Here is a 114,624-nt window from a genome sequence, read left to right as displayed (position 1 = left end):
CTGACTGCAACTCCCAGAGTTCCAATGACCAACCTCTTTCTTTCTTCCTGCCTGAAGATAGTACACATGGCAGGTTCACCCCAGCTATGTGACTATTGGGTCACCCCAGATATGACCCAATGCTAGGGTCTCCAGCCCCTTTCCCTGTAAATGAGGAAGCCAGAGACCAGACCATAAGAGGCACAATCCAAAGAATTGGGTTTCCAGTGGGTTATCATCACAGCTGACAAATCTCTGAATACTTGTCTTGGGGCAGATGGGGAATGCATTGTTCAGAAGGCAGAAATGAGTCTGAAGAGACACTGCAGGAAGGTAGATTTCTATTGACTCTAAGGAAGAGCTTTCTACTAGTCAAAGCTGCCCAATGATGGAAAGAGATACCTTGGTAGGTAGTGAGCACCCCATCACTGGAAACCAGTTTCAGATTCCCATGCGATGTGAGCAGTGGTGGGAGGAAATGTTAGAACAGATGCTTTCAAAAGCCCTTTTCTATCCTGAGAGAGTGTGATTTGGGCAAACAAACCACAGTCACTCCAACACAAGTTCCTCTGTCCCTGTCAACAGCAGGGTCAAGCCTTTACTGCCCAAGAGTGTGCTCTGTCCCTCAGGCCATGGGTCAATGAGGGGAAGGGTGCTCAGAATTCCAGATTGTTGCCTTGCACTAACTGACCTCCAGGGTACGGCACCATGCCTCTTTCTCTTCTGAAGAGCGTTCAGAAATTCCCCCAACTAGAATGTTCTTGCGTCCCCTGAATTCCCACACTAGTGATCTTCATTGGTCTAATTCCACCTCTAATCATAACAGTTATTTGCAAGATTTTTTTTTTTTTGTAGGCTGGAGACACCACATAGAAACATCTGATCTCTTACCAATGAGAAAATTATTCCTTTAAAAACTCTCTGTGGCTCAAAGGAGTAGGGGGCCGGCCTCATATGCCTGAGGTGGTGGGTTCAAACCCAGCCCTGGCCAAAAACTGCAAAAACAAACAAACAAACAGAAAACAAAACAACTCTCTTCTTTTTTTTTTGAGACAGTCTCAAGCTGTCCCCCTTGGTAGAGTGCCGTGGCATCACAGCTTACAGCAAGCTCAAACTCTTGGGTTTAAGCAATTCTCTTGCTTCAGCTTCCCAAGTAGCTGGGACTACAGGCACCCGCCACAATGCCTGGCTATTTTTTTTTGTTGTTGTTTTAGCAGGCCGTGGTTGGGTTTGAACCCACCAGCCTTGGTGTATGTGGCCAGCACCATGCCCACTGAGCTATGGGCGCCACCCCCTTTAAAAACTCTTAAAAACTCTTTCATTCATCAAGGGTAGGGTTCTCAGATTTAGGAAGTAAGAATACAGGATGCCAGGGCGCTGGTCCTATATGCCGGAGGTGGCGGGTTCAAACCCAGCCCCGGCCAAAAACCACAAAAAAAAAAAAAAAAAAGAATACAGGATGCCCAGTTAAATTGAATTTCAATTATTCAATTGAATTTAATTGAATAAATTAAAGTTGAATTTCAGATAAACAACAGATAGCTGGCTGTTTTGTTTTTGTTTTTGTTTTTCGTATAAGTAGGGCCTACGCAATATTTGGGACATACTTATACTAAAAAATGATTCTTATTTGTCTAAATGAAACAAAAACAAAAAGACAATAAAAACAAAATCATGTTGTTAAATTTTACCTGGTGAACAAAACATGATTTTGTTTTTATTGTCTTTTATTCATGTTTTCTCTGTAGGGCAAGTGATACGCAAGACTATCGAGTGTTCTTTTTATAGTAACAATATAAAGCTCCTTTTGAAATAATTATATTAAAGTTTTAAAAAGTGAATCAATATTAAAAAGCATGATGTAAGTAATATCACAAGGTAAGCACAGATATGACAAAAAGCAGGAAGGTGGAGCCTAAGAGACCAAGGCTGGGGCTATCTGAGACGGTGTTTCTCCCCACAAGAAAGCTCCAGGTCCCTTCCTCCCCAGCCCTGTCCCTTGCCCTGCACTAGCTAGATGACTGGAATTCTCCAGCCCCAGGGCAGGCCCTGCAGGAAGTACTAGGGGCTTTCTGTGAGTCTTGCCATTCTGGGGGAGTGGTTTCAGCCCATTCTCCATCACTGAAGTCCCCAGAGCCCCTTTATACAAAACAGCCTCCCTGGCCTGGGCTCGACTTCAGAGAGGCTATTTCTGAGGAGGCAGCCGCCAGGGACCTCTCAATGTGTTTCCAAGTCAAATTCAAACCTTTTCAGCTTTGCCAAGAATCTGCACCACCACCACCCCCCACCACCACCCTGCAATTCTGGCTGCCTCTAGGAGTCAGGGCTGTAGGACCACATCCTCCAGACACCCCTCCCCACCTACCAGACCTTCCGGCCCAGACACCATCAGTGGCCCCACCCTATGCCTGGCACTTTTTCCTCCTCTCTTCCCTATCTTCTCCAACCTGAGGCTCAGAAGAGAGCCTTGGAATGAGAGCTGGGGACAGAGAGGGGAGCAGAGAAGGAGCTAATTCCCTGGATTGCTGGGAAGAACCAGCAGGAGTGGGGAAGAAGGTGTGCCAGCACATCTATTCTGCACCAGCCCCTCCTCTAGAAAGCCCTGCCTACTTCTTCTTCATCAGCAGCAGCAAGAGCTATTCTTTCTGAGACTCTCCACATGTCAGGCACTATACTAAGTCCTTTCCGTGAATGCTCTCATTTCACCCTCACGGGGACCCTCAAAGGTGGGAATTGCCATTATCCAATAATAGAGAGGCTCAGCTGTGTTAAGTAACTTGCTCAGGTCACATAGCTAAAAGGCATAGAGCCCAGGATTTAAACCCTGGTAGGGTGGCTGCAGACACCTGCACATAACTACCACCCTCAGCTGAAAGGTATCATTCCCAAAAGAGTTCTAAGAAGTGAAGTAGGGAAACTGAGAGAGACCAACAGAAGCAAAGGCTCACCTTGACCCTGGCAGAAATCCTTCTGCAGTCTCACCCAGCATCTGATGCTATCAGAGCTGGCGTGCTCTACCAATTTGCTGTGTGGCCTAAAGCATCCCCCTTGCCCTCTCTGGATCTCTGCATCCCCTCCTGGGCTCTGCCATAGAGGCCTTTTAGCTTGGCCAATCATTGGCTCTCCCTCCACACCCCCTCCAGGGGCCTGGATCCCAGCCAGCGTGGAGCCAGAGGAACGCACAGGGCAGAGGCGTAGGAACCATCTCAGGCTTCACTCCCCTCTTGTTCCTCAGCAAAGATGCTTCTCCCCAAGGCGGAGGCAGGCTCCAGCCCAGACATCAAAGGGCCTGCGCGCCTGGTGCTTTGATGAGAGCCTTGTAAAGTAATAGGAAACATGAGGATGACACTGTGCCCCAGTCCAAAGCACAAGATTTGGAACAATGAACAGAAGAAACTCTTGGCAGCCCTCTATGCAGGCTTTAGCTGAACTCGGCTCCTTGCAGCTGTCGGCAGCCTGTATTCCCCCCTCCCACTTCTATCCACCCCTAGAGGATGCGGATCCTCGCATGGTCTGTGAGCTGGGAACCTCTCCCCACAGTAAAAGAACTGGTCTTCTGGGGCCCCTCTCTCCCAGGCTCCAGAGAGCACTACAGAGAGCACAGGAGCTGGGGCCAGGGAAGGGCTCACAGGGACTCAGAAGGAACCCTCATTTGAAGACCTTTTAGCTCATCTGCCAAATGCATCAGCAGCAATTGACCAGAACTGTCAATTCCCTGTCTCAGAGCCTTTCAGGTAACAATGTGGTGACACCTGCTGAATTAACTGCACGTGCCCTCTGGCCAGGAGTACTTCTAGGAAGTTACCCAGCATGTGCACCAGCCCATATGCTCAAAGATGGATATGTTCATTGCAGGATTATTTGTGGAAGCAAAAGCCTGGAAACAATGTCAGTGTCCATCTGTTGGGACTGGTGACGAATGTAGAGTGTCCATACATGGGACAACAAGTGGGAGCAAAATCAACAGGCAGATGTGCTGCTGTCTATAAAGCATCCCTTGGAACAGAGAATGGTGTGCTTAACAAGCTGCCCTTATAAAGGAAGGGGGTGGATACGTTGAATCAGTGTAGCTCAGACCATCTCTGAAAGCCTATACAAGACCTGTCAACAGGGGTTGCTTCTCAGCAGGCTCCTGGGAGAGGGGGAAGGGAAATTTATGTTTTATTAAACATTTGGTTTCACTGTTTGCTTTTCATTTTTTTAATAATGAGTGTGCTATATGAATTTTTATTATCAAAAAAATGTAAAAGCCTTTAAAAAAAATGGTTCTGTACTGTGTACAGGATAAAGTCCAAAGGCCTCAACCCGACTTTATGGCCCCTGGGAGCCCCACTCTAGCCTCTTCTTCTCTCCTCTGTTCCCCATTCCCCAAACCCTACCCCTACATCTCTGTCACACGGCATGGTTCTTCTTGCCCCTCCCCCACCCCCCATGAGACCTCTCTCTCTGAGTCCCCCAGTCCTGTGTCTGGGGCTTGGAGCTCGCTTAAGACCAGCCTTCCTCACCAGTGTGATGAAAATGTATCAAACAGTCTATAAAACCAGTGTATGGTGCCCCATGATCGCATTAATGTACACAGCTATGATTTGATAAAAAAAAAAAAAAAAAGACCAGCCTCCCTCTGCGGCTGTTCTTCCTTGCTGACAGTGGAGCCCCTCTTCCTCTGGGCCAGGGCAGGCAGCTGGAGGCCTGCCCAGAGCAAACTGAGGGAGCTCTCCCCAGAGCAAGACCCCTCTCAGGGGTCATAGGGCCAGGGTGGCAGGAGTTGGGGTGGGGAGCAGGGTGTGTGGAGCTGCTGTAAACTCACTAACAGTCCCTTCCACAGCCTGCACCCTGGGGCACTCAGAAAGAGGAAAACCATGTGTAGAGACATGGCTAGGGGTCAGGCTGGCTCAAGGGAGGGGGATGCTGGTCCTCTCCCCAACACTGTGGCCTCACTTCACACCCAGGGCCTGGTGCCAGCTCAGCAGCTCCACTGGCTTTGAAGAAGGGTGCGGGGGCATCTGCACTAGGCCTGACGAAGCCCAGAGAGCCTGGCCTTCCTGGGAATGCAAGAGAAGTGCTAGATTTTGGCCCTCAGAAAGAGCCAGCCTTCTCTTTTAAGAGAAAATGGAGTCCCAACAACTTGTTCCAGGTCACACAGAAACCTCAGAAGAGACAGGACTGAAAGGGGAGATTTTGATTCCTTTCCCAGAGGCTATTTCACATAGTGGTAAGAAAACAGGGATTTGGGGTCACTGGATTTGCTATGTGACCTCAGAAAAACCTTTTTACTTCCCAGAGACTACCTGCTCACCTCTTATAAGAAGGAATTGTTCTTGGTAATCATAATGCTGAGCCATACTTTATTTTAATGATATAATCAATAAAAAGTATATGACTTTAGGATTCAAGAGTTTCATGATTAGTAACATTCCAACCGTCTAACATCCTAAAACTCCATCCACACACCCAGCTGTCCATCCTTCCATCCATCCACCCACCACCCATCCACCTTCTCACCCATCTACTTATCCACCATCTATAAATCTACACATTCTTCCACTCACTCCCCCACTCATGCATCTGATCCACCATCTCTCCATCCATCCACCCATCCATACATATATACATCTGCCCACCCATTCATCCATTTGTTCAACAGATATTTCCAGGGCCCGAGGCTACTCTAGTGAACCTGAGAGACGTATCTCCCTGCCCTCTCAGAACTCGAAGCTACAGTAAGCACAATATCAATCAAATAATCCTATAATGAGTATACAAGTACAAATTATGACAGCAGAAGCCCCACTTTCAGAGTGCTGCTCTGGAGGAGTTTGACATTTCCAGCGTGTGCTGGGGGTATGGACAGGCATTAGGGCAGGTTTCCCTGAGAAGGAGTCACCTGGGCTAATGCCTGAAGGATAAGGAGGCATTTAGCTAGAAGAGGGGGAATCAAAGTGGGAAGTGAGCCCACAGAATGTGCTTTAGGAGCGTCCCGCCTGAATCATTTCCAGGTTCTAGTACAGTGGTCCTCAACCTTCCTAATGCCGCAATGTATTTCCATTGTTACAAAGGGGTCACGACCCACAGGTTGAGAACCTTAGCTCTAGTACATTGTGATTGATTCAAAGGTCAGTGACTTTGGGATTTGACTGAGTACATCACAGGATGGTCAGCTTCCTAGAGAGAGGCAATGGGCAGGGATGGGGTTTCCCTTCTCCTTTCCCCATTTTCCAGCCCCACCAGGTCTGCCAGGGACAAGGGCAGCCTCTGCCTGACACTCGCCTCCTCTAGTTGCCCCATACACCAGGAATTTGATGTCATTGTGTCCTGAGGACCTTTAGAGCCCAGTACTGGTGCTGGTCCGTGGCAGTGTCCCTCTGTGAGGGTGGCAAAACCACTAGGGTCCTCTTGATTCTACTTCCACAGGGCCTGGTTTATGACCCCACAGAGGCCTTCATTCAACTTAGAACCTCTAGTGGCTCCTCTGGGGCCAATCCTGGCACAGACTCCAAGGATTCTGCAGACTTGGATACGTGGTCCAGGCTTACCTGTTGATCCTTCTTCCAAGGAAGAATTTGAGGATGCCAAGATCTCTGGCGGCTCCCTCAGCCTTAAGCTCTGCAGCCATCCCATTCAGCAGTAAACTCCACCTCCCTTGCCCTAACACCTCTCTGGTCCTAGGATTTACCAGACACATTTCTGCCTCCATACCTTGGCTTGAACAGCAACCACTTCCCGGAAGGCCCCCTCTCCCCTCCCAGCCTTTTTTGGGCCTGCTCAAAACCCAGCACCTTGCCAAAGCCTTCATCTGCTGGGTGCCCCGGTTCCTTTCTCACCCAAGGCAGTGCAGCCTGCTGGGAGAGCTGGGATTTTAGAGAAAACACACCTAGGTTTGAGTCTTGACAGGCTGCAAGCCCTGGTTTTTAAATCTTTAAGAAGGGGGAAAGATGGCAATAATAGTTTCTACTTATTGGGTTATTGGAGATAAAAGAGCTGTATATAAAGTGCCTGACACTTACACACACCCACAACATTGGAGACAGAATTAGTGTTAGCACTGCTCTAAGTTCTTCAGTATTCCAGGCTAAGTGAGTGTCTAGAATTCAGCACACACTGTACATAACATCTGAAACCATTAGCTTCCCTGGCGTAACTTGTGCTGTCTCCTGGATGGACAGTGGCCCTGGCCTGAGCAGAGGGAAGCTCAGCTATTAGGCCTGGCTCTGCCACTCATGCCTCCCTTGTGTGACTGTTTGGACCTCACAGGACTGGAGAGGCAGTTTCTCGAGGATGGGAACAGGGGCTTCCTTCCCCACCTCAGCCTCAGCAGTGAACTTGGAGTTGGGAACACAATAGATAGGTCCTCAAGATTGGCTGAGGGAGCAAGGACCATGAGGGAGAGAAAGGGAAAAGCCTCAGAGACATGGGAGGGGGGTGTCTGGGAAAAACTCACAGTTTTTTTTACTCAGGAAGCCAAGAAGGTGGTTTATAGTCTGGATTTACTGCGTTTCCAGCTGCCTGAATTGAGACAAGCCTGGTCTGTTCAACTGTGTACCAAGGGCTGGGTGCGGCATGGGGGGATTTTTTGTGGGGAACACTGGGCTTCCATAGGCTGGGAGTGGGGGTGGATATGTCCCAGTGGGGAAGGGGGCAGTGTGTGCTAAAGACAGGGCTCCTCTGCTCACCATCTCTGGGATCTTAGGCTAGAGACTTCACCTGTCCCTGCAATGGAGCTAACAACAGGAGGATTAGACAATGCCTGGAAAAGGCCTGGCCCATAATAAATGCTTAATAAACAGGGTATTATAACTATCATATTATATTGCGTGTCTGTATGTGATCATGCTTGTGTGAGACAATGAAAGTGCGTGCTTCCCCCTGTGTGCTGGCAGTTGTTGACAAACAGGTCTGTGTGCAAATTTAATGAAAGTGTGTGCACGAGAATGTCCCAAAAGGTGTGAGCTCCATGCAGTTGACAGGCTCCTTAGGATCCAGGAAGCCTCATGAGATCACCCCCAAGTCCATTCCCTTCCTCCAGCCTTCTCTGGGTGATTGCAGATCATGCCGCACATCCCTGTCCCCAAGGAGGAATGGCGGGCTCTTTCTTAGTAGCTCATTCCAGGGCTGGGCTGCTCTGGCCCTGGCCAGGTCTTCCTCTTGGCTGTCAATAGGAAGCTGGTTTGTCACTGCCCAGGCCTATGCCTGGGGCAGGTGTCCATGCCCCAGACATCCTATCCTCATGCCCGCCACAGTCTCAGTGTCAGTCTCAGCAGTGCCTGCTGCCGGGCAGATTGCACAGGAGCTGCTGTCCTGGCTCTCGTAGTCACAGACAGGGACTCAGCCAAGGTCCCCTCCATCCCAGTCCGGGACCTCCCCACTTCATGGTGTCCTCTAGAGAGGGAACAATGGGGAAGGATGTATTTTAGCCTGCGGGCAGATCCCATGTGGCCAGAGTGCCAGCTTCCTTCAAAGGTGGGGTCAGGGCCCAGTGGACATCAAGGGCAGCTCCTGAGAGACAGACATGAGCAGAGCTGGAGTCTATCCTGTGGAAATACTCCACAAGTATACAAAGGTGCAGGTACAAAGGGATTCCATGCTGCGTTGTCCACATCATGGTGATTCTGAAAATCACCTAAAAGCCCAACAAAATGGGGTAGCTACACGGTGGAAAAGTGCTAAGGAGGGCGATGTGGCTCCACATTTCCTAACACAGGCAGATGTGTGCAACTGCTATTGAGCAAAGAAAGGCCACTTACAGAGCTAGACATATAATGAGCCCACATTTTGGAAAAGTCTACATGCATAAATATATAGGTAGACCCTGAGTGTAAACATAGAGCAAATAATGCTCACATTAGTAGTCATTCTACATGGGGACTTCTGGGGTGATATTTAATTCTTTTTTGGTTGTTCCACTGCACATTTTTTTCTTCTCTTCTAGTTATAATGTGTTTAATAATAAAATCATGGGAAGGCCTGAGAAGGTGCTGTGCAACTCTGCTGCAACTCTGTGGAGCTTGGGAAGCCCATGTGGCCACACACCTTAGGCCTACCCTAACAGAGGGAAACTTTTCCAAGCAGCCCAAAGACCGACTCCCCACATCACAAATCCAAAGGCTTCAGCTGATTCCCCTCCTCCATGGAGAGCTCAGGCCTGTTCATGCCTCTCCCTGTGGCTTTGGCCAGAATAATATAAGAACCACTTAGGCAGGTGGGACATTTTCTTCTTTAGAGCTAAAAGCCCTTTCCTAGGCAGTTACATGCCTCTCCCAGCAGTCTAGAGTGGGCAAGGACCCTCAAAGCCCAGAGAGACGTGGCCCCTGGACAAAGGTCAGCAGTGGAACCAATGCCACCTGAGCCTAGATGCTAAGGAAAAAGAGGCAGAAAGGCTCAACATCTGGGCAGCTGCCCTCTGGCCCACTGCTGGCCTCCCCTGCCCCCATTCTAGCTCCCCAAAGGCCAGAACATCTGGCTGCTGGCCTAGCTCCAGGAGGGGCCCACCTTCTACCAGGCCCCACGCTACTGTGGTGCAAGGCACATCAATCAAAACTGCAGGCCTGGCTGGTGCTGGGAGAGAAGCCGGCTTCTTCCCCACCCCCTCCCCAGACATTCCTTCGTAATGGAATCTCCTTTCCTGTTCATTTATTACCAGCCCACAGAACTCCGCCAAGCCCAGTCTGCAGACTCAAGCCCCACCAGCCTCCCTGTTCCCAGGGAAAGAGGCCCCTGGAGGGACCTGGAAGGACCACCAGATCCTGACTCTCACTAGCACCGTTCTGTTCCCACCATTCCTCTACCCTCACAGACTTGCCCGAGGGGCTGGCTCTGCTAAGTACTTCACATGTTGGGGGCAGACCTCGAGTGTCTATGCCTATGAAATGAGCACTCCCTCATTATTAGTGCATTAACAGATGAGAGAACACATGCTCAGAGGCATGTGGTCACTTGCCCAGAGTCACAGAGTGAGACAATGATGAGGAGTCTGCTTGATCCCCAAACCCAAGCTGTTTCCTTCCCTTCTTTTCTGTTGAAAACACTGTTCTTCCCTCACTGAATGCTCTTGTCAAAAATCAGTTGACCATAGATGGGTTTATTCCTGGCCTCATTTCTATTCCATCAAGACATATTGTGCCAGGACCACAATGGCACTGTTGCTTTGCAGTGATCTGGAAGTATGAGTCCTCCTGCCTTAATCTTCTTTTTCGGGATTGCTTTGGCTATTCTAGATCTCTTGAAATTCTGTATGAATTTTAGAATCAGCTTGTCAGTTTTTACAAAGATGTCAGCTGGCATTTTGATAGAGATTGTTTTGAATCTGTAGATTAATGTGGTGAGTATTGCCACCTTAATGATGCTAATCTTCCAGTTTATGAATTTATTATTTTTTCTGTTTACTTAGAACTTTAATTTCTATCAAAAAATTTTATAGTTTTCAGAATGTAAGTTTTATACATGTACTTCTTTGGGTAAATTCATTTATATGTATTTTATTCTTTTTAATACTACTATGAATGGAATTGTTTTCTTAATTTAATTTCTGGATCATTCATTAAGAATGTATAGAGGTTCGCAGCCGCCGCCGCGCCGCCGTCGCTGTCTAACGCCAGTGCTGCCTCTAGCTCGCCGAGCTCCAGCCGAAGGAGAAGGGGGGTAAGTAAGGAGGTCTTTATACCATGGCTCGTACAAAGCAGACTGCCTGCAAATCCACCGGTGGTAAAGCACCCAGGAAGCAACTGGCTACAAAAGCCGCTCGCAAGAGTGCGCCCTCTACTGGAGGGGTGAAGAAACCTCATCGCTACAGGCCTGGTACTGTGGCACTACGTGAAATAAGACGTTATCAGAAGTCCACTGAACTTCTGATTCGCAAACTTCCTTTCCAGCGTCTGGTGCGAGAAATTGCTCAGGACTTTAAGACAGATCTGCGCTTCCAGAGCGCAGCTATTGGTGCTTTGCAGGAGGCAAGTGAGGCCTATCTGGTTGGCCTTTTTGAAGACACCAACCTGTGTGCTATCCATGCCAAACGTGTAACAATTATGCCAAAAGACATCCAGCTAGCACGCCGCATACGTGGAGAACGTGCTTAAGAGTCCACTATGATGGGAAAACATTTCATTATAAAAAAAAAAAAAAAATTCTCTTCTTCCTGTTATTGGTAGTTCTGAACGTTAGATTTTTTTTTCCCCATGGGGTCAAAAGATACTTAAGTATATGATTGCGACTGGAAAAATAGGGGACAGAAATCAGGTATTGGCAGTTTTTCCATTTTCATTTGTGTGTGAATTTTTAATATAAAATGCGGAGATGTGCAGCATTAATGCAAGTCAAAATGTTTCAGTGAACAAGTTTCAGCAGTTCAACTTTATAACAATTATAAATCTGTTAAATTTTTCTGGACAATGCCAGCATTTGGATTTTTTTAAAACAAGTAAATTTCTTATTGACGGCAACTAAATGGTGTTTGTAGCATTTTTATCATACAGTAGATTCCATCCATTCACTATACTTTTCTAACTGAGTTGTCCTACATGCAAGTACATGTTTTTAATGTTGTCTGTCTTCTGTGCTGTTCCTGTAAGTTTGCTATTAAAATACATTAAACTGTAAAAAAAAAAAAAAAAAAAAAAGAATGTATAGAAAAATAGGCCAGGCACGATGGCTCACGCCTATAATCCTAGCACTTTGGGAGGCTGAGGTGGGTGGATCGTCTGAGCTCAGGAGTTCAAAATCAGCCTGAGCAAGAGCAAGACCCTGTTTCTAAAAAAATAGCTGGGTATTGTGGCAGGCACCTGCTGTGAGCTATGAGTCCATGGCACTCTACCAAAGGTAGCAAAGTGAAAACTGTCCCCCCACCAAAAAAAAAAATATATATATATATAAAAAATTGATTTTTTTTCAGAAGTGGGTTCTTTCTATGTTACTCAGGCTAGACTCAAACTCGTGGCCTGAAGTGATTCTGCCGCCTTAGTGTCCCAAGTAGCTGGGACTGTGGGCATGCACCATCCTGCTGGACTTGATTTTCGTATATTGATCTTATACCCTACAACATAACTAAAATGATTTATTAGTTCTAATAGTTTTTGAGTGGATTACTTAGGATTTTCTATATACAAGATTTTGTCATCTGTAAATAGGGATAGTTTTAGTTCTTCTTTTTCAACTTGGATGGCTTTTATTTCTTTTCCTTGATTGCCCTGATTATAATCTCTAGTTGAGTATAGGAAAAGTGTCTGTCTTGGCCCTTTTCTTCCTTATGTCCTACATCTCTCCCCTTCCTTTCTTTTCTTTTTTGAGACAGAGCCTCAAGCTGTCACCCTGAGTAGAGTGCCATAGCATCACAGCTCATAGCAACGTCCAACTCCTGGGCTTAAGAGAGTCTCCTGTCTCTGCCTCCCAAGTAGCTGGGACTACAGGCACCTGCCACAACGCCCGGCTATTTTTTGGTTGCAGCCATTGTTGTTTGGCGGCCTGGGCTGGATTTGAACCCGCTAGCTCAGGTGTATGTGGCTGGCACCTTAGCTGCTTGAGCCACAGGAGCCAAGCTTCCCCTTCCTTTCTTACGCTTCTTTTTTCCCCCTCTCTTTACATTCAATGGGGAGTGGGAATGGCATTAGGAAAGAAGTGTTTATATAGACTGAAATGGCAAGAGCAAATGAGAAAGAAAATGTATTGGACAAAAAGCTTAAGGACTTTATCAGGATTCCCATTGCATAACTTAGAAAACTGAGGCCCAGGAAAAAAAAGATGTGACAATATTTATTAAACACCTACTACATGTCAAATACTCAAGATGTAAAGATAAATCAGATGCTCCAGAGTTAAACTTGGAATTCAAACTAAGATGAAAGCTCTGATAGACCAACACTACCAGCTTGTAAGGGGGAAACAAACCCATCCCTATTGCTCTTGCAGTGTTTTGAAGTGGCAAGCCCAGAGCTATCAGGAAGGCAGCAGTGTGGAGAGTCTTATACGGGCTGGGCCCCTGTTCTTCCACCTTCCACGTATGATGTCTTAGGCACAGAACGAGCTTTTCTGAGATTTAGTTTACCCTTCTGTGAAATGGGAGAATTATAGGAGTCAACTCAAAGAGTTATTATAAAAATTAAATTTGCTAATGGGTGAAGTATTCAGTAAAGGGCCTGGCATGCAATGGAACTAGGTGAGTGCTTCTGTGCATCTGGCACACAGAGAAGCCAGTCTGGTTGTGGTCTGGGAGCATGGGTAGGGTCGTGAGGCTGTCATGCTAATGCTTGGGAAGGGACTTGTCCTTGATACCTAGACCCTTTTAGAGTCATGGAAGAAACTTTTGCTCCCCTTATGAGACTCCAGGGTGTTTGCTAAGAGCCTGTCTACCATGAGCAAACCCCACTGCCAGAGGCTTTGCAGAGAAGATGATAATTATATCTATTGCTACTCTTACTATAGCTGGCTATGTGTATCAGTCAGGGTTTAGCCAGAAAAACACACCAATAAAAGACGTGTAGTAAGAGTCTTGTTGCAAGGACTTGGTTGACATGATTGTAGGGGCTAGCTAGGCAAGTGTGAAATGCATAGGGGTGGTAGTTAATTTTATGTGTCAACTTGACTGGGCCATGAGGTGCACAGTGGCCAAACATTATTCTGGATGTTTCCATGAGGATGTTTTTGGATGAGATTAATATTTGAGTCACTGGACTAAGACTCCATGTCCATAGGTACAATATCCTTTTTCTGAGAAAAACTTCAGCTCTGCTTTTAAACTGATTAAATCAGTCCAAGAGTAATCCCAAGATTATTTGGGATGATCTCCCCTTATTTAAAGTCAATTGATTATGGACTTTAACCACGTCTACAAGATACCTTCACAGAAATACCTAGATTAGCATCTGACTGAATATCTGGGTTCCGTAGCCTAGCCAAGTTGGCACATAAAACTACCGCAACATGTGCTAAAAGTGATGACAAGCTTGTAGTCCCAGCTACTTAGGAGGCTGAAGCAGGACGATTGCTTGAACTCAAGAGTGGAAGACCAGCCTGGCCAATATTGCAAGACCCCATCTCTAAAAATTAATATTAAAAAAAAAAATGATGGCAAGCCCATGACTATATATTGGTTGATTTGTTTTCCCAATGATACCATGCAGAAAAAAATTTTTTTTTTAGTTTGTTTTCCCTACAAGAATGTGACTTGTCCAAGTTCATAAAACTGCCAAGGAGAAAAGTTGGGGTTTAAACCAGGCTTAATCTGAAGCTCTGCATCACTAACTCATCTTTTCAGTGCTCAGAGAGTCTACTGCAATGAGATTCTCTTCTTTATTTTAGGAGGACATGGAGGCTTAGAGAGAGCAGTTGGCCACCCAGAGGGGAAGTGGAGGCTGTTTCACACCAACTCTGGGCTACATCCCACAACAGCCATCTGCTTTCTCCCACCACCACAGCAGCTCAGCATGAAGGGAAACTCCTGCTCATGGCCTCTGCATGACATGGCACCCCCTTCCTCCTGGCCTCAGTGTCGCTCACTGTAAGGAGGGACAGGGGTCTGCCAGATTTGATGTTGGGAAACCTGGCCTTGGTGTGCAATGTAGAGTCTGGGGACCCCAAGCTCCAGGGAGCACCTATTTGGGGGCCAGTCCCACTCTTGGGAGAGGGTGCTAAGGACATCCCACTAAAGCTGCTTAGTCAGGACCAAATGCCTTCAAACCATCTCTCTCTCCAGCCTCGGGCTAGAGAGGGCCGGAGTTGCTCAGTAGAACATGCATTCCTTGGGAAACCAGGATGCCTTATGGGAGACCAGGCCCCCAAAAGGATCCTGGCTAAGCTAAGCCTGTGGTCACTGCTGGCCATGGCCTGGCCCACCCGTCCACCCTTTCCTGTAGGCCTCAGTGCCAGAGGAGGTGGCCCTGTGAACAATGCCCCACTCTGTTCTTGGGCTGGGTGGGGGTAGCTAATCCAGCTGCACCTCATGCTGGGCTGGGGTCCAATACTCTCTTGCTTACCCCCACTACCTGGCACCTTCAGGCCTCAGAGAAAACCCGGACACCCCATGCTTAGTACCTTCCCACCTCCCTGACAGGCCACAGTTCAGAGGTCAGGACTCAGGGCCAAAAGGACTTAGGGGCCCTGGGGATAGGGGCCAGAAAGACCAGCCAGAAGCATCCAAAAGCCCACTGCTCGGCTTGGCGCCCATAGCACAGTGGTTACAGCGCCAGCCACATACACCAAGGATAGCAGGTTTGAATCTGGCCCAGGCCATCTAAACAACAATGACAATTGCAACAACAACATAAAATACAGCCAGGCATTGTGGTGAGAGTCTGTGGTCCCAGCTACTTGGGAGGCTGAGGCAAAAGGATCTCTTAAGCCCAAGAGTTTGAGGTTGCTGTAAGCTGTGACACCATGGCACTCTACTGAGGGCGACATAGTGAGACTCTGTCTCAAAAAAATATAAATAAATATATAAATAAATAAAAGCCCACTGCTGGCTGGGCACAGTGGCTCATGCCTATAATCCCAGGACTTTGGGAAGTCGAGGCAGGAGGATCTCTTGAGGTCAGGCGTCTGAGATCAGCCTGGGCAACAGAGTGAAGCTGCTTTAAAAAATATATATATAATGAAATAAAAGCCCATCCCAGCCAATGTGGCTCTACCTTTGCCCAGCTTCTCTGACCAGGCCTCTGCCATTATTTGGTAAATAAGAAGGGGTGCTCAGAAAGGCGAGGCAGCTTGTCTCTGGTCACACAGCCCAGGAAGCAGAAGTGGAAGTCAGAACCACTGCACCAAATTTTCCTTTGAAACTCTTTTAGTGATCATGAGTCCAAGGGCTCATAGATTTCAGCACACATGTGCCTACGTGCATGCAAGCAAGCGTGCATGTATGCAAGAGAGCGCGTGCACACACACACACACACACACACACACTGTTTAATAACCAAACCCTGTTGACAGGGCCTGCCCTTCCCAGGCAGCTTTGGAAAGTCTTTGTAAGGGCCTGAGGCATTCTAAGCTTGGTTCCCCACCCTCACCTGAGGGGCCCTCTCTGCCTTCCCCAGCCTGGACCCAGGAGCCAAGATCTCAGCTAAGAATCCCCTTGGTGTGTGTACATGGTAGGGGGAGGTCAGTCTTGCCCTAGATCACTACCAACCTGGCAGGCCTGAGGGTCAACCAGACTCCCTCCCCCAGCCATCTCAGGGCCCTCAGGTCCCGGGCCAGGCCTGGCTTCCGGAGCTGCCGCCACCTTGGCCGGCCACACCACACATGGTTTTAATCAGCAGCCTGCCTGGATGAATGGTGCCTTGTGAGAGCACTGCAGGGCTCACCTCTACAGCAGGGCCTGGGGAGGCCAGGTGGGGCAACCTTGGAGAGGGAGGAATTCAAGGGGACCCCAGGCAGGGGGTGGGGGTGAAACAGCATAGCACAGCAGTCATGAGCCAGAGACTATGACCAGACAGGGCTGGGGAAACTGGCCCTGCCACCCACTGTCTGAGCCTGTGCAACTCCCAAACCTCTGAGCCTTGACCCCACCCTCTGGGTAAAAGGGCAGTACTAGAGCACCTTACGAGGGGCCGTGAGGACACAGGGGCAGGATGCTCGCTGCATAGCATGGACCTCACACATACTATGTCAGGGGAATCACAAACTCTACTTCCTGGGAGAGTGGAGAGGACCCAGCTTGGAGCAAGGGACCGGGCCTCCAAAGAGGTTGGGGTGGCCTTTGTGAAGAGGGAGGCTACAGTCTACTCTCTGGTTTCCTCACCTCCTGGCCAGGACCTCTGCAACTCCTTCCATACTTGAAAGGGGCCACATGAAGAGAGCAGGAGGAGCAGGTCTCAGCTCCATGGCGGCCCTGCAGACAGAGCTGCAGAGGGTAACAACTGATGTGCACTGAGCTCCTCCAGGGTGCTGCGCCCTGGGCACTGTGCACCTTATCTCATTTAATCCTCTTTCTTTTGCTATTGTTCTAATGACATATAGCAACACTGTGACACAGCAGAGGAGAGGCAGAGCTGGGCTGTGTAGCCGCACACACAGCTCCAGAGCCCAGTTCACCCCCACACCACCTCCTATGAGGGGTGGCCGGCACAGGGCAGCGTCATCTCTTCTGTCCTCCAGGGCACCCTGCTCAGCCTCCTTCCCATCCACAGAATTTCCAAAGGCTCTGGTCCCAGGGCCCAGGACCACATACTCCTCCTTGCCTCACCCAACACCAGCACAGCCTGACGCAGGGAAAGGGCTCTGGGATATTTGAGAACTCAGGGGAGGGAGGGAGGAAGGGTCAGGGAAGGCCCAAATCTCATCACGATATTGTCCTGTACCCATGGGGTGAAGGGCAGGCTCTCATCACCCCCAGCCATGCCCACATCGCCCCTGTCCCTAATCTTCGCTTTGCAGGCTGAGGCTGTCAGGTCCTAAGCAGCCTTCGCCCTCAGTCTGTCACCACCAGGTTGGGCTCATCTTTCACCTGCCTGGAACCCTCTACTGTCTATCCCTGTGCACTAGTCTTCCGAGACTCAGCCAAGCACCACGTGCACCAGAATGACTAGGGTAGGCCCCACTGTTCTCTACCCTGGAGAACGTCTCCAGGACTGCTTCTAGGAGCAGAGCCTGGGCACCTTTGGGAGTTGCCCCAAATTCAGACTCCATCTCTACAGAGGGAGGAACTACATCTTCCTCATTCTGCTGCAAAGACACCACTCCTTCAGACTGGTTTACTCTTGTTCCTGTTCTAACTCAACTATCTGCAAAGCTATGGAGGCTGCACCCATATGTCTCCGTGGGCGTCATTTGCAGAGGAGGTCATTTCTAACTTCCAGTTGTTCAATGGTTCTCTGAGCTCAGCTGAGAGACCATTTAAGAACAAGCTGTACTGCTGTCTTCTACCTAGACTAGGATATCACCCTCAAGCTGAGCTGGGCCCAGCCAAGACTGGGTGTGCACACCTCATCGGGTGCACCTTCCCCCACTCAGGGTTACCCCAATTTCCTGCCCATTGGTTTACTGGCTCACTGAGAACCATTAAAGAAAACAGAAAAATAGAAAGAAAGAACTGCAGACGTGCTCAAGGGTTAAGCCACAGAAATGTTCACCATGGCTTTGTTTATGATGCTAAAAAATCTAAAATAACCCACATATTTGCCAATTAAATAAAGTATGGTAAATTCACAAAATGAAAGTCCATGAAGAATAATGTTTAACAGCACCAGGAGATGGTTATGATTTATCTCTAAATGAAAAAAGCAGATTACAAAATCCTGTGTTGGAAGAGAAAAAAACCTCTAGGCAGATATGTGAAAAAAGGTGAGGGGTGTGGAGGGAGGGGTGCTTGGAAGCTAGAGTCCTGAGTCCCTGGGTATGCTGTAGCCATCCTGTAGCCAGGAGACTTTGGGCAATTTACCAAATTTAGGAAGCCAGAGGAGCACCGTTTATAAAAAAGGGACAATACTGATTCACACTAGCCGCTTAGCAGTGTGGACGGCATAGACTCATCCCCCAGTAAACATTATAAACACCAAATGTGGGCAGTGCTTATTTCCATAATTTGGGTGATTTTCATTTTCTTAAGTTTGCTTATATGGATTTTAATATTTTTCTACAGTGAATGTGTATTATTTGTATTAATGTAAAAAGTAAGAGCAAACATGACTTTACAAGAAAATAGCCCACGGGAACTCCTTCCTGTGTTTACTGCAGTATACAGTCAGGGACATTGCTCAGTAGGTTGCCTGATGGGATTATCCAGGAGAAAATGATCTGTCCTTAGTATCAGGAGGTTTCCCTAGTCACTGGCTGCTGGGGGCTTCAAGGCACAGCAGTGCACGTCAATGCGCAGTGCAAGGCAATTATTTAAATACCACGTACATAAGTTAGTAACGAGCACAGAAGAATGTCTGAGGGACTCCCACCAAAGAATTAGAAGTTATGCTGCGACAGAGATGAGGAGGACACTTGCACTGCTGACTTTGTTCGCTATGATTGCATCTCTTTCCCAATAATTTTGTATTACAATAGAAATGGAATTAACATAATCTGATATAGTAGAATACTTAATACCACATAAAGATTTTAACAATTTATTATCATTAAAAAGAAGATTGTGAAATGGAGGGTATGCATGATGGTCTCTTTTTGGAAAAAATTAATTCTGTATAACAGATAGAAAGCAAACGTCCTAAGACAGTGGTTATCCCAGGGGACTGGGACACAGACATTTAAATTTTCTTCTTATGTATCTTGTATGTTCTGAAATTCTCACAATGGATATTTATAACTTTTGTGATGAAAAAAATGTATTCTCTTGAGAGATGTGGCCCAAGTTTTTTCCTGTCCTAAGTGCCTAAGTCAGAGCAGATTGCATTTTAGCCTTTTCTTCTCTTCCTTTTCCTCCCCACCCATGTGTGTCTGTCTCTCACCCGCTCTTACTGGGCACCATCTTGCTGTCCTTCCTATGTCCCTGTGAAGACCTGAAGTCCTCATTGGAACAAGGCAAGGCAGAAACCGGGGAACAGGCCCAGCCCACTGCTCCCCGTCCAGTGGGCCCCCAATACCCCATTCTGCTTCCTGGGGCATTGTTCTAATTAGCAGGGATGTGAAGCAGACCCACAGGCGGAACTATAAACACCAGAGGCAGAGACCCATAAACAGCTGAGTAACTGGCTCCAGCTGTGCAGATGGGCCCTGGCTCTTGTTCATGCGGGGAGCCGGATGGGGCTTAGGACTGCCCTCTGCCTCCCCTCCCTAGATCACGAGCTGCCATGAGCCAGGAAGGCACCAGGATGAGTCAGACAACTGGGGCAGAGCTGGGAGGCCTACCCAACCCAAGGGGCTCACATTCAAGGGATCAGGACATGGGGGCCAAGGATTCTCATTACCTATGCACCTGGACCTCAATTTATCTATCTGTGAAATTGAGAAGAGAGGAAGTAACAGGCTAGATGGGCTCTCTTAGCTCTACCCTATTATGATTAACCCTATGCACTAGGCCTAAATGCCTGTAATATATCTAGCTGTAATATAATAAAAATATATATGTAGTGCCATATGATAACACAATATGGTATAATAAAATAATCTATAATATAACCCATATTATGTATTATTATATCATACTCCTTAATATTATATTTTTTCTAAGACAGAGTCTCACTCTGCTGCCTAGGCTAGACTACCATGGAGTTAGCCTTGCCCACAGCAACCTCAGACACCTAGGTTCAAGTAAGTGATCCTCCTGCCTCAGCCTCCTGAGTAGCTGGAACTATAAGCACCTGCCATGACATCCAGATGATTTTTTTTTTATTTTTAATAGAAATAGGGTCTCGCTCTTGCTTAGGCTGGTCTCAAATCCCTGAGCTCAAGTAGTCCTCCTGCCTCAACCTCTCAGAGTGCTAGGATTACAGACATGAGTCACCATGCCTGGCCAATATGTACATATTATATTTGTATATTTTTAATGACCATCTAGGGATATCTGTGATCAGAGAGTATGTGGAGGCAAGCCAGAAGTCTTCCTGCGGGAAAGGAGACTTAAGGGCTATGAACTTTACAGACAGGGGGAATAAGCCTCCCAAAAGATCATAGTAGACGGGAAGGGAGAGATTTGAGGGTTACTTGGAGGGTCACTGGGGAAGGAATCCATGTCCATCTTCCACCCTAGAAACACACAGCCTGGCATGGTACAGGGCAGGAAGAAAGCACACTGGACTAAAATGACCAAGATTTGCCAGCCCTTATAGCTCCCATACCTGGCTACCCCAAGGGCGCCCCAGAGAATTTGGTAAAACCCAGACTCCTGGGCCCTTCTGAGTCAGAATCAAAATCAGAAGCTAGGGCACAGGGCTAGTTGCCTGGTGGATTCTGAGGCTAGAAGTCTGGCACAAGTAGGTGTTTAGGAACCTCTGGCCCAGAATTCCCAGTGTCTGCGGATAGGAGGTAGGGTGGCAGAGTCACCATGATCCACCAACCACAGGGCTCAGGCCTTGTCAGGCAGCCAGGTGCCATGCCATGCTTGGGACCTCATGGGATTGGGGGCCCTTAGGAAGCTCATCACCTAGTAAGGGGCTCAGATCCCCACATAAGCCATCTGAGCTTAGTGCTAGAGGAGCCCAGAAGAGGGGGAGAATCCCCATGAAGGCAGGAGTTAGAGGAGGCCATAGAAGACTCTCTGGAAAAGTTACCCTGAAAGATGAGAGGATTCAGGCTGGGCATGGTGGCTTATGCTGGTAATTCTAGCACTCTGGGAGGCTAAGGTGGGCAGATCACTTGAGCTCAGGAATTTGAGACCAGCCTGAGCAAGAAGGAGACCCCATCTCCAAAAAATAGCCAGATGTTGTGGCAGGTGCCTGAAGTCCTAGCTACTTCGGAGGCTGAGGCAAGAGAATCACTTGAGCCCAAGAGTTTGAGGTTGCTTTGAGCTATGACGCTACAGCACTCTACCAAGCGCAAAAAAAAAAAAAAAAAAAAAAGGCGGGGGGAGGATTCAGGTGGCAGGATGAGAAAGGAAGACGCAGACCAGGTGGAGAGAATGATGGGGATAAAAACAAGGAGCAGAAATGCAGTAGAGGGAAAACCACGTGGGTACTATTATCTGGCCATGTGGTTTGTCAGGGGCTCTTCCTGCTGGGTGCTGAGGAAAGGCAAAGCGCTGAATATCCTGGGCCAGCGGACCAGGCAGCACACCTCCCATATCAAAGCCAGCTGGCCTGGGTCCCAGGGGAAAAGCCCAGGCCTGGGGCTCCCCCGACCTATGGATTTCTCCTGTCCTCCAGGCCCAGCCATCTGACTGGTGGATCCAGTTCCCCATCTGGGATCCTGTGGGCAGGCAGGGGGCAGGGGAGAGTCACAAATTCCAACCCTATTCCCAAAATCAGAACCTTCTTTTCTAGAGGGGCCTCTAAAGCCAAGTCATCTCTGACCCAAGTCACATGTCCCCAACCCAACTCAGTTCTGACTGCCATTCCTACCTACACCCCTCTGTCATACTCTAGATGTGATTGTAATGTAGTAGATTCAAACTAAAAACAACTGAAGAGGATGGACCCTGCACGGTGGCTCAGACCTGTAATCCTAGCACTCTAGGCTGAGGCCGGAAGATCACCTGAGCTCGGGAGTTCAAGACCAGCCTTAGCAAGAATGAGACACCATCTCTACTAAAAATAGACAACAATTAGCCAGGCATTGAGGTGGGCAGCTACTTGGGAGGCTAAGGCAGGAAGATCTCTTGAGCTCAAGAGTTTGAAGTTGCTGTGAGCTAGGTTGATGCCCCGGCACTGTAGCCTGAGCAACAGAGTGAGGCTTTGCTTAAAAAAAAAACAAACAAAAAAACAAACAACAGCAACAACACCACCAAAAAAACAATCTCTGGATGCTATGGCTCACTCCTGTGATTCTAGCACTTTGGGAGGCCCAGGTGGGTAGATCCCCCGAGCTCAGGAGTTCAAGACCAGCTTGGGCAAAGTGAGACCCCCATCTCTATTAAAAATATAAAAACTAGGTGAGTGTATGGTGGGTGCCTGCAGTTCCAAGCTATGTGGGAGGTTGAGGCAAGAGGATTGGCTGAGCACAAGAGTTTGAGGTATCTGTGAACTATGATGCCATAGCATTCTACTCAGGGCAACAGAGTGAAACTCTTATTTCAAAAAAAAAAAAAAAAAAAAAAGCGGGGGAGGGGCAGCACCTGTGGCTCAAAGGAGTAGGGCACCGGCCCTGTATACCGGAGGTGGTGGGTTCAAACCCAGCCCTGGCCAAAAACTGCAACAAAAAAAAAAAAAAAGGAAAGAAAAAAAATTGAGGAGGATGTAAATAAATGGAAAGACATGCCCTGTTCATGGCTTGAAAGACTTAATATTGTTAAGACATATATTAATGCTGCCCAAATTGATCTACAGATTCAACTCATTCCCCATCAAAATCCCAGGTATCTTTTTTCACAGAAATTGACAAGCTGATCTGAAAATTCACATAGAAACACAAGGAACTCAAAATAACCAAAACCAATGAGTCTAGAGACTCATGCTTCCCGATGTAAATAATTACAACACAGTTATAGTAATCAAGACTGTTTCGTAGTCCCAGCTACTTGGGAGGCTGAGGCAAGATAATCGCTTAAGCCCAAGAGTTTGAGGTTGCTGTGAGCTGTGATGCCACAGCACTCTACCTAGGGTGACAGCTTGAGACTCTGTCACAAAAAAAAACTTGTGTAAAACTTGCTTAAGGACAAATAGATCAATAGGCCTGAATGGACAATATCTGTGTATACTTATATTTATCATCAACTAATTTTTGACAAGGGTGCATGACAATTCAATGGGGGAAAGAATAGTATTTTTAACAAATGATACTGGGACAACTGGATGTCCACATGCCATATATAAAAATTAACTCACGCCAGGCACAGTGGCTCACACACTCTGGGAGGTCAAGGCACAGTAGCTCAGGCACTCTGGGATTGCTTGAGCTCAGGATTTTAAGACCAGCCTGAGGAAGAGCAAGACCCCCATCTCTAAAAGAAATATATATATATAACGGGTATTGTGGTGGGCACCTGCACTCGGAGGTTGAGGCAAGAGAATCACTTGAGCCTAGAAATTTGAGGTTGCTGTGAGCTATGATGCCACGGTACTCTACCGAGGGTGACAAAGTGAGACTTTGTCTCAAAAAAAAAAAAAGTTAACTCATGATGAATTAAAGACCTAATGATCTAGATGATAAAAGTCTAGTATCCAGAATACGTAAAGAACTCGTATCAGCACAAAAAAAGGCAAACAATCCAGTTCAAAAATTGGCAAAGGACTTGAATAGTCCTCCAAAGAGATATATAAATGGTCAACAAACACATGAAAAGATGATCAACATCATTAGTCATTAGGAAAATGCAAATCAAAACCACAACGAGGTACCACTTCGTATCCACTTACAAAAAAATGGAGTTCAGGTGAGGATGTGGAGAAATTGGAACCCTTGTACATTGTTGGCAGGAAAGAAAAACGATTCAACTGCTGTGGAAAAAATGTGGTGGGTCCTCAAAAAGTTAAACCTAGAATTACCTTCATGACCCAACATTTCCCTCTTGGATTTCAGATACTTGCACATAATGTTCATAGCAGCTCTGTTCACAATAGCCAAAAATGGAAACAACGCACATGGCCCGGCTGCTGAGGAATGGATAAACAAAATATGCCGCACAATGGAATATTATTCAGCCATTAAGTATTGATAAGAGCCAGGTGTGGTGGCTCACACCTGTAATCCTAGCACTCTCAGGGACGAGGTGGGTGGATTTCCTGTGACCAGCCTGAGCAAGAGTGAGACCCCATCTCTCAAAAATAGCTGGGTGTTGTGGCAGGCACCTGTAATCTCAGCTACTTGGGAGGCTGAGGCAAGAGGATCACTTGAGCCCAAGATTTTGAGGTTGCAGTGAACTATAACGTCATGGCATTCTACCAAAGGCGAACAAGTGAGACTCTGTCTCAAAAAAAAAAAAAATTAAGTATTGATACATGCCACAACATGATGAACCTCGAAAATATTGTGCTATGTAAAAGAAAAAAAACCCACAACAGACACAAAAGATCACATATTGTAGGATTCCAGAATGTGATATGTCCAGAATAAGCAATGCACAGAAACAGATAGTTTGGTGTTTTCCAGGGGCTGAGGGAAGGGAAGAATGGGGAATGACTGCTCATGGATATGGAATTTCTTTTTGAGGTGAGGAAATGATCTGGAATTAGATAGTGGTGATGATTATGTAACTTTGTGAATATATCAAAAACCTCTGAATTATACATCTTAAAACATTCTTTTATGCATGTGAATTATATCTCAATTTTTAAAAACAGAGCTTCCTTGAATGCTGCATATGTATTTTTATTGTGGATACACATAACATAAAATTTGTCAGTTTAGCCATCTTTAAATGTACAATGTGGTGGCTTTAAGTACATTCACAATATTATGCCACCATCACTACTATCTATTTTCAACATTTTCCATCACCCCCCATAGAGAAACTCTGGGCTCATTAAACAATAACGATTTCCCCTCTCCTCTCAGTCCTGGTAATCTCTTACCTACACACACTTCCTATCTCTCTGTTTGCCTGTCCTAGATTATTTCACATAAGTGGAATCACACAACATTTGGGTTTTTGTATCTGACTTATTTCACTGAGCAAAATGTTTTCAAGGCTAATTCACATCATACCATGTATCAGGACTTCATTCCTGATTTTTGGCTGAATAATGTTCTCTCATACGTACACACCACATTTTGTTCATCCATTCATCTGTTGATGGAAACTTGGGTTGTTTCCACCTTTTGGCTATTGTGAATAATGTTTACCTTTTGGGGTGAACTGTTTTCTATAGCAACTGCACCATTCTACATTCCCACTGTCAATATATGAGGATTTCAATTTCTCCACGTTCATACCAAAACTTATTTTCTTTTAAAAAGAAGTTATAGCCATCCTTGTAAATGTGAAGTTATTTTGATTTGCATTTTCCTAATGACTAATGATGTTGACCACCATTTCCTGTGCTTATTGGTCACTGTGTGTCTTCTTTGGAGAAGTGTCTATTTAAGTCCTTTGCTCCTTTTAAAATTGGTCATTTGTCAGGGTGGTGCCTATGGCTCAAGGAGTAGGGCGCCGGTCCCATATGCCAAAAGTGGTAGGTTCAAACCTAGCTCCGGCCAAAAAAAACAAAAAACAATTGGTCATTTGTCCTTTTGTGGTTGAATTATTGTTCCTTATATATTCTAGATATTACCCTGATCAGATGTATAACATGCAAATATTTTCTCCCATCCCGTGGATTATTTCTTCACTCTCTCTTTTTTTTCTGGATTAGATATTTTACTATAATTACATAAAATGTAACCATTGAGGGAAACTGGGCAAAAGGTACACAGAGCCTCTCTGTACCATCTTCACAATTTTCCATGAAAATGTTCCATAATTACAGTCACGAGCCACATAATGATGTTTTGGTCAAGGACAGATAGCATATTTAATAGTGGTTCCATAAAATTATAATATACAGTACCATTTCTTTTCTGTACCTTTTCAAAGTTTATATACATTTAGATACCCAAATACTTGCCATTATGTTATAACTGCCTCAATATTCAGTATGGTAACATGCTGTACAGTTTTATAGCCTAGATGTAACAGGCTATATCATATAACCTAGGTGTATAGTAGGCTATACCATCTAGGTTTGTGTAAGTACGTTCTACAATGCTTGTACAACAACAAATTTGCATGACAACTCATTTCTCAAAAATGTATCCCCACCAATAAGCAACATGTGATTGTGTTTCACAGTGGAAGATTTTTTTTCATAATAAAAATTTATTCTTACACAAATTTACAGCTTTTGAACAATAAAAAGACAGACACATCTGGTGTGAAGAAGACATGAAGCAGCACTTGGGCAGCTCCAGGCTGTCGAGGCATGTGGTTACTGGCTCTGCTCAATGTATGTGGAGATAGCAATTTCCTCCGGAAGTTCTGCCACATTCACCTCAAACCGGTCCTGAACATCATTGAGTATTTTGGCCTCATTCTCGTCAGACACAAAAGTGATGGCCAGGCCTTTGGTGCCAAAGCGACCCACCCGGGCCACCCGGTGGAGGTAGGTGTCAGAGTCCTTGGGCATGTCATAGTTGAAGACGATGTTGACTTGCTCAATATCCATCCCTCGGCCAAACAGATCGGTGGCCACCAGGATCCGCCGCTGGAAATCCTTGAACTGCTGGTAGCGTGACAGGCGCTCCTCCTGGGCCATGGCCCGGTGGATGGCAATGGCTGGGAAGTTCTGTTCTAGGAGGAGCTGGGCCAGGGCCATGCAGCGCTGCACGGACTTGACAAAGATGACCACCTGGTTAAATTCTAGCACATCCAAGAGATCAAAAAGTCCGCGGTTCTTCTCACTGTCCGTGAGCTTGACATAGTACTGCTGTAGTCCATGCAGCGTGAGCTTGGTCTCATCATCCACAAACACCTCCATTGGATCCTGCATGAACTTCCTGCAGACAGGGTGGACCTCCCTGCTCAGGGTTGCGCTGAACATCACGCACTGCTTCTCGTGGGGCGTCAGGCGGAAGATCTCCTGCACATCCCGCCGCATGTCCAGCTGCCCCAGCATCTTGTCACACTCGTCCAGCACAAAGTGCTTCACATTCTTCAGGTTGAGGCTCCTATTCTGCACGAGGGCCAGGATCCGGCCCGGGGTCCCCACCACAACTTGGGGACAGTTTTTCTTCAATACTGCTTCATCTTTCTTGATGGAGAGGCCACCGAAGAAGACAGACACCTTGACGCTGGGCATGTACTTGGAGAAGCGCTCATACTCCTTGCTGATCTGGAACGCTAGCTCCCTTGTATGGCACATGACCAAGACGGTCACCTGTCCGTTGACAGGCTCGATCTGCTGCAGGGTGGCCAGCACAAAAACTGCTGTCTTGCCCATCCCAGACTTGGCCTGGCACAGGACGTCCATGCCCAGGATGGCCTGTGGAATGCACTCGTGCTGGACCTCAGACGGATGCTCAAAGCCACAGTCCACAATGGCCCTCAGGAGCTCTGGCTTCAGAAGAAAGTCCCGGAAGCCAGAGCTATGGATGGAAACGTAGGATCCCTTGACATCTTTCTTAGGGGAAGCTGGAGTGCTCCCCCCAGCCAGAGAAGCCTGGGGTTCTTCATTTTCCTCATAATCCAAAAGTTCGTTTTCTAGATCCTGCTCTGCCATAACGCTGGTTCCCCGCTTGTCCTCGCGTGCTGAGAAGAAAAGCCGCCCAACTCTAGTTTGCCTCCGCGCGCTGGCCTGCCACGCTTCTGCCTCCTGCTTCTGATTGTGGCTCTGCCCACTGGACCGCTGCCTTTTTATTCAAGGGAGGCGGAAGTGGTGATTGGATTGTTCAGGAGGCATGGAGACGCTATTGGTGGAGAGGGGAAAGAGGGCGTGCCTTACGCCTCCGGTTCATTTGTTAATCTGAGGGTAGCAAAAAGTGGCCTTTGCTGTAACTTCTAAGAATAAAGAGGACTCTGGTCTTGCTGAGGATCCCCATCTTTGAGCTGTCATCTGTGGTTTGGGCAGGATCCAGGGTGAAGTTCTTAACCTGGTTGTATGGGACATCCCTACAGTGTTCCTGACTAGGTTCCCAGGTGCCCATCACTTCTGAAATAGAATAAAACTTGTGTGTAGAGTCTAATTTTATCGTTTCTTCACTCTCTTGATAGTGTCCCTTGATGCAGAAAAGTTTAAAAAATTTTAATGAACAATTTGTCTATTGCTTTTCTTACTTGCCTGTGCTTTTGGTGTCATATTAAGAAACCATTACCAATGGCTGGATTCAGTGGCTCATACCTGTAATCCTAACACTTCGAGAGGCTGAAGGGGAGAATTGCTTGAGCTCAAGATTCAAGACTAGCCTGAGAAAAATAGAAAAATTAGCCAGGCATGGTGGCAGGCATCTGTAGTCCCAGGTACTCGGGAGGCTGAAGCAGGAGGATTGCTTGAGCTCAGAAGTTTGCGGCTGCTGTGAGTTATGCTATTGCCATGGTGCTCTAGCCTAGACAACAAAGTGACACGGTATCTCAAACAAAAAAAAAACAAAAAATATTACTAAATCCAAAGTTATGAAAATTTACATCTATGTTTTCTTCTAATGGTTTTATAGTTTAGCTCTTAAATTTAGGTCTTTGATCATTTTTGAGTTAATCTTTACATACAGTACAAAGTAAAGGTCACCTTCATTCTTTTGCCTAATACCCAGATTTGGAAGTACCATTTATTGAAGAGACTATTCTTTCCCCAGTGAATGGAGTTAGCACCCTTGTCAACAATCAATCAACAATAGATGTGAGGGAGGTTTGTTTCTGGGCTCTTGGTTCTATACGTCTAACCTATGCTGGTATCCCATTGTTTTGATTACTGTAACAATCAGAAAGTGTGTGTCTTCCAACTCTATTTCAAGATTGTTTTGGCAATTTTTGGTCTCTTGAGATTCCATATGAATTTTAGGATGGATTCTTTAGGATTTCCTAGATAGAAAGTCATGTCATCTGTAAGTAGAGACAGTTTCACTTCTTCCTTCCTCATCTAGATGTTTTTTTTTTTTTTCTTGCCTAATGGCTATGCCTAGATCCTCCAGTATTATGCTAAATTGGTTTCTGATCTTGAAGAGAAGTGATAAAAAGAGACATCCTTGTCTTGTTCCTAATCCTAGAGGGAAAGTTTTGGGTCTTTCACTACTGAGAATTTCTGGGGGAGAAAACTTTGTTGGAATTTTGATGGTAATTGGGTTAAATCCGTATTTTCCTTTGGGTAGTATGGTCATCTTAAGTATTAAGTCTCCTAATCAACCATGAAATGTTTTTCCATTTATTTAGGCCTTCCTGAATTTCTTTTTTTTTTTTATTTTCCTTTTGTGAGTAGGGAATTTTATTTGTTTGGGTTCATACTAAAAGGTTACTAAAATATATCAGAGCAATTAGCCTGCACAATCAGAATTAACCTTATCTGAGGAAGATTCTATCAGATCTTCCAAAAAGAGCTTTCCAGACAGATCCAATTACATTTGACTCTGCTCACCTGCCCCTTCCTTCTGAGGAGTGGAGAGATGAAGGGGAGAGGCAATTCATGCGTTTTATATGCACTACACATTGGCATGTGAGAATCAAGGAGAAAACAGATTCTACTAATCAGTACCCAAGTTTCTACAACCACCACCTTCCAAGCTAAGCACATGAATTCTTCTGGCATTTTTATTTTCACCATGATGATTGAAATGCAATTCAAATCACAAAGGGAAGAAAAGCCTGTTGTTCCAAACATAAACATGCCTTTCACCATAATATTCTTGCCCACCCATGACTTGTATACCCAGGACATGACAGCTTTTATTAAGCTTAACTCACAGTGCCTCAAACAATTCAGTTGAAATGTCATTAATTTCTTTAAGGAATTTTTTGTAGTTTTCAGTGTACAAGTCTTTCACTTCTTTGATTAAATTTATTCCCACATATTTTATACTTTTTGATGCTACTATGAATGGAATTGTTTTATTAAATTCCCTTTCAGATTGATCATTACTAATACACAAAAATACAACCAATTTTTTCTTTTTTTTTTTTTCCATTTTTACAGTAGCCTTTTTTCTTTTCTTTTCTTTCTTTTTTTTTTTTTTTTACACCTATTATGCCATGAATTCATAGGGAATAGGTTCCAGAAGCTCAGGCTCCTTTCTGTTGGTTCTCACGAAGTGGCACTTCAGTTGAACCCAGGTACCTTTCTCTTCGGCTGCCTTCTTTTTCTGATCATTTTCCTTCACTCATTTTAGGAAGTTACGCTGGCTCTTACAGTTCTTAATATGGTCAATATGAGCATTAATCCTCTTGGCAAGAACTTGCTCTTGTTTATTTACAACAATGCCAACAGCATGCTGGGTAACATTGTAGACTCTTCCACCATAGTCACATTTGTGTGGTCTTTTTGAATAGTACCCATTCCCCTGATGTCTACAATATCACCTTTCTTGTAGATGTGCATGTATGTGGCCAAAGGAACAATTCCATGTTTTCTAAAATGCCTAGAGTTCATGTATCGGTACCTCTCCTCTTTCCCTTTGTGTTATTATTTTGGTGAATGACTAGAAGATGGTCTCTCTGGCTGAAAGGCAATTGATTTTTTTAAGAGACAGGGTCTCACTCTGTCACCCAGGCTGGAGTGCAAAGGAATGATCACAACTTGCTACAACCTCAAACTTCTGGTCTCAGACAATCCTCCCACCTCAGTCTCCTGAGTAACTGAGACTACAGGTGCATGCCACTGCATGCAGCTAATATTTAAAAATCTTATTTTTGTGGCATATCTTGCTGTGTTGCCTGGCTGATTTCAAACTCCTGGGCTCAAGCAATCTTCCCACGTTGACCTCCCAAAGTGCTGGGATTACAGATGTCTTTCACGCCTGACCACAGCTGATTTTTGTGTGTTGACTTTGTATCCTGCAACTTTGATGAATTGTTTTATTAGCTCTAATTTTTGTTTGTGTGGTTTTTGGCCGAGGCTGGGTTTGAACCCACCACCTCCAGCATATGGGACTGGCACCCTAACCCTTTGAGCCACAGGCGCCGCTCAGCTCTAATATTTTTTGTGTGTGTATGGATTCTTTAGGATTTCCTAGATAGAAGGTCATGTCATCTGTAAGTAGAAAGAGTTTCACTTCTTTCTTTCTCATCTGGATGTGTGTGTGTGTGTGTTTTGTTTTTCTTGCCTAATTGCTATAGCTAGATCTTCCAGTATTATGCTGAATTGAAGTTTCTGTTCTTGAAGAGAAGTGATGAAAGGAGATATCCTTGTCTTGTTCCTAATCCTAGAGGGAAAGTTTTGAGTCTTTCACTATTGAGAATAATGTTAGTTGTGAGTTTTTTGGCATTTATCACGTTGACATTTTTTCTGATACTAGTTTTTAAGCAATTTTATCATGAAAGGCTGGATTTTGTCAAATGCTTTTTATGAATATCAATTGAGATAATCATGTGTTTTTTTTACCTTTCATTCTATTAACTTGGTATATTATTTTGATTGATTTTCATATATTGAAACATCTTTGTATATCTGTGATAATGCCCACTTGATCACACAGTATATAATTCTTATAACATGCTGCTGAATTTGGTCTGCTAATATTCTATTGAGTATTTCTGCATCTATACTCATGAAAGATACTGGCTTGCATTTCTTTTTTCTTGTAGAATTTTTGTCCATCTTTAGTACAAGGGTAATGCTGGCCTTACAGAGTGAATTAGGAAGCATGCCCCCCCCCCCCGCCTTTAAATTACTTGTAATAGAAGAAAGGGATTGGTGTTAATTCTCCTTTAAGTGTTTGGTGGAATTCACCAGTGAAACCATTTAGGTCTAGGTTTTCCTTTGCTGGAAGTTTTTGGATTATTGATTCAATCTCCTGACTTGTTACAGGCCTATTCAGATTTCTGTCTTCTTGAGTCAAAACAGTTTTGATAGTTTGTGTACCTCTATGAATTTATCCATTCCATGTAGGTCTTCAAATTTGTTGGCACACAGCTGCTCACAGCAGCCTCTTGTGCTCTTTTATGTGAAGCAGTAGTTGTGTGTCTATTTTGAAGGGTCATTCTCAGTGTCCCAGATCACCCAAACATTTTCATTTCAGGAAGAACAATCAAATGTAATGATTTTCTGCTTTGGGTGGCCCAGCCTATCCTCATCAGCCTCAGTACAAAGGTGGCAGTGCCACCCTTGACTCAGACTCAGACATGGGGGCTGCATGAGTGTGACACCAAGAACTGGAGCAGACTTTAATGAGCACTCAGGCTCCTGCTGAGGGCTTCCCAACACTGACTCCTTCGTCCTCACAACAGGTCTGTTGCCATCCCCATTTCACCAATGCAGAGACTGAGGTTCAAATGCCTGAAGTGTTTGCCCAAGGTGACACATCCAATATGAGCCCACATTTGAAACCAGATCTGCCCAGCTGTGTGCATTTTGGTGACCATGCTATATCTCGTTCCTTCCTAAGGGAGAACATTCCAGAATGGGACAAAAGTGGGGGAATTCAAGCTCCGGCCTCCTCCCTGAGAACTTACGGCAGAGGACATCCCCATCTGCTGCCAGGCACAGCAGCACATAACCTTCCACTGGGTGCCTGGAGGCTCCTATGAAAAAGCAAAGTGTAGAACAGCAAGAGGAATACAAACCAGCAGCATACGTACATGTACTGAGACGCTTATATACATATGTAAAATGGTTTCTAGAGAAGTCCACAGAAACTAGTCATGTTTCCTCTGAAGAAGTGAGTTAGGGGACTAGGGTTGGAGGTGAAAGGAGACTTTCGTCTCACAATACGTGCTATTGTACTTTTTTGGTTTTGTTTTAGATTTGTGCATACAAGTACTTTAAGGTCCCTTTAGTGGCTCCCCCTAGGACAGCCCAGTCCCCAGCCCTGAAAGGGACAGGGCCAGGCTCAGGGATTTGTCCCCACTGCCTGTGGCCATTGTACTTCTCTGCTTCCAAAAGCTGAGACACGTTCCCAGCCGATCCCCTACGGATAAAGAAGTCAGTGTGGAGTCTCGTGGACCAAGAACTGCCAGCTATGTAATCCTGGCAGAGTTACTTACCCTCTCAGAACCTCAGGTTCCTCATCTATTCAATGAGAATGATGATAATATCTGCCTCAGAGAATTGCTACAAGGATTCAAAGAGTTACCATTTGATGAGCACAGTGCCTGCCTGACAAAGAGAGAGCAATACTTTTTTATTATTTATATTATTTAATTTATCGATATTATTATGTATAATCTTATCACTCCACCATTACCCAGCAGCCCAGTCTTTGGTGGGGAGGTGCACACTATCCTGGGAGAGGCTGGGTGATAATGCCCCCTGGTGGACACAGTCAGGACTGACCCTGAGAAGTACCAATCTGACTCCAGTCTAGAAAGAGCACGGTCAAAATTCAGCTTTATTTCTTCTTTATCTAATCCACATAGCCCAAATTCACACTGTGCCAGTCGTCCCTATCGTGTCCTTTACAGCTAACTGCTGCCTAGCCCAGGACCCCTCCAAGGTCACACGTGGCATCTGATTAACTGATCTCTTTAGTATCCTTTAATCCTTAACCATATCTCAGCCTTCCTATTATCTTTTGTGACCTTGACATTGCCAGAGTTCAGGTCAGTTATTTTGCAAAATATCCCTTGATGAAGATGCATCTGCCATTTCCTCCTGGCTAGATTCATGGTGTTTTTGTCAGAAATGCGCAGGTGTTTGACTGAGTCCTTCCGAGTTCATCTCATCAGGAGACATGTGGTATCAGTGTGTCCCAGCACTGGGGATGTGAACTCTAGCTCCCTCACCAGTGAGCACAGGGAAGCAAAGCTCCAAGGGACAGAAGGAGTCTATACTCACCTGAAAGTCAGGCTCCTCAGGTTAGGATCTTGCAAGTCTCAGGATAAATGCAGCAAGACAAGAAATTGACTGCCACCACTCTGGGTCTCTTCTACCCTTAACTCCACAAGGAACATGAGGGCTGGGAAAAGCAGTGCGGCCTGCGTGCCTTTAGCCCATCGGTCTGGCTGTCTGGAGTGCTTTCTGCTGCATCAATTTCTAATTTTCATTAAGTTGGGTTTTTTTTTTTTTTTTGAGACAGAGCCTCAAGCTGTCACCCTGAATAGAGGGCCGTGGCATCACAGCTCACAGCAACCTCCAACTCCTGGGCTCAAGCAATTCTCCTGCCTCTGCCTCCGAAATAGCTGGGACTACAGGCGCCCACCACAATGCCTGGCTATTTTTTGGTTGCAACCGTCATTGTTGTTTGGCGGGCCCGGGCTGGATTCGAACCCGCCAGCTCAGGTGTATGTGGCTGGCTCCTTAGCCACTTGAGCCACAGGTGCTGAACCTAAGATTTTTTTATTTTATAAATGATTCATGAACACATTATCCTTGTTTTGTTTTGTTTTTTTAAAGTACTTTGGGGCTGGCACACTGGATTATGCCTATAATCCAAGCACTCTGGCACTCTGGGAGGCTGAGGCTGGTGAGTTGCTTGAGCTCAGGAGTTCAACACCAGCCTAAGAGTGAGACCCCACCTCTACAAAAATAGAAAACTTAGCCGGGTGTTGAGGTGGGCACCTGTAGTCTCAGCTACTCAAGAGGCTGAGGCAAGAGGATTGCTTGAGCCCAAGAATCTGAGGTTGCTGTGAGCTATCATGATGCCACGACACTCAACCCAGGGTGATAGAGTGAGACTCTGTCACAAAAAAAAGAAAAAAAGTATTTAAGCCAAAGCTGATGACCCACTTTGAAATCTCCCCTTCCCAGAACCTGTTTGGTTTAAGATATACATACAGAGGGTGCCAAAAAAAGGTATACATTTTAAGAAAGAAAAAACAGTATCAAAATTGTGATAGTATATACACATAACATTTGTTATCTTGTATCTTGCAGAAGTCAAATGTGACTTCAGGATTATAATTTTAATAGTTTTTTTTTCCTTTCTGAAATGTGTATACATTTGGGGGGACATGCTTTGTATACATCTATAACCTCAGAAAAAAAAAACCCATACTATGTAGTGTTCACTTTCCCTGATGGGCACACTGTAAAGATCAGTCTTATAGAAATCTCCCTGGTAGGACATGGAGATTGAGCTAAGTATTTTCTTTTTCTCTTTTCTTTTTTTTTTTTTTTTTTTGCAGTTTTTGGCCAGGGCTGGGTTCGAACCCACCACCTCTGGCATATGGGGCCAGTGCCCTACTCCTCTGAGCCACAGGCGCCACCCTGAGCTAACTATTTTCAACTGCATCATCATGTTGCAGCCCATGGATACACTAGAGGTGTAGCCGACCTCTACAGATAAACATCCAAGTTGTCCTCAGTGTCTTGCTGTTATGAAACACACTCCCCATGCACATGACCCAGGGTATCTCTGAGAGAACCACCTCTGGGGTACCCACAGATTCCCCAGGGGACTCTTTGTTGAAGGGGATGAGGAGGGGCTGACAGACTCTTACTCACTCAACCTATTAGAATTACAGGACTCTCAGGGCTCAGCGCCTATAGCTCAGCAGCTAGGGCGCCAGCCACACACACCAGAGCTGGTGGGTTCAAATCCAGCCCCGGCCTGCCAAACAACAATGACAACTACAACCAAAAAATAGCCAGGCATTGTGGCGGGCACCTGTAGTCCCAGCTACTTAGGAGGCTGAGGCAAGAGACTTGCTTAAGCCCAAGAGTTTGAGGTTGCTGTGAGCAGTGATGCTACGGCACTCTACCCAGGGCGATGGCTTGAGACTCTGTCTCAAAAAAAAAAAAAAAAAGAAAAAGAATTACAGGACTCTCAGGACCTTGGAGAAAAGCAGGGGGCTGGGTTTTTACAGGGTGTTTCAAGGGGTCTTAGGGCTCCAGATAGGACGAGAGACAGGGAGATGTTGAGCGGGTGAGAAACCAGAACCTCACCTCTACTCCCCCCAGAGAACCCTCACTTTTACCTGTTTTTCTCAATTAAGTGCCTTTGAAAAAAGAATCTCAGCTGTTTTAAAATTCAAAACCCTCTGATATAGTCTGACCCCTGTATCTTGCCTTCTAGATCTGTTCCTGCTAACACAGCCTCCAGCTATGTTCATCTTGGTGATGGTTATATGACCTGTACAAGCTTCCGGTTGACTCCACAGAGTTCCCTGCAGGTACCACCATGCTGCCATTGGGGGTGGCAGTTGGCATGTTCGCTTTGACCCCTCAGTCCACTCTCCTGGGCCCTGGGAATCAGCATCCCTCTTCTGCCCCTTGGAAGCTGTCTGTGCACATTTTCTGTGGATCTTCTCTGGCTCACACTTGGTGGCCTGATTTAGTGTTCCCAAACTTTCCTGAGCATTGGAGAGTTTGTTTAAAATACACAGTGCTGGGCGGCGCCTGTGGCTCAGTGAGTAAGGCACCGGCCCCATATGCCGAGGGTGGCGGGTTCAAACCCAGCCCCGGCCAAACTGCAACAACAAATAAAATTAGCCGGGCGTTGTGGCAAGCACCTATAGTCCCAGCTGCTTGGGAGGCTGAGGCAGGAGAATCGCATAAGCCCAAGAGTTAGAGGTTGCTGTGAGCCGTGTGACACCACGGCACTCTACCCGAGGGCGGTACAGTGAGACTCTGTCTCTACAAAAAAATAAATAAATAAAAAATAAAAAAATAAAATACACAGTGCTGGGTCCTATTCCCAGAGGTTCTCAGTGAGTAGATTTGGGGACAGCCCAGGAATGTGTAACTTTTAAAGCTTCCCAGGGGATCCTGAGGGAGCAGGCCCAGGCACATGCACAGCAGTCAGCTGGCAAGGCCTCTCTGCCCGGCTGAGCAATGTCCCCACACTCTGCAGATAGGCTAGGGGTAGAGGGGGCTAGAGAGTTGTTTTGCCCAAAGTTTTTGTGGACAGTGGGACTCTCCACATTAATTAGAACCCATAGGAACCATCGATCTGAGCCAGGGTTTCCCAAAGTGGGGCACCTTACACACTGGGGATGTTATTTAAAATGCAGATTTTTGGTCTCCACCCTACATCTGCTAGAGCTGAATTTCTGGAAGAGGGCTGGGAATCTGCATTTTGGGCAAGTTCTCCAGGTGAGGCCACTGAGTCCAACCCTTCCATACCCCTAAAAGTTGAGAGAAATGGAAGATCAAAAGAGTAAAAGTAAGTCTCCCTGCCCCTCCCCGCTGCCTCTGAATCTCCTCTCAGTCCAGCTCTCAATCCCTAGCACTTCAGAACAACCCAGTTGTCCAAGGCTTTTTCATCTAAGATGCTCCATGTGGCTGCCCTGGGATAGGCCCCTGCTATATCTGAAAAAGCTTCAATTTATAACCCAGTGGAAAAGATCTGATTTGACCCAGTCACTGTGTGTATGGTGCACGCATGTGGAGGGCAGGAGGGCAGAGAGTGGGCAGGTTTGGGCCATGCAGACAAATGCCCCTGTCTCCACCATCCCCTGCAGGCCTCTCAAAAAAGGTCAGACAGACAGTACCAATGTGTACAAACAGAACCCCACTTTATTAGCAGTTAGTTCGAGATTGTACATTAATGGAGGAAGGTTCTCACCTTTAACACAACCCAAAACGGCTGGTTCGAGAGCTCTCACAGGTGAGCTGGGTAGCACCCTGTCTCCACCCTTTCCCCATCCCTACAAGGGAAGGAAACCTCTGTCCGCTCCCCTAGCATACCCCCCACCCTCTCCAGTCAGCCCTCTTCTCTCCCCAGGAAATGACATGAATTTCATGCACAAATTACAAAAGGAGCCCTCTTGTTGATAATAAAAGCTAGCAGTCATAGAAAACCCTCTCCTCCCTCATTCTCCTCCAGGGCCAGAAAGAGGAAGAACAGCAGGAGGGATGAACTTCTTAGGATAAAACACGGCCAGAGTCTTCCCTAGGCCCTTGGCGTTGACTCCACCTAAAGTGGATGCCCGTCCCTCAGGGTAGCTAAAAGAACTCTGGCTGTCTGAGCTGACAAGGCATCCAGCTCAGAGATGGCAAACCAGGAACCCAGTGTTGCCTTGAGGGTCTGAGGCAGGTCTGGGCCCCCATCCCCACTTCACTAGGGCAGAACTGCTTCCTTCCTGGATGTGTGAAAACCCCTGCTGCAGCTGCAGCCCCACTGCTCATCCCACAGAGGGGAGCAGCAGCCCTAGGAGAAAGATGGTCAGGACACTACTAAATGCACGCAAAGGGAGATGTCACAGCCGGCCTCCCCCAGTGCTCTCCTCACATCACAGTGGGGGAAGGCGGCTTCACATCTAGGAACTTCCCTGGTGTGTCACAGAGGCCCAGCTCTGCTCCAGTGCACACAGACCACAGGCCTCCAGAAATGAGAACCCTGGGCCTATACAACAGAGAAAGAGACAGAGAGAAATGCTGTTTGGTGGTCTGTGGCCCATCTCCAGGTCAAAGGGGGCAGGACAGGCTCTCCCAAGCCAGAGGTGTCTCCTCAGTGGGCCCCAAGGCTGCCTAGCCCAAGGTCCTTCCAGAGAGCCCTCCATCCCTTCCTCCCAGGCCTGGCATGGCAGTGCCTTCTCCAGGGAGCCTCGCTGGCCCTCCCTGGGCTCCTGGAGGAGGCCAGCTCCACTGGCCCCTCTGCTGGTTTGGCACTTGGTACAGGCGACCGTGGAGGCGCATCTTAGGCAGGAGTGAAGCTGTCAATTCAGCGCAAAAGGCAAAAACCCAAGTAGCCTGAATTACCCTTGAAAACACAGGGGACAGAGGAAGTGGTTACATGACACTATGAGGGAACAATCCCACAAATCCAGAATGTGGGACTTCGACAGGACAGCAGGCCTGCTGGTCTCTAAAACAAAGTCATTTAAAAAACTCAAAGTGGGCGGAGGGAAGACCTCACCACTCAAGGAGATTTAAAAACCACAACTAAAAAATTACAAGGTGTGCACCATGATTGGAGCCTGATTCCGAAACCAGGAAATGTTATTTGGGAGCCAAAGGGAGAAATCTTAATATAGATAGGACAGATGTTGTGAGGAAATTACCTGTCTTGACTGCGATAATACTGGACCAGTATGTGGGAGAATGCCTAACTCTTAGGAAATGTAGGCAAAGCATTTAGGGGTAAAGTCCCATGACCTTGCAACTTATAAACTAGGTCAGAAAAAAAATATATATACACATGTACAGAATGACAGAAAAACAAATGTGACAAAATGTTAATAATTTTAAATCTAGATGCTGGGTAGCTGGCAGCATTCATAGTAAAATGTTTGGTTAAACATTTTTGTACTTGCTCTTCCCTGTGGGCACAACTCTGTCTTGGGACCACCAACCTCTGCAGGTCAGTTCAGTCTCCTTAGCTGGGCCCACAAATACTGACTACTTGTTTACAGGGGTGTGGAAAAGGCCCATCTTTAAGTTAACATTCATCCTCCAGTGGCAAGATGCCTACACCATGAAAGGCTCTAGAACTATATGACTTCATTGGCTGCAGGTGATGACTCCCACCTGTACTCACCTTGGGGCCAAGGCTTGTGGAGGGGACCACAGAACGGACAATGGAGTCATCTGCACAATTTTAGCTATTTCTCTTTTTTTTTTCCTGGCCAAACGCTTACAGTGAATTAGGGGATATTACAGACTGACCACGCTGCCCCACTCATCCCTGATTTTCTCTTTCAGGTGGGGGCATCTATGCACTTGTAGAGAGCCCTTGGGGCAGCTTATTCCCCACCCTCACACCTGCAAATCCTAGCTATGCCTAGGCCTAGGTGATCCTCAAGAAAGATCTGTTAGTGGAAGGGAAGCAGCAGCAGTGACCTGGACAGATGGACTTGGACACATGGCAAGTCTAGTCTCCAGGCTCCAGAATATCTTCTCTGCTGTCACGGGATCCCAAACCTGCCTGCTCCTTCCTGGGCCAGAGGCACAAAGTGCAACTCCCTGCCCAAGGCCAGTGCAGCTCTAAGAGAAGGGAGCAGGCCCCAAGGTCCTAAGGGTGGATTTCAGAATATAGGAGCTGTAAGGTTCTCACAGATGATGAAGCTGGATCCCCTCACTGACAGAAATGAAGCTGTCATGTCAGTGCAAAAGGCAAAAACCCACGCAGCCTGAATTACCCAGGATTTGCACTATGGGAGGTCCTGCCCCTCTCTGAGACTCTGGTTCCACAGTGCGGGCCTGTCTTCATGAGTATCCAAGTAGAAATGCCACCCTGTCCTCAGACACCTGCTCCTTCTGCTGGGCTGGCAATGCCCAAGGTTCTGGGCCCTGCTGAGAAGTATGAGGGGGAACTGCTGTCTACACAATGAAACCACATGCAGCCGACCCCCTCAGGGGTCCAACTTCTTCTCCACCCCAGTGGAGAACTTGAGGAAAGGGAATCAGTTCAGAACAGACCCAGGCCCTATGGGCTGGGGAAAGACCTCTAAGGCGGGAGGAGAACAAGACAGCGATGCAAACACACACCCCGGAACGGGAAGGCTCAAAGGCACCCTGGCTGGGAAGGAGTGGTTTGTCCCCATATCCTGGAATGACCACGGTTGTGACTGAGGGAGGGACAGGAACCTGGCACAGAGCAGGGTCCTCAGGTGGGCTCAGAGGCAGTGTGGCATTGGCAGAAGAGCATTGGACTTGGAATCGGGAGCCTTGGGTTCAATGCTCAGCCCTGCTCCCAGCCAGGTCCATGACATGAGCCAAGCAGGTCATCTCCCCTTTCTGGACCTGCTTCATACCCGTCAAAGGAATCTTTTGGCCCAACTTGCTGGAGTCTTCTGAACAAGAAAAGCCTCTCCAGAAAGTACTTCCTGGGTGTCAATTCAAAGCTGAATTGGCAGTTGAAGGGGGCTGGGGAGAAGCACCCCAGCCTCGGTTACTTCACATTGTTAAGGGGGGAGAGGAGCAGACTCCAGCCAGACATTAGCCCAGAGATCCCCCTGTCTACAGGGGCCTGGAGACAGTGCTGTGGGTCCCAGTGGGCACCCTATCTCCCAGAGCAGCTCCCAGCCTAGCACCATGTGAGGGAGAGGGGATGGGCCAGCTTTGGCCCCAGCTCTCTTAGTCCAGCCTCAGCTGTTTCCTTTGGCCAAAATTTCCCCAGGGTCACTGGGCTTCACGAAGCCTTTCCTGGAAAGAATAGGGCTGTACCTCTCACCACCTCTGTTCACTTATGGTGGCCCCAGGACAGCCATGGCACTGGGGAGAGCAAAGAGAGACTTCTCTGAGGGCACCTTCATACTGTCTGTCTCCTTGAGGCCCCAGACACATGAAGACATACCCTCCCTCCCTTCCACCTCATTCTCTAGCACTAAGATAGAACACCCCTTGAGACAGGGGCTTACCACCATTTTGTACAACTGAATTAAAAACAAACCCAACCAAAAAAAAATATAATATATATATATATACACATATAATATATATATATAGAAAAAACACAGTGCGACCCCAGCACCCAGGGTATAAACTCTGGCACCAAGAAAAAAAACCAAAATATTAAAATACTTTAGCTTCTTAGTATCTGGGAGGTTAAGGGGGAGGGGTGTCTCTGGGAACCCTCGGCTATAGGAAGCTGCAGCAAAGCAGCAATTGGCTCTGCCCATGTCTGCCAGGGGCTGAGGCTGGCTGGGTGTGGGGACATGCCTGTACATGGTCACATGTATACTGGCAGACTCCTGAACTGCCTCAATCTTTTACCACAGGAAATACCACATGTGTCATATCCCAGGGTGAAGAAGGGATCCAGCTGAGGCCTGGTCTCTGGGCCCAAATGCACGGCAGTGCCCCAGGGCCCTGCAGGAGGCCTTGAGGACTGGGTAGATACTGTAGGAACCAGAGTCTTTCCTCAAAGGGGAAAGGTGAGATGTGAAGGAATCAGGTTCATGGTTCTCTCGAGATGGCCACCCTCACATTCAGCCAAGTGACTGACTCTGGGTATCCAGCTGACCCTTTTGAAGAGCCTGGCTTGAAACAAGTCAGGGCAATGTCCAGTCTCTCTCCCTGGTTTGGCAAAAGACCCAGCTGGGCTCTTCTCCCTTCCTGTCAGAGGACAGGGAAAATATGGCAGCTAATACTGAGGGGATGCCCTGCTGGAGCAGGGAATGATGGGATGAAGGAGAGGGGATGGTTGGGACAACACAGTGAGGGACAGAAGAGAGAACTATGTGGACTCCCCTTACCAGGAAGTGGCTGCCCTAGGAGAAGCTGTGAACAGAATGGACCCCTGGTGGTTGGAAGGTCCTGTTGGCCACAGACCCAGCAGTGGACGCTCTCAGGCTCTGTGGACCGGCCTGGGCTCTTCTCCTGGCCCCGTGTGGGCCTCAGCAGAGTATTGCTCGTAAGTGCTTGGCCAGCCCTGGGCCCACTCTCCACTCTGCAGGTCAGTCTGGCTCAGCGTGTGGCAGGACATCCTGCCATCACAAACATTCAGTCTGGCTATGGTGGCCACAGCTACCTGGTGTTCTGGAGGTCCTCCCGCAGCCAGGTGGGCAGTGTCTGGCCCATCTTGTACAGCAACTTGGAAAGCTCGATGTTGTGGTCCCGGTAATAATCCTTCAGGAAGGTTCGGGACTGTAATGGGAAGGAAAGCTCAGATCTTGGTGATGTGCTGACTCAAGAGTGACCCCCCTCTTTAAAACCACCATTCTGAGGCATCCCATACACCTCTTATTTATTCACAACCTTCTTCCAAATGGTAGCCTCCAACAGAAAACTCCTGTTTAGTAGGAGTACCAAAATATAGCTCACAAGGTCAAAATTCTTGTGATAGGGAAAAAAGAGAATCAGTCAAAACAAGAGACAAACAGGAAGAGACACACAACAAGATTAAGTCTGTGACCTTTCCCCTGTCTTTCTGCCCACACTGTTATCTCCTCAAGAATGCCTATCCTCCCACTCCACAGGTCTGACTCCTGCAGGCCCAGCTGTGGAGAAGTTGGGCTGACCCCTCCTTTGAGAAGTCTTCTTTGCCCCTCCGCACTTCACACGACATCCCTTGCTCTCAGTTCCCACATATTCTCGTGCCCCTCGCGTCCTGCACAAAGCACTCTCTGCCTTGTTTTCTACTTAGTGGTGTGTGAGTAAAACTCATCTCCTAGACTAGGAGTTCCTTGAAGGCAAAGACCACATCTGACTCATCCTCAAAATGCCCCTTCTACGATCAGCCCCTGAACTCCTAGCCTGGGAGGTAAGGCAAGATCCTATCTGTAAAAAAACAAAACAAAACCAAAAAAACCCATGGCACTCAGTCCTTAGTAGAAGGTGATAAATATGTTTGACTAAATCAATTCTGACCCACTACGTCCCAGCCCATATTTCCTCCTTTTAGGAATACTGTCGGAGAACAGGCCTTTCCCATATAGCGTCCCCGTCCACTTAGCCAGCTGACAGAGGTGGTACATGCATCACTTACATCCAGGTCCATTTCTGGGTATTTCCGGCCCTTGCTTTTCCCCAGACATTTGGTTTTTCCTCCTTCAAGCAGTTGACACCAAAATCCTTTCTTTGGATCGAACCTGTGGTGGGGGACAGGAGGGAAGCCTCTGGATGAGAGCTGACCCAGCCCATCACTTCCACTTCAAGGTACTGCTCATGGACCCCAGGAGCAGCAGAGCCCAGGAATCTATTTCCCTGTGCAAACTCTTGAACCACACTGATTGGGTGGACTACCATTTGCCATCTGTTGGCCCAACCTTTTCCCTGGGTTACATCTGCCCTTCTTCCCAGCAAAGGGCATCTCATATGCAGCCTTGGTTACTTCAGCAATCCACAGCATGAATGCTTTCCTAACCTCCATTATTCTGGGAAATCTTTTCTGAGTATTCTGTAACTCTGTGGTGAGTAACTTCTTTTTTTTTTTTTTACCCCAAAAGCTTTCTTTATCTCTCCCTGGCTTCAAGTGACAATAGGGGAGAAAAAAAGTTTATGGAAGGTTCTTTTGCTTTTTAATAAACTGCATCTTGGGTGGCACCTGTGGCGCTGGCCCCATATACCGAGGGTAGCTGGTTGAAACCCGGCCCTGGCCAAACTGCAACCAATAAATAGACAGGTGTTGTGGCAGGCGCCTGTAGTCCCAGCTGCTCGGGAGGCTGAGGCAAGAGAATCGCGTAAGCCCAAGAGCTGGAGGTTGCTGTGAGTCGTGTGACATCACGGCACTCTACCGAGGGCGGTAAAGTGAGACTCTGTCTCTACAAAAAATAAATAAATAAATTGCATCTTTATCAAGAAATGCAACATCTGCAGCTGCACTCAAGGATGCAGAAATGACAGCGCATGACTGCCTTCTATATCCAGCATCACACTACCTTCAAGGGCATTTTGGGAATATGAGATTGGAAGCTGTCAGAAGGAGAGGGGGCATATTGGTATCTATCAGAATTCAGCCCAGACCAAGAACCATTAGGAGACTCTTGAGCTTGAGTGCATCAGGAAAACAGAAGTCACAGTCTGGCAGGTCAAAGAGACTGGGATTTCTGAATGGGTCACAGGAGAAGCATAGATGATAGCGATGACGATCGTGACAAAGACGATAGCAGCTACCATTTATTTAGCACTTAGTATATGCAAAGCACTGGGCCAAGAGCTTCACAGGCATGCTTTTACTCAATTCATTGACCCTCAGGGAGCAGGAATTATTATCTTTATCCTCAAACTATTACCTTTATCCTTTACAGATGAAGAAAGTGATACTTGAAAAGCTAAAGAAATCGATCTGGGATCCTAATCCAGTGGTCTCTGATACCACAGCCCATACCCTCTGCAAGTAGCCCTTTCTGCCTCAAGGTGATGTACCAACTTCTCTCCTTTCTCCACCTTCAATTTCTATGACAATGAGAAAGGAAGATTCTTGGTATACAACTTTTTCAAGAAGGAAGTCAGGGGCTTGGCACCTGTACCTCAGCAGCTAGGGCGCCAGCCATGTACACGGGAGCTGGTGGGTTCGAACCCAGCCCGGGCCTGCCGAACAACAACAACTACAACCAAAAAATAGCTGGGCTTTGTGACAGTACCTGTAGTCCCAGGTACTTAGGAGGCTGAGGCAAGAGAATCGCTTTAAGCCCAAGAGTTTGAGGTTGCTGTGAGCTGTGACGCCACGGCACTCTACTGAGGGCAACATAGTAAGACTCTGTCTCAAAAAAAAAAAGAAGTCAGGGAGGGTGACTTTATTCCTCCTTCTCTTGGGGTGCCCTCGTTCAACCTCATCTGTGACACAGCACTGGAAGGCAGCCTCTCCCCAGCTCTAGGCCCCTGTGATGTAGGCAGCTACTTATTCATCACAGAAGGGCATTTCAGTGTTCTGCACCAGGTTCTGAGTAAATGAGATTATTAGCCACAACAATAATAGCTCGAGTTTCCTTTTCCTGAAAGTCTATTTTAAGAAGTCAAAATCAAATGCTAAGAAAGCCTGGGCGAACTGGGGCTGCTCACTGCTGGTCTAAGTTATTTAGAAAAAACACTCTGAAAAAGTTCAGCCTAGTGGTGGTATGGCCAAAACAGAACAGATTCATCACCTTCTTTTTTCTTAAATTGATACCTTATTGGTATGATTTGAATCATATTAATAAAATTTCATACTTGCTGACTCATCAACCTGTGACTCTGCTATAACTATTTAAGCCTTTGGCTTTCTGGCCCAGGTGCCTGATTGGGAAAGTGTCCTGCTGAAAGGCCAACAACTCACGCCAAAGTTTTGTGGTAGTCAATGGTGTTGGTCACCCCAAGGAACTTCTGCACTGTGTCCATCACTTTGGCAGGTTCTGTTCGCAGCAGTTTACCATCCAAGACCAGAATCTGAAAAGAAGGAAAAAGAAAAAGGTGATCTTTTGGAACCACTTCAAAGCTAAAGGAGAAAAAAATAAAGAAAGAAGGAAAGAGAAAGGTAATCTGAACCTGCTTCCACACTAGTGGCAAACAGGGGCAGCAGCCACCGCAGCAAGAAGGTGCCTGCTTTACCCATCTGGGACCCTGCACTCTCTAGAATACGGCTCCTCTTCTATGGTTGAATGACATGTATTTCCAAGCCTCGGTCCCCTGTGGTCTAACTCCATGCTTTCTGCCAGCTTCCCCTGCCTGATGTCATCCTGTCATCTCTCTTAGTATTTAAGCTATCACCTAAACCCTGCTACCCCTCATAGCCCTACATCTCTCTTCCAGCCTCTCTCTGAGCTTCAGGCCCAAATGTCCCTCTCCTCAAATGCTCCAAGTATTTCCCTAAAAGGCCTAATGTGACCTGGCCCTACCCACCCCTCCAACCAGGCTCTCCTCCCATCACTACCTTCTCAGACTCGCTACTCCCACCTGCCCACCCCAGGACTTTCTGGGTCCCCTTAGGGCCACAGAGCCTGTGTTAATAGGACACAGCCTTAAGGAGTTCTCACCTATCAACCTGGGAATAAACAGGACTAAAATTTTTTAGAGACTCAAAGGTCTAACTCTACAGAGAGTGTTTCTGGCTCCAGAACAGGTGAGAGAGATTCTGAGGCTTTCTGCTAACCACAGCAAGCCAGTACTGTGATTACCCTCCCAGAGATCAAGGAGAGGCAGCTACCTGGTTGGCATGAAAGGCGCTGAGCCAACGCTCGATGTGGGTGGCGTACCAGCCAGGGACCAAGCAGCGGTTCTGGAGGGCGCGCAGCTTTGAGGATGCATCAGGGCCGGCTGTGATCACCTCGTGGAAGGTGTACTTCAAGGCCACTGGGTCATCATGGGCTCGCTGGTGCTGCAGACAAGGGGAGAAGGTCAGTATGTCACATGGAAGGCACAAAGGAAGTAGCCTTCATGGGGCACCATGAGGTGCCCAGAAGATCCTAGGCTATAAATAACCAGGAGCCCTGGGTTCAAGTCCTGACTCTGTCTCTCACTGCTTTCTGGCCTCGGAGGTCCAGTTTCCTCATCTCTGCAAGACAGGAGTTGAACTAAGTCAGGGTATAAACCTGGTCATTTGCACACTATCTCTGTGTTTTCTGCCACACCCACAAACCACGTGTATGGCCCAATGTCAACAAAATTCTCTTTATATTGACTCATCTTTCTTTTTCACATAAATTTATTTCAAGAGAAAACTCAAAATCACCTCCATAAACAGAAAACTAGGATCAGTTATCAAACATAGAAGGCAATCATTCATAAATGCAATATAAATAAGGCAATGTTCGAAAACTCCAGGCAGACACAAATGTCTGCTACAGGCCCTGAGCCCAAAGCTTGTGCTTTTGTTATTCAAAACAGAGCTTAGCAGTGTAAGAAAGGACAAAAAAGCCACTTGCACCAAATTGAGCATTTTTCCTTTCTGAAATCAGAAGGACTGGGAAAGAGGTGTAAAACAGGAAAATGCTAAACCTGAACCGCCTAATATAATGCCATAGTTCAAGAGAATCTGCAGAACTCTCAAAGTCCAGAGCTGGGCACCTGCCCACTAGGCAATACCTTCGCCAGCCAATCCTCTCCACTAGGGATCACACACAGACCAGGGCAGGGGCAGCAATGTGCACAGCGGCCTCCTCTTCATCTTGACCTCCTTCTGAGCCAGGCCACCACCATCCTTCCAGCCCCTTCCTGGATCCTCCTGGTGGGAACTAGTCTCTCTGCTCCTTATCTCCCTCACCCCTCTTGACCATGGACAAAAGTATAGGGTTTTAGATTGAGAAGACCTAGATTCTTAACACCACCACATGACACTTGCTGAATCTTGGTTTTGTCATCTGAGAAGGGGGGACACACACAAACCACCCTAACAGAAGAGAGAAATGCCCTACAAGTGTTTCTGGGTTTTTCCTGTAAAGAAAAAGCTAAAAAGCTCACAGGAAAGGCATCAGACCACAGGCAGAAGCCCTGGAGAGAAAAAGGAAGAGAGGGCCTCCTCCTCAGGCTCCAGGATTGATGGGAGTTGGGAGAGTCCTACAGGACCAAGAGTAAGAAGGATTTGCACCAGCCTCCTGCCAGCACTGTGGGGGACATGGGGACACCTCAGACAGGAGCAGCCACTGAAGCATCTAAGTGAAGAGGTTCAAAGTGGGGCAGAGGCTACCAAAAGTGGCCAAGCCTGAAGGGGCCTCCTAACCAGGCTGGTGAGTCCCTCCCAGGAAACCACAGACCTGGGTACCCCAACACTAAGAATATGCCTGGTCTGCTGGTTGATGAGGACATCAGGACTTTGGCCGTAGACAACAGGGCACTTGCCTGCAGGGGTGCCACTTGATTTTTTTGTTTTATTTTTCATGTTTATTTTATATTCTTTCAGTGAGTGAGTGCCTTGGATAATTTATTCAAGGAAGAACACTTATAACAACTTAATGAAACCGATGTCCTTTGCATACTGGCAGAAACATTGGCAGAGGCTGGGCATAGTGGCTCAGCCACATAGTGGCCTGTAATCCTAGCACTCTGAGAGGCCGAGGCGGGTGGATTGCCTGAGCTCACAGGTTCAAGACCAGCCTGAGCCACAGGGAGACCCTGCCTCTGTAGTCCCAGCTACTCAGGAGGCTGAGGCAAGAGAACTGCCTGAGCCCAAGAGCTTGAGGTTGCTTGGTAGCACATACTGAGGCCCTATTTCCAGGTCAGATCATCCTGGCTTGAGCAGCTGTGACAAGATCAAGAACCCTGGCTGTGGGTGGCTCCAAAAGACCTACTGGTGACCCACCTTGCTTTCAGGGGTACAACGAGACAAAAGAAAGCAGTGGGAGTGTGCCACTTCTGAATCAAAGTATTGGACAATGCAGCAATAACCACAGAAGACTGAAAGCCAGAGAAGGGACTCTCTCCCATCCCCATGAAAGGCCCAGAAGTGTTCCTCTATCCCCCGCAGGCTGGCACTCAGAAGAAATTCAGGTCATAGAAGTTAAAGAAACTTCTGGTTCTTACATGTCTAAGTAGGAACGAGGAATCATACCTCTAGCATGTACCACAGTACAGGTAACCACCTTACCTGATCAGGTGTTTGCCTCCTCCACTAACACAGCAGGTCCTGTGTCTCATTCCCAGAACTCCCACTCCCATCCCATCCCAGTGTGCAGCGAGGGAGCTGCACTCATTGTGAGCCCAGATCCCTATTCATCAAATCTATGTTTCCTCAAGGTTTACTCAGACCCTACCTCTTGTCAGTGTCAGAATCAGAGCAGGGCCTCACATGAAGTTTGGGGGTGGGGTAGTTAACTGTTGGTTGGCGGCTTTTGGCATCAATTTCTGCCTGTGTCCTCCACCAGGCTGGAAGGACCATGGCGGCAGTACTCTCTTCTCACCCACCACCACATTCCAGGTGCTTCACTCAGTGCCAGCACACAGTAGGTGCTTAATAAATATTTGTTGAGTGAATAAGTAACTGAGTATCAGACCTAGTCCCGTACCCCTCCACTCAGGGACTCCCCCCCCCAGCCCTGCTCACCTGGTACCAGGAATAGGCCCGGTCTGCTGGGTTGATGAGGATGGTCAGGACCTTGGCCTTGGGCAACAGGGCTGCTGCCCGCCGGGGCGCCACTTCTGAATCAAAGTAGTTGGCGCTTTTCTCAAAGTAGAAGTCGGAGGTGGTGTTGGAGGGGATAGGGAAGAATTCCATATACCTGCAGGAAGCCCAGAGAGCGGGGCTCACAGGCAAGACTCATGAGGAAGGGGCCTGAGGAATGCAGCAGGAGAGGGTAAGGGTCGCTGCGGGTAAAGCCTACTCAGAAAGCAAATGGGGCATATTGCTCCCAAACAAGGACTACCTCCAGCAGGGTATCTACAGGGGAATGGCCATAGGGATACTTGGCGGTATCCCTATTTCAAATCCGTTCCTTTTCAGGAGAGGCTGTGGGGTCCAGAGGGTCTGAAGATTCATGGGTGTGCCATAGGCTGCAGGGCACGGGGAGGGGGTTGTGTCATCAGTTCTAAACGCCAGATCCTGCCCCCTCCATGCTCCTGCAGCTACACTGACAGGGTTCTAACTCTCTTAGCCTCCAGGGGGCGCAATGGGGCTTAGAGTGGTTCCACTGCTGAAGGCTGATCCAGGAGGGCCAATGAAGGGCAGAGGGAGGCCCTCTTCTTCCTCCAGAAGGCAGGGATTTCTTTCCTGATCTGGGATGGCACTTTCTAGGCTGACATTGTGGACCAGGAGACAATAGGGGGTCACCTACTGCCATCCATATTCCCTCCCCAGCCTGCGGTGGGTGAGCACAGCTTTCCAGACTAATGCCCATACCCCTCCTAGAGAGATGGCCACCTCCAGATTAAGGACCTTCTGAAAATGAAAACACTCCCCACAAGGGCACCTATTTATGCAAAATTGGGGTACAACTTCAGGGGGAGAGTTATGTGAAGCAAAGCCCACCCTAATTAAAGGTGTCAGATCCCTATTCTATCCTGTGAAATAGTTTCTCCAAGTGGTCCCAAGGACCCCCTATATCTGAGTCACTTGGGGGCTTGTCAAATTCCTGTGCCCTACATTAGACCTACCCATAAAATCAAAATTCTGGAAATGGGGACAAGAAATCGCATCTCTCTCATCTTTCTGAATTGTCTTTTGTATGTCCACAATCTTTTGTTTATAACATCTAAATTGAGAAAACTCCAAAAATAGAAGCTTTCTTTTCTAAGTATATAGCAAACCCATTTGGCATAAAACCTGATTTACTAATATTTTACTTAGTGCAAACGTTCACATGCATTTGCCAACAGGTGCTGCTGAAGATGTTGCTAAACACATATGATTTTGTACCATATTACCTTTCTAAAATCTGAAAAATGCTGACTTCCAATAATACCTCTGGCCACATTGGGTGTTATATTAAGAGATTATGGACATGTTAGAGATACAGAAGGCTGGATGGATGCATGGATACATAGACAGACACACAGGCAGGCAGACGGATGGACAGAAAGATAGATGAAAGAGAAATACACACAGAAAGGTACCAAAAAGCAAACAAATAGCACCATGATCTCTCCACCCAGATACTCTACTGATATAAAATAAACAAATAGATGGGGGTAGGGCTAAAAATAATAAATAAATAACGGTAATGTAGGTACAGGTTTTAAAAAGGCAAACAATAGCAAAAGATGCAAACTGAAAAACTAGAGAATAGCTCATGCCTGTAATCCTAGCACTCCGGGAGGCTGAGGCAGGTGGATTGCTTGAGCTCACAGGTTCAAGACCAGCCTGAGTCAGAGTGAAACCCTGTCTCTAAAAATTACAGGGCGTCGTGGCAGGTGCCTGCAGTCCCAGCTACTCAGGAAGCTGAGGTGAGAGGATCACTTGAGCCTAAGAGTTTGAGTTTGCTGTGAGCTGTGATACCACCGCACTCTACCGAGGGTGACAAAATGCAGATTCTCTCTCAAAAACATAACAACAACAAAAAAAAACTGGAGAATAAAGTCATCTCTGTACTGGCCCCCACACCCTTAAGGTAACCTCTGCCAAAGGTTCTGGTGGGAAGCTACCATTTTCACCAGAGGTGATATCTTAAGGCTGGCAAGCTGCTTCTGAGGAGCCCACAAGGACACCTGCTCCAGTAGCAGGCCACACAATAGGAAGGTCAGACACTGGATTTTAGCCCCTATTCTGTCCCCAGCAGACCTGTGACCCTGGGCAAGTCCCTCTTCCTGTCCTGGGACTCAGGATGTTTCTATGCAAGCAAAGGAATGGACTCAGACTTCAGCAGTCTCCGGCCCGAGGCAACAAGGCAAAGGAGCCAAGGCTTCCTCCTCAAGTGTCCTGTTGGTGACAGCATTCTCACGCCCTGACTCAGGGTCACCATGCTCTGCCCCTGTTTATAGGAACCTTAGCTGTGAGGTAAACCAGTTGCTTCCTGCCACGGCCACAGCAGGCCCTGGAAAAGCCCCCTGACGCCTCCCGTCCCGCTGTGGACAGGAGGCCACTCACCAGTCGATGCCCTTGTGATAGTTGTGACCGTTAAAAAACTGGATCTCCTCAAAGGTCTCCGAGCTGGGGTAGTTGCTGCTCAGGTCCGGGTGCAGGCCCAGGAACAGGTAGAGTGCTGTGGTGCCTGCGGGGAGGGGAGGAGAGGCCACTGAGACCCTGGCCCAGCTCCCAAAAAGAAAAGGGACTCTGGGTTCTGGGCCTAGCTCTCCATTAGCCACCAGTAGTTCCTAGGAAGTTTCTTCTCCTCTCTGGGTCTCAGCATCATTATCTGTATAATGAAGGAACTATACTAAATCCAGGACAGCAAATGTAACAGGCATGTGGACACCCTGACTCCTGTAACCACTGCAGACATCACTGATCCAGCACAGCCTCATCACCACTAAACAAGGACTCTGCTGGTCCTTTTCAGTGCTGGACCTCTGTCCTCTCTGGCACTTGGGAAGAGCTCAGGGAAAAAGGAGCTCATGACCCTCCAGTTCTATGAATGTGAAATTCTCAAAGACCTCAGAAATCAAGCTCTGAGGTCTTCTCTTCCAGGTGCCCCCCACCCCTGGCACTGCTCAAAGTCCCAGGCAGACAAAGGAAACATCCCTAAGGTTGCAATTCAGGACAAATAGGAGAGTTCCATCCCTACCCTCTCTTCCCTCTCACCTCCATACTGAGAACCAATTCACCCCAATTTTACTCCTATTTCCTGGGAAAGAGAGAGTAGGTTACTAGGGAGCAGGCCAGGGAGAGGTGTGCTCTAGCATTCTGTGGCTGAGAGAGCAGGCAGTGGGGAAAGCTGGACCAAGAATAAAGGAGACCTGCCTGTTTTCTGGGGGCCGATGATGAGGAGCTTCGGGAAACGATCACAAGTCTTCTCCTTGGACCAGATGTCTTTGTGGCGTTTGTCCTCACAGGGATCCTAAAACAACAGTGGAAGGGAAGATCCCAGTGGATGGATTCCCACTGCATATAGGTATGTGGCTCCAATAGCCCTGATAGGCATAATACCTACATGTGTCCTTGTCACAGCCCCATCTCCAAACACTGAGCTGCTGAAAGGCAGGATCCATTTCTGGTTAATCTCATGTCCCCTAAAGAGCCTGGAAAAATGCCCAGCTCTGTACCTGGCACATAATAGGAACTCACAAGCACTTGTTGAGTTTAACTAGACAAAATGCATCTGAACCAGAGGTCAGCAAACTTTTCCTATAAAGTTTAGTAAATCTTTTAGTAAATGTTTAGTAATATTTTAGGCTTTGGCCTCTATCCAAAGCCTAAAATATTTACTTTTAGCATAAAAATTAAAGCCGGTTTCTACTGCAACAACCCAGCTCTGCTGTTGTATCATGAAAGCAGTCATAGATAGTACATACAAGAATGAGCATGGCTGTGTTCCAGTAAAACTGTATTTATAAAAATAGACCAAAGCCTGAATTCGGTCCATGAATTGTGGTTTAAGGACCCCCTAGTCTTAACTATGAGACCGTCACCAATTCCAGCTTCTACTTCCAGATTTAAACAGCCCCTAAGTGCAGATATTCCCAAGAACTATCCCCAAACCTTTCTATCAGTCCCTTCCCCAGTGCTGGCATTAAAAGGGGACATAAGAGTTAGAATTCATCTGTACTGGGTGGCGCCTGTGGCTCAAGGAGTAGGGTGCCGGTCCCATATGCCAGAGGTGGCGAGTTCAAACCCAGCCCTGGCCAAAAAAAAAAAAAAAAAAAAGAATTCATCTGTACTGTGTTCAGTTTTTTAACACTGGTTTTTCCAAGGCCATGTATGAGTGCACACACAGGTAGGGTTATGTGAGGAAGTGTGTACACATATGTACATGTATGCATGTGTGCATAGGACCAAGGGTGCCTACAATAGTGAGCAAATGCACATCTGAGTTTACATTCTTTTTTTTTTTTTTGTAGAGACAGAGTCTCACTTTATGGCCCTGGGTAGAGTGCCATGGCATCACACAGCTCACAGCAACCTCCAACTCCTGGGCTTAAGTGATTCTCTTGCCTCAGCCTCCCGAGTAGCTGGGACTACAGGCGCCCGCCACAACGCCCAGCTATTTTTTTGTTGCAGTTTGGCCGGGGCCGGGTTTGAACCCGCCACCCTCGGTATATGGGGCCGGCGCCCTACCAACTGAGCCACAGGCGCCGCCCCTGAGTTTACATTCAAGAGAGAGTGTGAAGGTGTGAGGGTTGAGCCTTGAGCCCGTGTCTGGAGCATGCGCCTGTGAGCAGTGGGCATTCCACCCCTGCAGCAAGGTGCCCAGGCTGCCCAGCCCCCACCTGCCAGAGCGGGTCCTTTTCCTCAGAGAAGATCTGGAAGTACTTCTGGGCCAGCTGCACAGGGGGCAGCGTCTGCAGCCGGAGGTTGGTCCAGGAATGCAGGAAGCGCACCAGGTGCTTGAAGGTGTACAGGCCCAGGCGGTCATTCCCATAGTTGGACAGGTGTGTCATGAAGATGCTGATCTGCTCCACGGGAGGGGAGGACAATGGCAGGGGCTGGTCATCTGAGCCACCCTCCCCTCACCTCTGACCCTTCTGACCCTGCCTAAGCTTGCAGGGCTGCCCAAAGACCAGTGTGAGGTATCCTGGGGCCACTGACAGACTCGCTGCATGGCCTTGGGCTTGGCTTGACATGGAAGCTATTTCTGTTTTATTTTGTAAATGGGGGGGGAAATAAGAAATACTCAGTCCTGGGCGGTGCCTGTGGCTCAAAGGTGTAGGGCGCTGGCCCCATATGCCGGAGGTGGCAGGTTCAAACCCAGCCCCGGCCAAAAACTACAAAAAAAGAAATAGTCCATAAAGATAAATAACAGCACCATTTGGTACTTAGTATTAACAAAGTATGGATGATTATTTCCATTTTACAGATAAGAAAGAGGTCCAGAAGGGTCAAATGAAGAGTAAAATACACACATGTACATGAGTATGCTTATGTGTGTAGCAGCACCTACATCAGCATGTATGTACACACAAAGATTAGAAAGGAAACATGCCCTAAAATGCTAATACCTTTGTATTAAAATTAAAAAAGCAAGCTCAGGGGCAGCGCCTGTGGCTCAGTGAGTAGGGCACCGGCCCCATACACGGAGGGTGGCAGGTTTAAACCCAGCCCTGGCCAAACTGCAACAAAAAAATAGCCGGGCATTGTGGTGGGTGCCTGTAGTCCCAGCTACTCCGGAGGCTGAGGCAAGAGAATCACCTAAGCCCAGGAGTTGGAGGTTGCTGTAGCTGTGTGACGCCACGGCACTCTACCGAGGGCAAAGTGAGACAAAGTGAAACTCTGTCTCTACAAAAAAAAAAAAAAAAAAAGCAAGCTCAGATTCGTTAGTCAAGGTCACACAGCAGAGGCAGGACAACAGGTCTCCCAACCACCAGGCCCTCACTGGTGCCTCTCCACCCTTTCCTGGCTCCAGGAAGGCTGCATCAGCCACAGACTGGCTGTCTAGCAGTCCCTCTATACTACCAGACATGCTAGGGAGCACTCACAGGATTGAGGAGCACAGTGAGGAAGAGTTCGCCCCCGTTGATGATCTTATCCAGCTCACTGGAGCCACCAGGGTACTCATTGTAGAAGATGGTGTGTGTGAAGAGGCCACAGGTCTGCCGCGGGAGGACCTGGGGAGAGGGTGGGTGAGAGGAGCTCTGGCATCTCCAGGTACGGGTGGGAGTGGGAGGACCCTTCCTTAGGAGAAGGGCCCGGGTGCCTCCTCAGAAAAGCAGCCTCCATGTGGCCACACGGCCCTCAAAGACTCTCCTGCAAGACAGCCTGCAACATTCCCCCAGGCAAAGCACAGACTCTTCCTATTTTACAAACTTCACTGCTATTCTCTGCACAAAATGAGCAGGCCTAAAAGTAATAGAATGGGAAAGTTTCTGAAAACGTGGACTTTGCAGCAAGAATCATTGGTCCTCTCTATAGCAGCTCCTGGTTGCTCCTTGCAAGCCCTCTCACAGCATTAGAACCTTGCCTAATGGCCCTTGTGGTCACACTCTGGCTTAGTATTTTTATTGTCTGTCTTCCCTCATGAAACTGTGGGCTCTGAGGGAGGACGGAACAAGCCTGCCTTGTTACCACCTCAACCCCAAAGCTCACACGAATGCCCAGTATTGAGGTGGTCTGTGGGTGGGTGGATGGATGGATGGACAGATGGACGGATGAAGCCACAAACCTTGCCTTCCCACAGATTCCCATCCAACTGAGAACAACTCATCCTTCCAGCACCCTGGGCTAAAGTCCTTAAAGTCATCCTCGACTTCTCTCTCTCCCCCACACCCTACCCCTCATCTAACTCACTGTATCTAACTAATCTAAGTCGAGAACATGACCACATCCCAAAAATGTGACCTGGACCAAGCCACTGCCGCTTTTTATCTGGAAGACTATAATACTTCCTCACTGGTCCCCAGCTTTGACTTTTGTCCCCAACAGTCACTGCTCCATAGAATAGCTGGAAAGATGGAAATCTTTTTAAAAGACAAGTCAGATTGTGCCGTTCAAAACTCATCCATCTCAGACTCAAAGCTGAAGTCCATCCATTGGCTGGCCTTATGTGGCCCTAACAATCCGGCACATCACCCCTCAGTCCTCGTCTACTCACCTCCCCTTGCTCACTGCCCCAAGCCATACTGACCTTCTCACTGGCCCTCAAACACACCCAGGACAGCCCTCCTTAGGCCTTAGCACTTGCTGTTTCACTGCCTTGGATGCTCTTCCTTATATAGCAGCACGGCTTACTGCACACAAAGGCCTGCCCCGGCCAGTAATCTCAACACTCCAGGAGAGGCCAAGGTGGGAAGATCACTTGAGGCCAGGAGTTTGAGGCTTCTGTGAACTGTGATCACACCACTACTCTCTAACCTGGGTGACAGAGCAAGACCCTACTTCTAAAAAAAACACAAAATAGCTCTTCCTCTCTCCCACACTCCTTATCTCCCTTCCCTGCTGACTTCCACATGACATTTATCCCATCTGGCCATTATATACTTTACACATGTCTCCTGCCACTAGCATGTCAGATTTACAAAGGCAGGAACTTCTCTTGGTGTTAGGTACTTCCAGGTCTCCAGTGTCTAGAAGATGGACAGATGCATAGTAGCAGCTCAAGAAGTATCATTAAATGAGCAAACGAATATAGCAGAGCCCTGTCCTCCAGCCTCATCAGAAACCCCTTTCAAGAATGCTCACTCCTCGATCCCCTGTCATAAAAACTAAGAAGGAGCTCATGAAAGGGGCCAGACTTGCAACCCACCTTTCCTGTGGAGGACAGCCACAGATGCCAGAGGAGGTAGCAGGAACTGGTCTGGAGCCCCTGAGCCAGCCAACCAAAGCCAGGCTTCTCACGACAGTGCATGGGTGCACGTACATACCCACACACCCCTACAGGTATGCCACCACTCTCCCACCTCCAGGGCTGCCAGTGGCCCCCTCACCATGATGCTGTTGTGGATGAATCCGCGACGGTAGCGGGCCGGCTTCAGGTGGGGGTACTCCTCTGTGCTGGTCACACGAATGCTCCACACCTGCTTCCAGGCCTCATATAGCTGTACGTGCACAGGGTACACACCCGAGTGATGGGGCGCCACTGCGTACCCCATGTCTGTGGGAATGCCGTGCTCCTGGGGAGAGGATGACCAGGGCAGGGTGAGCATGGGGGTCCTTCCCCTTAAGCCTTAATCCCCCTTGTAGAATGGGAGAGAGAAATCAGAGGCCAGATGCTGGGCAGCTGGTCCAAGGCCTCATGGTACAGATGAGGAAGCTGAGGCCTAGGAGGGAAAGAGATGTGCCCAGAATCTCAGAGTGACTCAGACTGGCAAAGTGAGGGTTAGAACCCAGGTCTCCTTCCTCTTGCCCCAGTGCATGTGCCCTGCAGTGCAGAGGACTAGCACCCAGTAGTGAGGGACAAGGACAAGGCCTTTTCCTGCCTCCACTCGGCTGGTGGGCCTAGGCTAACCTACCTTGCACCCAGGGCTCAGTCCTCGTCAAGCACTCTTCCAGCTTCCCAGAGCCTCCCACCTAGTAAGGGTGTGGGCTCAAGAGACAAACAGTCCTGGGATTAAGTCCTGACTGGACCTCTTAGGACTGGTGTGCCTCGATCTCTTATCTGTAAAGTGGGGCTGTTCTCTTGAGGATTCGAGGAGAAAATGGATATAAATGCAGTTTGCCCGGGCCCTGGCACAGAGATATTAGTAAAAATCTGTCAGAGCAAACTGTGAAAGCAGCAAGAGGCTAGCAGTCCTGACCCCCAGCACAGCCCCTAGCCCACCCGGCTCTGCCCCATAGGGAATCTTACTCACGACAGCGAACTTCTTGTTCAGGGCCATCTGCTCGGCCAGCACAGACTGGTTGTGGAAAAGATGGGGCTGCATGTGGCTCCACATATGGGGGAACCACCAGAACTCCTTCACATACGACAGCAGCAGGTCGTCCCCAGCATCCTCAGCATCAGTACCTGTGGCCCAGCACAGGTAGCTCAGCCCAGCCCACTGAGCCATGAGGCCCCCTACTGCGGGCCTGTAATCAGGGGTGGGAGCATGTGCCCAGAAGGGTCATTGAGCCACAGCATGCAAGCAGACAGAGCCCCAGCAAGCCCTAGATTCTAGTCTAGAACATGCCCTTTACTCAGTGAGGGGCTTTAGCCAAGACCTTCTCCTCTCTGGGCCCTTGGCCCCATCTGTACAATACAGGGTTCAGAGTTGGTGATTTCAAGGGCTTCTCCCACCCCTGATGTGTCTGCTCTGATCTTTTTCTAATGACCCAACCCGGGTCGCTTTGTCTCCTACCTTCTGATTCATAGAGGCTCTCGGTATGGATACAGGACGCCGAGGTGTAGGCGCACGTGTACACACACACCCACAGGTATGTCACCTCCCTCCCACCTGGCAGCCCACTCACCATATATATCACTATATTAAGGGTTACGAATATAAAAAGCAAATAGGCTACACAGGAGCACTCCTATTTGGCTTGGGGGCTATGTTGCCTATCCCCCATCCCCTGAATTGCTCACTAAAACCATTTTGCCTAGAGTTCAAGAGAGGCTGTCCTCACTGTGGCCTGAGCAGAAGGAATGGCCACTGCAAATGACCAACTCATGGGCTGTTCCCTTCTGCACAGTCCTTGAAGGGTAGCAGATCAGTAACCTGAGAGCCCAAGAGAGGAAGTAAGGCATACCAAACAACCTACAGCCCTCATCCTCAACCCTGTGACTCTAAAGCAAATTCAGGTCACTCGTCATCCTGGGGTAGGTAGAAATACATGGCATCTTCACTTTCTGTGCTATATGTTTCTGTAATTTTTTAAAATTCAGGCAGTTTCTTTTATAGGAAGAAATAATACAAATAACTTTAAAATGTGGAGGTTAAGAAAGAGAAAAGAAGGACTCCTGGGACAGCCGGGAAGGCCAGGGAGGGATCGGTGGAAACCACCATTGTTCTGGCTGCTGTCTGCAGTTGCCTTGTCCCCCAGTGGCCTCCACCTAGGGCTGTGACTGCTCTCGTTGGCTGTTAGCTCTGCAAGGCCAAAGGAGGAAAATCTGCTCCCAAGTAGGCTGACAGGCCCACCTGTTACCGTCATGGCACTGTGCTTTGAGGAGCCCCTGGGAATTGCTAGTGAGGCAGGGGCAGGCCCACCTACCTGTGTGGAAGAATTTCCCTGAGTAGCCCAGGTTGAAGGTGAAGTTTGGGATGTGTGTGCGTAGCTCATTCTGCATATCAAACAGGGCCTAGGGTAGACAAAGGAGAAAGAAGGGAGTGGAGGGAGGCCAGGAGCTCCCTGCTGCTCCTACTGAAGGCCCAGGAAGCACTCTGCCGGGGGCAAAAGCCAGCTACAAGGCCAAGAGTCAGTGAAAAATGAAACCTTGGGGCCCGGGTTTAAAAATTATGAATAATGTTAAGAAGGCAATAGCACAGAAAGAGGGAAGGAGGGAGGAGGCCTTGGTGTGTGTCACACTTTATGGGGACAAGATATGATTGCAAGAGGGACTTTACCTAACAATTGCAATCAGTGTAACCTGGCTTATTGTACCCTCAATGAATCCCCAACGATAAAAAAAAAAAAAAAGGAGGAAAAATAAATAAATAAATAAATAAAAAGAAGGCAATAGCAAAGCATTAGTCCACACATGGGCCCTTCTGAGCACAGGGCTAGGTGACTGCATAGGTCATACCCCTGTAAAGCCAGCCCGGCATCGCCTCTTCCACTGGGCCTCTAGCAAGAGGAGACCTAGACCCCAGCCTGGCTCTGCCACATGTCTGTGAAAAAGGTTCTCTAAACCTTTGTTTCCTCAAGTGTAAAATAAGGATGATGATATATCCCTCTTGGGGCTCTTGGGAGAATTAAGTGAGATACTCCATGTAAAACTGTTTAACATTGGGTGGTGCCTGTGGCTCAAAGAAGTAGAGCACCAGCCCCATATATATAAGAGGTGGTGGGTTCAAACCCAGCCCAGGCCAAAAACTGCAAAAACAAACAAACAAACAAACAAAAAAAAACAACTGCTTAACATTTAGTAAGTGAAGAAAAATGGTAGCCATTGCTGTATCTGTGGTCACCGCCGCTGTGAGCCTGTGTCTTCATCTGTCAAATGCAGAGGATTTCTCCTTGCTGGTGGAAGGCAAGGCTGAGGTCAAAGGATCATGACCTTTCCAAGGATGTACTGCATGCCTGGCAACACAATGCTCCCATGTACAGCACACCAGGACTTTGCAAGTCAATGAAGGGATGTTGACACTTGTTGAACAAACTGACAGTTATACTCTGGGGTTAAGACTGCCCAATTCACAAAGCTGTTAAGAAACCTGTACGAGCCTGCTATCACGATACTCTGCAAACTGAAAGTCCTGGCCATACACTGGCTAGGGAACATGCATGCTCCACTTGTGTGACCTGAGCAAGTTACTTCACCTTCAGAGCCTCAGTGCTCTCCTCTGTAAAATGAGATTCATAACAATATGCACCTGCCAGGGCTACTGTAAGGACCAAGTGGGGCAAAGCACAGAGAGGGCTGAGCACGGGGCCTGGTGCTCACCAAGCCTTGAACAAGCGGCTGCTGTTGGTATTAATCAAATTGCACCATAGCCAGAACTGCACAAGCTAAAGAAATGACATTCACGACTGAGAGAAGGGCTCAGTTGTATTCTGATCTTGGGATTAAAGAGGAAAACACTCTTCTTTCTGCCTCACAGTGATGTTTAAGGCACAGGAGACTGTGGTTGGGGCGGCCCTTTGCAGTTTGAACTGAGCTGAGTGCACAGTAGAGGGCGCCTCTGTTTACATTTTTCTATTTGCATTCTATTTTTCTATTTGTAGATTCTATTTATATTCTTCTACAGAAATGGCTCCAAACTACTATCATTCCTCACATTTTAAAAATGGGGAAGGCAGGCATGGTGGTTTACACCTGTAATCCTAGCACTCTGGGAGGCCGAAGCAAGTGAATTGCTTGAGCTCAGGAGTTGGAGACCAGCCTAAACAAGAGCAAGACCCCATCTTGATCAAAAATAGAAAAGAAAAAAAATTGTTTTAATGGAGAAAATAAAGAACCAAAGAGGGCAATCCAGAGTTCACATGGGATAGAGTAAGTCTGGTAGTCTAATTTCCTCATGGGGCCAACTCCAGACCACAGTCGCACCTGGACTTTTCCCAGATAGGCAGCAAGGACCTAGGTTCTATCAGGAGAAAACAAGGTTGGACCACTGGAGGGACAATCATACATAGAAAACATACCAATCTACTTTTCCACAGGTAAGTCACGGCAGTGCATGAAGACAGATCTAGAAGGCTAAAATTTTCTTTAAACAGGAAAGCCCCTGAGGGAATGAAATCTCAGTGCATGAAAACACGGTGCATGAAAACACGGTGCATGAAAACAGACTAAAGTGACACTGTCCAGTCCAACCGAGGCCGAAGCTGGAAGACTGAGCCTGGCTGTCTGAACACCCCCCTAAATCCCACCCAGCTAGCCAGGCACCCCTGGGAAACCACTGGATACCAGGAATGACCGAAAACCTCCCATGTACCCTATCGTTTTACAGCTGAGGTTCAGACATGGAAAGGGACTTGCCCAAGTCACCTAGTCAATCAAGGTCAAATTGGGACTTGACTCAAATTAGGTCTTGACTCCCTGGCCAGTGTCTTCTCCTCGCTCTGCTCTTTTCCTCTGGAAGTCTAAGGAAGAACAGAGAACTCACTCCTCACAAAGGCAGGGTGATGAACACCACCAGGACCTTCCTTCCAGGCCCCATGACCAAGTCCTACCAGTGATTTTAGGTGGACAGAGAACACAGCACCAGCAAGCCTGAATAACTCAGAGAGAAAAGCATGCCTCTTAAAAGTCTCTTTTTAAAGCCTCCTACTAACATCAAAGAGAAGTCTTGGTTTGGTGCTAATACGTTTCTAACACTTGCTAATCTCCCATAAGAGAGAACAGGCTGTCAGCAGGCAGCAGAGCCTCTAGAATTTAATCTTCCTATTTTGTTTTCACTGGATTTATTGTTATGGTTGCCCTCTATTTATGGTGACTGATCCTGATTTCCCATTTACACTAGGATGCCATCTCTGTTGCAAATAACTTTAAGTAAAACATTGAATAGATGGAAACTGTACTTTAAAGATTGCTTCACAGTCTTAATTTGTAGGCTTCCCTTTCACAGTGATAGTTGACATGTGTATAAAATGTTTGCAATGTGCTATTACATATAGTTTTGTTTGGTAAACACTTTTTGAATTAGACATGTGCATCCTACTATCTACATATACCTCAGTTAAAACATGCCTGATGTCCAATCTCAGCTCTCATTCTTGTTTTAAGAGCATTGTAGGAGCTGTAACATTAAAATAAACTTTTTCTTTTTTTTTTTTTTAGAGACAAGTTCTTACTCTGTCTCCCAGGCTGCAATGAGTATGATTGCTCCCAGAGTGAGCAATCATAGCTCACTGTAACCTCAAACTCCTGGGTGTGAGGGATCCTCCTGGCTTAGTCTCCCCAATAGCTGGGATTATGGTGAGCTAATTTTTTTTTTTTTTTTTTTTAATTTTTTGTGGGGATGGGGTTTCACAATCTTACCCAGGCTGGTCTTGAACTCCTGGCCTCAAGAGATCCTTCCACTACTGTGGGATTACAGGTGTAAGCTACTGTGCCCAGCCATAAACATTTTTTTTTTTTTTTTTTAATTTCAGTGTGCTTGTTGTTCATTCTTCTTTGTTTGAAGTACTCCTTTTTTGTTGATTTTCTTTCTCCTGCGGTGCTGGCTGTTTTTGATGTTGTTAGTAGAGACGGGGTCTTACTCTGGCTCACTGCTGCTCATACGGGTCTTGAACCTCTGAGCTCAGGCAATCCACCCGCCTCGGCCTCCCACAGCGCTGGGACTACAGGCGTGAGCCACCACGCCCGGCCAACATTTTTAAGAGTTAAAAATTACATCTAAATTAAAAGGTGGATAAGTAACACCACATAGCTCTTATCTTTGTGTTTCAGTGACTGGTTCTCCTCTTCCATAGACTGACATCTGAACTCTGCCTTCTAGGTGTAAAATTCCTCCATAGTCAATACATGTGCTTAAATAAAATGTTAAATAATACTTACTTCTAAAAAGACAATTAATAAAAACCAACTGCCTGGGGTAGGGAGTAGGGGTAGGACTTTACTTTAAATAACTAACCACACAGGGGAGATACAGATCAGGCAAAGCCACGAAGGCCTTGCCATACCCGGGCCAGCACCCCCCAGCCATACCTTCACATCCTCCACCTTCATGCGCGTGCCCTCCTTGCCCACAAAGATATCATCAATGTCCACCAGGATGTAGCGGTCCAAAGGCAAAGAGAGGCGCTTCCCTGTGAGGAAGGCCACAGCATCAACAAAGACGAGCTTGTGCAGCCAGAAGTTGAGGTTGTTGCCAAACAGCACGCGCTGGATGCCGTCGTGCAGGCCCAGGTCCTGGACCACGGTGGCGTGCAGTGCAGCGTGCAGGCCGGCATCCGCGCCCAGGTGCGGTATGGACTCGGACGAACGTGTCTTGGCCAGCAGTACTGGCTCGTAGGTGGAGTGGTTCGACTGGAACACGGTCCAGTCCTCCCCGGGCAGCACCCCCTTCTCCACCTCGCTGGGCCGCGTCACATAGAGCAGCGGGGACTTGGGGTTGATGCTGCAGTCCTTCAGGCCCAGGTTCGAATGCAGGAACAAGGGAAAGCCCTTGAGCTGCGCACTCAGCAGGCTGTTCTCGTTGGCCTGCAGCCAGGGTGGGGTGGTAGGGGTGGGGAGGGGAAAGACACATCAGATCAGGAAGCCCAGGGGACACAGAATCTCACAGGTAGACCAGTAACAGCAAAATCAACAATTTCCACCAACATTCATGGAGGGCTCACCATGGAGGGCCCTGTGTTCCCCTCTCCCACAATAATACACTGGCGACCACACATGACTCATTTACCAAAGCCTGGCACTGGATTCCGTGCACTTTGCATGCAGGAATGCTGTCAATCCTCCCAGTGACCCCGTGACAGAGGTGCAGCCATCATACCCATTTTACAGACAAGGAGATTGAAGCCTGGAGAGGCTAAATCACAGAGGAAAGTCTAGCAGTCAAGAGCAAGGACTCTGCCAGACTGCTTGGCTTTGAACAAGTTATGTTGCCTCTCTGTGCCTCAGTTTCCTCTGCTGTAAAATGTGGCTAAGAATAGTAAATACCTCTAGGGTGGTAGAGGATGATCAGTATTAATGCTGGCAAAGTATTTAGAAGGACCAGTGGCACGATCAATTACTCATTCAAGTTTTCACATCAGCCTGGTTATCCCAATTCACAGTGAGGAAACAGAAGCTTGGAGGGAGTGCTGCCCTTGGAAGCACAGTGGTCATGAGGAACCATGGTTTGCACACAGGTCTAATGCCCACATACCAAACCACCAGGGTTGACCCCTGGCTGTGGCCACACAACCCTTTCTGTAAGAGAATTCTTAATGTGGATGCCAACAAAGGAAAGGTGTCTGCCAGGGGGTGAAGGAGCTCCATAGCATCCCAATCCCCCATATTTCCCTAGAACCCCCAAGGCCACCCCCTCACAGGAGTCCAGCTCCCATACTCATCCAGCCATTGCTGGCCATGGTGATCTCTGCTTCCCTTCTCGTCCCTGGGCCCCCTGCTGCCCAGCTCCCTGGAGATCTGCAGACAGTGCCCACAGCCCAGTGGAAGCTACGAAGTTCCTCTTCCCCAGGCTCACAGCCCCTGTTCCTTCATGCCCTCCACCCCCTTCCTCATCTTCCCAGCCACATGCCTCTGGAAATGGTACAATTTGTCCTTGTGCCAATTCCATTCTGTTATCTTGGCCTAGTAAACTCTTGATCATCCTTTAAAACTCAATGCATGTGCACTTTTCTTTTTTTTTTTTTGCAGTTTTCAGCAGGGGCCAGGTTTGAACCTGCCACCTTCAGTATATGGGGCCGGTGCCCTACTCCTTGAGCCATAAGCGTCGACCCATGTGCCCTCTTCTCTGCACTGGCTTCCTTGTGACCACTCTAAAGCCTCATAGCATTTCCTACCTCAGCTGCTACATCTTCTGTTCAAGGTCTCTCTCCACACCAGCCTGTAAGGGTGTGGACAGGGACTACGTTTCTATTTTTGGACCCCTTGTGCCCACCACAGACTTGGTACTCACTGGGTGCACATACAGCTTGATGAATAACTGAACTTTTTAAAAGAATACAAGAGGAACAGATAGGTTCCCAGTACCTGGCTCATGGTAACTGTTCAATACAGGTTTTACCTGTTCATTCCACAACTATTCCCTGTGCCAGACATTGTATTAAGTGTCATTGACAGTGAGAAAAAAACGGATGAACCCTAAAGTCAAGCAAAGAAGAGAGGCATCCATAAAAATCACAGAATAAACATAAAACTTCAACGTAGCACACACTACACAGCTTCATAGTTACAGAAGAGTAGATTAGGCTCGGCGTCTATAACTCAAGCGGCTAAGGTGCCAGCCACATACACCAGAGCTGGCATGTTCGAATCCAGCCCAGGCCTGCCAAACAACAATGACAACTACCACCAAAAAATAGCTGGGCATTGTGGGCAGCGCCTGTGGCTCAAAGGAGTAGAGCGCCAGCCCCATGTACCGGAGGTGGTGGGTTCAAACCTGGCCCCGGCCAAAAAAAAAAAAAAAAGCCAGGCATTATGGCAGGGGCCTGTAGTCCCAGCTACTGAGGCTGAGGCAAAAGAATCACTTAAGCCCAAGAGTTGGAGGTTGCTGTGACGCCACAGCACTCTACCCAGGGCAACAGCTTGAGGTTCTGTCTCAAAAAAAAAAACAAAAAACAAGAAGAGTAGATTACTGGGTATAGTCAGTTGGCTCAGGAGGCAAGTGAATGTACCTGGGACTTTTGAGCTAATTTTAAAGAACAAGTAAGCATCTGACCTAGGGAAAAGGTAGGGACCAAGTTCCAAGTGCAAAGGTCCTGTGGAAGGAGAGGCCTCAACATGATCAAGGAATATCAAGAAGCTAGCAGAGTGATAAAAGGGGGAAGGAGGAGATGAGGCAAAAAGGTCAGTTGGGGCAGACCTGTAGGACCCTGGAAGCTTGACATGGCAGCAGGAAGCCATCAAAGACTTCATCAAAGGGTTCTGAAGCCTGGCTTGACAGGTTCCAATTTGCATTTTTAAAAGACGTCTATGGAGTGGAGCAAAGCCAGAGGAGATGAAGGGCACATAATGAGTTTGGAGAGGGAGGCAGGGTTATGTGCAGGGCCCGAAGGAGAGCTATTCAGGGAAGCACTGTGCAAGGGCAAGCAGCTGAAAGGTGAGTGGGGTTAAAATCTCAGCTGAGCCTTGTGCCCTGGTGCAGAGCTGCACCTGTCCAGAAGGGTGCCTGTTACTGCTCTCCATGCAGGAGTGCTTTTCCTACCCCCCAGAGAGGCTGTACAGGACTCTGACCTTGTAAACTATAATAACTACACATGATTCTCCCAACACAGGAGTATCTTTCAGCTCCCCACCCTGTCCCTACCAGCCTTGGGGTGGGCCCCAGTACAGAGCTTGACCCTTAGAAGCTACCTCCCTCGGTGGGGTCTTGGTGTGTGACACACCTTTTGGGGGCAAGACACGATTCTAAGAGGGACTTTACCTAACAAATGCAATCAGTGTAACCTGGCTTCTTGTACCCTCAATGAATCCCCAACAATACAAAAAAAAAAAAAAGAAGCTACCTCCCTTAGCTCCAGGCATCCCATGACCCCAAGCCAGCACTGGCCAAGGATGGGAACTGCTTGGGCTACAAAGTGGTAAAAGCAGTGGGGGCCAGAGACATTTTAGGTCCTGCCCATCACCTGCTAGGCCTTAGATGCCACACTGGACCATGGGTGCTAAGGGATCCCATTTCAAAGCCCTGACCCTGAGCTGACTGCCAGACACCGGCAGCCTAGCCAGCTGCCCAGACACCAAGGAAGGGAGAAAGCCAAGTCACTGATGGCCCACCCCAACCAGGAAGGGAGTGGAGAGCCCTGGCATTGCAGACGCTGGCCTGTACTGCAGGCCTTACTCAAGGAGGGGCAGGGATATGTTCAGAGTGGAAGTCCCTCCCATTCTGCACCCCTGAGGAACCCCTCAGGAGACACCAAACCTTCTCAATGAAGTCACCCAGGCAGAGGAAGAAAGAGCTCCAATTTGGGAATGGGGAGGTAGAGATCTCATCTAGCACAGACTTCACTATTAACTAGCTGGACGACTCTAGGGACCCCGTATCTCCTCTCTGGGCCTCAGGCTGCCCATCAGTCAGTTTATCTCACGTTATCTCCTGCAGTTGGTTTAGAAGCAACAAGCTTGACCTACTACAGGTTGAGTACCTCCAATCTCAAAATCCAAATTGCTCCCAAATCCAAAATTTTTGAGCACCAATATGCCCACTGGAGCATTTCAGATTTTGGATTTTCAGACTAGGGATGCTCAACTGGTAAGCAGAATGCCAACATTCCAAAATTCTTCTGGTCCCAAGTATTTTAGATAAGGAGTACTCAACCAGAAGCCTTGTCACTCTGGAAAAGCCATTTAACTTTTTGAGCCTCAGAGACTTACCTAAAAATAAAGTACCAACTTCATGGGGTAGTTGTGAGAATTAAACACAATCGTGTCTGAAAAGCAACAAGCTCAGTGTCTGACACACAGTAAGTGATCAACGAAAGACGCCAGGTAGCCTCTGCTAGACTCTGCCAGGTGTGCCCCAGAGCACCTGTAGTTACAAAGTTGACATGTGTAACAATTTCAATAACTGAGGCTCCAGGCGAGGATGACAATTCCTCCCTCCAGGACCTCACAGGGTCACATACTGGTCAGGGCGACCAGACAGACAGGATGCTCTCCCACTGTGGCATTTGCTGACCTTGGAGATGACAAAATGCGATGGCTGCCATCTCTCAAGCTGTCCCAGGTACCAGGCACTGGCTTAGTGCTTCACAACTATTGTCTTATCTTTGACACAGCCCAAGCAGGCAGGCGTTACAAGCAACCCCACTTACAGATGAGTTGAGTATCCTGCTCAAAGTCACTCTACTTCTAAAGGACAGGAAGATGTGAACCTTTCTAGACTTTTCAGCCCCTGCTCTTACATTATCCTGGAAATCTACTGTCAGTGAGAACTGGAAAATAAGAGTCTTCAGATCCCTGGAGTCCACAAACACTCCCCATTTGGCAAGCCCCAGGCATAGCACCAGAGCTGGTCTTGCAGAAAGAGCCCAAAGATGCACCTTCAACACCAGAGGGCATTTTTCTGAGACCGAGTCTCACTATGACACTGTAGAGTACTATAGCGTCACAGCTGACAGCAACCGCCAACTCTTGGGCTTAAGGGATTCTCTTGCCTCAGCCTCCCAAGTAGCTGGTACTACAGGTACCCGCCACAATGCCCAGCTATTTTGTTGTTTTTTTGTTGCAGTTGTCATTGTTGTTTAGCTGGCCCAGGCTGGGTTCAAACCCGCCAGCCTTAGTGCATGTGGCTGATGCTGCAACCACTGTACTACGGGCACTGAGCCAGGGGGCAGGCATTTGAACAGAAAATCACAGGCCGCTGCTCAAAACCAAGGAGGGGTCTTGTCTTATGCAACAGGGTAGGAAGAAGACAAAGTCCTGCAACAGCCACTGACCCCAGAGTGAGACTCTGAGCATGCCCCTCCCCTTTCTGGGCCTTCTGTTCACCTGTAGAGCAAGAAAAGGGGGCTAGATAGGGCCAAATGCTCATTGCACCAACTCTGCCTGAAGACTGTAGCCCTCTGTGGAGCACTGTGCACTGCCTGTGGCCTCTAAATGATATATGAGGCTCCAGGACTCATCACACAGTGGTAAAGACTAAGGCCTCTGGAGCCAGACTGCCTGGGTTCAAAGCCCAGATCTATACTATCAGAGGTGTGGGCTTAGGCACATTTCTTAGCCTCTCTTAAATCAGGAAGCTAGCCATCTGCCATGCAGGATAGTTTATTGGCATGAAGTGAATTAATTCATAAAAAGCATATCGACAGCACACGGCACCGAACGAACACTCAATAAATGTGGCCATCCTGACATTTTCCAGGCCTGGGGCTCTGAACCAAGCTTAATGAAGTTCATGGCAAAAAAGAGTATAGAATCCAGGAGAAAAGAGAAAAACAGACAATGAGACAGTCTGACTTGATGCCACTATGAAGCCATAAACCAGGCCAGCGTTCCCCTGAGGGTGCTCTGTGAAAGAAAGGGTTTTGTGATCAAGCCAGTTGGGGAACAAATCTCAACGGGCTGCTCTATTGTGGGACTTCTAAGGGCCTTCAGTTTCTTGGTTCACGGTACCTTTTCAGTGGCAGAGCTTCCTGCTGCATTAGGGCATGAAAGAACATGCTGGGAGAAACCCTTCACTGGAGCGGCCCCCTCCCAGCACCGAACACAGGGCCCAGTGCACAAGTCAACCCTGAATGTTCAGCATGAGTGGGCACCCACAGTGGGCACAGCCACCTCTACGCATGTCCTACTCAGCCTTTCCTCACTCGTGCTGAGCAAGAGGCTCCTTTAGGACTTGTGCACTTCCTATTTCTTCTGCCTGGAAGGTTCTTTGCAGGAAGAGCTACAGGGCTCCTCCCCTCTCTTCCTTTCGGTCATTTAACAAAGACCCTTCCCTGGCTTGTTCTATCAAAAATAGTGTCTAGTTCCCACACCCAGTACCCCCATGCCCCTCCCCTGCTTTGTGTCTTTTTGTATTAATCACCACCTGCCACATCCTATGTGTATTTGCTGCCTGTAACCCAGCCCACTCCCACTGCACTGATGCCAGCTCCACAAGAGCAGGGAATTTGTCCATTACCATCATCCCTCTGACCCCAGTGCCAAGCACAGCAAAGCACCTGGAACACTGAAAGTTTTCAGTAAATATTTGTTGAATGAAGGAACAAATGCCCTCCAGAGCACCCAACTGGAGTCCCAGCTAGCACCTGCTTTCCTCTCACAGATGACATTCTCTGACCATAGCCTCTGGGTCCCTCCCACCTACCTTTCCCAACCTCCCCTCCTTGAGGACAGACTATTTCCACAACATCCTTTCAGTGAAGACCCCAGAGCAGCATCCCTACCCACCTAGGTAGTTGGGATCTCTCTCCTTTCTCCCAATGCAAAATGGCTCTGGGTCAGGAGATGCATAAACTCCATACCCCGCCATAGCTGAAAGGAACGAGCATGGGATGGATAGCCCAAACTGCCTAGGTCGGGATTCAAATCTCAGCTTCCCCACATACAGGCTAAATAGCCTCAGATCAGTAACCTAACACCTCTTAGCACTGGTCTGCTCATCTGCAAAATAAGGACACAAGCCCTTCTTGGGGAGGACTACCATGACAGGTTTAGGGGCACCTAGCAGAACATGCCCCTCCAACCTTGCATCCATCCCCAACGCCCCCTTTAGGCAAGTGCCTGACTATGCTGGACACCATGTTGTGTGGCAGGCAGTCCCACCACCGTGTCCCCCTAATACTTATAAAGCGTTCACTAGGCACTAGGCACTATGGGGCTCACACTCAAACAAGCTACTTCCCAACAACCCAGGGAAGTAGCTTCTACAATCACACCCATTTCACGGATGAGAAAAGTCAGGCACTCTTGTGAGTGTGGAGATGGGGCTCTGCACTGCTCAGGGACCCTGCTCCCTGTGTACCTTGAAGAAGCCAATGATGCCCACACCGTAGGCCACACAGTACTTGTCCAGCAGCTCCCGGTTCCAGGCATCCAGGTTGACGTACTTGAGGATGTTCTCATAGATGATGAGGGCGAAGCGGCCACGGCCCTTGTCTGTGAGTGTGGGCATGTCACCCTTGCCTGGCGCAATCTCTGTTCGATACTTGAAGCGGCTAGACTCCAGGATGGCCACCACCTCCTGGCCCAGTTGCGAGTAGAGGCTCTCCACAAACACCAGCACCAACGGGTCCGTGCGGGAAGGAGCGGCTGCCTGCATAGGCTTGAGCGGCAGCAGGCGACTTGGGGCCACTGGTGGCGGGTCCCCACAGTCGGGCTCAGGGGCATCGGCCGAGGGCTCCAGGCCCCGCTTCCAGCCATATAGGTAGTAGGCTGAGACAAAAACGCTGAACAGACAGAAGATAAACAGCAGGAAAAGGACAGCCTGTGGGGACACGTGCCGACACAGCCTCCGGAGGCACGCCAGGGCAGGCATTCTGGCCCCGAGACCTTGGCCACCAGAGCCCAGCCTGCCCTGGGCACCCCAAGGCCCCACACAGGAGACACGAGAATTGTCCACTGACCAAGAAATTCACAGAGACTTGGGAAGTGAGGCCCTTGGTGGGCAGTGAAAGGGGAAGATCTGGGCCCCTGGCCCTTCCTCCCAGCCAGGGGCGCAGTCTGCAGGCTGGTCACACTCCTTCCTTCCTCTGCGCCCCTTTATGTCACCATGGCAAACCCCGTCGTGGTCCTGTGCAGAGCAGAAGTGCCCCAGGGTGTCAGGGTCTCCTTGGGGGTCTGGGCAGTGGGCCAGAGGATCCTGGGCAGGCCTTGGGATGTTGCATGACAGTCATTCCATGGGGCCCACAGGGCTAAGGCTGTGGAAAGAACAGGAGAGTCAGAGGGTGGGCTTCAGTGTGTGATCAGCTGACTGAACACACACAGAACCTAACCCAAGTTCTGCTGCCCAACCTAGCTGCGTGATGTGAGACAAGCTCTTTAACTGCTCTAAGCCTCAGTTTCCCCACTTATCAAATGTGGCAAACAAATAGTGGCCATCTCAAAAGAGGCTGGATATTTAACAGTGGATAGAAACAATCTTTATAAATGACTTTGAACAGTATCTACAAATAACAGTTGCTATTATCAGAGTCCAAGACTAGGCAAAAAAAAATCCAGAAGCAGGAAGGACAAAGAGAGACAATAAACACTTGCAAGGCTTGAGAGCTGGAGGTGGAATTCTATCTAAATCACTGTCAAACACCACGTCCTTACCATCCTCCCTTCACTTCTTCATCCATTTCTCCCTCTGAATGAGCCCAGCAGCCCCATCTGACAGATGAAGAGACTGAGTCTTTGGCACAAGCAGCCAAGCCAGGATTCACAGCCAGGGCTGTGGGACAGCCATGCCTCGGCTGTGAGAGAGGGCCCCAGGTGAGTCACTGCACCCCCTGAGCAGCAGTGAGCTCATCTATACAATCACCACCCCTGCAGTACAGGGCTGTGGCGGAGGGCTAACTGCATAGACGTGTCTGAGGAGCATGGCACAAGAAACATTCAGAAATGGCAGCTGTTGTATTAGCCCCTGATGCAACCAGGCATCTCTCATACTCGGGGTCCAGGCCCACAGGGGTACACAGAAGCCCAGGATAGCAAGCAAGTGACCAAACAGCCAGCCTGAGTATTGCCAACTTGCCATGGGATGGGTGGGGAGGCTCCCTGCACAGGGCCTTCTTCACCCCAACAGTTAGAAGTCTGGGTTTCAGCCTCCCCCACTCATTCCGAGCCCCCGCACGGGGTCTGAGGCCAGGTTGCCTGCCCTCAACTCACTGGAGGGAGCAGGTGAAGACCCACATGCTCCACACAAAGACCCCAACTCCCGCACCTCAAACAGCAAGCCCACGCATGGCCCTCCAAACTCCCTTAAACATGAGTCTAAGCCACAGGGAATGAGAGTTCCCAGCAATCAAAATACCTTTCTATCGGTTGAAACTGCTGCGAAGAGCTCCCCAGGACCAGAATGGAAGGTTTGAGAGCCTGAGCTGGGACAACCAAGGGGAGATTCAAGGCTTAGGTCCCAGCTTGGGGGGTGAAGATCTTTGAAACCCTTCCCAGCCCCCAAGACTATACGGTGTGTTTGGTGTGGGTACCGCAGATCCCAGACCCCACAGCTGCACTTCTAGGGACTCATCCTAGGAGTAGTTACTACAGAAGTGTGTAAAGATTTCCCCACAAGAATATGAATCCCAGTGCTGTTTATAATGTGAATGCCCCGTAACAGGATTGTCTTTAGAAATTATAATGCAAGCATGTGATGGGATCTTAGGCAGCCATTTACATTATGTCAAAGAAGTACATTACCATATATATTGTTAAAGCAGAAAACATTTATAAAACTCTTTGTACATAGGGTCATGTTTTTGTTAACCTAATTTTTGTGCATAGGCTAGAAATTAAACACAAAAAAGCCTTAACAGTGATTATCTCTGGGTGATTTTCATTTTCCACTTTTTGCCCGGTAAATGAGGAGATGGCTGGGACAGCAGGTCTGGTCCCAGCTCTGCTATGAGGTACTGTGTGACCTCAAGCATACCCTACCATTGCTTCCTGCCTTTTAGAGGGAGGTTTAGGGCAGATGATTTCTGGGGGCTCTGACCGTCAATGTTTTAGTCCCCGCTGTGTACCAACACCCTGGGGAAGGAGAAGCAGCCAAGAAAAAATGCACCTACAAGGCAAGGGAATGGGGGAGTGGGGGAAGGGAAAAGCATTTGGGAGAACACAGGAGTACTTAACCTCTCTGGAGGGGGTGAGGGAGGACTGGAAAGGCTTCCTAGAGGAAATGGCACCTGAATTGACCTGAATAAGAAGTAAGGGTTGGCCAGGGGTAGGAGGAATGGCATGTGCCCAGTTTGGAGATAAAGGTATGAGGTACTTCCCAGGGAATCTCTGCGATTCTAGCTGAGAACAAGGCGAAAAGGTGCAGGTGTTCTGGGCAGAGCCAGGAAGGCAGAGATTATGTCCTGCTTATGCCCAAGGTGCTCCGTGTCCCATTTACCACTGATAAGGCAGCCTGCAGACACAGCCAAGCTCAACCGCTCGGCCTGGGGCCAGGACAGCAGCACCGTGGTGGGGAGGCATCCATATCCTAATGATGCCCTCCCCACGCTGGCCACCAAACCCTAGTGAAGAGTTGAGCAGTCACCAGCCACTCCTCACTGCAGTCGCTGGCCCTCCGACTATCACATTACCAGCCTATTAGCATATTAACATTGCAATCTACAGAGTCCCAGACATCTGGGGGTCATGGACCCCTGTGGGAGTCTGACAAGATTTTTCAGATATAAAAAATATGCACATTTAATAAAAAACTACATGTGGTTGCCAGAGGTTGGGGGAAGTGAGGATGAACCAGTGGAGCAAAGAGAAAATGTTCTGGCAGCGAAACTACTCTGTTTGACACTACAGTAGTGGACACATATTATCATACATTTGTCCAAACCCAAAGAACATACAGCACCAAGAATGAACCCGAATGTAAACTATGGACTCTGGCCAATAATGACGTGTCAATGTAGGTTCAACAATTGTGACAAATGTACCATTCTGGTATGGCGATAATGGGGAGGCAGGATGCAGGGAGGCAGAGGGGATGGGAGGGCACAAGGCATATGGAAAATCGCCGTACCTTCTCTCAATAATGCTGCAAACTTAAACTGTTCTAAAAAATAAATGCCTTTTTCTCACAGTGAGTGAAGGATAGTACGTAAAAAAAAAAAAAATGCACACACACACATATCCATATTTATTGGAAAATGTAATAATTTCAAGGTGGGTGTTCAGAGCCGCCTGACAGCCCATCCATGGACCTGAAATCCTGGATTAATGAGCCATCAGTTACATGTACAGACTCCAGCCCAGTGGCTCCTTGTTTCAAACCCACCACCTAGTAGTTTGTGATCTTGGGCAAGTTACTTACCTTCTTAGTGCCTCCTGTAAAAAAAAAAAGAAAAAAACAGAAAATTTTCATACACTTCTCAAAGTGATAAAAATTAAATGAGCTGATATACAAAATGCTCAGAACCACACCTGGCACACAGCTGCTAGTATCATGCCCGTTTGTTGCTTATTTAACATACTCACAACTTAACTTACAAAGCAACCCCTCATAGTCAGTTAGGCCTGACTCCTAACTCTCTGCAGGCCTTGGAGTCAGGCAGGGGAGAGCATACTGTCTCCTGTCACAGCACAAGCGCAAGGGCTGAGGCAAGTGTGCCTGCTGCCTCCTCCCCTCACCACAAGCCTGGAAAAAAGCCCTCCCTTTGGAGGACATGGCATTCCCTCGGAGCTAGATGGATGGATCCATAGTTAGAAGCCAGAAGACTTAGGATAAGGTGGTAGCAAACCCCAGGCCAGACAGAGTACAAAATCCCCAGAGAACATGGAGTGAGAGCCAGTTGCTCTGTACACAAAGTGCTGACCACCCAGCTTACAGGCAAGAAAGGCCTCCAGCACAGCCTCACCGCAATCCACCCTAGGCCTGTCACCAGCCATTCAAGGCCTTCCACACCTGCCTGTGCTACAGAACCCCTGTGGCTCAGGGGTAAAGAACTGAGGGTGTGGGGGCTTCTAACCCCCTTGGGGCCACCATACCCTTACGGACAACTGGGGCTAGGGCCTCAATGCCCCTCACCACCCTGGCTTGCTGGGCCTTGCTGACATCACCAGCCATTCCCCTGAACTCCAGCCTCGCCCAGCCAGTTACCAATCTCAGTCAAGCCTCTGGGCCTTTGCTGATGAAGTTCCCATTGCCTGGAATGCCTCCCCCACCCCCCTGGGATACTTACTCATTCAAGATCCCAGTTCCAAAGTCATCATCCTGTGAAGTCATCTCCAACCCTCACCCCCGCTCCTGCCCCCAGCCCCATTCCTCAGACTCTTGCCTCATCCCCACACCACAGTGCAGGACCCTCCGGCCAAAACAAAAGCCAGATGTGTATGTTATGTTCTTTGGCTTGCACGACATTTTTCTTTAATTTGGATTCATTATTAACATTTTAAAATCAGCAGACTATGTAGAAATCAGAACTTCTAACTTTCTCTTTAAAGAGGGCACGTTCTGCCAATGCTGGGCATATATCCTCACCAGAGAGCCCCCCTCGGACGGGCATCCTCCAGTTTGCGAAGTCATTGTCCCTCTCTACAGCCTCACGGCCAACCTCCTCCCATTGCTTGGCTTCCAGCCCAGGCCCTGGGTGCACCTGAGCAGGTGATCTGACATGACTAAACCTGGGGCATTTCTACACATAGGTCTACCTGCTGCTGCCCACAGGACCAGGAACGACTGACCTCTGCTCGGCACCTGGCACACAGAAGCCCTCAGCAAATAACAGTTTCCTTTCTACCCCCTCCCTCCAAGCCTGGGTGCCTCTCCAGGGCAGAGACCAAGTCTGATTCATTGTGAAGATCCCACAAGCTGGTCCTTACTGAGGATATGAATGAATGAGCAGCTTTAGTATTTACGGACAAGGCAAGGAAAGCTCCAAGGTGAAGTGACTTGCCACAGTTACATGGAAACCACCAAATCTTGACTCAAACAGGTTTCCTTCCTGACTCTGGTGTTTTAGTCCTCCATGAAACCCAGGGGTTTCTATAATAAAAATAATAACACCACCACTATAATTATCATCAATATTAATACTGCTACCATTCTTAGCCAGGCACTGTGCTCATCTCATTTACTCTTTACAACTAATGCTATCATTATCCACATTTACAGCTGATAAAAATGAGACTCAGAAAGGTTAAGTCATTTGCCCCAAATCACACAGTAAGTCAGTGGCACAGCTGAAATTTGAGTCTACAACCCACAAAGAGTAGATAGCTCCAGAGTTTGGAGGGAAACCCTGGCTAGGGATAGGCAGGAACACGAGAGAGAATTCCAGCCACCCAGCACCCCAGCCCTCAGGCAGGCTCCCTCTGCACTCTTCCAGCCCTAGTCCCAGCTTTCTCTGCCAAGGTGCTGGGGATAATGAATGAGATGCTCTGGTTGCCATGGAGATGCCATGGCAATGCTGTACTTTGGGAAATACCACGGTAACCGTGGCCACTGCTAGAGTTGAAAGTCACTTCTTATCCCACCCCCAACCTGAAAATGCTCTGGTTCCCTGCAATCCTCCCCAGGACACATAGAGAAAGGGAGCTAAAGTACAAGGACCTTACAGAGCAAGCAAGCAAGTTGTTGAGAGACTGGGACAAGGAAGGGGTCCCGCCTGGGCCCTGGATGAACGGATGGGCTCCAGGAGCTCCTGGAGAGCAAGCAGAGAGACTGAGCCAGCTGTGCCTTTCACAGTAAAGTGTGCCCACTAACCCAGCTCACACAGTGCCTATGTAACTTAGTGCCTACTGTGTGCAGCAGACTTCCTAGGAAGGGCAGCGTGCATCACACTGTCTCACCTGAGTGGTGGCAGCCAGCATCACAGTTATAGGCTCAGACTGAAGCCAGCCTGCCCGGGCATGAATCATGGCTCCACTATTTATTAGCCCTGTGACCTTTGAGCAAATCTCTCAACCTCTCTGAGTCCCAGTTTGCCTCGTTATAATACAGGGTTTATACTACTGAATTACCTCACAGGGCTGCCACCAAATTAAAGAGAGACGTGTGTCAGACACAGAGCTCAGTGCTTGGCACATGGTAAGATAACCTAATTAAAATGATTACCCATTAACAGATTTGGAAACTGAGGCTTAGGAAGGAACTGGTCCAAACCACACACCCAAATTAACAGCAGGTGAAAAAAGAGAGAAGAAGGGGGGTCAGGCTGAAACCAGAAAAGAACAAGAGAATGGGGTCCAGGAAGAAGTGAAATGTTGGAGATCACACTGCAAGTTGGGAACAAGCAAATGATCTGCTCCCTAGTCCTTACTCTGCATTTATTGAGCACCAGTAGGTACAAGCACAGAAGTAAGCACTGAAAATGCAGTGGCCACCAAGACCTTCCTGCAATGGTTTGTAGAGGTCTGTGGGCTCCCAAGTTTTAGGTTACTGGGGTGATGCTGCTGCAGGGTGAATGGGGCAGGTCCCCACATCCCCCAAATGCCCACCCAGCTCATGTTCTATTTCCAGACTGGGTCCTTCCTGACCGTGCCCTCTGCAGGCCACCCTCCCCCACATACATGCAAAGGCACAGGCAAACTCACGGGGGTACCGACAGGTTCAAATGGTGTCATCACAGGTGTCAGGGACAGGACTGGGAGATGGCTGATAGGAGGCCAGCACAGGAAGAGCCCTGTAAGCAGCCTCAAAAGTATGTGAATGGGTATCCAGACTTGCGCAGGGATTCAAGCCAGGGAGGAGGCAGTGGTGTGGCGGCTGCAGGCCCAGGCACTGGGAGCCCCACAGGTACCCAGGGCCACTCCCCACAGCTGATCCAGCCCCTTCCAGCCTGCCACACCCCCAGCACAGTCATACCACCCACCTACTCAGCCACACCCACAGCTACCAGCTCCACCAGCCACCCTGCCACAGCCAGCCCCACCCACTAGATCCAGCCAGAGCAACAAGGAAAATCCTCCACATTTGCTTCCCAGCTGTGAGGGAGTTTCTCCAGGGCAAGCAATCACACCCCTGGGAGGCTGAGACCAGAAGCAAATCCCTTCCTCTGCTGGAATTCTCTGCACACCCCATCCCTCACGACCCCTGCAGTGCCACCTGGCCCAGGGCCAAGCTGTGGCCTGTCAGTCAGTCAGTCTAGGGTAGCTACATCAGGGGAGGGGCTGTTGGAAGTCTGGCTCAAAGTCACAGGGCCACAGACAACAAAGTCCACCTTACAATAAGCACTTGGGGACACTGGGGCCTGCAGAGGGGTAAGGCCCCCTTGCCTTTGCACCAGCTAGGCCAGACCTACTCCCACCTACTGTGGTCCATTTTCTTGTCTACTAAAACCCTGTCCCTCCTTCTCTAAAACCAGACTCAGCAGGGACTTGGGCTTTGCCAGTTGTAGATTTCAAAAGTCCTAGTTGAGGTCTCCTACTCTCTGTCCCACCATTCAATGCCAGGTGTCAGCTCCTCTCATGACTAGAACAACTAGAATGTTGGTCTCCCAACTTCACCAGACATTTTCCAAGGCGCACATGGTCTCCTACCCATAGTAGGTGCTCAAGACTGATGTGCCTTTGCCAATTACATTCCCTTTATGAATCTGCTACAAGGTTGCAACAACCTAAATGCATTACTGTTAACTTCCACTTACAAGACATGCTGTATCTATATTATGTGCTGCTATTTCCCCTTTACCATAGCACCGTGACCTATATTCCCATTTTACATTGAGGAATTGATGCCCAGAGAGTGCTGGTGACTTGCCCCCGTCCACAGAACTAATGAGTGGGCAAATGTGAATTTCTTCCATCCCTCAGCTCCACAGCCCCTCTGTACTCACCTAAGACGGCTGACACTGGCAGGTATGGCTCACATAACCTATTCTCTGCTCCCTTAGAATAGTTCTCTTTCTGCTTTGGTTTTCATCCACTTTGTGTGTGTTTTAACATCACAGCAGCCTCCAATGATCGTTCTTGGAAGCAGCCCCATGAATCATCCATCAATCAACAAGCAAACAAAGCATAAAGCTCTGGTTCACTCCCTGATTCTCAACTTGGGAACTGGGTCTGGGACCTGGCAGGGAAGGCCAAACAGAAAACCTTGGGAACTTAGACCTCACTTGTTGAGAATTTGTCTTTCTTCCAACAGGGCTTGAGTGGAGAGTTTACCTTTGTACCAGCTCTGAAGAAAAGGTTTACCAAGCAAACAAACTAGACAGCCTAGGGGGAGCGGGCTGCGTGGGGAAAAGGCAGGTCAGGGACCAACCGCCCTCCAGTCCCAAGGACAAGCTCCCCCAATCCCACTGAGCTCCTCACACAGATCAAGGCTGTCAGACCCACCACAGGGAATGCCATTCAGTGGCCCATGAAGCTTCCCAATACAGGGCTCCTCTTTCCACCCAAATACCTAGTCTGCCTACAGGAGTCAAATCCATCCCAAACTACTTTTCTCAGGCTCAGATCACAATGAAAAGCAGCGAAACATTTCCCTCCAAATACCATAACCTCCCTTGCTGACACTAGCCAACCCTGAATGAGCTCCTGCTAAATCAACTGGAGCTAGGTTAGAAGCTTTTCCTGCTTTACCACTCAACTCCCCCAAGGCAAGAGGTGATGTCAACTGCCATGTGCACTTTACAGAAAAGGAAAGGAAGGCAAGTAGCCAACTCACAGTCACACAGTTGGGCTGAGCTGGGGCTAGGATGCCCCTTCCTCAGAGCCCCTGTTCATAACCCCTATATAGCCCTGCTGCGCAGCATTCAACACCATCCCTGAGGCGTGTCTGCTGCCCAGGACAGAAGCTTCCTGCAGGTAACCAGCCCCAGGGCTGCCGACCCAGCTTCTCTAGCAATGGCAAGTTTCAGCCTCCTGAGCCAAAGCCTACACTGACAGAGTCGGGCGCTGGGGGTCCCCAGAAAGGCATTACCTCAGCCAGAGGGACCCCACATAAGAAAGGGAGGGCCACTGTCCCAGGGAGAAGGTTCGTGCTAAAGAAGAAAGAGGCAGGAGTGAGGGCCAGAGCAGGAGACCTCAGCTAGCAGGCACAGCACAAAGGACAACGGGGACCAGCATGCCTCATGGGCTTGGCACCTGCCAGGCACTATCCCAAGCACTCCCCAATCCTTACCTCATTTATTTGTCATTTATTCCTAATGAAATAAAAACAATTGTATGTATCGCGCCCTGAGCTTCTCCCCATCTGCCTCCCCTGTGGAGGATTGGGAAATGCTGGTCACTAGTAGCCTTACCCTCTTGAACGCTCAACTGAGAGGCCACAGATGCCCCCTGAGAGATCCCAAGAAGCAGAAGCAGGCACACTCAGGGGCCTCCTCCTCGTGGATGCCAGAGCCAAAGCCAAGAGGGCCTGGAATCCACAGCCTCCTGGGCCCTTCCTAGGCTCTGAGCCCTCAGAAAATGAGAGGGAAGAGCCCTGCCCCTTCACTCCCTGTGTACAGACCCTTCCGGCTCTATTTCTCAACTGCACAACACAGATGTGTGTGACCCCAGGGGGTTTACAGAATGCTTTGAGAATCTAGTGACAACAGTTAATAGACTCTCTCCCCAGATACACAAATTCAGGGTGGCTGGGAACAGCCCCTACCAAAAGCCAAGCTAAGAACGTGGAAACTCTTCCAGGGGTGCCTCTGGCTTTGACAACCTATGATTCTCACAGTCCAGAACATCTGAGCACTCTGGGACCTCACCATTCCAGGTTCCCCTGGGGCCCTGAAGTAAATCTTTAACTCCTGGACCTACTGGCTTCAGGTGGATTTGTGCACTTGCCCAGCTGTTGGAGAAGCCACAGAGAAACAGACCCCTTGCTCCCGCAGCCTCCTCCTCCTCCTCCATCAGGACTGGCCAGGTCAGCTCTGAGCCCTCTCCCTGGGGCAGCCCAGCACTGGGACGCTCAAGGAGCTGCCTACGAGCATAGACAGGACCCGGCACCAGGTTCCTCCTGGATAAGCAAGTGCAAACACAGGCTGCAAGTGCACACACACTCAGATCTGGAAAGACTGGACAGGACAGGGCACCAGGGACAACGATCAGAGTGACAGGAGCCAGGGAGAGCAAAGCAGACCCACCGGAGCTCAGGAGGTGGCTGTGTGGCTCCTCTTCCCCTCATAGTGTCCTCGTGATGGCTGAACACTCCTCACTTAACAGGGCTGCATCTAATCCCAGAGCCAGAACAAATGGCATTACTGTCAACCCAGTCCCCTCCCTGGAAGGGAGGGAAGAAAGAGGATGGGAGGGAGAAAGGGAGGGAGGCAGCCCTAGGGCATCCTGAGCCACCAACCACGTGTCCAGAAACCTCCAGCCCACCCCTACCCCACCCCTGTCACCACCTCCCTTGTCAGAGTGGCCAGCCCCTATGGCCTACCTCCTTAACCTCAGAAAGAGGATGTGTTTCACCAATTTTGCCCCATGCCCTGGCAGGCCCCTGCATGGAGAGGCACTCCCTGGCAAAGAAGCAGTCCCTGACCTCATGCCAGTGTCCTCTGTTCCCTCTCAAGACAAGTGGCAGCCAGAGTGCAGGGAACCCTCGCTGGCAATAAGGATAACAGAGTTCTGTTTCCAGCTCTGCCTGACTTCCTATGCGACCTTAGGGAAGGCCCTTCCCCCTCCAGACCTCAATGTCCCCACCTATTCTGAGAAGAGCTATCCTGATAGTCCAGCTGATAGCCTGATAGCTTTTGGCCCTGCCCCCACCCCAGCTGCGCTGTCAGGCCCTTCCCATTGCTCCACCCGGCAGAGGAGGAAGAAAGGTGACAGGCAAAGGTGTGGAGGGTGTTAGATCCATGCCAGAGCATTGAAATGCTAAAGCAGAACAGGGCCTTACAAAGCTGAGGCCCAGAAGGAGAAGCAGCTTGGCCTGACAAACAGTAAACTGGAAAGGGGCCAGGCCAGCCTGGGTTGCATCTTGACAGCCATACTCATTTAAAAGTAAAATACTTAAAAGTGTCCACCTGGGACACAATTATAAGAGACTTTATCGGCTCGGCGCCTGTAGCACAGGGGTTACGGAATCAGCCACATACACTGAGAGCGGTAGGTTCAAACCCGGCCAGGGCCAGCTAAACAACAATGACGACTGCAACAAAAAATAGCTGGGCATTGTAGCCGGCATCAGTGGTCCCAGCTACTTGGGAGGCTGAGGCAAGAGGACCTTACCTAACAAATGCAATCAGTGTAACATGGTTCTTTATACCCTCAATGAATCCCAAACAATTTAAAAAAGAAAAGTGTCCACCTGGGCAGCTCCTGCGGCTCAAGGAGTAGGGCGCTGGCCCCACATACCGGAGGTGTGGGTTCAAACCCAGCTCCGGCCAAAAAAAAAAAAAAAGAAAAGAAAAGTGTCCACCTGAAAAGGCCTTTGCCTTCTTAGAGGATTTGCCTTCTTATGCCAAAGAAGCATAAGACAACTTGCTAGTGGTACAATTTCAGGCCCCCCAAGAACTGCAGGAGGAATAATGTGGGGCTGAGGATAGAGACTGGGCTGGCTTTCCAGGCCTCTTGCATCACACTATGAGGGTGGCCAAGGGTCCTGCCAGCCCCAGGGAAACCCTAGGAGCTCCTTCCAGGGATTAGCAGCCCTGGTCACCTCCTAAGAAGTCACCTGAGGCTAAGCAGGCAGGCCTAGCAGTCGTCACAGGAAGACTGGCCCAGGTAGACATCCCTAAGACCACCCCATTCTGGAAGACGACAAAGCCTTAAGGAAACTGATAAGCCTTCAGGCCCCATGGCCAGAGAGGAGGCAGGCAGGAGGGGATGACATGGAGGAAGGGAAAAGCTTTGAAGCATTTGGAGCCACAGAAGCCCCCTAATCTCCGTCAGGCCTGGCAGGCATGACAAGATGCCTACTGAGACCAAGGGGCTTCACCAAGGCCCACGTGAAAGCAGCCTGTTCCTCCAGCCTCACTGGGGCTTGTCACTATGACAGGAGCCTGATGCCAACATGCCTCGGGTATGAGGGGCTCTTCACACTTACATGGACGTGTAGCTGGGGGCAGAGAGCGGGTACGAGGAGGGTAGGTGAGCAGGAACCCAGACAGCTGGAGAGCAGGACACAGTAAAAAGTGTCACATGCCCGCTTCAGGCTCCTTCAAAGGGCCCCACAGGCCTCAGTGAGATCCTAGAACAGCAGTTCTCAACCTGTGGGTCGTGACCCCTTTGTAACAATGAAAATACATCCTGCATGTCAGATATTTACATTACGATTCATAACAGTAGCAAAATTACAGTTATGAAGTAGCAACGAGAATAATTTTATGGTTGGGGGTCACCACAACATGAAGAACTGTATAAAAGGGTCACGGCATTAGGAAGGTTGAGAACCACTGCCCTACAAGATGCCTCACCAGGATCCTGAACAGTTCCCAGGGTCAGAAGACCAGAGTTTGAGTCCTAAATCAAGCACTAGCCCAGGTTTGGGCTCAAGTGAGGCAAGTGAGGTGCCAGGGCACCGCCATGGTTGAAGAAGGTGCTCACTCCCTGTGGATGCAGCTGCCGTCAGCACCACAGCACAGGCACCTCCTGACACCACACCTAGATGGCCCACTGGCCTCCTCCCTCTCAGCTTTGCAGCAACCCGCCTGGGACCTCGGGCAAACAAGCACCACTCCTTTCTAGGCCTTGCTTTGTTCACATAAAATGGAATCACGAAACTGGACTTGGGGCCTGAACCTGTAATCCCAGCTTATCAGAAGGCTGATGTGGGAGGATCGCTTGAGCCCAGGAGTTCAAGTCCAGCCTAGGCAATATAGCAAGACTCCATCCTGGAAAAAAAGTAAAATGTATTTATTTTAATTTTAATTTTTTTTTTTTTAGAGACAGGGTCTTGCTTTGTTACCCAGACTGAAGTACAGTGGAGCACTCGTGGCTCACTGAAGGCTCAAACACCTGGGCTCAAGCAATCCTCCTGCTTTAGCCTCCCAAAGAGCTGGGATTACAGGTATAAACCACCACACCTTTTACTTTTGGCCAGGTGCAGTGGTTCACAACTATAATCCCAGCCCTTTGGGAGGCTGAGGCAAGAGCATCACTTGAGGTCAGGAGTTTGGGACTAGCCTGGGTGACATAGTGAGACCCCCATCTCTACAAAAGAAATAAGAAAAAAATTAGCTGGACATGGTAGTGTACTTTTATAGTCCCAGCTGCTCAGGAGGCCGAGGTGGGAGGATCACTTGAGTACAGGAATCTGAGGCTGCAGTGAGCTATGGTCATGTCATTGTACTCCAGGTCTAGGCAACAGACACCCCATCTTAGAAAGTAAATAAATACAATAAAAAATAAATTAATTTTAAAAATGGAATTGTGGGCAGCACCTGTGGCTCAGTCGGTAAGGCGCCGGCCCCATATACCAGAGGTGGTGGGATCAAGCCCAGCCCTGGCCAAAAACTGCAAAAAAAAAAAAAAAAAGGAATTGTGCCAGATGATCCCATGAACCACCCCCAACTCTAAGCTGGGTGATTCTATAGGGAGCACAACTGTCCTCTATAGCAAATTCCCAGAAACAGGCACAAGGGTCCCAGCTAAACAGGCGCAAGGGTTCCAGCTCTTTACCATGGATAAACCCATCTGTCACCATGTGCCACACAGAATGCACATTATACAATTACACACACCACCGTGTGCTGGACCCTTTGCTAAATGCTGGGCCTCTACTTCATCAGAGCCTCATTTCACAAATGTTGAAACTAAGGTTCATGGAGGTTAAGCAACTCGTTCAAATCCCCAGTCAGGAAGTGCCTCGCTGAGATTCGAACCATCATATGTCTGACTTTTAATCCCCACACTCCATAGCATCAGTCACAGATAACTCAAAACCTACCCAGGCCAGGAAAATGCTGTCAGCTCTTTACACCGCCCACATTTTCCAGAATATAATGCCTGGGCTAATGAGTAGGCAGGCTAGTGGTCAGTCAGGAGCAGGTGGGGAAGGGATGTCTGCGTGGGCACTGGGCATTCCACAGACCCACCAGCCTCAAGCCTGGCCTGTTGTCTAGCACTGTGGTTACAATGCCCTCATTGCTATCAGCATACCACTGTCACCACTGGGTCATTTTTATTTATTTATTTATTTATTTATTTTGTAGAGACAGAGTCTCACTTTATGGCCCTCGGTAGAGTGCCGTGGCCTCACACAGCTCACAGCAACCTCCAACTCCTGGGCTTAAGCGATTCTCTTGCCTCAGCCTCCCAAGTAGCTGGGACTACAGGCGCCCGCCACAACGCCCGGCTATATTTTGGTTGCAGTTTGGCCGGGGCTGGGTTTGAGCCCACCACCCTCAGTATAGGGGGCAGGCGCCCTACCAACTGAGCCACAGGTGCCGCCCTGGGTCATTTTTAAATAAGTGCCCAGAACCAAAGCTTTTTCACAGGCATTGCTTTGGCATTACATGACAATTTATAAAAGTTTAGTGGGGATTTCTTGCCCCTTTCTCAGAAGAGGAAAGTGGGTTTCCCAGAAGATAAGTGACTTCCCAAGAAGCACACAAGGAGGAGTGTCTAAGATGAACTTGGGGCCCACATTCTCTGCCTCCCTCCCTGTCCAGGGCTGGGACTGCTCCTCAATGCTCTTGCTTTCCAGGTCAACCAGCACATTGAGACAACAATGACCATCTTTGAGAATTTACTTGGCATCAGGTATTGCACTCAACACTTCACATACCATCTCATTTAACCATCCCAGCATCACCATAAATTAAATACTGCATCTATTTCCATTTCACAGACAGAGATACTAAGGCTCAGAAATGTTATATATCACGCCCAAGGTCACCACATCAGAAGGAGCAGAACTGGCATCCAAACAAGCTCAGTATACCACTGAGCCAACTTGGACCTAAACGTCTGTGCTGGGCCGGGCGTGGTGATTCACACCTGTAATCCCAGTACTCTGGGAGGCTGAGGTAGGCAAATTGTCTGAGCTCACGAGTTCAAAACCAGCCTGAGCTAGAGTGAGACCCCGTCTCTAAATATGGCTGGGCATTGTGGCAGGAGCCTATAATCCCAGCTACTCGGGAGGCTGAGGCAAGAGAATCATTTGAGCCCAAGAGTTATCGGAGCCCAAGAGTTTGAGGTTGCTGTGCATTATGACACCACAGCACTCTACAGGGGGTGACAGAGTGAGACTCTGTCTCCAAAAGAAAAAAACCTTTGTGTGGGCAGCGCTTGTAGCTCAAGGAGTAGGGCGCCGGTCCCATAAGCCGGAGGTGGCGGGTTCAAACCCAGCCCCGGCCAAAAAACAAAACAAACAAACAAAAAAAAAACTTTGTGCTATGTAACTCTGTCTGGGAGACTCTGTCACAGGCAGTTCCTGGAAGGGACAGGAGGCAAATACATCAAACAGTATGTGTGGCTGGCAGGTTATGGCATGATTACGATAACAGAAGGACAAACAAAGCTCTTAGGGAGCCCACAAGAGGGAGGCTGTTATAAACATCCAGGCAGAAGGCCAGGAGTCTAAGCAAGGGACCTGGGAACAGAGGGAGGTGACAGATATGAGGGAGAAGGCCTTGAGAGACCCTGGTCAAGTGCCTTGCTCTCTCTTGACCTCAATTTACCCCGCTCTTAAGAAAAGTCCCAGGGCGGCGCCTGTGGCTCAGTGAGTAGGGCGCCGGCCCCATATACCAAGGGTGGCGGGTTCAAACCTGGCCCCGGCCAAACTGCAAGCAAAAAAATAGCCAGGTGTTGTGGCGGGCGCCTGTAGTCCCAGCTACCCGGGAAGCTGAGGCAAGAGAATCGCCTAAGGCCAAGAGCTGGAGGTTGCTGTGAGCTGTGACCCCATGGCACTCTACCGAGGGCAACAAAGCAAGACTCTGTCTCTTAAAAAAAAAAAAAGATAGAAAGAAATGAAAAGTCCCTGGAATATCTCCAAAACCCATTCCATCCCTAAAGACCCTTGGTCCCTAGGAAAACAGGCAGTCCTGGTGGCAGCCGGGCTATGAGCCCTGAGGACTATGAAATGTCCTTGGCTGTCCTGGCACAGCTCAATTGCTGGGAAACAGACTTGCAGAAGCATAGGGCTTGGCTGGCATGCCTGGGCACCAGTGAAGTGTAGATCCTGACAGGGCCACATTCCGCCCACTGTCAACCTCTCCACAGCTCCACTGGAGCAAGTACCACACAGCCTGGACCCAGCCCGGGCACCCAAGTCACACTAAGTGCCCAGGGGAATGCCGCTCTAGGCTCTGCACTACCAACCCTGTGCAGATCCTTACATTTAACTTAAGTCCCCTCAATGTCACCCATGTCCAAGTCCAAACCCCTCACTCCCATTTCCCGAAGGCCAGCCACTGGGTTGTAGTGTCAAGGAGTCCTATGAAAGACCTTAAGGAAAATGACCACACCCATTGCTGAGGCACCTGTGCCAGAAGCTGCCCATGCCCAGGCGATAGAGACCCTCGACTGGGGGAGGGGAGAGAGTCCCCTAGGGCCAGTCCTCAGTTCTCTTTTGGAAGGTGGAAAGGGCTCAGGGACTTGCTAAGAGGGCTTAGCCCAAGTCTCCCACTTACAGCCACTATCAAACCAGATGCCCAACATGGTCCTGTTCAACAACCTCCCGCCCACTAGGCAAAGACCCTAATCGGACTGACTTCATGGGTCACCACAACAGCCTCTGTTAACTGGGAGTGCTATGTGCCAAGGCCTTTGCTAAGTGCTTTATGGACATTTTCTCATTTAACCCTCACAGTAACCCTGTGAAGCAGCTGCTATAATTGGCCCATTTTTACAGATGAGAACACGGTGGCTCAAAGAAGTTATGTCACTTGACCAGAGTCTCACAGCCAAGCAGCACAGGGAGGATTCACAAGTATGCCTGCCTGACTCCACCCCCAGATTCTTAACCACCAGTGCTGTGCAGCCTCCTCGAATGTTCCCTGTCACCCTCAATACCAACTCAACACTTCTGCATACAGGAGGGGAAACCAAGGCACAGAGCTCTCTCTGTTGGCAGCAGAGCCAAGAAAAATCCTGTGGCCTCCAACCTCCCTTCCATCCTCCTCCCCAAGGAATTCCCATCCACAAGACTTGCCAGACAGAAGGGCTGGGACAGGACCGCCACTGTGACAGTGGGGACTCAGAATCTGCCTTTTTCCTCTGCCCAGAAGGAAAAGGAGCAGGAGGAGGTCTACAGAAAGGAAAAAGGACACAAAGGGACCAGGACACATTTGTTCTTACAGAACAGACTCCCAGAATTGGGGAGTATTCTGCAGAGTTCCCTCACATACCCCTGCAGGAATCACCCTCACACTGATGGTAAGAGGCAGGGCCCAGGACCCACATGCCCATCACTAGTACAGGTCCCAACCCAACAAAGCTAACCAAAACGCTCAGTTTCTGCCGCCAGACCTGCCTGCCCCACAGCCGTCCCTATCTCAATAAATAGCAACCCTGTCCTTCCAGCTCCTCGGGCCAGAAACCTTGCCATCAACACCCGCTTCTCACACCTTACCTCTAATCCCTCAGCAAATCCCAACAGCTCATCCTAAAATAAATCCAGAACCCAATCCTAGGTTGCCTCTCCCACTGTCCCTGTATCTGACCAACCTGTCCTCTTTCATGGTGTGACTATGGCAGCCTCCTGGCCAGTCCTCCTACACACCCCCTCACTTGCTACCCTCCACATGGCAGCACTAAGATCTCTCTAAAATATGTCAGAACAAATTGGCGCTTGGACCCAAACCGTCCAGCAGCACCCTACCACTCAGACTTCAAAAACAAAGTCCTCTCAATTGCCAAGAGGCCTACCTGATATGTCCCCAAAAGCCCTCTGGCCCCATCTCTGACCATAGTCACTTAATCCTTCCACCCAGCCATCCCAGCCTTCTGGCTGTTCCTCACATCACCCTGCCCCAGGCCCTCCCACCACAATGCCTCTGCTGGCTGAACCCTCTGCCTGGGAAGCTCTTCCCAGATCCTTTGGCTCCCCGCCTCCCACCTGGAGTCTGCTGCCCTCTCACCAGGCACCATCCCTGACCACCTGACTGGCAGGGAAAATCACATTTTCCACCCCCAATCCAGCTTTATTGTTCTTACAGGCACTTCTCACCATCTGAGGAACAGACATATCTGTTGGTTTGATGGTTCCATCCCACCAATCAACCAGTAGAAGGTAAGCCCCAAATCGAAACAGCAACTTGATCTCTTTGCTCAGCACGGTGCCCTAGTACCTAGAAAGGGGCCTGGACCAAACTGATGTTTAATAAAGACTGATGAATGAAGAACTATTACCTCCCTAATCTGAACCTATCTTTTGGCCTCTCTCAGCAATCGTCAGGGTTCCCTGGGAGCTGAACAAATGAGTTTGGGCCAATGGACAGGACTTTCCATTTGTCACTCTGGTGCCTTTGCCCAGACTTTTGTCCACCGAGGGAAAACTTCTGGGTGCTCACACTAGGATCACTACTGGGCTGCCACAACCCTCCCTCACAGACGACCAGTGCTGCCAGGGGCCTGGCATCTACCCACTGCTGTCTGCCTCAGGCTCCCAGCAACAGGAGGCAGAGGAGGAAGGCTGTGCCACGCTTGCCCTTCTCCAGTGGTCAGCAGGGGGGCCATCAGAAGGAATCTTTGTTCTTAGCATAAAAAGCACGAAGCCCAATGCCAGGCGGAAGCAGGCACAGAAGCAGCTGGCCCAGCAGAGACAGTTCAAGGAAAAAATAAATGGAATGGTGGATGTTAAGTGGTAATTTGCACACCCAACAGGTTTCATGCCTCCAGGGCAGCCGTGACCATGGTTTACTTTTCCAGGCTCTAACCAGGTGGTCACAGACAATGAGATGGCTGTCCCAGCAGGGTGATCTGTCACTGCCCCTACAGAGGAAGATGGGGCCAAAGGAGCACCTGGCCAAGATTAAGAAGACCTGGGGTCCCAGTCTAACTTTATACCCACTCATATGTGACATCAGGAAAGTCTCCTCCCTCTGTGTATTGCACTTCACACAGCTGTAAAAAGCTTGTTAAGGCCTGCACTTGATATCTCAGCCTGCCTGAGATGCAGTAGGGGAGCCCCTCAACCTACAGCCAGGTGGATAAGCCACACAGGCCAGGCTCCCCTGTGGGCCTGATAGCAGGGCACAGCCCCTGCCCGCTTTGATACAAGCTTCCAACCTGCTCTCTCCCCTGGATCGGAGTACTCCTCTCCCAAGCAGTTACCCAATGTGAGCTTGAAACCCCTCTGGACATGGCCATATGAGGGCCAGGACTGGCAGCGCTTACCCTACCCAGATACTGGCACCTGCCCTGATCTCCTGTTATCCTTCCGAAGGATAACAAGGACCTCAGCCACAACAACAGGGAGTAACCCAGCATTAGCATGGAGGACAAAAGGAAGCCCAGAGAGAAGAGGCATGTTGATGTCACCCAGCACATGGCCACCCAGGTCCTCCCGACCAGCTCTGGGCTCTGTGCACTAAGACAGGGTCCTCAAGGCATGATCTATAGCACTCCAGGTCTGAATCTTCTGGGGGGAGGGGAAGGTAAGACCCTAAACCAGGGGTGTCCAACCTGCAGCCCATAGGCCGCATGCAGATTATCTGAGGCCTGTTTTGCTTATCTATGATGTCCAGATATGGCCAAAATTACACGTGGACCTTTTTTTTGCTCATCGTCATTTGTTAGTGTTTGTGTTTTTAATGTGCGGCCCAAAGACAACTCTTCTTCTTCTTCTAAGGTACAGCAGAAAAAAAAAAAGGTTGGACACGCCTGCAGCCTAGACAGAAGGAATAGGGAACGGGAAGGGGAGAAACGAGATAGAAATCTGCATTTACTTTTTGCAAGCTTCCTGGGTTTTTCTTACACCCAGAACTATTGCAACCTCTCCCCTAAGATCTCTAGGAGGAACATTTTATCAGGCCCCGAGGGATAGTTAAGATTTCAATTAAAAGAGTCATACAAATTTTGAATGGTCAACTAGACAAAGGAGCTGATGGATAAAGTAACATACTCTGGAAGGAGAATCAAGAAAGGCAAAGGGGGGCAGTGCCTGTGACTCAAAGGAGTAGGGCGCCGGCCCCATATGCCAGAGGTGGCGGGTTCGAACGCAGCCCTGGCCAAAAACTGCAAAAAAAAAAAAGGCAAATGGTGGGCTTACACCTGTAATCCTAGCATTCTGGGAGGCAGAGCCAAGTGGATCGCTTGAGCTCAGGAGTTTGAGACCAGCCTGAGCAAAAGTGAGACCCCAGTCTCTACTAACAGAAAAACCAGCCAGGCATTGTGGTGAGCACCTGTAGTTCCAGCTACTCAGAAGGCTGAGGCAAGAGAATTGCCTGAGCCCAAAAGTTCAAGGTTGCTGTGAGCTACAATGAGGCCACAGTACCCTACCCAGGGTGACAGAGTGAGACTCTGTCTCAAAAAAAAAGAAAAGAAAAGCCTATGATTAATGAACATCTGAATTGATCCATACTCCTTCAGCCTCTGCCCCAGGACACAGAGGTCTGGACCCAATAACCTCTGAAGGCTACTAAGCCCAGTCCTCCCTTCCCCTAAACTCCTGCAAGCCCCCTAGGAGAATGCAACCTGGAGACAGCTGCAGGTGAAATGATCCTCTTGGTCCTCTCCTTTGGTTACACTGCAGCACGGAGGCGACACTTTCAGGCACTGTTTTATCCACAGCTTAAGAAGCTGCCTGGGTCAGTGGCTAAGCAGCCAGAGCTTATCTGGGGGCAGGATGCCAGGACCACAGGGCAGGCTGATCCAGCGTCCTCTAGTAAATGGAACCTTCACAGCTGGCAGGGACAGACTGCTGCCATGCCTTCCTTCACACAGGAAGCATTTATTATGCTCCTGCTCAGTACAGAGCCCTGTGCCTATGCACAAGGCTTCCAGAGACACAGAAGTGAGTCAGCCTCCACTCCCCACTGCCCACAAAGAAACAACACAAAAGAGAAAGCAGTCCATACCTTAAAGGACAGGGCTGCAAACTTAGATGCCTCCAAGGACCTGAAAAACCACGTAAGTATATGAAGTAGCTGGGGATGGGGAAAAGTGGAGCATACATGCCTCATCACCAGCAGAGTATGGGCTCAAGAATTTCCTAGTTTCCAACTTTTGAAGTAAAGTCTGAAGTCTGGATTTTTATGTAAAACCTCCCATTGGCAACCAGCTCAATATCTGGCATGGGCCAAACAAAATCTGCCCATAGGGCAGATGGTGGCCTGCCAGTTTGTGACCTCTTGTTTTCTTAAAAGGAACAGAGAACACACCGTGGAGCTCAGTAGGGGCCAGTTCCTTACAGCTGAGGTTTTAGGGAAGGCTTCTTCGGAGAGGAGGCATTGAAGCTGGGCTGCCTTTCCAGGGAAGGAATCCTGGGTAGGGAGTAGGGTATACCTACAGGGCTCATGGGCAGGAGCTTCCTGGTCCTACCAAGCCTTCTAGAGGACCTGCTTTGCCCCCCAAAAAAGGAGGCACCAAAGGTATCAGCTCTGTTCTGTCTCCAGGGTGCAAGAGGAGGGGCTGCCAGCCCAGCAAACATCAGACTAAATCAATCGGTAGTGGCAGAATAGCTCAGGTCCGATTTCATCCCTGGAGCTTGAGGAATGGGTCAGCTAACAGCTCCATGGAGGAGAGGGAGAGGAAGAGACAATGGAGGGACAAAGGAGACTGAAAATCCTGCCTGGCCAGGCCTGCTGGTTACATAACCCTGCCTCAGGACAGAGCTAAGGAGGGCCTGGGCTAGGGAGTCCCAGAATGCAGAAAGGGTTTCCCTCCCTCCCCTGTGTACCCTGCTCTCCAACCTTGTCCTACAGCTCCTGGGAAGCCCAACACAGAGTGCAGATCCAAGGGTAGGAACAAAGACTCCATGATAAAGCACTTACAGGATATATACAAAGCAAATGAGCAGCCGTGCTAGCACTAATAATAATAGCAAACTTTTACCAAGAGGTTACTTTATACCAGGTACAAGAGAAGTTATTTACATTCATTATCTTATCTAAAAGTCTAATTATAATCCCATAAAATAAACATTATTATTCCCATTTTACAAATGAGGAACTGAAACACAGGCAAATAACTTACTCAAGGTCACACAGCTCTTAAGTGGAGGAACTGGCTCAGAAGGAACAGTAGGTCTCTGACACCACATCACTGCTACACTGCCACCAGGCTACTTTGTTTCCACATTCTCTCCACCCTGCAGCACATACAGCCACCTGTCAGCATTCACAGGGACACCCAGTCTTCTGACAACCTGATGGAGTCAAAGGACTCTTTCTTCAGAAAAAGCAAGCACAGAAATGCCTACTAAATGTCACACCTGACTTCAGGCTCACAGACCCCCACACCCATGGGAATGAACAGGTCAAGATCATGAGAGACTCAAGAGAAAGGTGGTGGTAGAGGGAGAAGACCTTCAGGCCCTCTGGGGCCCCACATTTCTTCAAACTTAGAGCCCAAACCCATAACAGCCTTCATCCACAGGCGTGGGCATGAATTGAGGATCAGGGCATAGTCATCCCTCAGGGCTGGGAGAACAGAATGAATCACAACACACAATGGTCTGCACCCCTGTACCCACTGGGTGTGATGCACAGCTCCCCGCTGCTAGGCAGACAATGCACAGCTGGGCCCCGCATCTGGATGGGGGTGGCATCACCAAGCGCACCATCTCGGCCTTCTCCCCACCAGTGAGCCCACCTCGCTGGAGACCAGACCTGGCCTTGCCCCAACCTCGGCAGCAAGCGTTTCCAAGGAGGATCCCTCCATAGCCCCTGCCCAGCCTCCATGCCAGTGGGGTGGGTCTAAGGGCTAAGTCAAGTTGAACAGCCCCTTGCAAGGCTTGGCAAGACCCAGGCCTTCTGCTGCCTTTGCAAGCTCAGCCAGGCCCTTCTCACCTCGCAGCCTCCACTTAACCAACTATAAAAGGGAGACTACCCGATCAAGTCCTTCCCAATGGTACCTGACAAACCTCGCAGAGCTCTGGGATCCTGCTTTCAGGAAGTTACATAAACATCCTTTGGAGAAACAAAAGTCAAATCTAAAGCCTCTAGGTTTTTTTTAAGGATATCAAGAAGCCCTTTTCCAACTTCCCCCATCCCAGTCCAACTTCCCCCATCCCACTTCCATTGTTCCAAATATCCTCTTAGGACCTAAAAAATACATTTGGGCTTCTTGAAGTTCTTCCTCTTGAAGCTGCCCCACCCCTTCTTGGCAGCCTTCACCCAGGGCACCCCCACTATCTCTGCCCCCAGCACTGCTCTGGGCTACCCTAAGGGCTGCAGCTACCCACTGCCAAAGATGGGGTGGGGCAGAATAGTTTTGGGGAAACAAATCCTTCCCTGGTCTGAACAGAGGCAATTCTGGGTTCTGGTCTCACTGAAACTCTGACAATCTGTGCCTATGGTCACATCCCTGCTCCTCTCTGGGTATCGGTGCCCTAACTGGGAGATGAAGAGGTTCCCACGTGATGTCAGGGAGGCCCTTGGCCTCCTGGGCAGCAGGTTGGGGATACTGAGGCAGGAAAGAACAGCAGAGTGGACTTTGGGTTCTGATCTTGAACCTTACACCCTCTTCTGCTAGAACCACAGGAGATGTGCTTTTCTCTCTCTGATTTGATCTTTCACCCCAGCTATGGAATCTTTTTTTTTGTGTGTGTGATTTTTGGCCAGGGCTGGGTTTGGACCCGCCACCTCCGGCATATGGGACCAGTGCCCTACTCCTTGAGCCACAGGCGCCGCCCCCAGCTATGGAATCTTTATCTTGCCACTGAATCTCTTTGAACCTCGGATGGCCCATCTGAACCTGAAGAATAATAATACCTGCAGTGGAGGCACCAACTTGGAGGCTGAAGGCCTAAACACCCCTAAACAATCCCATCAGCTGCCTCCCCACACACACACACACTGTCAGCCTATTCTCTCATTTGATAGACTATATATTTGGGAACATCTCTAGAAAACCCATCTAAGTTGTGCCTGATCCACGTTCTATGACAATCCCCCTCTGCCCTTCTTCCAATGAGATCATATTTCTAAGTACCCCTACAGAATAAGATCTACCACCTTATAGCTGTACAGCGGTGGTATTTTCTTTTTTTTTTTTTTTTTAAGAGACAGAGTCTCACTTTATGGCCCTCGGTAGAGTGCCGTGGCCTCACACAGCTCACAGCAACCTCCAACTCCTGGGCTTACGCGATTCTCTTGCCTCAGCCTCCCGAGTAGCTGGGACTACAGGCGCCCGCCACAACGCCCGGCTATTTTTTTTTGTTGTTGTTGTTGCAGTTTTGGCCAGGGCCGGGTTTGAACCCGCCACCCTCGGCATATGGGGCCGGTGCCCTACTCACTGAGCCACAGGCGCCGCCCAACAGCGGTGGTATTTTCAACTCTAAAATGGATGCCTACCTTATAGAAGAATTGCTATAGGGATTATTCCAGACAAGGTGACATGGAAGTGCCCAGTAAGCATTTATATGCTATCAATAAATGGGAGCAGTCAGTATAATCATCGTCATTAAAATTATTGAGATACTTAAAACTACTCAACCTCCTGGGATTGCGTCTGGAGAGCAGCTAGTGTTTTACCAGCTTCGAAAACAGGAGGGAAAGCAAGCCTGGCAGAGGGACCCGTTCCATCCCAGCTTGTTCAGTAGCTGGTGACCGGAAGACACTCTGCAACAAGTGGAAAGGGGGGGGCGGCGCCTGTGGCTCAGTCGGTAAGGCGCCGGCCCCATATACCGAGGGTGGCGGGTTCAAACCCAGCCCCAGCTGAACTGCAAACCAAAAAATAGCCAGGCGTTGTGGCGGGCGCCTGTAGTCCTAGCTACTCGGGAGGCTGAGGCAGGAGAATCGCCTAAGCCCAGGAGCTGGAGGTTGCTGTGAGCTGTGTGACGCCACAGCACTCTACCGAGGGCAATAAAGTAAAACTCTGTCTCTACAAAAAAAAAAAAAAAAGTGGAAAGGGGGAAGAAAACAAAGAAAAAGAAAAAACTACTGGATTGGTGACAACTAAGGCCCCTCAGCCTTCACACCTGGCCAGTGTACTCACACACGTGTGCACTGGCACACCCGCACCGCCAGCAGCCCACTCTTTAAGACAGGGCCCACACTCTGACTCCAGCCCCAGAACAGAGGTCATATGTTCCTGGAAAACATTCTTGTCCACCCACAAAATTTCTCACACTTTTCCAGATCCCCAATCCTGCCTTCCTCAATGGGGTTTGCCTCAGCAATGCCTCCTAAAATCATGTACCCCATCACTGTATCACAAGATTGTTATACTCCTATAAAAGCATCAGCAGGAGTTGCCCAGGAGCAAGACAGGAGGGAACACAGGGAGAGGACACAGCATGAGTAAAGGCCCTCCTATGACGACTTTCATTTCTCCTCACCTGGCCTCTGCCTGGACAGGTAGCATTTGCAAGGCAGTGGTGTAAGCCAGAGGTGGCTGCCGCTGAGCAAGACTACAGTAAACCTAACCCCAGCCCAGCACCTGCCCAGGCAAGCCAATCTGTAGCCAGCCTGCGGAGGATGAGAGTCCAAGCCCTCCCTTACAGAGCCAGACCTCAGGTCTGAACGAAGCCAGAATCCATACCACATCTTAATCATGTGAGCTCCAGGATTCTGTTCCCACCTCCAGAAACAGGGAGCTCGCTCTCTTCTAAACACAACCCCTCCAGCTTGGCTTACTCTGATTTTTTTCCAAGTTTCCTCATTACACTGAGTTGAAGTTAGTCTCCACTGGCCATCTAACCACTGGATTTACCTTCTGGTGCCTCAAAGAACAAGGCCACTTCTTCTGGCCAGAGCAGTCCCTCAGAAAGCCATAGACCTTGACTGTAATCCCTTGAGTCTAAACTTCTCCAGGATGAACCACCCATGTCCCTAAGCCTTGCTTGACACATCTGCTAAAAGGGGATGATAAGAGTGCCTATCTCCCCCCTGCTGTTGTGAGATTAAATGAGCTCCTTAGTCAACAATAACAATGACTACAGCAATAATCAATACTAAGATGGACTGGGCTCATAGTTAAGCATCTTCCCTGCATTACCCTTTTATATCTTGTGAGATAAGGACAATTATTATTCCCTTTATACTGATGAAGAACTAAACAGCTAACCAGAGTTCCCACAAGCAGGAAGTCACCCAGCAGGGATTTGACCCCAGATCATATGGGTCAGAGCTTAACTCCTAACTTTTGATCTGTCTGGACCTCCTAGATACCTGCTGCAAGACTGAGCCCTGCCACCATCCTCTCCGCCATCACAGGGAACAAGGAGGCTGGGTGGGAGCACATGCAGTCTAGGGTGAGGGTCCCTGGCTATGACGGCAGCTCCAGGGCCACCAGCTAGGAGAGGCCTTCCAGCCAGCCCAACTTAGGTGGTGCATGCCTTAGACACCTTCACACATCACCAGTGAGGAGACTGAGCCTGTGAAACTTGATGACAGGAGAGAAAAGGAAAAGCAGAGGTGTAACAAAAAGAGGAAATCCTGCCGGCTTCCTAGATGAGGCCAGCAACTCTCGCACCCCATGCAAATTGCCCTCTCTTTCCGGGCCTCAGTTTCCTCAAGTCTATACGCCATCTCAGGTCATCAGGCAGAAAGTTCAAAAACAAATTCTGGGGATTCTTCCCTCCATCTCTAAAAGGACAGATCACCTCCTGGCTATAAACAGTATTCATAACCATTGTTATCTTTAAACAGCTTCTATTTACTGGGCCCTCACTATGTCAAGCACTTACTCACTCAATCTTCCTGCCAAAGCAGAACAGTCATTACACCCATCCTGCTGTTGAAAAAACTAATGTTCAGAGAAATTTAGGTATGTGCCCTAGATCAGACAGCTAATGGTAGCAGAACTGGGATTTGCCAGGACTCCTAACTCCACTCAGCAATGCTGCACACACCACTGGAAATGGGCCACATGTAGCCCCTACATGCACAGCATGAAGCCTAGAAGAGAGGGCATGTGCTTTTAAGGAACTTACAGTTTAAAGCCAGAAGTGAAAAGGCTCTGAGGGAGGTCCAGATGACAGGTTCTGCACACATGAAGGAGGGGAAATAGGAATGACTGCTCCTAAGAGGTGGCACTGGCAGGGGAGGATTTTGGGTGGATGAGGGGGAAGTGACTGGGTTACAGCATCCCTGCCATGAACAGATGTGGCGGCAGGAAGGGTCAGGAACACAGCCAGGGAGGAGGAAAGAGGACCGTCCTCCTTGAGGGGTAAGAGAGAATGGGAGTTGAGAGACTGCAGTAACACAGCAGGTAGCTCCCAACCCTTGCCCTCAAATAAGCAAATCTTACTTGCCATACACATTTTAAAATTAGAATAATCCAAGAAATAGGGCTGACTGAATAAAAAGGGCCAGGAGGCAACTTAGCACAAACTCTCTTCCATCTAGATAAGAGCTTTGGTGGCAGACTGCCTCTCGCCCTGAGGTCACATGGTCCAAGATCTCTGCCCCCAAAACATCCACCCTTCCAGGAGCTCCAAAGAGATCCAAACCTCCACAACAGAAGCTGATAGGCAAAGCTTGTAAGAACCCCACAGGCAGAGAAAGCTTTGCTGGTGACTCTCAGAGACCCCCCCTTTAACCTCATCTGTGGGAAAGGAGAGGACCAACCTTGCCATCCCACTTCCACCCCTGCCCCGCTCCTCACTTTCAAATTCACAACCCACCAGCCCTTTCCCCCATCCCCTACTGATTCAGCCTGATTCATGACTCAGCCTTATTTCCTCACACTTGAGGAAAGAGAGACTGACCCCATTTCACAGGCCTGAAAATGGAAGCAGAAGGTTCAAGCTCTCTGTGAAACCACAGTCCCCAGCAGCTCAGGCTCTGGCCACTACTCCAAACATCCCTAAGGGGCCCCTCAAAGGTCAGCTGGGCCAAGTGCATTGCCCAGAACGAGGACTTTCCCAGACAGAGATCTGCATGCCAGGCAGCATGTAACTTCCCAAGATGTGCAGGAAGGACAGCCTTGAAGCTATGAGAAAAGCAGGGGATGAAAGGCCAGGCACCACCCAAAAGCTGAGATTCACAGGTGAAAAGGGAACTGAGAGAGGTCACCCCGGCCCAACCGTACTGGTGCATCCTCCTGCACCTGCTGTAGCTCTCCCATCTCTTTGCATATCTTCAGCAACACAGCACTGGCCTCCTCCCCGGGTAGCTTACTTCCCAGTTTGCTGCCCTGGAACTGTCATCCTTGCTGTCTGGACTAAGCCCTCTGCCCACAGAGAGCTTTTCAGGGATTTAAAAGCAGTCATACTGCCCCTAAAGTGTCCTTCCCCAAACCTCAGACCACCTTTGATGACCCCAAATCCCCAAGACAGTTACAAAATCCTGCATCCTCCTTGTCCTCTCATCTCAATCCCACTGCCAGAGTCGGACTTTGGTGAGCTCTCTGCTGGACCATGACAAGCAGCATTTCTGGGCTGTTTTCAACCTTCCAGTCTTGCCACCATCTCTGGCCGCATGCCTCTGAGAGAAGCAACACAATAGGGCAAAAATAGTTCAGGCCTGGGTTCAAATTCAAGCTCTGTAAGTGAGTCCACCCTTTAAGCCTCTGTTTCCCCATCTGAAAATGGGACACGGGTTACCAATGACAGCGGCAGCAGCAACAGCTACTTTGCAGGGTATTGTGAGATTTCAATGGAGTGTCTGTAAAGAGCCTGGCACAGTGCCTGACACAAGGCACAGTAACAGGCATCACGTCAACAAGCTACTTACAACCCTCTGTCCTCTCTATCGCTACAGAATAAAATCCAAACTCCAGAGCAGGACACTGCAGGCTCCCACAACCCAATCTTATCTGCCAATGCTCCCCCATAGCCTCCATCCTCACAAACACTTCCTTTTCCAGGAAGCCCTGCTGACATTAACAACCAGACAGCTCTTCCCTCCACTGACCTTCTAAAGCCCATCTATCAATGATCACATCCTGCCTCACTGCCATCACCTGGGTCACTGTCTTCCCTCCCCCATCAGACCAGAAGCCTCTCCAGTCAGAATCCAATAGCACCTCACCGGATTTTATGTCCCCTGTCACCCCTGGCCACAGACATTTTCCATACATATTTAACAAATTACCCTAACATTCCATTTCAAGTAAAGAATGTCCAAGTGCTCCAAACAGTGCAGATATTTCAAGCCATACCCCAAACCAAATTCCAAGCCAGTAGAAGCCTGCCCAGTCTCTAGAGACTTGTAGACCTGGCTTTGGTCCCAAAGCATGGAAGTGTGGCCAAAGCATGGTCAAGTAGGTCCAAAACCCAGACAGAGAGAGCTTTGGGCTGCTGAGATCAGAGCCCATTTCTAAGTTGCTGATATGCAAAGTTCAAATTCTTGACTTCAAATTCTTGACCACTTCCTCTACTTGTGATTGCAAAACTCTTCCTTGCATACCTCCTTGTGACCGGAGGCTCACTACCCATCTTCTTCTCCTGCTTACCGGTGCCCTCCCTTTGCCTGTTGATTCCCCCAGAGGTCTCTCCTGCTCTGATCACAATGACAAGAAGAATCTGACCACATGACAAGGGACAACTCCATTCCTCAGGAACCTTTTCAGCCTTCCAGACCCTCCACTCAATCCCCTACTTTTCTGAGTCCCCTCAATGTCCAGCAAAGTAGTGAATTTCCACGCTTGTGCTTATAAGCTGACAGTGAACGCTCAACTCAGGAGGGCCCTCTTTCCCAGGGCCCAGGAAAAGCCTACAAACCCTGAAAATCCCAGACAGGGCTGGAATAGCCCTCGGAGCAGTCAGGGCTATGAGATTTAATGCACAAACTTTCCTCCCCCAAGAACTTCTGTCATTATCTACCCCTACCCACTACACTCTCCCTTGGCCTAGGTTTTACGCCTTAAAAGCAGTGGTTCTCAATCTGTGGGTCATGACCCACAGGAACTGTATCAAAGGGCTGTGGCATTAGGAAGGTTGAGAACCACTGTTTTAAGGGGTCATTAATTAAATAGCAATTTCTTTTCCTTTTTTGAGACAGTCTCACTCTGGAGGACCATGACATCAGCCTAGCTCACAGCAACCTCAAACTTCTGGGTTCAAGTGATCCTCCTGCCTCAGCCTCCCAGATAGCTGTAACTACAGGTACCCGTCAAAACACCTAGCTTATTTTTCCTTTTTTAGTAGAGGCGGAGTCTTGCTCTTGCTTAGGCTGGTCTTGAACTCCTAAACTCAAGAAATCCTCCCAACTCAGTCTCCCAGAGTGCTAGGATTATAGACACGAGCCACAGCATCTGGCCTTGTTTTCCATTGTTAAAAGGCCCCCAATCACAACCTGATCAGTTGTCAAAAGATGTCACTCCCACCAAAAGATTGGGCTGGCCCAGGGTGTAAAAGCCAGCAGCAGTCTTAATCGCCCCATGCACTCACACATGGGATATTTACTGAGGGCCTATGGGGTGCCTGACACTGTGCCAGCTACACTCAGCTAGGAACCTGTACATACACTCATTCTCCATTAGGATTTTGCAATCCTGACACTGCCCAAAGTCCATCCTCCATTACTGTTTTCAAAGACCTTAGGGGCTGGAGCATCTAGACCCACCCATTAGTTAGCAATGAGGACTCTGCCATTGCTAGTCACATAAGAGCACCCCTGCAGTATAAATCCCCTGGCTTTAAAGCTCTCATCTGCCCAAGAGCTCTACTTCTTAGCCCTACCTCTGCCCCCTGCTGATCTGAAAGTGACCTGGTCTGAATGGAAATGAAAGGTTTTCCCATCCATGGATGCTAGGGAGAGGCATGTTGACAAAGCCACCAGCTGTCCCCAATTGGAGCCAGGGAGATGGGCTCCTCCCTGCACCACCCGGACTGGGAGAGTGTTTCTGCCACAGACGCAGCCAGCAACAGAACTTGAACCATCACAGAGCTCCAAGCCCAGGCTCACACTAACCTCCCCTCCAGCTCCAGCTGCCCACACTAGTAAGAGCCAAGAGCATAAGACCTCACCCAGAACAAATACCAGGAAAAAGGGAGCATCACCTGGGGATAAGGGTAATGGGGGAGGAGGGCAGATGTCCATATAATTTCAACTGAAAATGAAACATGGCAAGGTTACAGTGAGACCTTGCAGAAACCTGAGTTTGAGATACAGGCTGGGAGAGGGAGGTCAAATCCCAGCTTCACCACTTTCTACCACTGTGATCCTTACCATTCTGTGACTTAATGTCCCAGCCTAAGCAAAACTGAGACCCCATCTCTACAAAAATAGAAAAATTAGCCTGGCACGGTGGTGTGTGTCTATAGTTCCAGCTACTCTGGGAGGCTGAGGCAAGTGGATCACTTGAGCCCAAGAATTTGAGGTTGCTGTGAGCTATGATGATGCCACCGCACTAGCCCCTGGGCAACAGAGCCAAGCTATCTCAAAAATAATAATAATAATGTGGGAGAATTAAGTAAGATAATGTAAGTAAGCAATTAGCCAGTGCCTGACACATGGTAAACATACAATACCTGTTGAATATAAACCAAGCCATTATTTACTGAGGTACCAAGACTCCTCTTATCCTTACTCTGGCAAATACTTCACACATTTTATAGCTAAAGAAACTGAGGCTAAAGGCAAGGTAAGGAATTAGCTCAAGGTTACACAACTGGGAAGTGACAAACACTTAGGACCCTCCGAACCTCAGACCAGAGGACAATACTGTCCCAGGCCATTCTGAATGTTCTCCTGTGGCGGGAGGGAAGACAGCGGGGTGTGCAGGATGTGGGGCTCTATCCCCTGAACCTGGCAAAGCTCCAGGTAATCGAATCTGGGAAAGAGCCAGGAGGCCAGTCCCCAGATTCCTGGCCGGTTCCAGGGCCCACCCGTCCCACCGGCGCCCCTTCCTCACTCCTATCCCAGAGCTTTAAGAGCAGCTTCTAAAGGAGGGAATCCTCTCTCTCCAGAAATTGAGGTAGGGGATACTTAGAGACCAGGCCGCTCAGAACCCAGAAGAAAACCGGTCCGGCTGCCTTACCCTGCCGGAAGCCAGGACCCGGCCTCTAACCCCCTCCCTCGCTAGACAAAAGTTTCCCCTGTTCTGGAGCAGGGGAGGGGGAGGGGGCATTCCTCGTGAGTGACATTATCCGTGACCTACAGCTGCCGCGCTGCCCTCGCCTGCATCCCGGCCTGCCCTCGGCCCGCCCGGTCCCCCACCGCTTTGTCCTCCCACCCCCGTGCGCCGGGCCCCGCAGACTCCACGCGCCCGCCCGGCGCCCGCCCGTACCAAACTTGCGCCGGCGGCCGCTCGGGCCCCGTGCGGCCTGCAAGCCCGGCTCGGGCCCCGCCGGCTCGGAGACAGGGGACTGGCAGGCCCTGGGCCCTCCCGGCCTCCTACCTGCTGCAGCTGGGGCACCACCCGCGGAAAGGGAGCTCCTGGCGAGCAGCAGGACGCCTGGGTCCCCCGGATAGTGCGTGCGCCTCCGGGCTCTGTCCCCGGCCCGGGTTAACCCCTTCGCGGCCACCGCCGCCGCTCCCACCCCCGCCCCACGCCGCAGCCGCCGCCGCCCGCTCCGCCTCCCGCTCGCTCTACTCCCCCACCCCTCCCTCCCGGTGCCCAGCCCCCAGTCCCAGCCCGGCACTGCGCTGGGGCAGCTCGCTGCCTCCCCCACGTCCCGCGGTGGGAAAGGGGGGGTCTCCCTTAAGACTGGAAGTTAGGGTGCGCTGCCTCGCCCCCTCCGGCCTGGGGAGCACAGAGGGGCGTACCCGCACCCCCGGACCCCTCAGCCGGTCTTCCCTTACTCCCTCCTGCCTGGCGCCTACCTTCCCGAATCGTGGCCGCTAGGAGCGGGGTTCGATCCCGTGATGGCGCGTGGGAGCGGGTCGGAGATGAGCTCCAGAGGCCCGGCGGCCAGCAGGCGTGTGGCGAGCGCCCCGGGGCGTGGGTAGGGGAGGGACCGGGCGCTGCTATCGGGGCTGGATTTCTCAGCTTCCACCCGGATTCTCCCTCGGCTCTCCCGGCCGTTTCGGTGCTGCTCGGCGACCACGTGACGCGGGCTGCCTTTGACCCCCGTCTCCGAGTGGGTAGGGGGCGGGGGCCGGGGTGGGGGTGTCAGATGTAGGACCCACAAGGACCTGAACGGCTGCCGGGCGTCCCCGAGGCGATGACCCCAGGGAAATAAAGCCCAGGGGAAACCAACAAGTTATTCCCGGGTCGGAAAAGAAACAGCTCTGGCGTTTGAGAGAAGCAGCAGACAGAACGTGGGAGACAAAGACCGGAGCCGGCCGCGCCTCTTGGGGCCGGGAGGCGCCCAAGTTGGGCCTGACAGGACCTCCTGCCTGTACCACCACTGGGCTTGAGACACCCCTTCATGGCCTCCTGGACTGCCCCCAACCAGAGACATCCTTTCTGGGTAGACCTCCCCACCACACACACATACACACACGCACACCTTTGCCCTGACTCTTGAAAACCCATTTATTTCCTTTATCATGATTATCTGGTTCATTTACTGGTTTCATTGTTTACTAGAATGTCATCTCCCCCAACAAGTTGTTCCCAGCTGTATCCCCTAGCCTGCTATATAACAGACAGATGACCTTGTGCAAATCTCTTCTCCCACTGAGCCTGTTTCACACTCCCTGGAAAACCAGCCCAAGGACCCTACAAATTAGGCAAGATTACAGTGGCTGTCCCCATTAAACTGGTAGGAACAATGAGACCCAGAGAGATGAGATGATTTGGGAGAGTCTCATACATAGCCAAGAGCCCAAGCTGGCACTCATCTGACTGCTCCTAGCTATGGGCTTTCTGCCATCCTTGAGCCAGCTGGTAAAACGAGCAGGCTGTGGTGTGAGTAGTGAATCCCAAATCCGATAAGGAACTTGCTGACGTGCAGATCGCCAGGCCTCTCCCAGGGTAAAAGCTAAGGCAAATTTGGAAAATGGTGGAATAATGAATTCCTAAGGACCTTCAGGGTCTCAAGATTTTCCAACCATGCAATCCTAGTACTCTGGGAGGCTGAGGCAGGAGGATCCCTTGAACTCAGGAGTTTGAGACCATCCCTGGCAAGAGTGAGACCTGGTCTCCACTGAAAATAGAAGTTAACTAGGCGTTGTGGCAGGTGCCTGTAGTCCCAGCTGCTCGGGAGGCTGAGGCAGGAGGGTGACTTGAACCCAGAAGTTTGAGGTTGCTGTGAGCTAGGCTGAACCTTGGCACTCTGGCCTGGGGAAAAGAAAAGACTTTAATCTAAAAAAAAAAAAAATTATCCAACCATAGAAACAAAGCTCACAAAATATATCAGCAACCAGAGCAAAACAAAACAAAAAAAATGCAGAGAAGCTAAGTTAGACACATGAAGGTAGTATAGACTCATTCTGTTTCCTCTAACCTCTTTGGCCTGGGAAAGGGGGTTTTCTGTCAGCCTACTCAGGTTTCAGAGGGGGAATATGGTAAAGCCTGAACAAAGAGAGGGACTGGGGCATGGGACCAGGCTTCTGACTCCCACATGCCCACATGACATCTTTGGATGGGGTATAGTCAGATAGAACTGAACCTCATGGTTGTGGCCACAAGCCCAAATGATAGGCCACATTCAAAGATGGGCTTTGTGGGCTTGGCTTGGTGGCTCACACCTGTAATCTTAGCACTCTGGGAGGCTGAGGCAAGTGGATTGCTTGAGCTCAGGAGTTCAGGACATGACCTGCATGTCCCCAAGGCCAGCTTGAACAAGAGCAAGACCCCAATCTCTAAAAATAGCCAGGCACTGTGGCAGGTGCCTGTAGTCCCAACTACTTGGGTGGCTGAGGCAAGAGGATCATTTGAGCCCAAGAGTTTGAAGTTGGTGTTAGCTATGACGCCACAGCACTCTACCCAGGGCACAGAATAAGGTGCTGTCTCGAAACCAAAACAAAACAAAAATAACAAATGGGCTCGTGACATCCTAGTACAGCAGTTCTCAACCTGTGGGTCGCGACCCACAGGAACTGTATTAAAGGGCCACGGTATTAGGAAGGTTGAGAACCACTGTCCTAGTACCTATTTTGGTCACCCTACTGGGGAAGTCTGTGTAGACCAGCAAATTCTTGGTGATCTGTGTTCCTGTGCTCAGCAATTTAAAGTCCTTGAAGATGGTCTGGGTCTTAGGCAGGTTGAACAAGCCCCTAAGGCCAGGTGCCATAGCTCACGCCTGTAATCCTAGCATTCTGGGAGGCTGAGGTGGGTGGATTGCCTAAATTCAGGAGTTCAAGACTAGCCTGAGCCAGAGCGAGACCCCATCTCTAAAAATAGCTGGGGTGCATCTTACAAGGGTATATGTGAAACTTGGTAAATGGTCTGTGAAGCTAGTGAATGATGCCCCATGATCATATCAATGTACACAGCTATGATTTAATAAAAAAAAAAAAAAAAGAAAAGAAAAGAAAAAAAAAGAAAATCTGATTCTGGAGTTCACGTGAAAAAATAAACAAGAAAGAATTAACAGAAAAAAATAAATAAATAAAAAATAAAAATAGCTGGGCGCTGTGGCAGCGCCTGTAGTTCAAGCTGCTCAGAGCCTAAAGGAAGGGATAATGAGCCCAAGAGTTTAAGTTTGCAGTGAGCTCTGACACCACAGCACTCTACCAAGGGTGACAAAGTGAGACTCTTGTCAAAAAAAAAAAGCCCCTAGAATCTTACTCATGCAAATCTCTGCTTTGTAAGGTCCATTCCATCTGTATGAGGCCTTATGATCATTTTCTGTGTGCCAGGAACTGTGCTCCTGGCAAAGGAAATGCAGAGTTGAAAAAGACATGCTTCTGCACTCTCAAGAAATATCCAGGCTTGGGCGGCACCTGTGGCTCAAAGGGGTAGGGCGCTGGCCCCATATACTGGAGGTGGTGGGTTCAAACCTGGCCCTGGCCAAAAACTGCAAAAAAAAAAAAAAAAAAAATGTCCAGGCTTGTTTGGAGATGACTTGCATGTCCCTCCTAGTGTGTAGAGATAGTGGAGCTGAATGCTGCCAGGGAGGTACAGGGCAATCTATGGCTCTGAGGGAGGAGCAGGGGAGCAAATAAAGGGAATTGGAGGGGAGGCAGCCTCTGAGCACTGGGGTGGGGAGGTGGACATTCCCAGCCTGAGAACAACCCATGCAAAGGCCTTATGGTAAAGGCTCAGGAAAAGGAGAGTGTTGCATGGGGAGGGGAGAGAGAGGAAGCAGGAAGGAAAGAATGAGCAAGAAAACTGGAGAGGAGGCTCAGGAGCAGATGATGTGTGTAATGAGGTCCATGGACTAGACCTCTCATCCTGAGGGCCTGGTGGAGTGAGAAGGCTGTAAGGAGATGACAAGTGAAGGAGATGACAAAAGTCACCTGTGGGAACATGGAGGGGAAGGAAGGAGTTGGAAGCAAGGAGGTCAGTCAGGTTCAGGGGCCTCCCTCCTGCCCTGGCTGAGCTAGAGCTTGTGGCTCACCAGTGGAGCTACAGGTCCAAAGCAGGCCTGCCCTCAGCATTTGAGGATAGCCTGTGAGTTGGGGTGACTTCATGTCTCTGAAACTGATGGTTTCCCATTGCTCTCTGTCAGTCAAGCTAAAGATAAGTTCTTTGCCTTGCTGTGCAGTCTCACGACTTCTTTGTCCTAAATTATATATTTCACCTGATTAATTCTTTGCTAAGAGTATTCTGGTACTGCCATACATAAAACTTTGTAACCGGGCGGCGCCTGTGGCTCAGTGAGTAGGGCGCCGGCCCCATATGCCGAGGGTGGCGGGTTCAAACCCAGCCCCGGCCAAACTGCAACAAAAAAATAGCCGGGCGTTATGGCGGGCGCCTGTAGTCCCAGCTGCTCGGGAGGCTGAGGCAAGAGAATCGCTTAAGCCCAAGAGTTGGAGGTTGCTGTGAGCTGTGATGCCATAGCACTCTACCCGAGGGCGGTACAGTGAGACTCTGTCTCTACAAAAAAAAAAATAAATAAAACTTTGTAACCTTGGGCCAATTTCCTCCTCTCCTGTCCTCTCCTCTCCTCTCCTTTCTTTTCTTACTAGGAGAAAGTGTAAACACAGTCCCCCACTACCACAAATTACACAATCTTTTCACCCAGGCAGTCAACACAGCAGCATCATTGTAGCTCACTGCAACCTCGTAACCTCACAACTTCTAACTTCTGGGCTCAAGCAATCCTTTTACCTCAGCCTCCCAACTACCTGGGACAAACAGCTACGACCATGCCCAGCTAATTTTTCCATTTTTTGTAGAAATTCCATTTTTTGTAGCTTCACGCTTGCTCAGGCTCTGGACCTCAAGCACTCCTCCTGCCTCAGCCTTCCGGAGGGCTAGGATTACAGGCATGAGCCACCACACCAGGCCTAATTTTTAATTTTTTTGTAAAGGCGGGTTCTCACTATGTCCCCCAGACTGGTAAACTCTTGGGTTCAAGAGATCCTCCTACCCAAGCCTCCTAAAGTTCTGGAATTACAGGTGTGAGCCACAACAATCAATCTGGCCCAGTTTTCAAACTTCTGTACTCGGTTTCCTCATCTGTAAAGTGTGGATAACAATAGTATGCACCTCCTGGGGCTATCATGAGAATTAAATGAGTTAAACATGTAAAGCCCTTAGTGTGATATCTATCACATGGTAAGCATTATATAGTCACCCTCCTCAGTGTGGGAGGTTCCAGGACCTCCCACAGATACCAAAATCAGTGGTATCCAAGACCCTAATAGGAAGTGGCATAGTATTTGCATATTACCTGGGTACATCTGCCCATGTATACTTCAAATCGTCTCTAGATTCCTTTAGAATACCTAATACAATGTCAGTGTTATCTAAATAGTTGCTATACAGAATTATTTAGAGAATAATGACCCCCGAAGTCTGTATATGTTCAGTACAGACACAATCTTTTTCTAAATAATTTCATTCTCTGATTGGTTGAATCCACAGATGCAGAACCCATGGATACAGAGGGCTAACTAAATAAATGTTATCTAAATAATTCACTGTGATCCTTTAGGTCTCGGGTTTAACTTCCTTTCCTCTTGGGTTTTCCCTCAGCCCCTAATCCAGACCGGGCCTCTTGGCGTACACATGACATCTTTATCTTCCTCACCCTTCATCCTGGTAGTTTCGTTCTCACCTTTTAGAACAGAGATTTTCGACTGGTCTGCCACAACACACTGGTGTGCCATGAGAGGGTCTTAGATGTGCTGTGAAAATTTTTAAAGATCATTAATTAAGGCTGGGTGCGGTGGCTCATGCCTGTAATCCTAGCATTCAGGGAGGCCGAGGCAAGTGGATCTCCTGAGCTCATGAGTTCAAGACCAGCCTGAGCCAGAGCAAGACCCCATCTCTAAAAATAGCCAGGTGTTGTGGTGGGTATCTGTAGGCCCAGCTACTTGGGAGGCTGAGGCACAGGGGTCACTTGAGCCTAAGAGTTTGAGGTTGCTGTGATCTGTGATGCCACAGCAGTCTACTGAGGGCGACAAAGTGAGATTCTGTCTCAAAAAAAAAAAATCATTAATTAAATGATTTTCGGGGGCGGCGCCTGTGGCTCAGTGAGCAGGGCGCCGGCCCCGTATGTCGAGGGTGGCGGGTTCAAACCCAGCCCTGGCCAAACTGCAACAACAACAACAACAAAAAGAAAATAACAAATGCTTTGGGTGGCGCCTGTGGCTCAAGGAGTAGGGCGCCGGTCCCATATGCCGGAGGTGGCGGGTTCAAACCCAGCCCCGGCCAAAAACCACAAAAAAAAAAAAAAAAGATTTTCGAAGGAGTTCAAAGCACAGTAAGTGAATTCTTTTTTTCACTTCTTTTCTTTTTTTCTGAGACAGTGTCTTACTCTGTCACCCTGGATAGAATGATGTCATGGTGTCATCATAGCGCACTAACCTCATATTCCTGGGCTCAAGTGATCTACCTGCCTTAGCCTCCCGAGTAGCTGGGACTACAGGCTCCCACCACAACGCCTGGCTATTTTTCTCTAATTTTTAGTAGAGATGGGGTCTTGCTCTTGCTGAGGCTGGCCACTAGTCTCCAACTTCTGAGTTCAAGTAATCCACCCATGTCAGCCTCCCAGAGTGCCAGAATTACTGGCATAAGTCACTGCTCATGGCCTCTTTTACTCTTTTTTTTTCCCCATCAACATAATTTAAGTGTGCTGAGGAAGTTTCATTATAGGTTCAAGTGTGCAATGAGATAGAATAGTTGAAAAATACTGTTTAGAGTGTGAGTGTAGTGTAGGCAGGACCCTTTCTCTCAGATGCCACTGGGCCCCATGGCACACTGTAGGCAACCATACGGATTTGCTGAATAAACAGATGAAGTGAAATTTCATAGTCACCACAAAACAGAGGACAGTGTCCAACTAACAAGATGCTCATCCATGGTACTTCATTCATTCATTCACTTGATATTAATTAGAGCCTCTTCCACACAGCATCCTGGGTGGGGAGGGCCATGAGGAATTTGGCCTCTGTGCTCAGTCCACTGGAGAGACAGCCAGGTAAATATACAGGAAAATATGATGTAGCATAACCATGTTGTTTTAATGGTCTGTAATAATTTTGTTTCCCAGAGTGGGTTTTTTGAACAATGGAAGTGAAAAGTTAACTAAAAACAAACACTGTTACCTACTCTAGCCAGCGTCACCAGTTCCCAGCAGGGTTGTCTTCAGACCTGGAAGAGCAGGTTCTACCTCAAGAGTGTTTGGGCCACCCCCTCTTTCTCTGCCTGGAGACCCCCTATTCAGCCTTCAAAGTCCCACTAAAGTAGCACTTTCTCTGGGAAACCTTTCTGCTCCTGATGGAGGTCAGTATGGCTCCAGTCATAGCTCTAGTGATTTGCAGGGACTATAGTGGGATTTGTCAAAGACAATCCAAATTTCATGTCATTTGTTTAAAAAAAAACAGGTGATTCAATGAATGTGTAACTACTTGTGATTTCATGTTAGGACGTCAGTGGAGGCAGAAAATAGCCTCTGTCAGACTATGTGACCTAAGTTGTGGTCTGGAGAACATGGTCACCATAATTACAGCATTGACCACATAGTGTAACAGTTTCCTCTGTGTGTGTGTGTGTGTGTCTCTCTCTCTCTCTTTCACTCATGAACAATCTACATAAGATGTTCTGGAAACCAAAGACTGTCAGAGATAGGGAATGGAGGTAATTAACATCAATTAATTACTTACTCTGGTGCATGCCTCTTCGGTTGGTTATTCAGCACCCAGAGAGCATAAAGCTCATAGAGGTGAAGGGATTTCCCCAAGGTCACACAGATAGGAGTGGCAGAAGAGGCTTCGAAAGACTAAGTTCTTGTCACTACCCTACCTCCTGGTGCTCTGGAGTCATAACTTCCCACCCCCATGGCCAAGACCACCTGGGCTCTGTGCTTCCTTTCCTCACTTCCACGGGACTCCCTCCCTCCCTTTCCTTCTACACTACACTCTCACCAATGTTGCTGCTGTTTGAAGAGCGCTTCCAGCTGGTTCCCAAAGCATCTCATCTGGGGGACCAAGTATTCTGTTTTCAACAAAGCCAAAGGATGCACGTCATGCTCAGACCCTGCCTCTCTCCCAGAGATCATCAGCAGGGGACCAGCAGTCCTCAAATTCAGCTAGCAAAATCCTTTCACAGGGGCCAGGTGCGATAGCTCAGGCCTCTAATCCCAGCACTCTGGGAGGCTTAGGCAAGTGAATTGCTTGAGCTCAGAGACCATCCTGAGCAAGAGTGAGACCTCATCTCTAAAAAAATAGTAGGGCATTGTGGCAGGCACCTGTGGTCCCAGCTACTCAGGAGCCTAAGGCAAGAGGATCTCTTGAGCACAAGAGTTTGAGGTTGCTGTGAGCTATGATGCCAGGGCACTCTACCAAGGGTGACAAAGAGAGACTGTCTAAAAAAAAAAAAATTTTTTTTCCCCCACAGGTTGTACTTTTTCTGGGTCATTTGTCTGTTTAGAGATAGCATCTCACTGCCACACAAGCTAGAGTGCAGTGCCATGATCACAACCTCAAACTCCGAGGTTCAAGCAATCTTCTGTTTCAGTCTCCTGAGTAGCTGAGATACAGGCACAGGCCACCATGCCTAGCTAAATTTTTTTTTTTTTTTTTGAGACAGAGCCTCAAGCTGTTGCCCTGGGTAGAGTGCCATGGCATCACAGCTCACAGCAACCTCCAATTCCTGGGCTTAAGCGATTCTCTTGCTTCAGCCTCCCAAGTAGCTGGGACAACAGGCACCCGCCACAACGCCCGGCTATTTTTTGGTTGTAGTTGTCATTGTTGTTTGGCAGGCCCAGGCTGGATTCAAACCTGCCAGCTCTGGTGTATGTGGCTGGTACCTTAGCCGCTTGAGCTACAGGCGCCAAGCGACCAGCTAAATTTTTTTTTTCTTTTATTTTTTTTATTATTATTATTTTTTTTTGTAGAGACAGAGTCTCACTCTATGGCCCTCGGTAGAGTGCCGTGGCCTCACACAGCTCACAGCAACCTCCAACTCCTGGGCTTAAGCGATTCTCTTGCCTCAGCCTCCCGAGTAGCTGGGACCACAGGCGCCCGCCACAACGCCCGGCTATTTTTTGGTTGCAGTTTGGCCGGGGCCGGGTTTGAACCCGCCACCCTCGGTATATGGGGCCGGCGCCCTACCAACTGAGCCACAGGCGCCGCCCGACCAGCTAAATTTTTTTAATGTTATTTTTTTTTAGAGATAGGGTCTCACTATGTTGCCCAAGCTGGTCTTAAGTTCCTGGATCCTCCTACCTCAGTCTCCCAAAAAGCTAGGATTATGGGCATGAGCCACCTGGCCCAGTCTCTTTCTGGTTTTTAGAAAGCATTTTCTCCATTCTGTACACTAGCTCCTGGGCCCCATAACAGCCCTGAATGATAGAGTGGAGATTTTTTTTTTCACAGAAGAGAAAATGAAAGTTTGGCCAACCTGCAGTGATCCTCTCAGCTTGCAAGAGAGCCAACCTGCAGCTAAAGCAGGATCTTCAATCCCTGGGGAGTTTATTTTTTATTTTTTTTATTGAGACAGAGTCTTACTTTGTCACCCTTGGTAGAGTGCTGTAACGTCATAGCTCACAGCAACCTCAAACTCTTGGGCTCAAGCGATTCTCTTGCCTCAGCCTCCCCAGGAGATGGGACTACAGGCGCCTGCCACAAGGCCCAGCTATATATTTTTTTTGTTTAGCATGCCCTGGGCGGGGTTCAAACTCATCAGCCCCAAAGCTTGTGGCTGGTGCCCTAACCCCTGAGCTATGGGAGTTTAAACTTGACTGAGAGAACTTAGTTGTAGGGTGAAAGATCTACAAAATCCTTCTACAGGGAAGATAATGGCTTGGGCAAACAAATGTAAATCAGTTAATTTCCCCCTTACCATTCATTATAGTGCATCAATTACAGCCGGACAAAAGAAAACACTCCCAAGCACAAGTGGTCCTTAAAAGACCTTTATTAGCAATGGGCTGAAAGTTCCCTAAGGGCAAGGCCAAGTCCCCAGGCAGAGAGCCCCAGCCCAGGCCTGTGCAGCAGAGGGCAAGGCTTAGTACTGTCAGAATGGCAGGTGCAAGGACCAATATTCTGAATTATTCTTTCCCACACCTCTCGGCTCCCTCATCCGCTACTCCACCTTCTGACTTCCTCAATCTGTGAGTCTCTTCACTTTAAAAATAACACTTGTAATAACCTCATTCAATGGGCGGCGCCTGTGGCTCAGTTGGTAAGGCGCCGGCCCCATATACCGAGGGTGGCGGGTTCAAACCCGGCCCCGGCTGAACTGCAACAAAAAAATAGCCGGGGGTGGCACCTGTGGCTCAAGGAGTAGGGCGCCAGTCCCACATGCTGGAGGTGGTGGGTTCAAACCCAGCCCCGGCCAAAAAACCACACACACAAAAAAGCCGGGCGTTGTGGTGGGTGCCTGTAGTCCCAGCTACTTGGGAGGCTGAGGCAAGAGAATCGCTTAAGCCCAGGAGTTGGAGGTTGCTGTGAGCTGTGTGATGCCATGGCACTCTACCCGAAGGCCATAAAGTGACACTCTGTCTCTACAAAACAAACAAACAAACAAAAAAAAACATCATTCAAGGCTGGGCACAGTGGCTCACTCCTATAATTCTTTTTTTTTTTTTTTTAGATTTTATTTTATTTTATTTATTTATTTGGTGTGTGTGTGTGGGGGGGGGGGTTTGGCCGGGGCTGAGTTTGAACCCACCACCTCCG

The 114,624-nt window shown here is 48.9% G+C and overlaps 3 protein-coding genes and 1 non-coding gene across 7 annotated transcripts; 2 read left to right on the top strand and 2 right to left on the bottom strand.

The window, feature by feature from the left end:
• The first annotated feature begins 10,537 nt into the window (after positions 1–10,537).
• On the top strand, positions 10,538–11,564 carry LOC128569007 (histone H3.3A-like). Its single transcript, XM_053567049.1, has one exon. It carries the CDS (start codon positions 10,638–10,640, stop codon positions 11,046–11,048), a length of 411 nt encoding a protein of 136 aa, XP_053423024.1. The 5' UTR covers positions 10,538–10,637; the 3' UTR covers positions 11,049–11,564.
• Positions 11,565–26,272: 14,708 nt separating this feature from the next.
• Positions 26,273–27,777, bottom strand: LOC128569008 (ATP-dependent RNA helicase DDX39A-like). Its single transcript, XM_053567050.1, has one exon. The coding sequence runs from the start codon at positions 27,681–27,683 to the stop codon at positions 26,394–26,396; it is 1,290 nt and encodes a 429-aa protein (XP_053423025.1). The 5' UTR covers positions 27,684–27,777; the 3' UTR covers positions 26,273–26,393.
• A 9,704-nt stretch (positions 27,778–37,481) lies between these two features.
• On the bottom strand, positions 37,482–104,559 carry NDST1 (N-deacetylase and N-sulfotransferase 1). Of its 4 annotated transcripts, none has more exons than XM_053566341.1 (16): positions 104,266–104,559; positions 81,646–81,732; positions 70,950–71,844; positions 63,527–64,021; positions 59,428–59,515; positions 58,089–58,243; positions 57,225–57,410; positions 55,281–55,409; positions 54,075–54,257; positions 52,609–52,705; positions 51,796–51,919; positions 49,321–49,495; positions 46,489–46,659; positions 45,622–45,731; positions 43,354–43,456; positions 37,482–42,512 (listed from the first exon to the last, which is right to left on the bottom strand). In XM_053566341.1, exons 3-16 carry the CDS (start codon positions 71,460–71,462, stop codon positions 42,393–42,395), a joined length of 2,649 nt encoding a protein of 882 aa, XP_053422316.1. In that variant the 5' UTR covers positions 71,463–71,844; positions 81,646–81,732; positions 104,266–104,559; the 3' UTR covers positions 37,482–42,392. The 4 variants fall into 4 exon arrangements, with proteins under 4 accessions (XP_053422316.1, XP_053422313.1, XP_053422314.1 ...); XM_053566338.1 differs by lacking the exon at positions 104,266–104,559 and adding an exon at positions 103,841–103,950; XM_053566339.1 differs by lacking the exon at positions 81,646–81,732.
• Positions 96,044–96,182, top strand: LOC128569424 (small nucleolar RNA SNORA7). Its single transcript, XR_008375374.1, has one exon. It is a non-coding gene; the product is annotated as a small nucleolar RNA SNORA7 (small nucleolar RNA).
• Positions 104,560–114,624: the final 10,065 nt, after the last annotated feature.

Source organism: Nycticebus coucang, chromosome 17 (genome assembly GCF_027406575.1).
Source record: "Nycticebus coucang isolate mNycCou1 chromosome 17, mNycCou1.pri, whole genome shotgun sequence".
NCBI lineage: Eukaryota > Metazoa > Chordata > Mammalia > Primates > Lorisidae > Nycticebus > Nycticebus coucang.
Note: the sequence above shows the minus strand (reverse complement) of the source record. Positions and strands in the feature narration are given on the sequence as shown.

What these genes read in the sequence shown, in the direction of transcription:
- LOC128569008 (XM_053567050.1), bottom strand. Translation starts at nt 27,683, where the DNA reads ATGGCAGAGCAGGATCTAGAAAACGAACTTTTGGATTATGAGGAAAAT.
- NDST1 (XM_053566341.1), bottom strand. Translation starts at nt 71,462, where the DNA reads ATGCCTGCCCTGGCGTGCCTCCGGAGGCTGTGTCGGCACGTGTCCCCA. An exon ending in TCATCCACAACAGCATCATG is followed by an intron (nt 55,410 to 57,224) that starts GTGAGGGGGCCA and finishes CCCTCTCCCCAG; the next exon opens with GTCCTCCCGCGGCAGACCTG. An exon ending in ACCCAGAAATGGACCTGGAT is followed by an intron (nt 42,513 to 43,353) that starts GTAAGTGATGCA and finishes TTCCCATTACAG; the next exon opens with TCCCGAACCTTCCTGAAGGA.
- LOC128569007 (XM_053567049.1), top strand. Translation starts at nt 10,638, where the DNA reads ATGGCTCGTACAAAGCAGACTGCCTGCAAATCCACCGGTGGTAAAGCA.